The 143,854-nt window shown below is 43.6% G+C and overlaps 1 protein-coding gene across 1 annotated transcript; it reads right to left on the reverse strand.

Moving 5' to 3' along the window:
• Positions 1-7,141: 7,141 nt before the first annotated feature.
• Positions 7,142-119,620, reverse strand: PSD3 (pleckstrin and Sec7 domain containing 3). Its single transcript, XM_030466705.1, has 17 exons — positions 119,342-119,620; positions 107,797-107,905; positions 91,365-92,436; positions 89,619-90,011; positions 76,718-76,924; positions 76,537-76,617; positions 73,229-73,341; positions 70,658-70,716; positions 65,937-66,026; positions 63,011-63,067; positions 46,020-46,063; positions 37,591-37,784; positions 35,116-35,186; positions 26,469-26,626; positions 25,528-25,672; positions 22,081-22,224; positions 7,142-16,714 (listed from the first exon to the last, which is right to left on the reverse strand). Exons 1-17 carry the CDS (start codon positions 119,360-119,362, stop codon positions 16,502-16,504), a joined length of 3,171 nt encoding a protein of 1,056 aa, XP_030322565.1. The 5' UTR covers positions 119,363-119,620; the 3' UTR covers positions 7,142-16,501.
• Positions 119,621-143,854: the final 24,234 nt, after the last annotated feature.

Here is a 143,854-nt window from a genome sequence, read left to right on the forward strand (position 1 = left end):
TACCTACTGAATAAAAATCATGAATACGAATTGTACTTCAGCAGAAGGCACCTGAATACACAAGGATGGGCATGGGTTTTCTCCTCCATTCTTATTTTAATGTCCTTTGGCAAAATCAGGGATCCCAGGAGTGGAATGACAAAACTAAAAATCCCTTGAAATGGGAGTGGATTTGTTTTTCTTCATTTTTAAAAGACAGTTAGATAAGAGATGAATCAAGCAAATTTACAAGAGGTTTTCCAGGTTAGACATTCCAATGAACATACAGTTCACTGACCACAAATCTTATTTTTCAGGTGATGAAAGTCACTAGATGTCCTTTACCAATATCACCTGAGAATCTTTCCTTGACCTTGCCAGAGCTGGGGTCAGTTGCCATCACCACGGTTTCAGCATCCAAAATGTTTGAAGCCAAACTCCTCAATGCTTGAATCAAGTGGATATTCAAGCCCCTCAAATTAAAGAAATCTGCCTTGCTGAGTCAGAGGAAAAAGACTGATCCTTGATCAATCACGTCTGTGACTCAAAGCCAGGTACACATTCAAACAAGTTAAACAATATACCAGGTCTTTAGTACTTGGCAATAAAGTCACACCAGTCTCTGAATTCCAAGTGGTGTGCAAATCTTACGGATTCTTTTATTTATTACTACTGAATGTACAATGCCAAAGCCCCTGCCCTGAAGTGTGTGCAGTTTAGATAGCATAGACAGAACTGGCATACACACACAGCTCTAGCCTTAGTCTGCTCCTGGGGAAGCTGAGGGTGAAACCATCATGGGGTTGTGTCCTGGAGACAGCACCTCAGCCTCCAGGTAGCTCCTACCTGGAGGACCAGACCCTTGTCTTTAGTCATGATGATCTGAGGCCCAGAATACACAGTCAGCACATGCAAGCCCCTGCAGGACTTCTGCTGCTCCTCCTTGGCAAGGAGGCCCTGACAGTCAGACACAAGCACAAGAAGAGCCCACGGGGCTGCAAAATACCTCTAGAGTATTGTTTGTGCCTGATCTCTTAGAAAGTTCAAGAGGAATTAGGTAAAGATGTGAATCAAATTGTGCTGGGTTTTAAAAAAGGGACTAATCTTGCATGTTCAGATTTAAAAGAGATTCAGCTAGCCTTGCTCTGGAAGCTAGGCTGCATGGAGGCCACCCTGCCTCTGTATCAGGATGCCCCACATCTTGGTCTTGAGATCTTTTGCTGGTGTCAGTGTCAGTAGATCATGCCAGTTGTTCATTGCTGTGCAGATCACCCATTTTAAAACAGAGTTACCCCACTTGAGGTGCAGCTATCCAGTGACAGCCCTTTGTGGTGGTATCATCTCCCATGTGGAAATGGAGCAACACTGAGTGAAGCTCAGCCCTAAATGTCCCTAAATTTAAATGTCCCTAAATTTACATTCCCTAAATGTCTTCACCCAATGGATGCTGTGGCTCCAAAAGCTAGTCAACTCATCTTACCTTCCTGGCCTAAGGGAAATTATGAGAGACCAAATGAATAATGAATAAGCAAGTTAATGCAAAATGAAGGTGCCCACCATGATAGGCAGACACAAATCTTGGGAACAATGCTACAGTCCCCAGTCTTCACACACAAAGCAGTGGAACAGCTATGGTTGCATGATTTAAGCAGTGGCTTCATGAGAAGGTTGACGTCTCACACTCTCCTGTTCCAGTGCTTCCTGGGCAGCTGCTTGTGGTGTCAGCTAGAGGGAACTCAGTGCAACTGGCTGGAGGAAGGCAGTGTAGTTCAGTGAAGCATAGTCTGGGTCCTCAGAGGAGCTGTTGCAGATGGAGTTCCCCTGGAGGCTGAAACTGGATGAGAAGCATATCTCTTTGTGGCTGACTGGTCCCTTCACAGAAGAAGGTTACCTATCCACCAGCAAAAATTCCCTTTCTTATTGCTGTAGCCCAACATTTTTGGTCTCTCCAGTACCTTTACTGTTCTGCAATGGTAACCTGCACACCTGCCAGTGAACCAGAAGATAGGGGTTCTGTACCATGGGCAGCTGCCTCAATGACTTCCCAGTTCTTCTCAGCTCCCATATCTGGATGATCAGGCCCCAAATGAGGTGCATCAAGGGATGGTCAGAAAACTAGCCTGCAAGGAGTCTGAAGAGAAAAAGAAAACAGCAGCAAAGGAAAAAAAATACTCTCCAAGGTTTTGAGGTACCTGATGCTCCTTGTCTGCCTACATTTTGCCCACACACAGTTTAATCAGCCTGCCAGGGAGCCTGTCTCTCTGCCAACAGGAATGCAGGTTCTGACAGTTTGTCTAAAGCACAGTCAGAATTGCAGCTAAAGAGAAAGAGCCCATCTTTTCTTTTTTTGTTTTGTTTTGGGATTTTTTTTGTCTGTTGCTTTTTGGGTGCTTTTTTTTGGCATTTGTTTGCTTGTTTGTGTTTGTGCACCTATGAGCTTTTTCCCCCTCCTGAAACAACTACAATTTCTAACTGCGACCCACACCTCAGTTGCCTGAGAAACGTAGCGTGGGTATGGCTGTAATTATGGGGACTCTGGTTTTCCACTGTGCTTGCTACCATTGGCTGGCTGCAAGGCCCCCACAAAACTGTCCCAGCAGGACAGTTAGCCCAGACGTAGAGAGTGTCCCCACTCCATGCACAGCCCACTACAAGTTCCTGCTGTGGTGACTGTATCTTTGGGAGAAGCCAATGGTGCAGTAATTAGCATCTTTATTACTCTGATAGTTAGAGTGGTAATGACCCTGGCTCCATCCACCTATTTCAGCATTTGTGTGTATGGGTGTTCAGCACAGTTCAGCCCCAAATGGGACAGGACTAGGAAGGAAAGTGTGCACTGAGAAATGGGTATCACACACAGTTCTGGCTTGACAGAAGTATTCTCCACACCCACCCTCACAGTAGCATCTCCATCCTTGACTGCTCAAAACCACTTCTCAAATGACAAGGAATGTGTCTGTGATGAAGACTGTACCCACAAGTGTCCAGATATGCACATCTTGGATAACAGGCCCTAGTTGGAACTACCCTGGAAATAGAAAGTGTGCTTTTTTACACTGATCACCTGGGAGAAGGATGCTCAGAATGATTAAAAGTGTTCAGCTTCCCAAAGAGCTGACAGAGCATCTCAGCTGTGCACTTCTGAGGTCAGCATCAAAAGGTGGGGCAGACTGGAAAGACGACTTCTAGCTGGACAACAAACCACATCACTCCCTCCCTGCCTTTTGAAATCTCAGTATAGTGTTCATGGGGAAATAGTCTTCATCTTGGTTTGGGGAATTTTTATTCCACCCTTTCCAGCAAAGCCACTCCCCATCAGCAGACCAATCACAGACTCAGGGTTGCTGCTGTCATACAAGCTACAAAGCACAGGAAGGAATATTTATCTTGGCTAACTGAGCAGTTTTCTCTGAAGGCCAGTGTATGCTCAACTCTGCTGCCCCCATGGTAGTCCTAAGTGTGTTGAAAGTGCCTCTGCACATAGTTGAGGAATGAGAACTTTTCACCAAAAGAGCACTTGGGCAAAGAGAGATGTTAAGCAACCTTCACAGGTGGCTGCTTTGTTCTTACTAATGGATTGCCCTTTAACAGTGATAACCGAATCCGTGTAATGTTCCCAGTTGCTCTACCCTTGGGCAAACCCTCCTTACTGCCTTCTTTCCACAGTTTTCAGTTCCTGGTGCTTTATTCTGCCTTCTTCTGCAGTCTGCTATCCATCAGCACAGAACATTTCACCTACATTTCAAGACTGCAAAGCTGAAGGCTCACCAGCGCCTCTACATGTGCAAACAAGCAGTGCTTGTTCTTCAAGAAAACATAATGCTTGCACACTGTAAAAATCTATCTCTCAAATTTTAGTTCACAGACAATGCTTTTCCAATATGTCCTTTTTGCTGTTATTTTTGCATTCTAAAGAGTAATTCTTTTTAGCCTGTGGCCACACAGTTCCTGCATAATTCAGATATTCCTAAAAATGCCCTTGTAGTCATCTAGGTCATGTGGCTGAAGCAATTTAGGACTAAGTAGGAACTTAGAGCCAAGAGCCTTTCTCCCCATGTAACATTTTGGGAAGCATCTCCCTCCATTTAAATTACAAGATCAAGATGTAACTAGTCAGTCTATTATTATTATTGATTACTTAATATACTGACTATCATACAATCACATCACTATTGCTAATCTGCAATTATACTATTTCCCACCTTATTACACAAAATTATAAAGCTGCTAATCTAACACTCTTAAATATAATGACTCACACATATCTACGATTCATCTACAAATCTATCACCCTTCCCTCCCTACATAACCTATAACCAGGGTGGAAATCTATCCCTCTGCAACACACCTTCGCACACCAAGTTTTTCAGACACAAACCTGATGGAAAGCCCAGTGGGAGTCCCACCAGCTCAGGTTTGCAAGTTATTATTATTGTTGTCTGTCAGCACCTGCACTCTTCCTTTAAGAAGATTCCCCTGTCCTTTGTTCCTCATCTGATTTTTTCATCATGGTTTCTACTTCTGGAACAACCTTTTTGCCATCCTTGTACCTCTCTTCCTTTGCCCAAGCTCCTCCCTAAAACACAATGTGTCCCTCATTACTTTTTCTCTCTGGCCCAATTCAGCAACATCCATACCAAAGACTGGTGTTTCCACAGTTGTTAATAGAGCAATCTCAGACTTATATAGTACCCCTCGTGCATCCTGCCAGCAAACAGGGGCTAAAAACCTCCCCACAGGTTTGCAGTTCATTACAGCAACACCTTACCTTACATGTTCTCCAACACAAAGTAGTCTACTTCACCTTGGTTGCACCACCTCATCCCAGTTAATCTTCTTGTCTTCATGTCTCATTGTCAAGAGCAGACCAGCAACACAAAGACCCACATCATCTTCATACCTGATCTACCCAAAACCAAGCTGTGGAATGGGACCAGAAGTTCCAAAAGATTAATGACAGCTATGTCAATGAATGGTGGCTAGCTCTTATGAAGTAGCTCATATTTTTTAGCATGGAAATTTTTCTGAGAGAAGTAGCTAGTATGGTGGCTAGCAAAATTTTTTTTCAAAATATAAATTCAGTAACAAACATAGAAAGAAACAGCTAGAACATGCAATAGCCTGACATCCCTGGAAGTATTTAAAAACCATGTAGATGATGCACTTCAGGACATGCTTTGGTGGGCTCAGTGACCTAAATATATCTTATTTTAGTAGGGGGAGGGAATGTTGACGGTCAAACCCAGTGATCTTACAGGTCTTTCCCAACCAGGACAATTCTGTAACACACAAAAACCTGGTTCATTCCCATTCAAGCTCCACCTTAAAACCTCCTGGGTATTTTTGCCCTTTCCATGTTGTTTAGGCAACCACTGCAGTACATTAGCACTCAGCTGGATAAGAACTTTTCTCCCATTTCTAATCTAGAGATACCCATGACAATTTCAGACCAAGTTGTGCTTTACTTATGGGCTAAGTTGCTCTCTCATGCTACATTATTTATGAATAGCCAGGGAAGTGAAGGTTCTGTGGACTGTGGAGGATTCACTTGCTAGACCTCTCAAGGCTCACTTAATAATTATATTCTGCACTTGGAAGCTTGAGCAGAAAACAGACAATGAGACAAAATAAATGCATCTATCACTTTGCACCTGTTCTCTCATTTTGTTCTAGTATAATGCATTGTGAGCAAAGTGATGCGACTATTGATTGTAGGCAGAAAGGGATCACCAGAAAAAGCTATGTTAACTTTGTCAGCTGTGAAGACAAAATAGGAGAAGATGTGTTGAGCAGCATGGACATTAACATTCAGGCATGGTTCAAACATTCATTTGGGTTCATAGGAGGCACTGAATACATCTTTGTTAAATACTCCCACCCGTCCTCACCACTACTTTGTTTAGTCTTTTCATAAAATTTCTACTAATCCAGGAGAATGTACTGGAACCAAAATCTTCAAGTGCTTTGTAGTAACCAGGATAGAACAACAATGAAAGGATCTGACATCCCATGACATAACGTGGGGAAAAAAAAAAAAAAGAAAAAAAGCAAGCTCCTATCTTAAGTACTGGAGGTCTTTAATCTAAAGGCAATATGCTGAGTCTCTAGGAGGAAAAATATTAAGAAACAACCATCTCAAGATGGTCAAACATTCACTGAAATCTTGGTAAGAAAAAACCCCTATCTTCCCCACTACTGTCCTCAAATACAAGCTCCCAGGCCTGTTGTAAAGCTTCTTCATACCCCAACTGGTACTGGATATATCCTCTTTATTTGCCCTGTTAATGACTTCTACACAATATCCTATCTTCCCACCTTGAGCTATGTGTAGCCAAGAATGACAAGCACAAGGCTATATGCTTTCTGTGTGTTGTTCAGCCTGCTTCCTCTCACTTGGAATAGCCACCAATTCTTGCCCACTCCCATTTCTGTCTCTCTCCACTCCTTTTTCTTTAGTGTCCAAATTTGCTGCTTCTCATGGCTTTTGCTTTGCATCCACAAAACCAACAGCCATTACCAACCTTGACAATGTCCTCAAGCAAACAATGTCACAAAAACTTTGAGTTCAACTCCCAATTATTTCTGAACAGCTGTTTGATGCAATCTCTTCTTACCCATGTGCTAGCAAACTCATTTTTAATCAATTTATTCTCTTCTTGGCAACTCTTCACAGCTAAGTGGTGGTAAGTCTGCAGACTATACACACTGTTAACAGCCCAGAGAAGAAGCCAGCTCTTGCAGAGGTGCAAAAGGAAGAGAGACATGTCCCAGACCACCTCACACAGGACTTGTGTGCATGCAGTACCACTGTCTCATTTGTTACCTCCATCACATGCCTCTTTGTGCTTCCTTTGGAAAGGAAAATTTTCTTTATATTTGTGTGAGGCAGCACTGGCTCTGCCCTGGCAGAGCTATTCTGGTCCAGACTGCCTCTCCAAGACAGACAGAACAAGCACCCTCCAGCTCAGCAAACCTTGAAACTGCTGACTGCCAGAACTCAGAAGGGTGCTCTGGTGAAAGACTGCACCAGCTAATTGGTCTGTATCTTCCTTGAGCAGGACAGCCAAAGGCTGCTTTATGAACTAGTAAAGCCACCTTCATGTTCTTACCAATAGGAAGGTAATCGTAAAAGCTCCAATAAAAAACATTCAGCTGCAACAGATGAAATACATTTGGTTTATTTCTTTCTAAAGTTTGTACATATACATATATCATTACACATATGTGAGATCCTTCACTAGGGTTGCTTGATTTCAATTACATAAAAATTATTGGGAAGCTTGCAGGCTTTCTGTTGCCTGTAAGCAACATTTATTCCAACTTAGAAAAACACAGAGGAACAGAATTATAGTCAGGAACATTGACACAAGAGAGAAGTCTACTTTATTTCTCACAGTTTCAATACATCAAAGGCAAATTATGTGTCTGTATACCATCAGCTTACTTTATCAGCAATGATAAAATAGAGGAAAATATTTATATACAGTCAGCTCAAGTGAAAAATAAAGCAATGTAAACTTAAATTCCAAAATATTATTTTAAATGATATAACAATATCCCCAAAAGTCCTTCTTCCAAGGGGAAGAGGACTGATTAAGTGCCTTCATTTATCAGGAAATTATCATTCTAGTACCAGTTACATAAAAGAGAATAAGGGAGAACATCCTGTGGTATCTGTAGAAGAGCAACAACTCTGCTTCAGGATGGCATCTCTGTGCAAGCAAATATATGTCCTTATGGACATCAGCAGCATGTAGAAACACCTCCTATGAACCAGGGTGACTTAAGTCTAGACAGCTCTGACTCTGGCCTCTGAGGAGTATGCTTTTCTGGTCATACGTATTCCCAGGGACAAAACATTCCTGATGGCAGGACAGTCTCAAGCCTGAGACAGTGACTGCTCCAAGAGTCAGAGCAGCAAATTTCATGCTGCTGAAAAGATTCAGTGATCATCTCAATGCTGTTTCACAGCAGATCAAGAAATTACAACAAGCCAGCGAGACTGGGACTGAGTCTCTAGTGTGTTGGATGAAAAACACTCTAGCAGTTCAGTGATGAGTAAACTGTGTTGAAGGTTACCAGAAAGAAGGTTCCTGTGCTTAGCAAAAGGGATAGGACGCCACCCAGAGGAAAGGTCGTGCAAGGACTGCTGTCCGGCCCTGTCAGGTCATTTCTGCATGCAAGAGATGCACAGGGCGTTGTGTGTATGCACATGCACAGAGTATTTTTTCTGTACTACAACTGCAGAGAGTTACTCTTCCCATATGGGTACCACACAACAATAACTGATAATTCAGTCCTCTTTCTTGGCCTAAGGGAAAACAGCTCTGCAACAGCTCAGGTAGAGGGAAAATGACACTTCCTAGTTTCAGCTCTAAGATCAACAGCACTATCCCAAGGGAGAAGCTCAGTGCCTTAAAAAGGATTACAGCTTGCCCAGTGGAGGGTAATTGGGATGTCCCTCTTTATCCTGAGTTGCAGTCTGCTCATATACCCCCAGACATGCTCTGGCCATGGTCTAGTTAAGCACAAAGAAGTGGCTTCACAGACCTTACTCAAGGGCTTCAAGGTAGCTGCACGAGAAGAGTTTTATGACTCTAGGTAACAATCCCACCCTCAGGCTTTACAGTCATTTTCCAGGTATAATGCAGATAATGCTAGTATTGTTCTGACAAGAGTGGAACAAGAAAACCTACTGGGTTTCCTTAAGTCTTAGTATACTGATACCAGCCACTTTTTAAAAGATTGTTAATACCTCCCAAGGGAAACCTCTGGGAGGCATACAAGATGCCCACGAGAGATTTTTCAGCCCTGCTGCTCTTGTTCCATGCTGATGAGCCAGATATTCTCCTCTAAATATGTACAGATGCAGAAAGAAACCCTGACTAATGCCAGACAGCTGTATCTGCAGGAGACAACACAGGCACCTGCCCTGCTTGGACAGTTTTGGACATGACGTCCCCTTGCTGAATTTTCACAGAGAAAGGTCAAGATTTTCTGAAGTAAAGCTGTGTAATAGATCCTCAGAGTGTGGTTTTCAGAAGAAGTCACCACAGCTGCTTCCAATGCAGGCACTGGCTGATATCAACAAAGAGAGAGTTAGCCCAGTGTTGAGCTAGCAGAAAATCCCAGTCAGTAACCCTTGCTTGGACTCTTAATGTATCTCTTTGCTTTCCACATGCAGACCAACAGACAGGCCCTGGCAGACAAACACATGGAGATCAAGGCAGCTCAAGGGATACCCTAAGTCTGTGAAAGCCCTGATGACTGTTTAACCTAATTTGAGAAAAACTAGAACAAGCATACTAACAAAGTTTGCAGCTGCTGAAGTGCTTTGACCAAATTAAGCCTTAGGAAAGAACCACAGGCTTTGGAGTGCTGAGTCACAGAAGCCCTAATATACCTATGAAATACATACACACATCTATAGGCATCACTTAAACACATTCATCAAGTAATGTAAACCTTAGATTCACGCAAAGAGTAGTGATTTTAAAGTTTCCAAACTGCCAAAAAGCTGTTTCTTTATCCAACCTCACACAATCCACCCCTGTTCTCATCCTATAGTCTTTCAGAATTTGACAGCACTGAGCATGTTTTCGTAAGTGTGCAAGTGATTTAAGACTTGTATCACCAGTAGTGTTTGCCCTATGCAGTAGTACCAACTGGACATCAATGACTGTCCCCCTCCCAGCAAGAGGCTCAGGGAACTCAGAGGATTTTGCACCAAACATCCCCCCGAGGTGAAGCTGAAACCCAAGGCAAAGCTCAAATCTCCCCGGCTCAAACAAAGAGATGTGCTGGTCTCATGTAGGTGAGTCACATACAGGACCACCACTACAGAGTGGCTACTAATTACAGCGGTTTACATCAGAGAAAAATCTCGCTCTTCTAGGTAGTAGCATTGCAAGGATTGAAAGTGCTAAATGATGAACTTTTTCTTCGTCCAAATAAATCTCTGGCCTGTACCTCAGCTGATTCGTGGCACAGATTTAACAGCAGATACCAGGGGAAGTCCTTCACTGTTTAGACATTTATGTTTTATACGGAGTAGTTCATTGTTCAAAGGGGAAGACAAAGTATGCTTTGGGCTGTCCTAAATTTTTTTCCTTCTGACTACAGGACCAAAGTTAGGTCAGTGGTGGTCTTTTGGGAAAGCCATAGCTTGCATTTGCTAAGAGAAGTGCTCTAACAAATAATTAAAATGCAGCCTCAACACAGCTAACAAAATGGATGAGTGAGGTACTTTCTCTCAGGAAGAGCTGGCCCTGCCTCCTTTCACTGTTCAGCTCAATGTTGCCCACACCCACATAGCATATGGACACATTTCCCCAGGACCTGTCTTCCTTGCTCTTACTTAAAACAATCTCTTAACAATGGGACTGAGGCACCCCGGATGAGGGTGCTGCTGTTGCAAGGGAGAAAAGCAGCAGGTGGTAGGGGCAGCTCCTCCAGCAGCAGAGTGTAGGTGGAAAAAGAAGCCAGCAATTCTAGGTAATCTCTAGGACCTCAAAGATCACCCAGTCCAACCTTTCTTTGTTAAATATAGTTTAAATTAGGTGCCCCAGCACCCTGTCAAGCTGAGTCTTTAAAGTGTCCAATGTAGAGGAGTCCACAGCTTCCCTTGGGAGACTATTCCAGTGTCTAATTGTTCCCATGGTGAAAAACTTTTGCCATGAGTCCAATCACAATCTCCCCAAAAGTAACCCATACCTATAATAATCTTCTTTCTTGGAGACTGACAAAGCCTCTTTTTGCTGGAGCAAATGTTCCAGTCCCATGCAGTGAAGCAGCTCAGTATACTGCACCTGTGGTGCTAGGAGAGCTCTGGGAGACAAAAGAGGAGAGGCCAGGCATGCTGCTTCTATATGTACTAAAAATACCCTCTGAAAAGCACAAGCTGCAGACTAACTCTTTCAAAGAAATTTCTAAGACAGCTTCTTTGGCTTACTGCTCTAGGCAGCCTAGCTATCAGATGCTGGGAGCACAAACTGGGGAGCTCTGGTCATGCTCTGTGGAGAAATGTGGACTTTACAACTCCCCTCTCAGAGCAGATGTGATGTGCCAGAGTCTGGGGAGAGCAATACTCAGGAAGATTTAAACAGGCAGAAAGCTGGAAGACTGCTTGAGATGAGGTGTGTTCTTGGCCTTCGCCTCTGCAGGAGATGGTGTTTCCAACAACTAGTATACCATCTCTCCTTGCCTGCGGGACACTGGTTGAAAACAGCACTAATTTTTTTTTTTATATACAGCTTCCCAGAAGGCTGCAAAATACATGGCTTGATTTGAAAAGTACCCAACTCATAGCAAAACAGTGTTTCAAAGCTTCCCCACAGCATGGGTTGCCTCTGCCTCTGAGACCTCTGGGAAGGGGACTTGGAATGTCAGAAGTGTCTGGTCTGAGTGTTGGAGGGAGGACCTTGCATCCCTGCTGCATAATGCTAGAGGATCATGACAGTCTAAAACTCTGTCTCACACTTCCCAGTTATAACTGTGGCTGGGAAACACAAAATGAAAAAGCTGTTCACAGAGTTATCCACACAATGCAGCAGTGCATCAGAGCAGGTTTTCTCAAGGCAAGATGGGACAGTCACATTGTCTGGATTTCTGCAAGCATGGAAGGAAAGTGACCTGTTACACAGAAGCAGCTGAGGTGCTAAGATGACAGACAGAAGCAGCTTGACAGAGAAGGAGGAGCTGTCAGACTGTGATAAGGCAAAATTGATTTAGGGATGGAGAATGCAGACACAGTAAGTTGTACGCCATCTGCAGAGAAAAGCCTGCCCTGCTTTCAAGAACATTGCCATACAATGCCTCAGAAGCCCAGTGAAACCCCTGCCACTTTTGACTTTCTCCACTGCCCCAACCACCACCTCACTGAAGAGCTACTCTATCAAGCAAGAACCTCACTCCCCTATCAGAGAAAAATATCAGCTATTTCAGGCAGAAGAACAACCAGCCTTGTTACCAAAAGGCACTGGAGCTGTGAAAAGTCAAACAATTCCAGTCTCAAGGTCTGCTAGGCCAAACCCCTGCTCAAAGCAGGGCTGCACTGAGCACCACTCTACAGGGCAGCCTCCAAACTTGGATAGACAACATCTTGGGAGTAGGAAGGATCAGAGGGAAAGCACTTAAGGGATGAACTGTTACAAGCCCTTAGAAAGCTTCGTATAACCATTTACAAGTGGCTGGCTACAGATGAAAAACAGTCTGAGTTGGCGTCACAGCTGAACAGTGCTCCCCCACAGCTCCACTGCATTAATCACTCTGCTGGCCGACTTATCTCTGTTCATCAATTAAAGACAACAAAAATACGGGATTTAAAAGCTGTAGTCATGTTCACTGGTCCATGCGTGATTTATCTGCAAGACACATAAAAACACACAGACAGCCCAGGTAGTCTATTTTGGAGCTGCTACTGAAGAAAAAACAGCTTAACTAGACCCCTGCATCTTGCTGAATCATAGAGAACGAGGTTTTGGCTTTGGGAGAGTATCTCACCTGCCCTGGTGGCTGAGTGGGGAGACATGAAGATAATTTTGTCCTCACTCACCACTCTGGTGTCAGGTGAAGTCCTCCTCTGCCTCTTCCGCTGTGGAGAGGAGATGATCCAGCCCATAAAGGGTGAGCAACCACCAATGCTTCTGTGCAGCATGTGTCCCTTCAGGCCCTCTGTCTGCATCCTAAGAGTGGAGATGCAGGGAGCCATTGGCCCCACCCTTCTTCCTTTGCATCCCCCTGCTCAATATGCAGGCAGAGGTTCTGCCTAAGCGATAGCTGCATGCTGCAGCAGCGAGGATGACAAGGAAGGATGATACCTCCCTGAATCACTGACACAAATGCTGGCTTGCACATATACAAGCTCAGGGTGGTCTGCTGTAACTCCTGCTTGCCCTGAGCAGGTTCAGGAGCATGGTGGGTCCAGGGGGAAGGCTGGAAACCAGCAGAGAATCCTTCATTGCAATAGTAGCTCCTGAGTCGCTGAGCACTGATCTCTGCTAAAGGCAAACATTTCAGCAAAGAAAGGCAAAATTCTTTGGCCAGAATTTCAGTGGTGCCATACAGGAAGATGCACCTCTGAGGCCTCCTGAGAACAACCTCCCCAACTTTACAATAGGATTGGGGTGGGAGGAAGCAAATTGCAGTACTGCTTAGTAATGATCCTATTCCCAGGGAAGTCCAGGAGCCTCAGGCCTTTGCAACAATATTACCTTTTCTGTCAGCCTTCAAGGTGTGCATTTTCGCACATACCCAGGATGCCTAGTATCTGTAAAGGAATGGAGCAAATTGTTACCTGAAACTTGAGCAGAACTTGACAATTTTATAGTAAAGTAATCTGCGTGCCTCAGCATTCTCACCTACAGTGTGTCAAACCCAACCAATGTACAATGACTGAAAAATGCAGTGAAAAATTGCATTTGCTGAACCCAGACAAGGCTTTAAAAAATATGCCCTCCTTTGTTTACAAGTACACATGGAAATAGAGAATAAATAATGACAAAAATATCACTTTCACAGTTCACTTTTTGACTTTTCCTACTGCTTCAAATTATATCCTCTGCAATGGTTATGAAGAGGAATTATCCAGTTTCTGTGTCAAAGCTGGGAAAAGCATTTTACAGCAGTTAATTTATTTTTGAGATCAGCAGTTTACCTGCAGCCTATAGCAACCAGAATATTTTAAAAGCCAGGAATAAAAATGTAAATGTCACCTCTTTGCCTTTAAAGCATTGCACTCCATAATCACAAGAAGTTTCCTTGGCATGATGCAGCTTGCCTTCTAAAAACTTATCCAGATAATCCTGCCCTGACAGCCAAGCAGGGCCCATTTACAAATCTGCACATATTTTTTGTGTATTTGTTTGTTTCTGATGCATGCTGCCTAACACTGTTATCTAAGTCAGGACAAGTTTTCCTCTCAATGTGCATTCAGCATTCCCCAAATTAATTTCTTTTCTCTCTTCTGCTTGTTTATTTTAACAGAGCATGATGAGCAGCTGCAGGGTTCTGCTGGATATGTTTCCCCTCCATGAGCTGCTGGTCTACCACACTTGATTAATTCAAACAACCCCTCCCCATAAGCACTATCGTGCACCTGTCTACACGATGTCTCCTAACATAGCATGCTGCACCACACCACTATGGCTCCAGCAGCAGAAGGCATCTCCCTTCTACAGGAGGAGGACCAAACTTTTGTTCCATAGTAGTAATCAGGCATACCCTCTAAAGACCCAGCACTTCACAAGCACTGATGGCTTCTATTCATGATGCTGCAGTTTTTAGCAATATTGCCAGGGTTAGCAGTTAACCTCCTGACTTCTAGCACAGACTGGCCATTCTCAGTGGCAGACTACATCTATTACTACATCTTTTGAGAACCCTGGGCAGTGTCCTTGCCCATGCAGTGGGTTGAAACTTGAAGATCTTTAAGGTTGCCTTCACCCTATGATTGATTCTTTCCAATGTGGTAGCAGTTCCCATCTGGCTTTGCTGCCAGGCTGCAAGGATTGATTTGCTCCAACACCTCCCAGCATCTAACAATGTCTTTGTAATGTCTTTGTAACAGCCAGCGGTGAGCATTGCACCAGGAAAGCTGTTGCACAGTGGTCCTCAGAGTGGAGGCAAGTCATATGGTGCCTGCTAAGGTCCTTTTCTCTTTGATGACCTCCTGCCCTGCCCACTGAACTGGCAGCTCCATAAACTAGATTGATTGACTTGGACCCCTTGGGAAGTCTGGCAGAGCACAAATCCACTCAGGTGGTAATTTTTCTGATGTGTGGCCCTAAGACTACTTGGGCTTGAAAAAGCAGTGCATTTCTAAACAGGCTTTGCATTATCTTGATGTTTCTTTATGCATTAAGAATTACATCTGTCAGTAAGGCTGCCCTGTGCCAGGCACAACAAAAATAAACAGCAACACACAATTTTCAACTGGCCCTCAAAATTACCTCCCTAGGTGCTCTGCAGCAGGGCTGGTTTGGTTGTACTGCTGCATAAAGGGGAAGGGTGAGTCAGAATGGGAGAGACCTTCCCAAGCTCACCCAGTGGGCCAGAATCCAACTTGAGATTAAAACCGAGAGTGTTCAATAACAGGTGAGTCAGCATTCTCTGCAGATCCACAATACTGCCCTGGCAAGAGCAGCCATGAAGCAGCAAAATAATTTCAACCTCATCTTTCCACTCCCTGTGTCTGATGACCACTTGAAGGGGCTGTGGCACAAACAGGGTGCTTTCAGGTACCCAGCTCTACCCAGGGTGGTCTCTCCCAGTCCTGCATTCCCCTCTGAAAGCCTGGTGTAGGGTACACAGAAGCTGCAAGGTGGGCTGGTACCCTGTGGGTGCAGGGTACGATCTGACAAAGCTGGGACTGCCTTGTGCTGCTGTCCAGGTATGGAGTAGCCAGGACAGCATCAAACCCTGGCCTGCAGCGAGGACTTGTCTGTCCCCTTCTGCAATTTGCACCAGCTTCTTCCACCTATGTGTGAGCTGAAGCAGGAAAATGGAGAGATGAGGAAAATCCCTTTCCGAAGAAAAAAGGCAAAGTACTTTGTCACTAGCAGAGAAATTGCAGACACCTATCTGTGCACACCAACAAGGAAACTGCTGGAAGGGGAAGCATCAGGGTACAACATATCATAAGGCTCTATATAGCAGCAAAGGGAGAGCATATAGTTAAAAACTACACTAAAGCCCTTTGTCTTTAAAATACAATAATATTGGCTGACATCCACAGCAGCCTTCACTGCAAATAAATTTAAAGCCTAGGTAGCCTTCCAACTGGGTAATCCCTAATCTCCTTGCCAGCAGCAATAGCATGAGTTTGGATAGCCCCAGCCTGCTAACTCTGAAGACGACTCTTTGCTTGGAAGGAAGTAAACAAATTATTCCAAAGTTGTCATTCCAGCATTGCCAGAGGTCTCCAGGTTTTATTCCTTTGTGCTTGTGGGTCCAAGGTCAATGCAATAACGTTAAGCAACAGTGACTATTTACAGTAGCACCCGCGCTAAGTACCAGTACCAACATGCATTGCGCTGTCGGGAAATCAGTGATTCCAGCACCCTAGGCTCTAGCCATCCTTCTGCAGCTGCCCATTTGCACAGCTCTTCTCACAACTACAGCTTGCACTCACAGAACTGCAGCATTTGTCCAGTTACTTTTCTCACTCACCACATAAATAAAGTGACAAGTGACTTGAGAGATGAAAGCCACATGCCAACAGGGAAGGGAGAGAATATTCATCACAGAGCTCTACCCCTCCCCCAGCTCCTTTAGAAACAGAACAACACAAAAAAACGTCCCAATGCTTCAACTGCTAAATGATAAATTAACAAAGCAAAGCAAAGCAGGAGCAAAGACATCTCCCACAATCTGCACAGAAACAGCAAAATATACAATAGAAAATGTCACTAACACCCCATTCAGGCAGATGCACTTGTTCTTATGAATGACAGGTTATTAAATGAAAAAAATTTGACCACCGGTACTTTGCTGCATGGCTGTTCCCCTAGTTGTTATTTCCACACTAAGTGACCTTCTGCTTAATGCTGGGTGTTTCTGGCCTGTGGTCCTTCCTCTCCGAGACATTGCGTTTCACCTTGGCACTAACTGGAGACTCCTGATTCAATGAAGGACTTGAGTGGGATTTCTTCAGTCCTGGTGCCTCATTCTCACCTCCGCTGAGAAGCTCCTTTACCCCTTCTTTCAGGAGGCCAATGTAAATCTCATAGCGATTTTTCTGGAAAATGAAAAGAAAGGCCTGAATCAGTCTGGAAGAAATTCTGCAGAAGCATTTGAGAGACCATCTGGGTAACTTAATGGCTTCTGCTGCCCTTAAAAGCCGAGTCCAATATGAATGCAAACATTAGTGCCTGATGAACAGTGGTGGCTAATGTAAATTACATGGTACAAAAAGCATTTTAGGCAGGTTGAACCTAGGGTACTGTGCAACGAGAGGCACTCAGTTCTGCAGCACACAAATCCCAGTGCTCTCCTGAATGGTGGCTTGCAGCTAGTCTGAGCACATGGTGACTCCTAAGTAACAACTGCAAGCAACAGCCTGCTGACCTTAGTCACCCAAACTCATGTTCCATACTCACACAGATTGAGATGTTCTGCGCCTCATGCAGGCATGGAAATAAAAGGCAGGAAACTAGGGGCTAACAAAAATCCTGTTCTTTTTGGCTCCCTGCTTCCCTCCACTCCTGCCAGCAGACCCTGCTGCCCTAGTCCACAGGGGGAGAAGCCAAAGCAGGGTCCTCCTAAGCTCAGACTGGCCATCACCAATCCTGTAAGAGTATGTTCTGCAAGGCCAGACCTACCTCCTGGGATTTATTTAATGAACTGCCCCTGACAAAACCACTGAAAGCTCCCAAAAGAGGAAAAAGTATTTAAGAAGAATTTTTAATAAAATAATAAACGAGAATAATACTTACACAAGGGAAGAAAGTAAAAAAAAAGCTTGGTAGCAGCTTTTAAGTACGGAATATAAAGAAAAAAAAAACAAAACAGGAGAGAACACGGTTGGTTTTCCAAATAGTCCTTTGAATAAACAAAACCTCAGAGTATCATAAAAGAATCCATCTAAAAATGGAATTGAAAAAGCATTCTTATCAATTCCAGATCTGGAGCTCCAGCACCACAATGCAAGAGACAAATACATAAAGCAGGTAAGATGTGTCATTCAATAAAAAAGGAAATGGAGAAACAGCAAGAACCCAGATGATGATGCATCATTCATCCCACAGTGAATGGGACACCTCTGCAAAACAGAAGTCAAGCCAGTAGTCTAATCCTGGGACCACTGTCATGTTAGTCCATGGAGAGAGGGACTTCATTGCCATACTGTTACACCACCAGGATCACAAGACTCAGCAATCAAATGGAAATGCAGGACCAGTTTCTGCCCTGTATGCATACCATCTACAATTTTCCCCTGGCCTTTGTTGGGCCGTGGTTTCTATTGCAATTAAGCAACACATTTAGAAAGTTCTATTTGATTTCAATTGCAACAAACTTGCTCTTTTAGTAACCTGACATTTGAAGCTAGATATTAACACTGGTGAAAAATTTTCCTTAAAAGAAAGCAACATGGAAAATTCTGTCAAGAAACTGAAAATACCAAAGTTAAACCATCCAAATGCTTTTGCAGTATTATCTCTGAAGACTGAATGCACATAATAAAGAGATCAGCTAGCCATCTGTCAAATTTATTTATCTGTCAAATTATGGCTTCAGCTCTCACCTAACAGCACTCAAAATCTCTCTCAAACTACAAATTTACTGCAATGATCAGCCATAATCTGGAGAAGTACTTCCTCAGACAACTAGAGGAAATGTTTCTTCCTTGGTGTCTACAAGCAAAAGCACCAGCAAAAAGAAATGCTTCTGGCTGCCTCCCTGAAAAATGACCATGCATCTCCTGGTTCACCTACTACAAGAAGCAAACAGCATCTCACTTGTCTTTCAACAGGAACAGGAAAGAAGGGAATGCTGGTGGGTGAAGAAAAAGGCACAATGAGAACTACAGAAAAGGAATCTAGCTCCTTCCTTCTTTCTGGAACTCTTGTTGCTTTCTTTGGGACCCAGAGAGACCCTTTTGGTGTGCTTCTGGAGATTTAACAGCATGGCCCTCTGACCTGGTTTCCAGGCTCAGCCTGAAAGAACCAAGTAAAAAATACTGCCGCACCTGCCTTTTGCCCTTTTACTTTGACCTCCTGCAGCAAGGTCCATCACCAGCTTCTGTCTGACCCTGACAGTGCTTGATTTTTATATAGCCCACCTTATTTTTTTTTTAACTACCTATTTGTAGTTCAACATGGCCTGCAAAATCTGTGCCAAGTGTGAAGACAAGAAGGTAACACAGTATTGGACAGCAACTTCAATGACCATCTCTCACACAAAAGTGAAGTGGGTGCTATCACTTGTCTGCCTAGACAAGCATTCTTCCAGTGCTGATCACATATCTGAACTACACCGTTCAACTGCTGTTCACGGCTCTCACTAGGGAATAAGACACTCTTTGTTTCCTGGGCTGTACTGGTTCTGCTTTGTACTGGGGTACTTGAGTAATATTACTCTGATGACTGCCATGATAATATTGACAGAAAACGCAGCGAAACAAAAAACCCACAGTGGTCTATTTCTCCATCAGTCTTTCTAGAATCAATTAAGGCTCCAGCCTACGTTTCATCCTATCTCACCATGCTGCTAGAAGGAACAGAAAATAAACTTTGTGTCACGGATCCAAAGCCAAGAAACTCTTTGCTCTCCAAAGCTGCAGAAGACCCCTACAGAATAAATGTGTGTGGCTTGCTCTGTATATCCTGTGTTCAAAACTGATGTTGTGCCATTGATTGTAACCCTTTGATCTCAATTGTTCAGACATTTTCCAAACCACCTTACCGTCAACTTCCATGTTGTCCACACTTTATTATCTTCTCTGTGAGGATGTTAAAGGAGATAATGACAAAGTCCTTCTAAAAGTCAAGATCAAACAACATCCACTGCTCTCCCCTCATCCATCATACCAGACAATTCATTGTACAGGTTATCATGTTCACAATCATCTTGGTAGTGATTTTCAGCAGAATTTGCTCCATCATCTTCCTTCAGAGAAGCAGTTGACCAGTCTGTAGGCCTGCAGACTTTCTCCTTGTTTTTCCTGGAGACATGCATGACATTTGCTTTCATTCAGTCTTCAGACCCTTGGTCCTCAGCCCTGACTACCACGACCGTTCAAAGGTAATCAAGAGTGGTCTTGCAGTAACATCACCCAGCTTCCTCAGCATTCATGGGTGTATCCCATCATATACCTTGGACTTGCGTATGTCCAGTTTAAATAATCCCCAACTTTATCATCCATTACCCAGGGTAAGTCTTCTTGCTCTAGATTTTCTCACTGGGTTTACGTATTCATGACTGCTAAAGGCTGGGCTTACCAGAAGAGACCTAGACAAAGAAGACACTGATTATCTTGGCCTTTACTTACTCTTTGTGAGCAGATCCCCTATCCCATTATGAGCCCCAACAAGGTCTGCATTTTTGCCAGCTGTCCTGCAGTTAACATACCTGTAGAATACCTTCTTCTTGCCCTTCACATCTTTTGCCAGTCTCAATTCCACATGGTCTTTGACTTTCCTAAACAGAATCCTACATGCCTGGATGGTGTAACCTGCCATGGCTTCCCACACACTTCCTTTTGGTGATGGACTTTTGCCAGAAGCAACTTGTTCAACCACCTTTGCTTGGTTTCTTGCTTGCCAGGTTAACCATTTTTAAGCTTAAGGGAGGTGATCCTTGAAGAGTGACCAACTCTCCCAAAGCCCTCTTCCCCCCAAGGCCATATCTAACAGGATTCTTCCTAGCAGCTCCCCAGAGAGGCTAAAGTCAGCTCTTCTGAAGTACAGTGTTGGTGATCCTCCTCTTCACTTTGACTTCTCCTTTCAGAATCATGAAGCCAAACATCTCATGGTCACTGCTGTGAAGGTTACCCCTGATCATATTCCCAACCAGTTCTTCCTAGTTTATAAACCTCTCCTTATCAGCTCCTCAGTCACACATACTAGAATTTGTCATCAATGCACTCCAGAAACATCCTGGGTTTCCTGTACCTGTTGTGTTGTCTCTCCAGCAGCCATAGGGGTGGCTGATGTCCTCCAGGAGGACCAGGGCATACAAACACAAGGTTTCTTCCAATTTTTTGGAAAATGACTAGCAGATAGCTACCACAACAACACACATCTTGGTGTGCCTGCTAATCCTAACCTACAAAGTCTCAAGCTGTGTCATAATATTTTCTCAGGCAAAGTTACATGTGTGCCTGCTACTCAGTCACGTAAAGGCTGACTCCTCCTTGCCATCTCTGTCTTTCCTTTCTAAAAAGCCTGCACCCATTTATGGTGGCACTTCAGTCATGTGAGCTGTTCCACCACCTTACTTCAGCTGTTTCACTAATTATATAGTCTCTCCTGTTTTGTATACTTTCATTGCCAGCCCTGCTAGCCAGTTCCTCATTTGATTGTTAGTCAGGTCATTTCAGGTATACAGGATGCAGAAGAACAAACTGGCCAACTGTGTTCCCTACAAAAAACAGCAGTAAAACATGTGCAAAGCATCCGAAGGTCACTGTATGCAATGCAGCCCCAGGCTACAGCAAAGTCAAGCTCAAAGCAGTAGTTACAACCTTCTGCAAAAGCAGAAGTCAAATCCAAAAGTAGAAACAGATTCTCCAGAAGAAACTCATGTAACACTTGCTTTATTTCTGGGTGCTTTTGTTGCCTCCAGCATCTCATCTGATTGTCTCTGACTTTTGTATTTCCTGCTTTGTCTCTTTTTCAGGTTATGTATTTTCTTTGCCAGGAAGTGACTTTAGTCGAGAGTAAGATCCTTTCAGACACAAGACTGACTTGCAGTTCTGCACAAAAAAGCTCAAAGGTTCATCCATGAAAAATGCCACATAACTGCTGGGTTGCCAACCTCCTCCCACCTAGATCTACAATGTGGCATACACCATGATGGATAAAAGCTGCTGTCAGGTATTTGTAACAATATCCTAATAGATTAGGAGTATTAATAAATTCCTAGTATTCATAAATTGCTCCCATGCTTTTTAATTCTAGCATTTTTCTGCTCATCCTGACATCCACCTCCCTGTTACACAAATGGCTCTGATGAAGCATGGCTATGATAATAATTTTAAAAGAGCAGTTCCTTTGGAACGTACCAATGGGAAACAATAAGCACAGAATGCAATCACTCTGTAAAGAGTGGTATGCTAACAAACAAGGCAACACATAGTCTTACAACAGGACATAGCTCCTGCCTGAAAGCCTCATCATCTCCTCAAGTAGATACATCTGGCAAGGGTCACATTTTTATCCTCCAAATTTACAGATGAGAATTCATGGCTAAGGTCACAGGTAGTTCTTAGTAAGAGGAGCCACATTCCAGCTTCTGAGATTGCTGTGACATATCTAGCAAGGACATATTCCCTGGTGAAGTAATGTGAAAAATACAGAACTTTTTAGGACTGTACCCCAATTACAAGACCAGCTGTTTCATCAAGTCGCAAAAAGTACATGTCATAATGTTTTCCATACATACCTCAAACTCCAGATAGTGGTCCTTCAATTTGTAATCATCTATTTCCTTGCCTTTGAGCTTCCTGTCAGGAGGATAGGAGCGATGTTCAGCAAGCTCAGTAGAGATCTGCTTCAGCTTAGCTTCGTGGGACTTCAGTTGTTCATCCTTCAGAAACACAACAGGCACTTAAGGGACATAATCTAAAATATCTGATAAGCAAAGGAAAATAAAGAGAGGTCCCTGAACAATAATACCAAGTAGATTTTTTTGTTTCTTTCTTCCCTTTATTTTTAATTAGATTAAATTGATAAGTTCTGTTACGTCAGGGCTCTGTCACTAGTAGTTCTCTCAAAGGCACCCAAGCAAAGAGTCCAGGTTTGTAGAAAAACACAGCAGCTAACAGATGCCACCGGAAAGTACAGCAAACCTGACATCCCTTGCCTTGCTGAGAGGAATGGAAACAGCTTGCTGCAGAGCATTACTGATAATATGACAATTCTGCTCCAATACATTTTTTTTTGCAAATTAATTAAAGCTGTTGTATGCAGTCAGACCAAGGGCAGAATGAGACAGGCAAAGACCCTGCCTCAGGTCTTTGCAATGTAAAAGTAGTTCCTTCGAGGACAGAACAAACATTGGAGTCAGAGTCCTTCCTTCCATTTGTGCACTAGCAAATGCTCTCTGGCCTGCAGTTTCTGCTTTTTTAGAACAATACAATGCATCCAGAAGAGGAAAACCTGTCCAATCTCCCAAACATATCTAATTTTGCAAAGCTGCTACCAGCTTTTATCTCACTGCACAGTTGGAGAGAGTGAGGAGCTGCTATTCTCCCTTTCTAGGCAATTTCTTTTATCATAATCCCAAGCCCACTCACTTCCTCCAGTCCATCTGTTAGCTAACCTTCCCTCAGCTCAAAGGGTTTCCAGATCCTGCAGAATGGCCTTCTGTTTGTTTCAAGTCTTGGATCTGAAATTAGGTTTCAGTTAGGTGAGTCTGAAATTTGGACATGAGCATGCAGATTTCAGTGACTTAGCCAGAATCATAGTATCAGGTAGTACTCAGCTCAGCTCCTACAGATATATCTAGCCTCAAAGGGATAGCTGGCAGCAGTTATCCCCAGGTGCGGTGGCTGTGCAGCTTGCAGATTCAAGACTAGCTCAAACATGCCTGCACTGCACAGAATCACACTAGAGAAGAAGCTTCTCAGCTCATTGAGCTGGAGCTGCAGAAAAGAGCAGAATGGGGGAAATTTTCAGCAGAGGATGATAGCTGAGCCCCAACTGATCTTGTCGTTTTGCAGGCGAACTGAATAAAGAAACATGGGATAATATGCCTCTGCCTATACATTGCAGGGCTCAAACCACATGCTACTGGCTGCTAAAAATTCTTGTTGCTGTTAGTAACTACTTGGATCTTCTTGCTCTACTAGTGCCCAATCACTCTTCATGTTGTGCTGAATCCCTGGTTGTAGTGACATCCTGGTGCATGAGCTCTACGTCCTGGTGACAGGAGGTCTTTGAGCAGCTATTAATTTGGCACTTGTAATTTCCAGGGCAGTAATCCTTTGGAGCTTTTGTGTGTGCATGCACATTATCAGGAAAAGAAAAAAAAAAAAAAAAGAAAAAAAAAAAAAAAAGAAAAAAAAAAAAAAAAAAAAAAGAAAAAAAAAAAGGATAAAAACCCTAGCAGATCTTTTTTAGACCGGTTGTTCCTTTATATATAGCTTTGTCACATCCCTCCTTGGCTGGACTAACCAAGATCAGCCAACAATCTGCTTTTGAAAGCAAATATGATATAACAATCTTGCAAAACTCATCATGTCCAACCCCATGTTATGTTCTCGATGCATCCCAACTTCTGCCTGACCAAGAACAGGCCCTTTGAAGATATACCAACTATCATGATTCAGCCCACAAAATCCTAAACAGCTTCTACAGGGATTTGACAATCTGTATTTTTTTGCCTGCCAAATGAGAGGCAGCCTGCTGGCAGATTTTCCATATTAACAGATAAAAGCGGACATGATTCTGCTTGTCTTTGAACTTATCTCCTTTGAACACTTAACATTCTTCTGCCTTTAGCTAAACCAGTTTATCTTATTCCACTTTTCATGTCTCCTTCTTCTTCAAGACACAAACCACAGGCCTGTGTTCTATGTTTTTCTCCTTTCCAGACTGCACAGAAACAATGAGACTAGGAAACAATGTGCCAGACTGAACAATCACATAGAACAGTGGTGATTAACGATTTTTATGGTGACTAGAGGTAAATTACAGAAGCTACATAAAGTATTTTTAAAAAATGTATGAGCAAAGGATAAAACCACAAGGATGAGATAAGTGGTATTATTCTGTATGAAACATGTTTTAAATTTTAACCCAGAATAGAAGATGGAAAGTTGGCCACCATATTGTAAGAAAAAAGGCTACTAACACAAGCAGGGAAAAAAGCAGGGGTGACATCAAAAAACACACCCTTAGAGAATTGCAGGTGATGAGACAGCGGTTTCTAAGGAGTACTGCTACATTATGAAGATGGTGAAAAAATGCACTAAAGCAATTCAGCGTGGGTAGAAAACTTTAAAGTACTATAAAACTCCTGTAGGTCTATACACCTAGGATTGGGACCTATCACCTCTACTGCTCAAACCAATCAATACAACAAATCTTGTGTTTCTGCAGTGACAAATTGCCGGCATGCGTCACAGCTCCCAAAGTACACCTTCTGCCCATGCAGGGTGAGTGGAACTAGATGATCTTTAAGGTCCCTTCCAATCAAAACCATTCTGCGGTTCTACACAGAGCTATGGGCACACGCATCACACATGTCCAGTTGGAAACAAGCAGAAATAGGTGTTTTTCCATACAAGAAGCAGTAGAGTGGTGAACTTCCCTGCCACAGGATGTTGTGGATGCTAAAGGCTTTTGTGGTCAAAAGGGGAGATCAAAGATATTCAAGTGTGGAGCACTGTTTAAATACACATTGAAGAGGAAATCCCTGAGCTGGAAAGGGTTGGTAGTCTACAAAAGTATTGTAGGAGAAATATAATTGATATTTGCCTGATGCATCAGCTCCCACCTTTTCTAACCTCAATAAGTCAAAGATCAGGCGTGTGTCCATTTCTTCTGAAATGAGCAGCAATAAACACTCAAATTAAAAAAAACCCAGCAGTCAGACAATATGTGAAATGTCCTGGCTCTGCAGAGCCATAACTGCAGGATGAAAATTCTGTATCTGGCACTGGTGATTGCTTTTTTTCTTCAAAAATATAAATTACATTCAAGACTGCTCCTTTTCTCTCCCCACTTTAAATCCTCCACCAGGAAACAGGCAAAGATTTACCATGCAAGCCTCTGTCTCCTAGGAATGCTAGTGGCAACAGCCACAGAACAATGCCAGGGACCACAGACTGGTCTCCAGCCAGCCAGAGAAATTACATCACCTACTCTCTCTATAAAAACATCTCACCTGAGATAGCTTTGTTGTGGTGGCTGGCAGCAGTGGGCGACTGAACTTCTTCTGAGAGCCAATTGCTGCTGGAAATGGTGGTGCAGAGAAGACAGCAGCTACACAGTTAATCTTGTTGATCCAGGTATGCATTTCTTCTTGGCTCCTGGGGAAAAAAACACATATTAAGCAGACGTTGATTCATCCTCCTCTACCTCTTTCCCATCCTTTTAATGACATTTTAAAAGCAAGAATTATCAGAACTGAGCAAGTCTTAGCATCTGCTCACTCTTCTGGTCTATCTTTGCAAGCAGATAGTACATGGTATATCAGTCACAGGCTAGCTTGTGATTAGGTTGATAGCTCACCCTAGCACACACCATTTCCTAATCCAACCCAAATTACAGCTTTCAGCTGTATTGGACCCCAGAGATCTCTAGGACGTTTCACATGGACCTGAGTAGAAAAGGTCTCGTGCAGAAGATTGATGCACAGGTTTTTAATGTCAGCAGCAAAAGGCAGGTCATCTGTTCTGTCAGGATACCACAGTCTGAAAATTTAATCAAATTATTCTTGCATTAAGTACTCGCTTTGTTTCTGACAAAAGTATGCACTGTAGAAAGACATCCAACTAGGATCTGATGACATCAGGAGACTGACAGTCCAAGACTGCTTTTGCTCATTTGTTTCAATGATTAATCACCCTGACCGTTAAAAGTTTGTGCCTTGTTTCCAAATTTAATTTCTTCCAGCTGAAGTTATGCCTTTCCCAGCTAAATTAAAAAGCCTCCGAAAACCTGATGTTTCTTTCTCATGAACTACTACTTAATCCTATTTCTGATCAAATAAACAGACTGAACCTCTTAAGTCATTGCTTTAACCAGTTCAGCCATGAATTTACCCCTCCTTCAGCACTGCTTTCCTTCATCAATGACGGGTACAAAGCAGAAGGAAGAACTTACTGGGCTTGGAAAAGTAGGACTCTCCAATCTGCTGTTTTAAGCTTGAGGACATTGGGTTTCTTCTCATAGTCTGTTGCCTTGGATGCCAGTGCATGATGCACACTAACCGCATTCTTCAGATCTTCCTCTGACAAAGCCTTTTCTGGCTTATATTCATCCTGCAAGAGTTAACAGGGAGAAATGGCATCTTATTTCTCCATGTGCAATTGTTTTCCTTAACCTCAAGAAAAACCTTGTTTCATAGCCATGAATAGTATTAAAATATAAGAACTGAATGCAACCTGATTTGAGCACTTGTAGATTCTACTACCTTTAGCATCTTTTCCTTCCTCTTTCATTCTCTAGCAGTTCCACTATCTGCTTGACAGGAAGAGGGGTACACATGGAGTATTTGACTGTCTAAACAGATGTTGACTACTTTTCTTCACTTCATAGCCAGATCACCACTTCCATTGCTCAGATTCTTGTTCCTGCTTGGGTTCTTAGCCTCCACAGCTCAATTTTCATTTTTCTCAAACAAATACCTCTTCATGTTCTCCCAGGCAGGCTATCACACAGTGCAGAAGCCTCCTTATCAGTCTCCACAAATCAGATATAGCAACCTCTTTTAAGTCTCCCTGGGCAAGGTCTTCAAATGGCAAGCACAGCACCATCCAAGTTTTTGATGTAGCAGTACCATTCCTCACACCAAATGACAAAAGCAGGGAGTCAAACTCCTCTGTATTTCAAGCAGAATCCTGAGAGCTGTCCTTGACCTTCTGAGTGACAGATGCTGGATGGGGGCAGAATCACAGGGTAGCCATAAATTCAGTTTAAAGCCCACCTGACCATCAGTGTCTTGGAAAGCCAAGAGCTTTTTAACAGAAAAGTCACTTGCCAGCAATGCTGCATACCCAGTTTCTGAAGGAGAGGTCAAATCAGTCTACAGTTGACTCCATTTCTCTCCCTTAGTACTTCGCATAGATCAATCTGATCTGAAACAACCACCAAAGGAGGTAGTGTGACGGCTGCAAGACAGGAGTAATTCCACGTAGGTATGACATGTAGGTATGACAACTGTTGATCTCTTCACTTGAAAACAAGAATTAGGAGATGGAGTTTAGCAGGCAACAAGAGGGCAGGCTGCAGAACATGTGAGGGACAGCGCTAGCCAGAGAAGCATCCACCCTGGAGAAGAGGCGATTAATATGTGTGAACTGGTTTACAGGGTTATTTGGCAGCACACAGACCAGGGTTCCAGCCAGAGGCAACTACACCAGTGCTGAAGGTATCTGTGATCTCAGCCAGGCTGGGTTTAGTCAGGGCTCTCCAGGATGATTTTCACTGGATGGGGAATCACCAGCTGTGGTGACCACCTCTCGAAAGGGAGGAGGAAGTGTCCTGTTCCTCTGCCACAACTCATGTTTCTCAAAGAGGTTCAGCTAGTGCAGGCCCAGAGTTGGTGCTGCTCAAGACACTTCACCTGAGGAGACTCAGCTAATCAATACTAATGACCATCTCTTCTTGTGGTCAGACAAGAGCACAACCCACCGCAGATCTGGCAAGCCTAAGTGGAAAGGTTGAGTGTGGCTGCACAGATGACAGAAGGGAAGCCTTCAACCTATAATCTGGGATTTTCAGGATCTTGCAGTGAGCGAAGCCAAATGTCATTCCTCTCTTCTCAAGTACCAGCAATCTTTTGAGGGATCTCAACATCATGATGCGCTTTGCCTGTTCCCAGTCAGAGCACCCTCTAAACATTCTTCAAGGAAGACTTGGGAAAGTCCCTAGCGGAAGGACAAGAACTGGAGGCTGTCCAGTGTCTGCCCCAGCACCATATTGAAAATGGAAGAAGCAAGCCCTCAGGTCAAGGCCCTTCCTTCACATGTTCACAAGTTGATTTATTTGATGGCAGATTTGGGGAAAATTATTGGTGCCACTGTCCAGGGAGACTTGGAAAGCTTCAGGGGGATAAAAGACAGGCCTCAGAAACATGATATGATGGCCTTCCTCAAGTAAGTGCCTAGAGACAGTGCAAGGTATCACCTTGCCTGTCACTTCCCAGCTTCCTCTACAGAGGCATCCAATGTCCACAACCTGCTCTGGTGACTAATCCTGTTCCAGAAGAATTCCACATTTGGTCAGTCCCAGAAACAGTCCTGGCTGTGAACTTCACAATAATCCCTCCTAATCCTACCACAACAGATGGCTGCAATCTATCTTGACAGCTGGGACTCTGCTAGCTTCTCTAAAGGCACTGATCAGCATACCGAAAAGGTCTCCACATAGTTGGCCAGCCTCAGAGAAAGCTGGAAGGAAGTGAATGTACTGTCAAAATTCCTCCTTACAGCCTCCAAGTCTTTTCAACTGGCATGGAATGCTATGGGAGAAGGAACACCTGTAGTTCCTGTGCTATCAAGGACAGCATGTGCCCTGATATGCTTGTGTTAGTATGGAGGCTGAGCTGAAATGGAAGGCAGCTCACTAATGTTAGACAAAGACAGTGGCCAGAAATATATGAGAAGCCAGAAAGGAACTGTGATGTTTCTGCCAACTGAAGGCTGATGGGAGTGCTGCACACAACACAACGATACGCTGAATTCATCTTCTCAGACTCCGAGAGAATGACTTTCCCACGTCCTGTTGACCTGGAGTCAGCATGTTTCTAAATCTGTTTTTGATAGTCCAGAGAATGGCATTTGGCTTTTATTCAGCCAGTGCACTGTGGGTAGATATCTCTTCTCAGCTGCATGTGACTGCTGCAAAATTCTCTTTCAGAAAGTTTTGTTACTGAACACTTTACATCATTCTGTCCTTTAACTCTTTTAAAAAATATATTTTAGTAGAGAAAAGTTACATAAAAATACCGCAAAGTGAGCAAGACTGAAGTGCCTCATCAAAGAGTGAAGATGTCACAAACCTCACAGAAGAGTCTGAACAAAACACCAAGGTCCATGTTCTGCACAGCTTGTCCAGAAGCAACTTCTAGCAAGGAAGTGAGGTCAGCCTACATTCTGTCCTTATAAACCTCTCTTCTGTATGCACATCACATCCCATGTCAGTCCAGTGAACAGACATTCTATCAAGCTCCTACTTTACAATGAACAGAGGGCAGGAAATCCTTGTCCTGATGATGCTGAGAGACAGGGCCAACATCCCCAACATGTCAAACCTCCCATTTTATATAATACAGTGCAGACATGTTTAGTTGGCTAATTGCAAACGCTCATCCAGTGGCCTCTGTGCTCACTAACTCAGCAATGATCTCTCTCTTAAATCACTCATTTAAAAATAAAACAATATGTAGCACAGGAATCAGTGCTGGACCAGTTCCAGCGGAGGAAAATAAATATAAAATGAGTGCACAGAGACAAGAATGTCCAGATAAATTCCCCAGTAAATCTCAAGTGACCACCATTTACAAACCACTTTCATACACGGACTTCGACATCAAAACCGGGAGAACTGGACCAGTATGAAAACCAAATCCCAAAACTGGGATCACACTGCTCACTGGGGGAATCACAGCTGCTACAATCAATTAATATTTATATTAAAATACTGTCTTGAGGGAACATCTGAATTACAGTAAACACAGGAGTGCAAAGGTTGGCATGCGTGTTTACAGCATCTGGAACAGATTTCTCTCTCCACTGCATGGATAGAACTCAGTGTAATGAAACGATCATCACAGATGTCATCTGTCCAATATATATAGATAACCTATAGATAATATATAGATACTAAGAGAAAAAGGGAAAATGTGTGTGTGCAACCCACTCTGCAGCACTCTGTAATCAAGTCAAAAGGCAAATAGATGCAAAGAAATCCTTTGGACATGACTTTTGCCAGAGCTATTCATTTCTACAAAGAAATGTTATAAAACACCACATACAAAATGCTCCTGAAGTTTGTAAACTTAGGATAATTTTAGTCTCCCAGTATACTGTAAAAGGACACAAAAGCTCAGCAACTTTTTTATGACTGCCTGAACTAGCAGTGTATTTTAAAAGCCTGGCACTCACACATTCTGCAATACTACATCCTTAACAGAGCAAAGTTTGTTACAGGGCTGAACTGATGCCCTTCTGGACCTTAGGAGTAATCAGAGGATGTTTCACAGTAGCAGCATGAGGCACTGTGGTTAAGCAGGGCCAGAGGCATGCTGGAGAGGCTCACAGCTGCCCCATTAGGAGGCTGAGAGGAGACCTTATTGCTCTCTACAATTACCTGAAAGAGGTAGCACCCAGCTCCCTGCAGGGAGGTGGATGCTGTCCTTTTTTCTCAAGTGAACAATAGGACTAGAGGAAATGGCCTGAAATTGCACCAGGGGAGATTTAGACTAGATGTGAGGAAGAATTTCTTTACTGAGTAGTCAGGTGCTGGAATGGGCTGCCCAGGGGGGTAGTGAAGTCACCAGCCCTGGAAGTATTTAAAAATTGTGTGGACGAGGTACTTCAGGACATACTCTAGTGAGCATGGTGATGCAGACACAGAATCATAGAATTTTTAGGGTTGGAAGGGACCTTAAAGATCATCTAAGCTCCAACCGTCCTGCCACGGGCAGGAACACCTCCCACTAGATCAGGTTGCTGAGAGCCCCATCCAGCCTGGCCTTAAAAACTTCCACCACCTTTCACCACCAGGGGATGGGGCTTCCACCACCTTTCTGGGCAATGTGTTCCAGTGTCTCACCACCCTCATGGTGAAGAACTTCTTCCTAAATCTAAATCTAAATCTAAATCTAAATCTAAATCTAAATCTAAATCTAATCTAAATCTAATCTAAATCTAAATCATCTACCCTCCTCTAGTTTGAATCCCTAGTTTGAATCTAGTTTGAATTCCCCCTAGTCTTATCACTACCTGACATCCTAAAAAATTCTTCACCAAAGGTCTCCTCGGAGCCTTCTCCCCTCCAGACTGAATAACCCCAACTCTCTCCGTCTCTCTTCACAGGAGAGGTGCTCCAGCCTTCTGATCAGCCTCATGGCCCTTCTCTGGATATGCTCCAGCCTGTCCATGTCCCTCCTGTAAAAGGGGCTCCAGAAGCAGGCACAGTACTCCAGGTGTAGTCTCACAGGAGCAGAGTAGGAGGGGGAGAATCACCTCCTTTGACCTCCTGGCCACATGTCTCTTGATACAGCCAAGGACCTGGTTGGCTTTCTGGGCTGCAAGTGTACACTGACAACTCATGTTGAACTTCTCATCCATCAGCACCCCCAAGTCATTTTCCTCAGGGCTGATCTCAAGCCAGCCACTACACAGCCTGTATTGGTGCTTGGGATTGTCTTGACCCAAATGCTGGACCTTGCAATTGGTCTTGTTGAACTTCATGAAGTTGTCATGGGCCCACTTCTCCAGCCTGTCAAGGTCCATCTAGATGGCATCTCTTCCCTCCAGTGTGCCAGCTGCACCACACAGTTTGGCATCATCAGCAAACTTGCTGTGAGTGCACTCAATGACACCATCAATGTCACTTACAAAGGTGTTTAACAGGACCAGTCTCAATACTAATCCTTGAGGGACTCCACTTGGACATGGACCTGTTGACAGCCACTCTTCGTGGCCATCAAGCCAGTTCTTTATCCACTGAATGGTCCATAAGTCAAACCCATGTTTTACCAGCTTGGAGGCCAGGATGTCATGCAGGACTGTCTCAAAGGCTTTGCTCAGGTCCAGGTAATGATGCCAGTTGCTCTTCCCTTGTCTATTGATGTTGTGACCTTTTCATAGAAGGCCACGAGGTTTGTCAGGGATGATTTGCCCTTGGTGAAGCCATGCTGACTGTCACCTCTTCATTATTCTTCTGCTTCAGCAGTGCCTCCAGGAGGATCTGCTCCATGATCTTACTGGTTATGGAGGTGAGACTGACCAGCCTATAGTTCCCTGGATCTTCCTTATTTCCCTTTTTGAAAATGGAAGTTATGTCTCCCCTTCTCCAGGCAGTGGGGACTGCCATGACTTTTGGAATACAATAGACAGTGGTTTAGGAACCACATCCACCAGCTCCCTCACTACCCGTGGATGTATCCCACCAGATCCCATGGACTTGTACACTTTCAGGTTCTTCAGATGGTCACAGTCCTGATCTTCACTTACAATGCTCAGTTCTTCCTTCCTTCCAGTCCTTGCTATTGTCTTCTGTGACTGCTTGGACAGCTTCCTTGTATGTCGCCCATTCTAGATGTCCTTTCTTCCATTCCTTGTAGTTTCTTCTTGTGTGATAGTGTGTCCAGGAGAATCTTGTTCATCCATACAGGTCTCCTAGCACCTTTCCTAGCATATTTCCCTCTAGCTCTTTGTCCCACGGTACTTTGGCCAGCAGATCCCTGAAGCCATCAAAGTCTGCATGCCTGAAGTCAAGGGTTGTAAGCTTGGAATACATCTTCTTAGATGCCCTGAAGATCTGTAATTCAAGTACTTCATGATCACTGCAGCCAAGGTTGTCCCTGAGCCTCACATTGGTCACCAGCCTTCTCTGTTGGTGAGAACAAGGTCTAGCATAGCATTGTTTCTTGTTGATTCCTCTACCATTTGGAGGAGGAAGTTATCTCTATGCATTCCAGGAACACCCTGAATTGCTGATGCCTTGCTGTGTTGTCCCTCCAGCAGATATCACGGTGGTTGAAATACCCAAAAGAACCAGGGCCTGTGAATGAGAAGCTTCTTCTATCTGCCTGTTGAGGGACTCATCTGCTTGGCTCTGCTGGTCTGGTGTCCAGTAAATATATCTTATTTTATTGGGGGGTGGGGAGGTTGGCGGTTGGACACAGTGATCTTAGAGGTCTTTTCCAACCATGCCAGTTCTGTGATTACTCTGCAAATGAGTCACTTCCCATGAGGACCCTCTGTCAACCTTTTACAGAACCAAAGTAGAAGTCTTGCCTAGAATTCTACTACATTAAGATGGCTTCCATGCAACTGTCTTAAGGACCAAGTGGGAGAGTGCACCTTTGTGAAGTAACCACCCTGCAATCACTGAATTCAAGTGCTGTGACAAGTGCAAGACACATAAATAACAAACAAATAAGAGTAAAAACTCCAGCAATGCACTTCATTTTGCAAAGATGCAGTCGGATGTGAAATTACTCTCTTGCTCCCCAAAGGATTGAGGGTGAGAGCAGGGAGAGAAACATTCTGTAGAAAAGTTGCACGCTACATCAGTATCTCCACATTTTGCCAAACAGAAAGCATTTTAAACTAATATGCCAGTGACAAAGTTAAGACTCTAAAATAGCCAGCATCTCCATTTCTTTCTTTCCAAAGCTTATTAATCCCTCCTCAATAGTCAAATAAGAAATTAATATGCCTTCTTCTTTCTTAGGAAACCCTGCAGTTTTTTCAGGTGAACACTAAAGGTGACTTACTTCAGAAATCAAAGCAGGTGACTTCATTTCACCCGGGAAAAGGCAAATACAAGCCTGCCATAAAGGCCACTTTAGTAAAAGTGAACCTGCTGCTAGCCAAGAGGATCAAAGGGGAGATTCAGTTGTGATTCAGCACCCTTGCTTCTAGTCTCTTGCACTGGCTTGCAGCATGTCACATCAACTTTCAGTCCTAATCTTCCCTCTTGACTGCAGATTGTTTGGTTTGTTTCAGGATTTCAGCCCTCCCAAAAAGGTACTGTAGCTAAAGCATCTACTTTGTAAATGTCATGCTGTAACAATTTGATCCAAACCACCCTTTTTCTTCTCAAATACTATCCAGGCTGGCTCCCGTGAAACCAGGAACTTCAGAAAGCCACAGCAAGGGAGGAGGAAATAGCAACAGGTACTTGAACTTGCACACCCTATGGTTGCAAAACACAGTAGAAATGTAAAAAGCCTTTCAAAGGAGCATATTTCTACAACACAGAGCTGTCTGGAAAAACAACACCCATATCACCAATAGTTCACCTATGTTGGAGGGCAAAAAGCCTTAACAAGTTACATAGCTGCTACATAGATTTGTTTGATTTTCAAAGTTCTCACTCACATGCTGCATTTCCCCTTCCAAGAGAATAGTTAAAACTGCACTATAATGTATTTCAGCTTACGCCAAAAGACTTGAAAGGTTTCAGCTGACTGTTTTTTTAGACTTCCTGCTGTTAGAGCACAAAGTTTATTAGAAAGAAACCAGTGTCTGATCTTGCACTGGGGTAAGAAAGCAATTATCCTTTAATTTTGCTATGGAGCAGAAGCTGAAAATTCCTAGTAAGGCATAGCTGCCATTCAGTTGTTTTGCAGCTGGTTTTGTAGGCATTACAGAAAAGTATACTATGAAAAGATAGGAAATGAGGACAGCCTTACAGGAAGAGAAGTCATATGTATGAAATGCAATATTAAAAGCAGCCTTAAGGAATGTGTGCAATACACAGAGAGATTATACTGTCTTTGCTGGTGAAGCTGGCTATTCCTTTAGCCATGAGTGACAGCGATGGTATAAACTGGAATCGATGGGGTGCACATGTGGATGGGAACAATGAAACTGAACTTTAAAGCGTGAAAAGGGGGAGTGTGTCAGTGAAAGGATTCATGCCTGAATGTGTGTATAAACAGGGTGATGGGCAGAGAGATCAGCTACACTGTGAAGGGAAAGGAGCCTGGAGGCAGGCTGTAAGAGCAGAGGGGATGCCTACTGTTTTATCCCTCTTCAATTAGTTTCCAGAAGACAGTGATTTCCCCTACCTTCTGCAAGTACAAGACTGTTCCCTTCAGCACAGCATAAAAGGTTTTCCAGCCTCGTTTTCCCCGGGGAGCTGCAAAGAAAACAAATGAAAATCCATTTAACTCAGATCCATTTCTACACTTTGTCTAAGCAACAGGAGAGCTACATTAGTTCTGTGTTAAGCCTTCTTTGTACTCTCCTTTGCAAAGGACAACACAACTCAGCACAGTGCCTGCACATACCTGCTGTGTGAATGAGTAACAAAACAACCCTGACGATAGCCCTGGACTTGATCAGAAGGGAACTGCAGCCATATAGGAAATAGGTCAGAGAGACTCTGCCTTTGTGCTCTTGCAGGTAGGTTGACACTGCCCCTACACAGCTGGGAATCAGCTCTGTTACACTGCAGAGTTTTCAGAAGGAAACACCCTTTTTGCATGCCACAGCAGCCTGGCAGGCACTGCTCTGGACCAACGGGATACTGCTAGGAAAGCAGTGCCTCTTGGAAGCATCCCTCCCCATTGCTGGTGCTGCACGTCCAAGGTCACACTGAGCCGTCAGATGGCTTCTTGATCCCTTCCCCTATTCCTGCAGCTGCAGGGGAAGCTGAGGAGGAAAAAGGAGAGAGAGGGGGACCAAACAAAATCATAAAAAATAATGATCTATCAAGAAACAGTTTGAGGTTGAGGAGCATAACAAAGACAACCTATCCAGCCCACAAGTAGTTTGGGGGATACAGGGTGGGAGGAAAGGATAAGAGGGAGACAAATTCTGTTTAAAATTCAACTGCAATAGAGAGAGGGAAGACTGTACAGTCACAGTGCCAGAGTCTAGAAGCCTGTATCAAAGCTCGCTCTCCACCATGCATGCACCACTGACCAGCACTTGACCCTAGACTGAAGTGAATAGCCTGTGCTCAACTAAAGCACCAAACCCAGAAAGGCATCCTATTCTGAAGACATGGAATGGTGAAGAGATTATTAGCCCATTGCTTCAGAAGTTAATCATTCTAATCTCACACAACAGGCCTTATTTCTAATTGGCGTTTGTCCAGTTTAGCTTCCTGCCATTAGCCCATTTTATTATTCTCCTCTAGACTACCTAAGTGCTTTAGAGCTCAGTACTCTCTTTCTGAGAAAATACATACAGCATGTTAGCATATCACTTCATTAGCAATCCTGTACAAGTTGATCTCTGCCCTGCAACAACTCCATTAGGAAATGAAATATGCAAAAGTCTGACTTCTGAAAAAAGAGTTTCACTTTATTTGCAAATGGAAAGTCAGAATGTAACTTTTTCAACAGATGCATGACAATGACAGACAGACTTTTAAGATGTACAGAAACTTCTGAAAACACAATCCTAATCATATTACTTATAAGAGGTTTATCCCCATTCAGTTTGTAATAATGAGCACTACAGATTACTTATAATTAAAGGAATAATTTCATAAAAGCAAGTAGATTTATTAAGGGTAAGTAAACAGAAGTTTAATAAAGAGGAATCTACTGAGAGCATCCAGTCATCACCAAGAATGAAGTCAGTTTGATTTCGACATCTCTGTTTTGATTTAGTTATGGAGCTGTCAGCCTTCCACTTGAAAATACTGACCTCCAACTGTACCGTATAAAATATACTAGCAAAACATGAGAATACCAAAGAGCTTAGCCCAGCAAGGGACACACATCACAACGTCAGACTTTGCCTCCAGGATTTTAACCTCATAGCATGATCATCAGCACTGTGTGGGGAAAATACAGATGCTCTGAGTAGCCTCTGCTATTTTGAGGAACATCAGTAGAAAACAAATGAAGACATCCAAACAGCAAAACACACACAGGCAAATCAGAAGCCTCTGGTAATGACTGTACCACAAACACAAGGAGGACAAGAAGGAAAGGCAACAAGTAAAGTAAGAGACATAGCAGGGTTACGACAAAGAAGGGTCAGGAGGGAACTACATGATATAAAATTGGGCTGTTACCAAAAGCTGCCGAACTTCATTGTGTATGTGACCCAAGGCTGGGAAAACAGATAAGGGAACGGATACAGCATCTTCCAAGTAAAGCTAAAGAACAGCGTTTCTTTACAGACAGACCCAGAGGGAAGTGGAGATACGAAACAACCTGCTCTAACGTAAGGAAAAGGAGAATTACCAAGCTACTATAGAACAGCAATGGTAATTCACTTGAAATAGTATTCTCTTCTGTGAACCATAACATTCATTTTCTTTTAGCACAAACAACTCACATTGCTTTGCTGTACCACATTACTCATTATGCTCAGACATTAGAGTTACTGCAAATGGGACTGAACATTGTAAATCCTACCCTAACAATATAAGTGTGATAATCCAATTGCTGCAGTGTTTGCTATTGCTGCAGTTTCCCCTAACGAAGCAGCACTATTTGCCTTGAGAGGCACATGGGCTCATCATAAGTAGCCTTGTGTGGAGATTAACATGAAAGTGGATGTTAAGAGTGAAACATACTCACTTTTCTTCCCATCCATATCTGCATGGCTTTTCCGAGCCAGAAATCCAGTTTTATACACAGCAGCATTGGGGTCATGTGGGATGTCCACGAATGGGTTATTTGAGTTGCCAATTCTACTGACAGCCTTTGTCTGGTTCCCATTATCCTTTTCATCTGTACCATCTGAGGGAGATTTTTTTTTCTCTTCTTCATCCCTTAAAAATCAGTGAAAACCAAACATGAACAAGGGACCAACCAGCAATGTTTTACTCCAGTAATTCTTTCATGCACCTTGTCTAAATATTCTTCTCCCTCATAGGAGGACCTATTTAGAGAGAAACCTAGATATGGATGAAAACATAGCCATATTATAGAAAAGCATCAGTTCACCAACTTCATCAGCACAGAGACAGATTTTCCAAAAAAACCTAAATTTTCCTTTTACAGTCTTAAATGGCAGTATTTCAAGAGTGTACTATGTCCTCCAGCTTGCCCTATTTTTAATTCCACTTATTTCAGTGCTAAAACGGCAAATATTTGCTGGCTGGGCTCTTATGAAAAATCTTCAGTTTCTTCATGAGTTCACATGTAGATGAGAAGAATTAGACTACTACAGATCACTGTGGCTTACACCTTAGGTTAGGACATGAAACACAGGTTTTTACCTCCTTTACAGGTTTTTTTTAACCTCTTTTTCTTTATTTTCCTCCTCAGACCAGCATACAAGTACTAATTTAAAAATCAAAACTACACTAGGTGAATGACGTTTTCTGTATTTTAGAAGCAATAAGCTGCTCAAAGTGTTACTTGTTAGGGCAATATAATCAACACAGCTCATTTCAGCTGTGTTAGAAGCACTGCCTGACTAATAAATGCCTTTTTTCTTGTCACAGCCAAAGGCTGAGAGCTTGAGGCAATCTCAAAAACAAAGGATGTCTATCACAAGAGTAGGGTGAAAGTTTTCATAGACCAGCAGGCCACTGAATCTGGGTTGATGGTGTATCTGAAGCAAGCATAGACAGTGTTAGATTACACAGCAGCCCTGTGTCTTTTAAAGTCCCCACGCATTCCTCGCCAGCTGACTGGGAAAGGCTGTCAGAGGGGCTGCAGGCTGCCATTCAAAAGTCACGGTAGCAATGTTTCTCCTATACCCAGCGTCTGATTTTCAAAGTATCATTATCATGTAAGTCTAACCAGATAATAAGGGCAGTGGACTTCAAGCTGGTGCATCTCACCAGACCCAGATGACGTGCAGAGAGAGCAAGCTCAGGTGGACATAAAGATGCATACATTCAAGGCGTGTATCAGATAAGGATTAGCAAGGCATATGTCAGTCCAAAAGCTCCTTTTGAGATACACTGCAACCATGTTCCCTTAAGTATTGCTTATGGGAATGACCATCCAAAGAAATGCCCTCCAAGACCTGCAGGCAACCTGTGAATGACAACCTGTGTATCCTGACCTCTGCTGAAATTATCTTCTGGAGAATAACCCAGTCTGAGGATATACAAGGGTAACAGACTGTTTTGACAAGAAGTAAACAAAATCCAGAGATGCAGAGGCTATACTTATGAACTCAGCAGAGCCATGGAACATTGCCAGACATTTGACTGACCACCTCACATTACTCTGTGTTTGGTGTGGCCTCGGCCAAATACACTCACAAACCATTTCCAGATACCATTCAGCAATCAGCACAGTAAAGGACAGGCCCAACAGGCAGTACAGAGGCCAGCATCTTCTTTTCAAAGGCAAGACTTTTCATCAGTATGGATAGGGATGCTATACATCAACATTTGGGTTGAAAGTCACGCAGAGTGGCAGACATTTGATTTAGCTGTAGAGATAGAGCTATAGTGGTGCGTCATGGTGTTGTCTTGCAATGTCTCCCAATTTAGAGGAACAAAACTTTCACCTGAAGACCTGATTCCTACAAGGGAGAGCAGTCCTGGCATCTTTCAGCCTATTGATATACATTTTCCCACTCCAGAACAGAGATAACTGTAAAAAACCTTTTGTTGGTCAAAACAGTAAGGATTTCTTCAAGCATCCTTTGGTTGAAGCCCTCTCCCAACTGCAAAAGTGTAGGAATTTCTGCCGATGCTGACTGTCCCCACCTTTTGTGCATCTACTGCACTAAACTAGCTTCAGGCAAGCCTACCATTGCATTTCTTCAGTACCTATCAATTTCAGATGCATATTCTCATGATACAATTCTGTGGTACACAATCCAGACTAAAATCTCACATAGGCACAAACACTTTGTCTGATTTGTCACAAAGAATTGCCTTGTGAATTCTGGGACCTCAGCCAAGGTGCACTTCTCCTTGTCAGCAGAGACCTACTGCAATAAATGGCTTAGCTTTTTTTTTTTTTTAATAAGTTGTCTCCCTTTAAGTGATGGGAGAGAATTATCATTTTCTGATCAACTGTCCTGCAGGAATGTACCAGTGCCCTTATCAATGGCATCTGCTATCATTACTAGTGGTAGCACTGAACAAACCCTTAATTGGTCCTTTAATCTGTCTTTGAAAACAGGACATCCCTGAGACTCAGAAGCCTCAGGCACTTGTGAGAGCTGAGCACTCTAATGAGATGCATGAGGTCAAGATGCACAAGCCAAGAGAGGCAAGGGGAATTCATTACAGAGAGCAAGAAATGGAAGAACAGCTGAGAAAATGGAACTAAAAGCAGCTTCTGTCTCCCTCTGATCTGGAATACAAAACGCCACTGGAAATAACACTTCTTCAAATACTCCACTTGCTTCAGTGGTCAAGTATAATGCAAGATGACTGGAGGAGTTTAAAAGTAGCAAAACAGCTCAGGTATTAGCCTTTGCTTAAGTAACCTCCAAAGTCAGATAAATGGATAGGTCCTGAACAGGCTTTATCAAGGATATAACAATTTGAGTTTACTTCTCACCAGTCTTTAGGGTGTGGCTGCAGAAAATTCAGCCGGGCTCTGAATATATACACCTAAAAGCTGATCTTGTTTTAAAATCCATTTTTTGGGAGATGCACCATCCTCTGATGGATCTCTCAGATGATTCAAGTCCTGTGAAATCCCCTGAATGAAGGCCTCCAGCAACGCAGAGGTAAGAGTGGTGCGTCTGTGCAGGAATGTTTAGAGCCATGGATCTAGTGTCCCACAGGTGTAGCTCAGGTCTGTGTCAGGGGCAGTCCTGGTGCCTAGGCTTGGCACCAGGCACATTTCAGCATCATGGGAGTCCACCTAGGATTGCATAAGTTTTAAGAGATTTTTCTTTCTTTAATCAGCAGAGGAAGACTATTCCTGGCTCTGGGTATGAAAATTATTCCTCTGGTGATCCCTCTCTGAAAACTGATGGCAGTGAGCCCTCTTGTAAGTCCCATTTTCCACTCAGAAAAAGCATGACCTACTAGAGCCTCTAATCTGCAGGGTGCTGATGACAAGAAAAGTTGTAGAGGTTCTTCAAGACTCTGCTTACAGCATGTCCTATTTGCAAGTCTTCCAAAAACAAGGACCTTCAGTTCCACTCCATTTAGCTTGTCTCATTGGAAAAGGACCTGCAAATGGAGCAGTAACAAGGGCACTGGCTGCCCACAAGTAGCAGCACACCAAAGCCAGAATCTGCTTGCTACATCCGTTGAAGACACAGCATTCATTGAAACAGCAGAGTTTTTCCTTCCAAAATGCATGATCACTGACAACCAGAAAGAGTTTCCCTCTTATTCTTAAACACGCAGATGTGAAACACTTGCAAAAATATAGATGTTGCCTTATTGGTGAAGGAATATATTTTTTCATCTCCCTAAAAAGGAGATGAATTTTTTCATCTCCTTTACAAGAATGCCCCACCTTGACTTCTGGAAGAAAAACACTGTCCTGTCAGTAACAAAATCATTTTGGTGTGCTTCACAGTCTGACTTGAGGCTCTGCCTTGGAAAACTGCTAAATCACTAAGCTAGGAAGAGAGGGTCAAGCCCTTAGTTTTTAGAACTTAGCTTTGTATCTGCATTTGTTCAAACAGAAAACTTGAATGACATGGCAAAAGGATGGTTTTATCCATTTAGAAATTGGCATTTAAAAAAAATTCAGATTCATAGCACATAATTATATGAAACTGGATCTGACAGCATCTGCAGTAAATTGACTTGAGAAACCAGTGGAGAGAATTTTGCCATCTTTACGAAAGGGAGGAGAGAACAAAGGAGAGCCAGGTGATTGCCACCTACCCTCTCTCTGAAACTAGTCATGAATTTTCAAAGAGGAATCATCCTAGAACTTGGGAGATGAAGAGTTAATTATGACACCAAGAGATTTCTGGGTTTGACCTAGAAAAAGGTGAGCTTCTGCACGAATGTCTTTATAACGACTCTGGTCTTAGCATCACAGTCTTCTACAGGAACCACAGTTAGGATTTGGCACCCATTTCCCACCACCCCTGTCTCTAAGACTGACTTTTGGGCTGCAAGGAGAGGATTTTTCTGAGCAGTCCAGAAAAACAACAAAAAAAATACACTTGCTTGTCTAAACTTTACTGGAAAGAACACTCTATCATCAACTAGCTAAAAACCCAACGATCCTCTTGAAAACTACAATGCCCTCTGAGAGAAAGCTTTCAGAATACAGATGGCTCAAATGCAGCCACTTGTCTTTTGCAGTTTTGTAAGCAGCGCTCTGGGATTTCATGTTAATTCTAGATAGCCATTTGACCTGCTTTAAGATAATGATTTTATTATTCCTATCAATTTCAACAGGAAGTACATATAATATTACAAATAAATGGTGAAAAATAACAGTCATCAGTGCATTTCCATGCAGACATCATGCAAAAAAAGTGCATTCAGTGCTGGTGCCTTTGAAATCAAAATAATTTTTTGTCTTCAGCTTGAAGCTGATGGCGATAAATGCAAAAGAAACATGATAAGAAACATCTACAAAAACGGTAAGAGGTGAGCTAATACATCTCTTTACCTATAAGGCTGGATCCACTCTTCCTAACACATTCTGGACAGAACAACCACTTCACAAAAAAACTCTACTGAAGACACTTCCATAGTTTGTCCAGGCAAATCTATGCCCTGGTTTAACAGGTTTATTCCTGGAAAGCTTTCTTAATGTTTCACCCAAACTTCCCTTGCTTTGAATTTTAGCTTGTCCAGAGTGGGCATGAAGAATAACCAACACCATTTTTCCTCCATGAGAGCCTTTAAACACTGAAAAACATAAAAAAATACACCCAGGCTCCTCTTCTCAGTGCTTCCTTTTTCACTTAAACAAATCCAATACATTAGATTCTTCTAATCTCACCAGTCAAGTTCACAGGACCTTAATTTATTCTTACTGGTGGTGTCAGAGTTGTAGAACAGGAGTTTATTATTGAAATATGAAAAAAATCTCATGGAAATATCAAGGCCCTCAGGAAAATTCAGGCAGTGTGAAAAATTACAACAAAATTGCTGGGTCTAGATGCACTCTTGTTTTGTTCCAGTCATCTCAGCACATCAAAACCAGCATGCATTGACTAAGTGGATGAAACAGTAACACAGTTTCACTGCAGTCAGTAGGAGCTTCTACCAGTGACTTCAGTGTGATCCAATCACTACTTGGTGCTTCACTTGCTATTCAAAGAAATGAGCCACAGTCGAACCAACAGGAGATCTAGAACTGTAAGCAGCACTGAGTAAATACGGAATAGGATACAGAGTAAATGTAATAATGGGCCAACAGAATGGGACAGAATAACCATACTTGGCTATTTCTCCCATACTGCTTTTCTCTTTTCTTCCAGGACACTGAACAAGACCAGCAAGAAGAAACAGCGAGCAAAGTAAATGGCACACCAAGTAAGTGGTAGAACGTTTTCTGGAAGTTCTATTGTGACAGTAACAAAAAAACTTGGGGGTGCAATGCAGAGCAGGAGTTTACATTAAGGATCCCATATTCACCAGATCAATGTAAATTCAAAGATATGTTTATCTTTAACATCACAGTATTTGATTCACTTTTAACCTTTTGATGATCTTGCACCCAAAAATACTGCAGTAGAAGCACTGTAATGCATTTCTCTCTGTCAAGGGCTGTACTTGTTCTTCCTGTTCATAAGGGATAAATGAGCCCTCTTACTGAAAGTCTCTGGAGCACATCTGATGATTAGGATGCCTCTTCTCTTGACTACAAAATTGGTATCAATGGTAGGCTTCTCTTTCTGTGGGCTTTGGATTGACTGTAATTCCACCGCAAATGGACAGCAAACCATTTGGAATGATGACACACCAGCTCACAACAAGTAATATAAGGATCACATAGCAGTCTTCCCCATCTCACATATCGCTGTTACCCTCCCCTGCCTGTGGACAGTTTTATTTCAATGACACTATTAACAGTCACTAACCCATCAAAAATGTTCTGCCAGAGAAGCAATTAAACTGTCACTTAAGAGAGAGTCTTAGCTCCTCAAAGGGATTCTGGATGGAGAAAAGACATTGCTTCAATGTGTCAGCATCACAAACACAATTTTTTTCTTGGGTTTGCAGCCCTATTTCCACCATTGCCTTACCTCCCACTTCTTCCCCTCCAACCACATCACAGAAGCAAAGGGATACGATTTGAAAAGGAGAGAGTATCTTTCTCAGTCCTATCACAGCAAAAAAAGCCCATATCCCCTTCCTATCCATCTTTCTCAGCAGATCATGAAAGCAAATCAAGAGACTGATGTGCCTCCTCCCTGTAACTCAGGCGGTCCTCAGTATCCTTGCTGAGGATGAAAGATGAGGAAAAGATGACTTTTCGTCAACCACAGATCTCTGAAAAAGCAAGTAGAGTCATCTTTATGTTCCCTCTTCCAGCCAGCACTCTCAACCCTAAAGGCAAAAGGCACAGCCTCTTTGACTATGTCCAGAATGAGCTTTGTTTCACAGCATGGAAAGTTATTGTCACATTAGTCCCAGTTAACTGTCTGAGTTTCAGACTGGAATTGACAATTGGCTACCTTGAGCATTCTGCTCGAAGAACGATGCTTTATGCCCATATCCCAAAGCCTTATTATTCCCAAAACCTTATCCAGCCTGCTTTCAATTTTTCCCAAGCAATTAATAAGAAAAGGATATGGACTGGACTATACTGTAACTGCCTAAGCTGTTGTTACTTCTTATATATGAGTAAGCTTTCTGGTAAATCACCTTGACTAAGCTCACGGGAGCAGAGCTAAGTGTGAGCCAGTTCCCACCTGGAGGATGCCCAAGTGCATTAGACACTTGTACCATTTCTTGACAAAAACTAGAGAAAAATTCTGACAATGAGAAAATTACATAATGGTTTCTATTGGGTCTGAAGTACCCATGGACGACTGTCTTGCAAGCAGCTCAGGTGTTGTGACATGTAAGATTCACACAGTGTATTCCAGATCCAAGACATGGTGTGGGAGTGTCTTTATTCCACCATGCTGCTTATGAGGTTTACCAGAGATGCCACTTCTTAGTGACTCCCCTTAGCAGCACACCTTCTTCACTACTCTGACACCATCTAACACACTTACAGAGGCTGCCATCCCAGTTGAGGCCAGCAGCCTTTCTAAGGGAGAACTCACACTCTACCAAGACATTAATTCTCAGATGACAAACTTAAAACAAGGAAGGTCAGAGTCCCATGGGCCTGCAAGACCTTCCAGCAAAAAAGCTGAAGGAGCATGCATACATCTTTCTGAAGAAGGTACAGTTTCAGATGTATAAATCCATGAAGCTAAACACCTTGTACAGCCAAAATATATAAGACATGATTCTATTATTTTACACCAAAGTTCACCCTTCTGGAAGCAGCAAAATCTAAACCAGACCCTGATACTCTTCACTGGCACATATAGACTACATAAAACCTAAGCAAAGAGGATTGTCAATTTAACACAATCAGAAACTGGAGCTCTTTCTTGTCTGTAACATTGCCATAGTTAGCAAGTGTTAGCCTGCTGAAATTATCTAAGGGTGGGGGACAGCAGGCTTTGTCCAATTTATCATCTTACATATTAGGTTATTGTCAAGTTATCCATAGTTAATCAGGAGACAAACCAAGACAATAAACCAACAGCAGGAAACCCAATCCAAAATGTGTGTTTCTATTCAGTGGTTCTGACACAATGTACCAAAAGATAAGTGGACATGTCAGCTTCTGGTTTATTTATGAAGTCATAGAACAACAGAGGATTTAATTTCTCTCTTTTCAGGCTGAAGTTTTCTACTAAATGAATTGTCCTCTTTCCATACAAATGCTACTATCATTAACAACTCCATCTGCTGGAGAAACAGATGAGGCTGTATTGTCAGGTCATTCATTAACAGAAAAGCAGACTAATTACATATTCTGTCTATCTTCTGCAGGCTTTGGAGCCCACTGAGATAGTGACACAAGACATATAAACAGATTACTACATAGGTGCTATTTTCAAACTCCTGCTTTCTATGCATTATACTTACACTGCCCATTCCAGCTTCTCATTCTTGATTGAATTGTAGAGGCCCTGTAAAAGGAGAAAAATGAGATGTGATTATTCTTTGATTCCTGATACCTGCTACACATACATTAACATGCTAAGGCAAATTATCTAACACCAGCAAGTGAGCCATCTCTGATCAAGGGCATACCATATCTGCCCATGATAACAAAAAAGTCTGGAGCAGAAATCTCATCTAAAGAAAAAAAAAAACCAGAATGTAGGGTTTGAGATTACAGTCATTTTGCTAAGTAGGTTTTTTGTTCTGTGGTTTGGTTTTTGGTTTTGTGGTTTGGTTTTGTTTTTTTTAAATAGCCCTGTTAGGTCTGCAAAAGCCACAAGAATACAGCCTTGAAATTCAAGGTCCAATACCTGATAGTGAGATTTTTTTTTGTCATCAACTTTAATGGGGTCAAGCAGTAGTCTTACCAGTAAAACTACGTCAGAATGCCTATCCAAAGCCCCTGAGCATCACAGAAAGCTGAATGCTCCCCAAGTCACACACCCAAACATTAACATATTCCTTTTCTAAGCAGAAAACAGAAAACAAATGATATACAGCTTTCATGCTGAAAGGTCAGTATCTTGGACTGATGACTGCTAACATTTTTACACTTTCATTTCATAGAAAAGATGCCAGTAGGTTAGACAGCAAAGGTCACAGTTCTGCTACTGACAGCAGCTGCCAAGACTAGAGCCTGACTTAAGTCTGGGAGGATACCAGGATACCAGATAGTTGGGATGGATTCCTTCAGAGAAGTAGGTACATCACTTGGATATCCAGGTGTGTCTGATTTTAGCCCTACGGTAGCTGATATATACAATGCAAAAATGCCTGCTCTTACTACAAGTTAATGGAGCACTTCAAATAGGCCACTTAAGTGAAGTATTTTGGTATGCAATGTCCTTGTTTCTTGCACATATAATCCACATTTCTAATTTACCTTATATACATAGCTAGATTTACTCTCTCTGGCACATAACTCCTACACAGCCTCAAAATATGTTAATTTGTAGAACTGTTTATGCACATGATTACCAAAAAAGTAGCACATCAAGTATGAACAAGACTGAAAATCACATACTATAATATCTATGACAAGCCCAGCAGAAACATTAGCATTTAAATAGCCTTAACTCTGACCCAAAACAAAAATAATTTGGAAAACTGAGGAGTTGAAACTGGTCTTGTGCATATACCATAGCTGAACTTGCAAGAAGAATCCCATGACCATACTCCACTGCTCATCTTGTGATCTGCTGGCTCCTTTTCAAATCTTACGTGGTTGATTTGAAAATCCTGGTACCACTCGCTTCATGCTGTTGCTAGACAGGCAGCAACTTTTAGTCCATGTGTACCATAAAAGCAGGTTTCTCAGAGCAACTGAACAAATACAGCCACAAGAAGGATTCACTCCATATCTTTCTTACACTGAGTTAGCAGAGAGAGGTCCCTACCACTAGCAAGGTGTTGCTGAGCTACTCAAAAAAATATGATTAACTATTTCCAGCTCTAGAGTTTTCAGGGTTTCCTTCCATTTATTCTATTTTCTCCATACTTGTATAAGAAGCTCTGGTCCAAAGGCAAGCAGCTGAACAAAGGTGAAGAAAAACGCAATGTTGGCAGTTTACAGGCACTTTGCTTCATTTTTAGGTGAGAAATACCATGATATTTTAAGACTACCCTGCATGAAAAAAGCAAAAGAAGGAACTAATGATTCTCCTACCATACAGAAGCAGAATTAGACTCACTTCCATTTTTGAGCACAAGCTGACACTGATTCCCTGGCGTCACACAGTATTTTCTATTAGAAGCCACTATGTTTCTAATGATTTGGCCAAACCCTGCTCTTACACTTTGACTTGTCCTTTTCTTCCTCCTACAATTAAAATATTCTCTTACATATTGCATTAGAAAACTATTTCCACATATAAGGCTATATTTGTTCTGCAGCTGCCTCACCATTTTTTCAGAAGCAGCATTTTCCGCCAGCTATAGTTAGATAAGCTTTTGAAATGTAGTAAAAACCTGGCCTTGGGTATCATGAATGTCCTTTGCTGCTTTCTGTCCCAAATGTCTAAAAGATTGGGTCATAACCCTGGGAAAAACCAAAACAAAACAAAAAAAAATCAACAAAACAAACAAACAAAATAATAATAAAAAAAAGACAGAAAGAAAGAAAGGAAAAAAAAAACCTCCCTGAGCAGCACAGCTTTTTATGGGTTTTTTTGCTGTAAGTAATTCTCTAGGGATCACTGCAGCCAAAGAGGAGGACATACAAAAGCAGAAATCCATATTGGTGGGGGAACAATAAATGCCCCAGGCTTTTTGCCTTGTGTAAAGTGACACGTGTTTGTCTTGATCTTAACTAATGAGCCAGACTCCATCTTACTTCTTTAGAGAATAAGAGATGCCAACTCAGTTATATGGCATACATCTCACAAAGAACAGTGTCTCCCACAGAGCATTAAACCTCTCAGAAGGTCTCTGCTGCTGACAGACATGAAAGAGAAACCCCTAGAAAATACTGACAGCCAGGACATCTGTATACAAGGCAGGTTCCATGTGTTTACTGAGACCTCAGTGAGTAGACCTCTACAGGGACAAATACACTTGAGTTCTCATGCCTGCTCACTTTTGACAGAGATGGCCACCAGGCTGCACACTCACCACTGTACTCACCAGCCTTTTAGCAGTGCTTTACATTCCTTCTCCAAAGCAATTTATATTTTAACATTTTCCTGACATCTACTGGACACTTTCATGATCTGGCAAAGAAAAATTTCCTCCTCCCAAGTTTTGCAGCAGTGGGAGATATATACAGCTCAGCACACGCTCTATCATTTATTTAATGGCTATTTACAAAGGCCCTAATTCAGACAGTACCACTTTTCAGCAGTCATTTCTCCAGAGTATGATTAAATCAAACAAATTTGGAAACAAGCACTTCAATGCACTTCAAGCACTTCAATGCTTCACTAACTTGCAACAAAACTTATCAGAGATTATGGTAGGAACATGTTTTCCACCATACTTAACTGGCTGCAAGGACACATTTTATTAACTCTTGTTTTCTCTCTGGGGAAAAAAAAACCAAAAAGAAAAAGAAAAACAAAACAAAAAACCAACCAAAAACCAAACAAAGAAACCCAGCTCTGCTTTAAAGCACTCTTACAGTTTGACAGCAATCACAGCTTCTTACCTGCTAGCTTGGGAAGCTCCTGGAGAATTTGCTATGTAAGCCAAATACCACTTGGAACAGGGAGAAACTTTCTATCTCTTTCCACACTCAAGTCAGGATCTAGACCCTCAGATACCAACTAAGCATCAGTATCCAGCTTCAAGTCTTCTAATCTTAAGCTCTATGACCCAGACTGCAAAAACCCACTCTTTCCCTTTTCTGAGAACCACATCTGAGGCCCACCACTGCTCTAAGCTCCCTGGAGAAATAAATGTAGTTTTTAAGGAAGAATAAAAGAAATTAACTGCTGCATAAATCAGAATGGCAGGCAATATGCTAGACACCTTCCTTATTTTAACTCCCATGCTGTTTCCTACAACTTCAATTTGACTGTTAACAGTCTGCAATATAAGGGATCTGTTAAGAATTTGTGGGCTTTGAATGTATTCATAAACTGGGCAAGAAACACTTTTTTTTTTTAAGTGAAAGCCTGTAACTAAGAAGCTGCTGAATTCTATACCCATTTTTCCTTTGGCAAACAGGCAAGTCAACTCAAAATCCAGATTTTCACAAGCTCTCAACAGTTGGTACTTTCACTCCAACTGGAAAGAGAACCAAAACTGTGCAGGGAGTGCTTCTGAAAACTGTTTAAAGCGGACAGGAAAAAAAAGGTCACTTGCCACACTCACCTCCCCCAAAACCTTGTCACATTCACATACCATTGGTTCCCTTTAAACACAGTTGCTCTCACCACCTGCTGACTGCCAGCTATGCTGTGACTCAGCCTCTGCATGCAGAAGCAGTGAACAAAACAAAGGCACAATCAGATGTGCAGACAGGGACAAAGATGCAACGAATTACCCAGATACTTACCTCAGCAAATCATCTAGGGAACAAATAGGCATGGATTTCCTAAAGCCTGGCCAGCAGGGTGCAAGGGGTGCTGGCCACTGTGCAAGTCCTTCCCTCATAAGGCAACCTGTGGTGGTGGTGCTTGAAGCAGACTGCTGACTTTCTGTACACACTAGTCCAGCCAGAAAAACCTGCTAAGTGGCAAAGGACTACACCACAAGTATTGCTTATAACCTACTCCATGCGCAAAACTGAATAGATAGAAAAACTTGTTGCGAACAAATAAAAAGGCAAAACCAAAGCTGAGTTTAGGAACCCAGCAGGGATGATCCAGACTGCCTTGTCCAGTTTTTGTTCCCTAGGCTCTCTGCTGACACCCAGTTCTACCCACCTCTAGAGCTGCTGTTGGGGGAATGACTATCTGACTATTACAGGAGCCTCCACATGCGTTTTGCAGCCCCCAAGGTGCACTTGTGTTCTCTGCTCCCCTGCTACCACTGTGAGAAGCAGCCCTGCCTAGGGACATTTTTTCTTCACTTCCTGCTGACAGTGTCACAGTTGATTCCAAGCAGCTAAGGAAGCCTCAGTCATGCCTTGGAGCACTGAAGTGGTCAGTCTGCAGTCAGAAATGCTCAGTCAGGAACTGAGCATCTCTCCCAGTCATTCAGGACCAATGCACCAGCTCCACCCCTGGGACCCGAGCAGTCAGCCACAAACCAGCCTCAGCTCCCACCCTAGGTGTTTTATTGGAGGGAAGAAAAACAGAAAGTGTAGCAGAATCCTACATAAAAATAAAGCAGGTGACAGAGGCAACAGATACCAGACACTGCAGGTGTCTGTATACAGTCCTGTTAGGTGTTAGTATGCCTGTCATTTGGACCTGGATGTGCCTCTAATTTACTGCCTTCTGCTAGGTCTGGATGAGGTGTGAAACATTGCTATACAGCACTCTTGGTTTGCTGCCTAGGTGAACTTGAAGGTTAACCCTCCCTCAGAACTGTTGCTGGCATACAGACCTATACTACTTCACCGTCCCATATTAGCCACCCTCTCCCAAAATCCAGATCTTCAAATTTTCTCCTCTTCTCATGCATTGATCTGTAACACCTGCTGAGGTGAGGACAAGGGCTCTGATCACCCAGTGCCCACAGCTCCTTGCCAGTCCCACATACCCTCATTGTCTCACACATTTCCCTGATTCTGATGAGGGTGAAGCAAGGATGCTGGAGTGCTACCCCAAAGAAGACCATGGGTTAGTGCACAGCATGGCTTGTCTGCTGATATCATTCTCAATTTCAAATTCCACTGGTTTGTACAACAAACATTCTTCTAACAAGTCAGCATACATTATTCATAAAACAGCAACGAGCTGTTCAGCAGCATATGGAACTGATGAATGCTGTTTCAGTGTGGGTGGAGATAGGGTTGATAGGAATGTTTTAGGGGGAAGGAAAGAAGATCACTTCACCCAGGGAATTTCAAGTGCGTCACCAACTGGAGGAGAACATTTCTAAGAGAAACTCCTGTCAAAAATCTGGTTTGTGTGAAGAAGGGGTGGAGGTAGAAAGAAAAAAGAAAGAAGAGATTGTGCCAGATATATCATCATAAAAGAGAAAAGGATGGTTAGATGGGGCTCCCAAGACTCAGTAAATTAATGTCACACTAGAAATCCAACGTCTGTAAAACTGATAAACGGAAGTTGCTAGAAAAGATTTGTTCTCTTCTTGCTGGAGCGCTTAATCAGCATTACTGGTAAAGGCAGCGTACTAAATTATTATGGGTGAACAGAAAAAAGGCTGGGGAAGTGTTTCTCAATAGTGGAGTACCTACACAGCCTATTTCAGAAATTGTTTCATTGACACTGTGCATTTGCAAGAAGGACTGGCACAGGCACTCATCAACTCACTCTATGGCTGTAGGAAAATGGATCCTGTGGGATGCAGAGCCTGCTGAACATGCTGGGTCACACAGATGATCCTAAGGTCCTCTGACTCGCCTTGCACACAGCCTGGATTTGAGCCTACTCTCATTAGAATAAGACTATGGCAGTTCACAGTATACTTTCCACAGGTTCTCCTGCTGGCCTGAGATATGTGCCTATAATAGACACCTGGAATGCATGAGCTAGTGGAGCCTGTACCCATACAGATGCATGTCTGTATATCCTGTGTATACATGTTTTTCAGGAAGATGATGGGTTCTTGGGCTACCCAGCTTCTTTGATGCTGGCAGCAGGCATACCCCAGAGGTAGGCACCATGCTGGTGCCTTTTTCTTACTGGTTAGAGCATATGCATATACAATACTGCCTAACTCAGCAGAACAGGCTGAGTCACGTTAAGTGCAAAGTATCAGTGGAACATGTTTGAGGCAGAAATGGGTTAAATCTGTCTCCTTCTCTAAGTCATCTAAAGTGGTCACAGAAATAGATCCTTAGCATTGTAATTACTTTGCATGGGGACCAGATAAAACACAAGACAGTCTAGACATTAACTCAAGATGAATATGGCAGACAAGTCTACATACCAAGCCTGGCTTGATAGCAAGACAATCTACACAGCATTGCTATCCAGAAAGCCCAGTCTAGAACTAAACAAATTTTGTGAGAGGCGATGTACAGGCATATATACAGAGATTTACACTGATAAAAAGACCATCTCTGCAACACTGTACATTGGCAACAACTCTCAGGTCTCTTCCACCAACACAACAGAAGAGCTAACACTCAAATACAAATCAGTTCTCTAAATCCGTGACATCTTGGCAAAATAGATGGGGAAACAAAGAACAGAAAGGGGAACAGACAAATGGAAAGAGCAGGGCTGTCCAAAAATCACAAGACAAATCAGTAGCAGGATTGCTAGTCAGCTTGTCAGCTGAGCAGGCATCACTGACAGGCACAAAGGGATCTTCTCAGCCCTTCATAACACAGCTTTTACAGGTCTTAGATGCTCCATAGATACAAATACCTTTGTATGAAATAAGGAAACAGCCCTACAACACAAAACAAAGCTGCATTATGCTTCCCAACTTCCTAAGCAGGAGGAGAAGTGGGTATTTCTCACACAACAACCTACAGCACTAAGGAAGCACAAATGTGAATCCCACAGAGAAACGAACAAAGTGTTCATTACTGCACTAGCTATCAGTGTCAGATGCCATCCATAGGAGAAAGTCACTGCCCTGAAGACATTACACTATGCATAAAAAGCATACACAAAGCCTGGAAGAAGGTATAGAGATTTAAGTGATTCATCCAATATCAAAAGATCCAGGTTGCTGTTATATACAGAGAATTTCCATATGTAAAATGGAAATGCATACCTTCCACTGCATACCATGCAATTATTCCCATGCCTGGACTGAAAGTGATCACAAAAGCAAAGTCCCAGAGCACCTGCAAGATGCAGCCTTTACCTTGGCATTTGCTGGAGCAGCAGATACTGCATGAAGAATGATGGCCATGCTATTTCTCTGTACAACCTTACCGGTATACTATTTCTTAGTTATGCTACGACCCTCAAAATAGAGGTTCCTGAAACTGGAATGAATAAGATACCTCATTTATTTTGATTTGCATTATTCTGTGATAAAAGCTCTGCAGCTGAAGCTCCCAAATACCATGCAACCTGTCAGCTGGCATAGAGTGATCTGCTAGGAACTACTGTCCAGCATTTGGACCTTTTCATCATAGCAGAAGAGGTTTCTCTTGGGACAGATAAAAGACTTAGGGAAGGGACAGTACAGCAAGATGCATGCATGTGACTGCTTGTTTGCATGCACACAAACACAAGACATGGTCAAATGCCTTTGGGTGATGCTCTGAAATATTTCAACCTCATTCAACACACCTTTGCAAATGGTTATATCTTCTATTCACAAGGCAGAATCCATTTGCAGCAGGAATGAAATTAGAGGCGTATTCAGTCGCTACATAAAGCTCATCCAACCCTTGAAGACACAGAGCACCTTTGGCAGGAAGGTGGCTATTAAGGCACCTTCCTAGGTGCCCATCAGTTACCGAGCATGAGTGAGGAGTAAGTTAAAAAACAATACTGCATGCAGGGAGGCAGGTTGTTTGCCTAGGGACAGAACAACTGGGCTGGGTAAGAAGATGCTGCATACAGTCTCTGTAGCAGATAGACATAGCCTATGCTACTGACCGCTACAATACACTAACATATTCCTATAAAAGCACAAGTGATGCCTTCCTAATAAATTGTGGATGACAATATTTAATCACGCATGCAAGTGAGATGATATTTTTACCTAGCACACACACCTAATAAGCCACAGATCCATAGAGAAGGTGCAAAATACTATTTTTTAATGGAAAATCAGATAATCACATGCACATCACTTGCCAACTCCAGCACCTTTCCAGAGAAGAGAGCTTTGATGAGCATTCTCACTAGCAAGTTTTCACTGTTTACTATTGCACCAAGCTCAGTGACAGAGCATTCCTCTATCACACACCTTTTTTCACATTCATGTCTCTCCTCAAGCTTACAGGTTTTTTTTCTGACCTTGCAGCAATTCTGTTACCACTGCAGATTTTCCAGAGCCCTTAATTTCTGCAGAACATAATCTTTTAATCACCTCCACTATTAGAAAAGAGAAACACTATCAATAGTTAGTTATTTACCTTGCTTTCTTTAGTAGAAAACTCAGAGGAGTTCGAGATTTTCATAGATTTTGACCGATGGGACTGTCGCCAAAGAGATTCTTCTCGGGAGTATTTCACCGAACCTGTGGCTCTCACCCGGACTTTGCTGGTACTCTGAACACTGTTAACTCCAATCATTTCCAAAAGTGAGCGTATGGGATGAGGGAAAAGAAAGCTAATGGCACTTCCCAATCCTTTGCAGGACTGGAAAAGGTTATGTCTGGAGAGCCTAGGCTTAAGCAATCAGTGTTTGCTTAAAGCTCACTAGGCTGCTTCCTCCAGCATCTTCAGGCACACTGTATGGAGCCAGCCTGATTGTTCCAGGCATTGCTCACGTCACTGGACAGGGAGGAAAAAAAAAAAAAAATTAAAAGAAGAGGCTGACAGAAACTCCTCCCCTGCTCCACTCCCCTCTCCAGCATCTACTCCCCCTCCATACACACACCAACAGCGAGGGAGAGAGGTGGAGAGAAAGATGCTGGAACAAATGCCAGCAGATCAAAAAAGAGATTAATTTTTCATTCACATGGTCATTCCCTGGGTGCAACAGCCTACTGTGCTCATTACTGCCTGCAATAACAAAAGACATGGTAAAAAGAAGACTCACCTGCCAGCTCCATGCTTCTGGATGCAAGTTATACCAATGGATTCCCAAAGCACTGGAAGAATGAATGAAAACCCACAGCACCATAAGGAAGTTTTGGCAAGCCCCAGAGAGGAGCTGCAGCACATTTCCACAACTCTCAGTATTTGTACTTGTTAGCCAGAGTACCTGGAGTGCCTTTCCAGAGGGCAAAGGAGAGCAGGACCACTTTCATGCTCCAAGAGGGGCCTAAATGGAAAGAGGTGACTTTCCCAAGCTGACCAGTGCAAACCAGTGGTAAACCAGTGAGTGAGCAGCTGGGGACCCATCTTCCCCCTCGGTACCCAGAGAGCTGTAGCTGTACAACCCTGTGAGCAAACCGCATGCTCAGGTGGCTGACCTGCAGGCGATGAAGTGCCTGAGCTGTACCCTGTCCGTCCCCAGCAGGAATCCCATGCCACCCAGGTACAAGAGGGAGGTAGGGACACTGCCATGGCCCATGGGTGCCCTAAGCACTGCTCCAACCCACTGGAGCCCGGCTGGGTGGGCTGAGCATGCTCCCAGTGCCTGGAGCTGTTCTCCCACGCGCAGGGTGTGAGGGGAGAATGGCTCCAATGGCAGCTGCTCCTACTGGAGTGGATGTGCTATGTAAGGGAAAAGAGAGATGTTTACATTGATGTTGCAAAAGCACCATCATTTCTGGCTCCAGGAGACCCAGAGCGCAGCAGACTGCACATTGCCATGGCAACCTGCTCCAATGAGAGAGAGAGAGAGAAAGAGAGAAAGCGAGAAAGAAAGAGAGATATATCTGCTCTGCTCAGCATGGGGTGGGAGTCGCTGGCACATGCCAAGGCAGGTGGAGCAGATCTTTCAAATGCCAAGGCAGAAGTGGACAACGAGCTCAGAAGAGGCAAGCAGGGTGTGCAGAGGGAGCATGAGCATCTGACAGACTGTGGGGCATGGGACCTCACCACAGCATACCACAAGGTTAAGGCACCCGCCCTGTACCACCAGCCCACCAGGCAAGGCAAGGCCAACAGCAGTGGTGTCAAAGTCTGGGAGGTCACTTAGAGCCTCTTGTCCAACTTCCACCACAATACACAAGGACCCGAAAGTCTGCATATGCAGCCAGGGACACAGACTTGCTGCCCCGGCACACTGACTCAAACATCCCACTGAAATACATTAGACAGCCAAAGGCTGGGTGAAGGGGATCCAGCCAGCTCCCATTTGTGCCTGAGCTCCGTTCAGTGTCAGTTGAGCCATGTTAAGGCCAAATGAGAGTTTGCCCTCCCTATACCACATGCATGCCAGCACCCAGGAGTAGGTTAGTAGGAGATTAAATGAGTGGGCTCTTCCTCTGGTTACACTTTCCCAGCCTCTTGAGTCCAGGGATTTAGTTCCATTGTGGGCAAATGGCTAGACAGCCATATTACCATCCTAGGTACCTTTCTGCAAATAAAGGACATTTCTGCCTCCTCAGCATGCAGCAGCCCTCTGGTCAGCAGCCACCCTTTGATTACATTTTCTCCAAAGAGCCTGCAGATGCATATCCTGCCCACAGATTGTGATCAGTGTAGACCATGCTGAAGACCAACAATCAGTAGAAGAGAGAACATGGGATCTATATATTGGCATAAGAACTGTTTCTGGGTTGACAAACTTTGGATTCCCCACACATTCTGCCTTTGTCATATTTTAAGTAGACTTCTTCCCACCTGACAAACAAATTCCTCAATTTCTCCAACAAACAATTTCTCATTTCCACCACCATCAGGTCCAGAAAGCCCACCCCAAGATCAAATCCCAGATGTGGTCCAGCCTTTTTACACAAACCTGTCATTGCTGGGGGTACTTGAAGGAACAGAGAACCCTTTTTCCCTGGCAACAAGCAATTCCATGTTCTAAGTTACTTGTGCTTCCTCTCAGAAAAGGTTTTATGATACTTAACCTGACTGAAATTATCCACTGCTAGCGGAAAAGCTCTTCCAAGAAAAATCTGTTCTTAGAGGAAATTTTAAGTTCAATCAAACAGCTACAGATGAGCTAAGCAGTAGGTCCCAACAGGTGCTACGTAAATGGCCAAAAATCACTCCCTATCCCAGCAGCCCCCTGCCTAGCAGATTATTCTTGCTCTTGGACTTGTAAGACCACCTCCCCAAGCACTCTCAACACACCTGAAATAATTATAGCCCTTAAATATCCCATGCAGACCTAGGCCAATGTGAATTATACAGAGCAATTTCATTATTAAATACCAGTTCAACTTAATCATAGCAAGATTTTAAAATTTTTTTTATCCTTTTAACATCTTTCTTTTGTTACGCACAGCTCAGCACTATTGCCTAAGTGCAGCAGTTCCCCACCTCACATCCTCTGAGCCAAGCAGGACAGGAACTTCAATTCATGAGGGAAAAGGTCTGGTTTGTCTATAACTAAGCAGCAGTCCAAAATGCGAAGGGTGACAGTTTGCAACTTGTTAAATTTTTTTTTTTTAACACAGTGAAATATGGAAAACGCTCATCTCTTAGCTCACACTCTGAAAAACAGAGCCTTCTGACATTCTACTTTTGAAACATTAAAGATCTTCAGCTTAGTGACTCTGATTTTCATCTGCAAGTGATAATACAATCTTGTACTCTTGACTGAACGAGTAGCCCTCTCTTTTTCTAGGAAAAGATAACTTTTTCAACATGAGAGAAGTCCTACCATTTTAGAAATTAGCATGCAAACAGGAATGATTTCTGTCTGTAACTGAGCAACAGGGATTTCTGCAGGAGAATAGGGTTGTTAACATAAATAGAGGGATAGAAGGGATTTTTTTCAAAGAGGGGCTGACATGGCTGTACATGATCAGAAAAAACAAAGCTGTCTACACCCAGGGCACCCTCCAGGTGTGCTGAGAAGCCACCATCTTTCCCTCAATCAGATGCCAGCCAAGGAGTAGTGGGAAAAAGTCAGAGGGCAGATTGTCAGTATTCAGTCTGAACAGCCCAGTGACACCACTGTGAGTGACAGAAAGGATGGTGACTTTATGGACCTTCCCTAGTAGAACATCTTAAGAAGCAAACCATAAACCATAAAAGAGAATTTGAAACTTTGGGCCAAACAGATGCAGGAGAGGAAAAACAGAGCCTCTACTATTCCTTCCACTTCACCCTTTTCAAGCAACCTAAAAGCTTTTCACATGTCACAGGCGTTAAGGCAGACTACATCACCCACAGACAAAACAAGCAGCTGTTCCAACTTACTGTGCAATAAGCTCTGTCCCATCTCTTCCTCCCACCAGTCAAATTTTCCTAAGAGGCCAAATGTACTCAGTCCTTGCTTGGTCCTCCTAAAGTCACTCAGCAAATTAACACAAGAAGAGCTGTAGAATCAAGATGAAATCAATACTGGCTTTTAAGGACCAAACACAAGGACTACATTATTTTGTATGAAGAATTCCAGCAATCTCAAAGCCATGAAAATCCACTAGCAACACTTAAGCTTGATCCCAATGACAAAAATAACAACAAAACCCAATAAAACACATGAACACACTAACCAATTACTTGAAATATATTCTCAAGAGTCAGTAACATATTTGTGTAGCACAGGAAAACAACAATATTTAATGATGCTATTAAATACTGTTTAGTAAATAAGCAACATTAAATGTTACATCAGATTGCCTTTTTTCTTCCTTGTTTTTCTCCTTCTCCCCAAAACTGATGGGGAGGGGAAAAGCTAACTCTACCAGATAAGCTACTTGTACACAATGGCTACAGAACTATTGCTCAACAATTGATCAACAGTAACATTACTGAATCTATGTTCCTGTGATATTAAGATAATGATTTCTGAGCCTGGTGACCAGGGAAAGCTGAAAATCATGATTGAATATAAAGGCCTCCAACTGCCATCCCTGTAAACAGCAGAAATAGAAGCACTAGAAGTGCTTCTAGAAGAAGCACTTCATTTCTACATGCATAAGCAACAAGACCAATTGGAATACTAACACAGTAACAGAATGTATGGTGGCAAAATGACAACAATTGACTGAAAATTTCAAAATTAACAACCAAAATTATAAACCTTGCCTATCACCACGGGATATCATTATTCTCCACCAAGCACAGTACTTAGTTAGCAGAAATTTATGGAGATGCTGTGTTTTATCCTGATCTGAATTTACCAGCAAAAAATTATCTGTTGATGCCTTCAAGAAAGAATCTTTCATTTTCTTACTGCTTATAGTGTTGTACATACACCTGTGCTACAGGCTCTGCAGGAATCCTTGAGTATAGACTTTGATTTCTCTTACAATACAGAAAACAATACTTAACAATGGAAAGCTGTCAAATTACTACAGCCCAGAAAGCTGGGCTAATGCCAATCAGACTATTGTAGCTGCATAAGTTTAGGCATGAACCTCAACAATGAAGCAAAGCACACCAACTCACAGCACAACAAAACCAAAAGCATTGCTCCTATGACCCCATGAGGGCAACTTCAATCTGTATGTTTCTCTTTACATGAGAAGCAGGCTGCTGATTTGTGGTCACAGACCCAAGTCTTTAAATCAGTAAGCCCCTAAAAGTGAGCAGAGTAACAAAACCATATTGGCTGGTGGAAGATAAGTCAGTCCTGGTATCATTGTATCTCACTGCGATCCATGCTGCTTCTCAACTTAAAAGAAACCACTCCTAAGATAAGTGCCCTGCTGAGAATGGTGGAAGACCACAGGTTTAAGGGAATGAGCTCCTTGATAATAATGAGTATGCCCCCTTTTTGCTGGTTAGCATTGCAAGAAGAAGAAATGCCATTATTCATCCTCATTTTCCTTACCGTGTATCTGCAAACAGCTCTCTGTCACAGACCAGCTGTTGTGCTTCCTGGAAAAGCACTTAGTCTCCAGGGGAAGAAGCCTCTCCTCTTGCATTGCCTCCTTTTAGGAACTATTGTCTTTTGCCAACAGAAATTAAGTGAGCCACACAGTAGGAACAGCCTAACACATACCCTCAAGTTAGTTAAGAAAGCTGCCAAATGTAGATACAGAAAAGAGCAGAACCTTATCATAGAATCATAGAATCATAGAATCATAGAATTAGCCGGGTTGGAAGGGACCTCAGAGATCATCTAGTCCAACCCTTGACCCACCGGAGCAGTTGCTAGACCATGGCACTGAGTGCCACATCCAGTCTTTTTTTAAATGTCTCCAGGGACGGAGAATCTACCACCTCACCGGGCAGTCCATTCCATAGCCTAATCACCCTCTCCGTGAAGAAATTCTTTCTAATATCTAACCTAAACCTCCCCTGGCACAACTTAAGACTGTGTCCTCTTGTCTTGTTGAAGGTCGTCTGTGAAAAGAGTCCAGTCCCCACCTCGCTACAGCCTCCTTTCAGGTAGTTGTAGACAGCAATGAGGTCTCCCCTGAGCCTCCTCTTCTTCAGGCTGAACAGCCCCAGCTCTCTCAGCCTCTCCTCATAGGGCCTGTGCTCGAGTCCCTTCACCAGCCTGGTTGCCCTCCTTTGGACCTGTTCCAGGACCTCTACATCCTTCTTAAACTGAGGGGCCCAGAACTGGACACAGTACTCGAGGTGTGGCCTAACCAGCGCTGAGTACAGGGGAAGAATCACCTCCCTGGACCTGCTGGTGACGCTGTTTTTGATACAGGCCAGGATGCCATTGGCCTTCTTGGCCACCTGGGCACACTGCTGGCTCATGTTCAGTTTCTTGTCGATGCAGACTCCCAGGTCCCTTTCTGCCTGGCTGCTCTCCAGCCACTCTGTGCCCAGCCTGTAGCGCTGCATGGGGTTGTTGTGGCCAAAGTGCAGGACCCGGCACTTGGCTTTGTTGAACCTCATCCGGTTGGAATCGGGATGATTGAACAAACTTGTAAGAGAACCAGAAAACTAAAATTCTGAACTGCTGTGACAAAAACCCACAGGGACATGAACCAAACACTGGTGCAAAGCATACCAACTCCCTCAGATCAGCTGCTTACAACCCCTGCCTCTGTCCTTCCAGTGAGCATGCTTAGAGTCAACAACACCAAAATAAACCACTCAGCACTCCCCCAGAGATATGCATGAAGAAAGAAAAACAACCACCCTTCAGTGCTTCCCTCTGATTCAAACAGCAAACACATCAACAGCAAAATGGAAAAAAAAAAAAAAAAAAAGAAAAAAAAGAATCGGGGCCTCCCTGAGAACCACAAAAGTTTCACCTGGGTGTCACCAGCACTTGAAAGCATTGCACCACAGAAGGAACAGCTCCATGTGGAAACAGGCATAGCTTTTGACACCCTTTCCTCCACAAAAACATGAACCCATGGAGTAGTGGCTAGCTGTCTTGCTCCAAAAGCAGGAGAAATCTTTCCTAACCCTAACTTCTGCCAGAACCCATTTGTCAGCAAGACAGAAATAAGTGGCTTGGATTTGCCCAATGCTTGTCCCAGGATCTTGCAAATACTTGATCACCGAGAGAAACATGACCTAAGAAGGAAATTAAATATTCCATGTAACATCACAGGGCAGGAAAAAAAAAAAAATTAAGGAGCAACCTAGCTCTCTTGCTTGAAAGGAAACAGTGGAACTGGTCAGAGGGAGAATAGTCCAATGTCATTTGAAATGTGTGGTGGCAAACAGAAGCGATGAAAACCAAAGATTTATAGAGCAATAATTCTAAAACTGGTGGATGGGTATAATGGTTTCTCCTCTTTTTTGCTTTTTTTTTTTCCCCCTTTTTCTTTTTTTCTTTTTTTTTCTTTTTTTTCCCCTTTTTTCTTTTTTTTTTTTTTTTTTCTTTTTTTTAAACATGGTATAAATTATTTTCCTACTCCTCCTTCCCCTTGAGTTGCAGCATAGAACTTAAATTTCAAGCAGATCAGTGGGTGGAAGATCAAAGAAATGTTTTTCAATTTGTTTTCTACCTACATGGAAGTGGGAGTAATATGTCATAGGGACCAAAATGTATGTGTGACATTGTATCAGAGATTTCCCAGCTCAAAAAGAGCCCAAAATTCCTCTTTTAAAGTGGCAGATCATATAATTCCTAGAGACTACTAGTCTGTATCCTCCACACTGACAGCAGATGAAGTGGGAAGCTCTGAATAGTGACATTCATCCTCGTAAGCTCCTAAGCCTTTCAGTAAAACAGTACTGACAGCCTGGGCTATCTAACAGGCTGAAGAAGGTAAGTATCAAATTATTCTCTTGCCTGCTCAACCTGGACAAGATGCTACAGAGACCTTGCCTCCATAGATGAAAATTTAACCCCCAAACCATTCATTAAGAGCCTGGTATTGAGACACATAATTGTAGCTAGCAGTAATGGAAATTCTTAGCTGACTCTGCTTGGGTTTCACTCCTTGCTGACACAAAAACCTGGTGAGCTAGGTGAGATCTTTCGAATAACAATTGTAAAGCAAAGAAATGAAAGGTTAGAGGAGTAAGAACAACTCCGAGCAATGCAGATCATGAGAGCAGAAACAGGCCTGTCCTGTAATGGCTGGTTCCTTGAAAGATAAACAATCCCAAATATGACTCCTAGACCAGGAAAGGAATTCTTATTCCTGCATCACAATTAAAGAATGTTGTTCTATAAGCCTTTCCTGAAGTTCTGCTTTCTCTCTTCAGGGATGTAGAGTTAGTGGGGGTCATTAGGCTTTTGCTACAATCTTATGCTACTTTCCTCAACAATTACCTGGGCTTGAGATAAGTGCACAGATTTCAGATTTCTCCTTTTATATGAAGCAAGTTTCTGGAACAGAAAAAGAAAATAAATTTCCATTTCAATGAGGTAGGGGGGGGGGTCAGGATCCCTTTCCTCATGGGGCCCAAAGCAAAGCATGCAAGTTCATACCCTAGTTTATTTCATTTATTTCATCGTTCTGCCCAGGTGTGCTTTATCTGGTTATTACTCAGGACAAATAACAACACCCAAAAAATTGTAAGCCAAAGGAAATTGAGGTTATTGAAGCAGTAGGTCCTTGCCGAGGATGGAGGAGAACAAAGACATCGGGTGTTCCCTTCAGTCACTACAGCTCTGTGGTTCTTCAGCGAGTTAAAGTATGCTTTTGCAAACAACTGTTTAAGACATGGATTAATGGTTTTATCTTGTATTCCCTGATTTTCATACTGCCAGATTAGATTGTTGTCTCCTGGCAGCTGAAAGGGGCTGAAAGTAACAGATTCTTCAAACAGATAAGAAATGGCTGCCCCAGAAACAGAACAACAGAAATATTTTAAACAGGAAAAACTTTATTTTGGGGGGAGAAAAAAGGAAGCAAGCTCTGTTCCAGCAGAGTAGAGCACCAGCTTCTTTAATGGAAGAGAGACTTGGTCCCCTCTGCCCCCCTCCTCTGCCTGAATTCACAGGGGAGCCAGCAGCTAATACTGTCCTCCTGGCATGCTATTGGCTGCTACTGTCCCCCCAGATTCATCAGGCCCCCATCTCCATCCAGAAGCATCAGGATGGTGGCAATCCCTTGCCAAAAAGCCTCAGACGTGAAATGAACCAAGTATGGAGACTACAGATGAGAGAAAGTGGAGAAGAAAGCCTGAGAAGGTAGAGCTAGCCACCTGATTCTTACTTCCTTCTCTCTGCTAAATACCAGAAATGACTGGGATAGATGAAGCAAGACGTCAGCAATTCTCTAAATTGAGTATTTGCTCTGGAGAGCTTTAAAAGGGGATAAAAAAGACAAAGAAAAAAAATGAGAAGCAGAAAAGCTCACTCGCATCCCTGTGGGAGTGCAGTGCTCGCCAGTGCGGGCCAGGACTACCCTCCCACAGGGGCACACTGCCACCCTGTGGTCCTTCCTCTCCCAAGCTGCTGGGGAAGGACGGGGAAGATGAGATGGCTGGCAGCGTCACCGATGCTTATTAGTTACGTTGCTAATGCTCTGGCAGACTGTATGCATTTTGGCACCGTGCTGTAGGGGGGCTCTGTGAATTCAATTTATTGAGACTAATGCAAGTTTAATTTGTGCTAAGTCTTTGTAATCACATACATAGTGGCAGGGTGGCTGTAGCTGACAGGGTGATGTAGCTACTGAAATGAGCAGTTGCTGTTACTCCATTCCCCTCCTCTATAAAACTGAAACATGGAGCAAGCAGATCACCAGCAGATCTTCAGGGAAGCCAGATGAGAGACTAAGACTGAGTGTCACCCCTGTACCTGATACATCAGGACAGCATGCAAAAAAGGGCAGAAGGCCTCAAACAAGGCAGGATACCAAGTCCAGGTTTCTTCCATACAGCCATATCCAAAAAATTCCAAGCATCAGTCGGTGCTTTGTGTGTGCTGGCAAAGAGCCAGGCAGTCTTAGCATTAGCAGGTCAGCACTAAACAGCAAGATACAGCCCCAATTGTGTAGTTCTGTCAGCATAAAAATAAACAGCAGGTGAACACCAGTGGAAGTCTCTCATCAGTATACTCAGAAGGTTATATAAACACAGCCTAAAGACCTGTACATTCAGTAAGGGCTATAATTATCCTGGAAATTAATATCAACACAGGTCTCTATGGTAGAGACAGATTAAATTCCTTGGGGGAGGGGGTCAGGGGGGTGGAAATTAAGTATTGCTGCTGACATATTAATACGATGTATCCAGATTTGAAAAATAAAGATATTAAATCTAAAAACAAGGGGGATGAGTTTATATTCCTAGCTCGTTAGAAAGAACTGAGACAGAAGCACCCAACAAAAAGCTTCCAAAAGAGGCTGGAGAAACTGAACAAACTACCAATATTCAAAAAAACAAAGCAGTTGTAACTATGCAGGTACTTGTAAATATGCAGGTATGTCACAATGGGTCTGAGACAAAACCAGCAGAAGAGAGCAATTCTTATGGTTTAGTTCAGTAGGCTTTAGGTCAGCTCTGAGATGCAGCAACCTCTCATTTCTATTTCCATTACAAAACAAAAACAAAACAAGAAAAACCCACAAGCAAAACCAAAACCACCAAAACCCAAAAACTACAGTGTATGCACTCTTCATTCAAACAGGCAGGCTCCTGTCTCATGCCAGCAATCATACATGAGAGTTGAAAAATTCTTATTATTACTGACAATAAAACAAGATTCATCCTGCTCAGCCTCTGTGTTGTTCAGATTTAACTCCTGGCACAAACTTTATGAACAAAACCTGAAGCCAGACAACACATTCTAATCTGAAATTACATCTCCTGCTCTGATGTGAAAATGCCAAAGCATCTTTGATAGAAAAACACACTCATCTTCCAGATACAGAGAGCTCAGGATTAACCCTTATGTACTCAATAAGTCAAAAGCAACTGGCTATTTCTTTACTTTAATCAGGAGACAGTACTTTAAGATGGCATAACGGCATGAGCTCACAAGACACACAGCTCTGGATCTGCCACCACTGGAATTCTGTCTCTCATCTCCATGCTGCAGAATATCAATCACAATCAAGAGAAGGCAAAAGGGGAAAACAACAAAATAAACACTGCAAACGTATATAACATATATAATGTGTTCTGGAAGGAGAAACACGTCCATTGCTTGTCCTGTTTGATAAGATTCAGAAAATGCAAGCAGACTGTTTGGTTTTGAATCATCTTTCATTAAAAACAAAACCTATGTTCTGCCATTCATTCCTTACCTTCAAAAGCCCTTTTGGGAAGTCTTTGCCATCATTCATCCCCTGGAGATTAGCTACAAACTCTTGGCAGGTCATCTTTTTCCCAATGTTCTGGAAGGGACAGCAGAGAATTGCAGTATTATATACATGCGACTTTCCAAAAGGACAGAAATAAGCAACATCAAATGAACCACATCTCCCGACTCTCATTTAAGATCAAGACAGGCAGTGCTAAGAAAGCATTCCCAAGATTACTCAGAGACAAGCATCCCTGTGTGAATATAGTTAAAAGAGGGAAGGTGCATTTGGACCCCAAGCCCCACACACACATCCAAAAAGAAAACCAGATAGAGACTGGAGGGTAATGAAGAGAGGGATGAGAAAGCATGCTGGCATCTGTACGATGACTTACACCCCTGTACGTCCCTCAGGAGGCTCTACTATTCTCTGAAGGAAAAGCACTTCTTAAGCCTGCTGTAGGGCCAAAGGAAACTTCATAGACACGCTTCATAGAAACTTCATAGGGGGAGCAACCTTTCTCCTACCATTTCCAATGCTCCCTTCCAGTAGAAACTGCCCTGAGTTGGAGTAAGATACCCAGGAGCAGCTATTACCTTTTCTGATTCACAGGCTCAGGCTGCTGTGATATGTCCATAGGACTGCCCTTCACAGGCTGACAGTTGCTCAACGGAGCCACAAACTCAGTAATATTCCTCAAGGGTTGGACCAGTGCTGTTTAACATTTTTGTCAGCAACATGGAGGGTAGAATCGAACGCACCCTCAGCAAGTCTGTTGACAACACCAAACTGTGTGGTGAAGTCAACACAATGGAGGGAAGGGATGGCATCCAGAGGGACTCTGGCAGGCTTGAGAAGAGGACTCATGCAAACCGCATGAAGTTCAACAAGGCCAAGTGCAAGGTTCAGCACCTGGGATGAGGCAATCCCATGCACAAATATAGGCTGGGAAGAGAAGGGATTGTGGACAGCCCTGAAGAGAAGGACTTGGGGATGGTGGTGGACCAGAAGATCAACATGAGCTGTCAATGTGTACCTGCAGCCCAGAAAGTCAACCGTGTCCTGGGCTATATCAAAAGAAGCATAGACATAAAAAAGAAGGTGATTCTCCCCCTTTACTCTGCTCTTGCATGACCCCACCTGGAGTACTGTGTGCTGTTCTGGAGTCCCCAGCATAACCAGGACATAATGCTCCTGGAATGTGTCCAGCGGAGAGCCACTAAAATGATCGGAGGGTTGGAGCACCTCCCTTATGAAGGCAGGCTGAAGAAGTCTAGGCTTGTTCAACCTGGAGGAAACGAGGATCCAAAGTTACCTTATAGCAGCCTTCCAAGATCTGAAGGGCCCTACAAGAAAGCTGCGGTAGGGCTTTTTACACGGGTGTGTAGTAACAGAAAAGGGGGCAATTGTTTCAAACTTGAAGAAGGGAGATTTAGGTTAGACATTAGGAAGAAATTCTTTAACTTGAAGGTGGTGAGACACTGTTCCAGGGAAGTTGTGGCTGCCCCCTGCCTGGAAATATTCAAGGCCAGTTTGGGTGGGGCTTTGAGCAACTTGGTCTAGTGGGACGTGTCCCTGCCCATGCAGGGGCATAGAACTGGGTTATCTTCAAGATCCTTTCCAAGGGTAGCCATTCTGTGAAAAAGGGAAGGAATGGCTATGCTCATGTAGGATATAAACTGCTCACTTTGGAGGCTTGAGGCTGCCATAAGTTGCTCTTTGATTCCAGTCTTCATTAGCCCTTGGAGAAGGTGTTTGCACTCAGTACCCTACATGCTAGAACTCCCACAGCTGGCACACAGGGAGAGCTGTGAGCTTTGAGCTGGCAGTGGTGACAAAAGAAGTTGAAGAAAAGAATCCCAGACATTTCTGAGAAACAGGAAGCAATCTGGGATGTGAGGCACAGTAAAAGCAGAGCACAAACAGGCCCCTGTGATCACCATGGTACCTTTGGGTATACTACTGCTTCTAGTCAGAAGGGACTGGAAATTACTTTTCCAGTCAGAGTATGCCATAGCTGCAGAAATACAGTGGAACAGCTTTGTGTGTAAACAGTGACTTGGGTTAGGAGCAAGAGGAAAAATTAAATCAGGAGCAGAGTCTGAAGAAGGGCACCAGTTGGTAACACAGGTCATTCAGTGTTGCAGTTGTAACACTGAACAGCACTGCACATCCTGTGCTTCCCTTTCATTATGCATGATCATGGAGAGATGGAAAAATCAGCAAACCTTGACCATCAGCCTCATTTAGCCATACACAAAAATCCCATAGCCTGCTGCCAGCAGAAAGAAGGCAGATGACTGCCTTCCACAAGAGAGGAGATACTTCGGGAGGGGCATACCATACATTACTTCCCACATCAGGAACACTATTGACAACACAGATCTGCTGTAACCCTGGCTCCCTGGTTGCTAGGCTTCCAAAATGCTGCTCATAATTGCTGGGTATGGGTGCAAGCTGGAGCTATTATACTAGACTTGCAAATGCTTTCCTTCTTCCCTGTGACAGACTCCAGCCTGATTCTGTTTGTTTCCTCCACACAGCACCTTCCCCATGCTAAGCAAACCCAACAGCAGTGTGGCTCATTTCACCCACTGAGACAACTGACATTGCAGAGGAATGGTTGTTTCGCTCCAGAACTAAAGCTAGCATCTCCATACAGCACAATACATGTTGCAGAAGATGTGCCTACCCATCTGGAGATATCTTAAAGTCTCTAATATCACAGCCCAGTTGATAAGTTCCCTACAGAGAAGCAAGCATACATCTCCAAGACACAGCTAGCAAAAATTATTTGGTTACAAAGAGAATGAAATGTGGCAAGATAAGGACAAAGATAGAAATAAGAGTTTGTCTATAACAGAGTTGAGGGAAAGTGTGAAGTGAAGTCAGAGCAGCTGCACTATAGCCCTAAAAAAGCACCTCAGCTTATTGTGAAATAAGAGTCCCCACTTATGGTCAGTATGTCAGCAACTAACGGAGCTCAGTGTGGACAAGCTCTGTGATTCATTTGCTTCCTGCTTTAGCAAAATCATGCTAAGGATGGGTCAGAACATTATCTTTGTTAGGAAACTAGAGTGTATCCTAACTAGAGTTAAGAAATTAGAGTGTATCTGCAGGGGGCTGCATTCTAATTAAAAAATGCCCAACTTGCCACGTATGTGAATAAATACAAAAAAGTAAGAAGACCAAAATTACAGGAAAGCACAAAGAGATAGAGAGAGATATGAAGGAGTCTGGCAAATGTAACTATGTACAACACAGCAATAACAGTCATTAGAATAAACCTCCAAAGGGACACACCGCAACAGCCAGAGTCATTGTAGCTTCAGCTACAAATCATCCACAGCAATGGTGTGTACTTCAGTACCTAATGAGAGTAGTAGGGCCCATTAAAGCATTGCAGGGAGCAACAGGAAATGTTGTCAGGCTGATGTACAATGATTTAGTCTCTCTCCAGGTAGGATGGAAAGCAGATGCCCTAGCCTGTTCATTGCTCTTGGGAGCAGGATACCTGCAAGGGCAGTCTCAGGTGTGTTGAAGAGAAGCAATGTAAGCTCAGAGGCACAGTAGGACATGTTCTTGTACCTCTTCTCAACCCCCTGTGCAACTGCTGCACTCCTCAGTCAGGAAAGGTTCAGCCATCAGAGTAAAAAATTCTTCATAACTCCTCTCTCCCACACACTTTTACAGGTTTTGAGCAAAGTCATTCAAATAACTAGAGGTGGGCATCAAACCCCCTGGGGAAGCACACACAAGCCTTGGCTTCATTACCTGCACCCACAGCAGAGCTGCATCCACAGGGGACAAGCAGCCCTTGGAGTCAGACACCAGGTGTCTCCATCCCCTTCTGATGACCCACCACCCTTGCTGTACAAGAGCTGCCAACTGAGGTCCTCCTAGAAGAGCTCATGGCAGTGCAGTGGAGGGTCTCAGCCACAAAGCTGCCCCAAAGCCACCTAGCAGAAGCCACTGCTCCTGCATGCTATCATACCCTGCTCTCCAGGACAGAGGAAGCCTCCCATCAACATGGGATTACCATGCATAGCAGACGTATTGCACCAAGGGTACTGAAATACATGTCCTAGGGCTGCTGGAACCCTGTACCAGTGTGTCTAAGATGACAAACTACAGCACAATTTCCCCCAGGCAGGCAGTGGATACCTGTGTGGAGTGCCGATCACAGTGCTCCCACTCAGGATCTTCATGAACACCCTCTGCTGTTTTTGGCTGTGGATACACCCATCATTACCCTGTCTGAGCAGAATTCTGGTTTCACCAGATCTCCCCCTTGCAACTGCATGGCTGCAAACATCTCCTTCTCATTGTGACCTTCTCAGAACCCCTTCACCTTCCTTCTTTCCCAAATGATTTTCCATACTGAAAAGAGTAAGCCAATCACAGCTTCAGCTTCCAAGCCACGGCCAGTTGCTGTAACCAGTAAAGGATGGGAAGTACACCAGAAAGACAGAGATCCAAGGGCAAGGAGCATTCTCACACAGTGTGGTAAATAAGGCACAGTGCCAGGCTTATACGTCTGAACTGGGCATCCTGGAAAGCTCTGCCCACGACAACAGCTTGGGAGTGCAGCCTTGTCACTGACTGCTGCCTGAAGGGGTGTTTTAGAAGGAGGTGACCATCCAGGTCACTCTGCTGCCATAAGAACACCCCCCCCCAAGGACAGTGTCAGTGAGAGCAGTCTACACAAAGCTGTGCATACTCACGTGGCCATGCAGGTCTGTGTTCAGCAGCATCATGGCACATGTGAGACAGTGAACTCCATCTGCAGGAAGAGATATAAGAAGAATCACATGCAAATCCACAACTGGACCTTCAAGAACAGCTGAAACTAAGTCTCATAACCAAATTGAGTCTCCTCCCTTAATGAGAATCTGTTTTATCAAGAAATACACATAATTAAATCAAAGAACAGTGAGGTCATCCTGCAGCTGCCAAGCCAGAACAGCTTTTCTTTCATCTTTTAATGACTGTCAAAACTATCTCACAGTACCCATGGATGAGGCAAACTAGACAGCAAACTAAACTGTCATGCTGCGCTGGCTAATGCCAATTATACAGCTTGAATCAGATCCCTCTTCCTTATTTATTACAGGGCAGAAAGGAAAGAGTAAAATGCACTAGTTCTTGTGAAAAGAGTGGATACAGATCAATACTTTGCCTTACTCCCCCTCTGGCCCCCTCCTTATTCAAGGTTCAATTAAACTGATTTTTTTGAGAACTTCGGTCAGGTATTTACACTGCCTCAGCTCCATATTTGGCATAGAGTGCTCTAGAAATTTCTAAGGTCGTCCTGTAGCAAAGGCCCTCAACAATGAGCCAGAAGAGATAGACTGTATCCCTAGCTCTACACCTGGAGTCCCTGTGACAGACTTGGGAAGCCACAGTCATTTGCAAAAGTAACACCTATTTCACACTCCTCATTTCCAGACCCTCCTTTCCAAATGCAAAACGTATTATTAGCTGTTCACAAATCCAGAGAAAGTGACAGTGCTCATGGTACCATTTATCACCTCTGAAAATCCGAATGCTTCTTGCCTGTTTCTAATTGATAAAATACATCAGGAAAAATATTTTCTCCTTTCCTTTGTTCATGAACACATGGTGTCACCTGCCCTTCTCTCACAGGGGTATCAAAGACACAGAGTCGCTTATGGGATGTGCACCCACTGCAGAGGATACAAAAACCTTTGTAGCCAAGCACAGATAATGACTATGCAGAGGTCGCTCTGTGATATAAAGGAAGAGAACTGGGGGATAAGGATAGATACTTTTCATGCTTTAATGATAAGACTATCACAGTTTGAAATCAGTGCAAGATGAAGCCAGTACAAAAAGATGTTCTGGTAATAAGGTTTTAGCACCCAAGCAATGTCCTGGAACTGCAGCAGAACATGAAACAAAAGAACTATTATCACTAACAGCAGTAGGTTCAGCTTGAACCCTGGCCCATGGTGCTCCAGTTCAGTTTTGTGCATATCTCTGGTTTGCCCTCTCATTTCCAAACTGTGAATGCATCCAGAAGATGCAAAAGGGAAACAGGAAAAGAGCAAGGATTTGCAATCCTGGATTTCCACTGAAAGGAACAACCAGTATACTTCTGCAGTGTAGAACTTGACTACTGACAGTAGAAATACAGCACCAAATTTATGTATAATCCTGGACAAAGTCTGCAGGACTCATTTTAATCTAAATATTTACTCAGGCTTAGAAGTGAAAACATCCCTCCTTCAACCTGGACTAGAGTAAGTCTGCCACATCAACACAAAAGCCATTATTTCAGGCTGAATATTACACATCTACCTGACTGCCCATGGTGTCTTGAAATAAGAAAGGCATTAGGAAGAGGACAGAGAGAGCACAGGAGCAGAACCTGTCTTATTGCTACCTATTCCCCTCTCAGGCATGCCATCTTGTAAAGCTGAAATGGACAAACACCCTCTCACTGCAATGGGAGTGGGTCACAAAGCAACAGCCAAAGAAGTGTGCCAGTACCTCCAACTGTAGCATGGCTTCTCACTTAGACCTGAGACCAAAAGCACAGTTTATCCCAGGTCTCTCTTCTTTCTCAGCCTCTTCCCTTTCTCAGTATGTGATCAGGCCAAACTGCAGTGACAGGGCCATATGCCTCGGCCAGCACAGCTCCCTGAACACAGCAGCTGTGCCAGCGGACAGTGTGTTCTCTGCTTCAGTGCCAACTTTTTCTGGTTTGATCTGTGTGCTTGTTTGTTTCCCCAGCCATTTCCAAAATGACTGAGAACATTGGCAAGGAGCAGCACTTTGACTGCTGTTAGCTACCTGAGATGAACCCATGCCAGGGTCAATACAGCATCCAAAATTCACTCCCACAGCTAGCAAGAACTGGCACACCTGCTGCCAGTGCAGGCAGAGAAACAAGCACTGATTGGAGCACAGAAGGTAAACAGATTCTCTTCTACCTGAGATAGGACCTATTTTCACCCACATGCATGTAGCTAGAGTACAAGTACACACACACACTGAGGAAATTTAAATCTGGAGATGCTGCAACTGAGGTTTACAGTGAGGAGGCTTAAACACCTTTCCTGACTGGGGATGAAGATGGGTTTTTCACTGTCCTACCTCAACTGCATGAGGAGAACACTGAGGGTTTCTATGCTGACCACAGGCACCCTCTTGAGTGTGGCACAATTACACACCTTCAAGTCCCAGGAGTGCACCATACATGCATACCATTGAAGGCAAGACTGAAAGAAGAGGGGGTCAACCAAAGCCCTGGGTATCAGAAACAAAGTTACCTTGAGAAGAAATGGCGTTTGGATTACACTGGAAGTATCTGCGGGAGAAGTGAACTAAAACTCTCTCTCGTTCCTGAGTCTCTCCAATAAGTGAGAAGGCTTTAAAGAAACTCCTGAAAGAGTTAAAAAAAGGTGAAATTAAATTCACAGAATTCTTTTTGCCTGACACAGCCCACAGAGCAAAGCACACTTCGCAACAACAGATACATAAGCGCATAAAAGACATTGGGTCCCAAGAAGACTTTCTAGGGCAACGGGCTATTATCCATTGATCCCAACACAACAGTAAATGAAGCACAGTTAAACTACCACTGGTCTCAGCCAAGAAACATACTAATTAATAAGCAATTACACCACTTGAAAGTACTGTTCTTATTTTTATAATTTTACTTTGGAGAAGGAACTGAAGCACCTTTTCATTTCATGCTCATTAGTATTCCCATCCAAAGCAGAGGAGCTACCCTAGACAGAGAAGTCAAGCAGGTGCATTGCAGACTCAGAACTCACAACAAATGTGCTGTCCTCCTTCTGAATGGTGGACCAGCCAGGACCACACCAGTTGCCTTGTAGAGGGCAGTGTGACTACCTGACTTGCAGAAAATATCTGGGGAAGAGGGCGGAAGAGTTGCAACACTTCCCACTGAGCTTCCACAGCGAGCGGAGCAACCTGGTCCCCGTGGTTCCCAGGTGATGACAGTCCAGGGCTGGTGCACATACAGGCATGCTTGTTACATAGCCAGTCAGTGAGTGCAAAAAAGTGGGACAGACATGCATTTGTTACGTATGTCTTCATCCAACACTTAAGCACTCCACCTCTTAACTATGCCGCTATTCTTCCTGCTAAAAAAAAAACACCCCTTGCAGCCAAAGAAGAACTGCACTTCACAAAATCCCCACATCCTGGAGCCAAGAGATGGCCTCAGTTGTATCAGCTTATGCTTGTTTGTCAGGATGTTTCTAAGAAAAGTCTGAAAACACAAATTCGGGTCCAAATCAAGACAGAACACAAAATGAGTGCCTCACAAACAATTTTTAAGTACCCCACAAGACTGAAACTACCACCAGAGCAGAGAAACATGGAATATATTGCTGGAACATTCACATCTATCTAGCCTGGACAAATAAAAACTAAACTTTTCCCTTTGGTGTAAGGTCGGAGTTGGGCTGTGTGTGAAATGATCTTGCACCCATACAGAGTATGATATCCCTGGAAATAACTTAATTTCACATGTAACGCATTGCAAGTAACCCAATTCACAAGTAGGTACAACTGAGTCCTCGCAGGGTTTGTCTTCTCCTCTTCTCTTCTCTTCTCTTCTCTCTTCTCTTCTCTTCTCTTCTCTTCTCTCTTCTCTTCTCTTCTCTTCTCTTCTCTTCTCTTCTCTTCTCTTCTCTTCTCTTCTCTTCTCTTCTCTTCTCTTCCTCTTCTCTTCCTCTTCTCTTCCTCTTCTCTTTCCTCTTCTCTTCTCTTCTCTTCTCTTCTCTTCTCTTCTCTTCTCTTCTCTTCTCTTCTCTTCTCTTCTCTTCTCTTCTCTTCTCTTCTCTTCTCTTCTCTTCTCTTCTCTTCTCTTCTCTTCTCTTCTCTTTCTACCTTATACTCCCATGGGACATTTTGACAGCTAGCCATATTTCCTCCTCAAGCTGGGCCTCTTTCCAACTGCAACCCCTGCCCACAGCAGACACCACCAGTCTACATCCTCTTCTCTTCTTTTCAGCACCTCTACACCCCCATAAGCTGCTTTGGAGAGGTAACAGATGAAATACTTGCTAAATAAGCAAGGCAGGTTTCTCACTCTTGGAGCATGACATTGCAGCTGAGGGCTACTGGGGAGAGTTTCTGCCCACCAGGAGGACCAGGGTGGACTCTGGGAGGGGCTGCAGCAGCAGTCCTACCTCCTCCTCTCCTGTGGTCCTGTAGAGGATGCAAGAGATGCACTGGGGAGATGCATGGCAGATGTGGGTCTAGGATGTGGAAGCAGAACAGGATAAGGAATAAACAACCCTTCCCATGTCATAGGCTTGCTACCAATGGTGATATGAAGCATGAAGCAGCACGCCTCGCTCTGTCCCCACCTCTGCTCCTTGCTCAGGGTGTGCAGCCAGCAGTCACTGCAGCTACTCCTGAAATCTCAGCAAACCCCTGGCATGTCCAACTTCCGCAGGAGCCAGGGCATATTTTAGAAAAGGTCAGGACTATTAATATTAACAGGAGATGTACCAGGAGCAAAGACCTCCTAAATATGTGTCACAAAGCAATTAGGTGTTGGATTTCACAATTTAAAAGACTGGTATATTTAGCATCATGATTCAGGGCTGCTAAAACCTGGAATGAGCAGCAGACCTCCCACCACCTGCCTGGCTTCTCCTGCCTTTAGTCCTGAGGGGGTGCTCCAGATTGGCTTTGTTCCTTTCTGCTGCCTTCAGCAGGGAGGATTCTGGGGCTTTCCTTGGGGTATGCCACAGGCTCCTGGTGCCAACCCCCAGGAAATGAATTTCCAAAGGGACTGAGAAGTGCCTGCAGACTTCCTGGTTTTGTATCATTAGGAAAAAAGCCCAAACAATAACCCACTTGAGTAACTCAGCCTAATGATTTAAATTCACTCTAAATCACTTTAAATGCCATAACACCAGCAATAGTGCTAACAGGCCATTGCTATACAAATACAGTGTTCTGCCTCCTGAAAAAAAAAAAAATGACTAAAACAAACATTGGTTAAGTCTAATTCCATTGTGAAAATGAAGGGTTGGGTTTTCAAACACCCATGATGGCTACCAAACTCTCACTAGCATTTTCCATGTGGAAGCTTTTGCTGTTCTGCACATTTTTAAGTACCTCAGAGGGATTCAGCAATGGAGGCTGCCAAGGCAGAACAAACCCTGTCCCTGGCTCTGTGCACTGCAGCCAGGCAAAGCCAGCTACAAAAGGCATGAGCCAAAAGGTCTGTGCAGCTCAGCTGTGAGCAACACCTCATCCCCCAGCAGTACGTGGCAGAATATAAGTGCCCTGTTTACAAAGTAAATGGCAACTACATAAAACCATAAAATGGTTTCTACATATCCTCTGCATCAAGGACCATCTATAAGCAAGTTCACCCAAAGATTTCCCTCTCCAGGAAATGCCACCACTCCAATAGCATTCTGGAGTATGGCAGCATGTCTAGCCAAACAGAAGAGAAAAGCTATGTCCCAAGAATGCATCACATCTCTCTCTTCACCTCTTAAGCTCACACAGCCAACCAATTAAACTCGGACAAATCAGCAAACAACAGTTACTGAGACATGAACATAAGGTCTGCAACCAGGCATACCTGAGTGAGTAGTCCAGTGTCATGCCTGTGAAGTCAAAAAACTTAAGGTATTCTTCGGCCACAAGCTTGCTGAATTCATTGCTTTAAACAAACAAATAAGCAAAGGTTAGCATTCAAGAGTAAACCCCTTAAGAACCAGCAACAACTACTATGTGGTCAAAGGTCTCCTGTCAGCACATACTTTTTACCCAAATGCTTTGCCACATCGGAGCGTTTAAATCTGTCCAGGTGGTAGAGGCGCTTTGCCAGGCGCCTGGCTGCTTCCAAATTACTGCTGCTGCCATTGCTGAGATTATGGCCAAGGGCTTTAGTAGCATCTTTCTCCTGAAGTTCATTACTCCCCATGGCAGCACTGGAGTCTAACACCATATTCTGCTTTTCCGCATTGCTATGACATGGAAAGAATGCAAAAAGAAAAGAAATACAATAAGATTACAGATTCAAGAGTGATTTAATTCCTCTTAGAATACAGGGTAATTAATGTTACAGAGGCAAGACTTCACAATCTAACAAATTCTACTTAACCGAAGAAGCTGTGTAGAATAGGGACATTTATTTCAGATATCACAGGTTAACAGATGTGGAGACCCAAATATGTGTCATACAGCCCACAAACACATTCTGCTCTGTACTCACCTTCTGAGTGTCCAAAACTTGTGCTCACTTCACAGAGAACTGTTTGCTGTCATCAACCTAAAACTGCACCTGACAATATTTGCTCCTCATTTACTTGCACTAATATTTTTAAACAAAATTACTTGTTTGGGTTGAAAAGGGTCCCCATAAAAGTAGGCCATTAGTCATTTTCCAGAGCAAAATGAAGTGAATAAGCCAGGGTGTTCAGTAGCTCCAAGCTGACTCAGCAAAAGTCCCTTCCTAGTTCTCCCTCAATTGTACTTGGAAACAATACAACTCCCCAAAACTAAAATAACATCCACAGTAGTCTCACCAGCTTCCATGCCATGCATCATCAGCAGGTAACCCTTGGGGAGGCACAGCTAGAAAAAGTAGGACTCAGAGCAAGGAAGCCTGTCTAGGGAATGGAAGAGAGACAAAAGCCTATCTTGGGGAACTCCTTGCTTTCCTCCCTCTTCCTCATGGTGGCCATAATTTTCCTCACCTGTTGCTTGAAGTCAGGATGTTCAGTATGGCCATCCCAGGGCAATGTACATAAATCATGCATTTACACATTCTTCCCACCTCCTACTACACTAGAAAAGTTCTGGGCTGTGTGTCTACATTGCTCCCCTCAAAGAGGCAAGAACCCTCCAAACCAGAAAACCCCCATATACACACCCTTACACACGAGCAGGCTTTCAACTCTAGAACAGCTTTTCTCTGACACTGGCACGAAAATTCTTGCAAAATCTCAGGTGTGCGTTTCTATTAAAAAATTACTGTACAGAAATTCTTTCATTAAATCCTCACTTACACAGGGCTAATGAATGACCAACAGGGGTCATGAGCAGAAGAGATAGGAGAGGAATGAGTTTAAGATGATTTTAAACATGACACTTAAAACATACCATGGTTTCCTACCCTACTGTAATCTTAAGGCTTGAGACACCATGGTTAGAATAACAGATTGCTGTGCTCCAGTAACAATTATTTAGCCATTTACTGAAATATATGTCAGCCACTTACTAAGCCACTAAAAATGAGATTTTCTTATAATGTGAGACTAAAATAAAAATCTTTCATATTTTGCATGCCTCCTTCCACACTAATCATCACCTATGCCTTACTTCTCTTCCCATGCATGGTTTTAAGAGAAGGTGGTGTGCAGTGCTCCATTAGGAATGAGATCTGCCTCTTTCACCTCTGTTTTCATCCTTCTAGTACTGTTAGAGCATTGGCATTGTGGGTACGACTTTTTTATCAAGTGTCTGTGAGGAACAGACTTCTAACATATTCCTACAAGTACTCGGGATTTGATTTTGCATTTATTTAAAGGTAAAATGAACAAAAGAGACTCAACTTCCATCCCTGTAGTAGGAAATTAATACTGCAAATACAGTTCCAACAGCATTAACATCACTGACCATCAGCTATCCTAGGAAAAAAAAGAAGCTCCTACAGTTATTGTAGGAAATGACTCTTCAGCTCTTTACAAAAGCACTGGGCAATGCCTAAAATTTTCCAAATTTGGTCTACTCCAAACTTATGAAAAAAAGAAGTTCCAGAGTCCTCTGGCACACACCCCACACAAAGCCATGTCCATTCAAATCAGGCCCAACAGGTTCCAAACTCCCAGCTCTAACAATTGACAAGAGCAAAGGATAACCAGGTGAGTTTACACATCTATGGAGCTTTCCATGTACAAATAGTGCTTCCAAAGCCATGCCAACTTGTAGAGCCTCTCCATAAATCACATCCCTGTTTCACCACTGCTCTTTATTAAAGGCAATATTTATAGCCCTGAAAGTTTGCCAAAGCTGACAAGAATCTTCTGCACCCTGCTAGGAACCAGTGCACCATGAGAGCCAATGTTACCACAAACCACCATAAGTTTATTAAGAAAGGAAGTGCCAGCATCTGCCACTTAGTGAAATAAACAGTACAGCAGCTCCCTGCTTCTGTTCTGTCTCTCAGAGCAGCAGCTAGAATGTGAAGGAAGAACACTCTGCATGAAGGAGAGTGCACTCTTTACCTCTGATTGTCAAAACTAGCCGATGGGGCTGCCTAAGAAACCTTGTCACCTTACCTTCTAATCTCCCTGATTCAAAACTTCATCTTGAGGAGGAGGGGGAGAGGGAAGGCATGCAAGTATCAGGTCAAAGAATAAGGGATTTTGCCTTCAGCTAGTGAACACATTACTTAACAAATACAAGAAGAAAATAAAATCATCAATATAGTCTGCCTGTAATACAGAAGCCTCTTGTTCAGGGAAAATGCCAGGTTGTCAGCAATAAAGTGAGACTTTGGTTCCCAACTTTTCAGGTGGCAATAAGAGTCAGTGCCGTGTCATTGAATGCTGAGGAAATACATGTCCTGTGCATGCCTGCTGCAAGCTGCCTTCCAGACAGGTCACTTCATCAGGGGCCGGGGGAGTGTTACTCAGGGGAAAGGCTGACATCTCTCCAAGTCTCTCCAAGTTCACCATTTTCCCTACATGCCTCAGTCTCCCCAGCTGCTGAACACAGATAAAAATACTTACTTCCCTCTGTAAAGAGCTTATAATGGACTCCAGTCAAGACTTAAGAGTGACTTAAGAGGCTGCTAATAGGCCTGTCTTCTGTAGACTACAGCTTCTATGAGTGAAGAGCCCACAGCTTCTATGAGTTAAGAGCCCACAGCAGCATTACCAGATAAAGAGAGCCAAGAAAGGCTTTGTGATGCAGAGCAAGCATGGAGGCAGCTTTACTCTTTATCACAATAAAATGAGAAACCTCCATTAACAAAAGTAGGCTGAAACCTTAATAGATTATATTGCCTCCAATCCTGGATTCAAGACCAAAAGGGACTGTTATGATACCTCTGGTAATCTGTAATGCCAATACAGCAACAGCTGCTACAGACACTTTTACATTAATATCTGCTATCAGAAAACAGAAGCTAAAAAAAAACCAAACACCCCCCACCAAAAAAAAAAACCCCAACCAAACAAAAAACCCAAAAAAAGCCAAAAAACACAAGCCAACAAACAAAAAAGAAACAAAAAGAAACAAATAATTTAAAAAAAAACAAACAAAAAAACAAACAAACAAAAAAAAATCCACCATGCATAAGCCAGTCAGCAAAACCCAGATCCCTTACAGTGCACGAGCTGTGGACAGAAGCCACGTCTTATTTCTGTTGCCAGCAATGCACTCCTTACACACCCTCCTCCTTCTGCCAAAGCATCCCCAGTTTCAAAGTGAACACACAGAGGCTGTGACCAATGTTTGTCAGCAGAAATTACAACAATCCCATAAACAGCTTCTATGGTAAATTCAATACATTCAAAAAGCAGCAGCTGCCCCACCACACACACAGATGAAACACAGGCAGGCTGTAACATCTGTAAAGCTGGTTTCCCATATCACACCACAACAGCTAGACAGAGTCTAAAACATTTTATACTGTTTCTTCACCTACTCTATCTAATAAACAAGGTCTACAGGATTTTAGCCTTCAACACCAAGGTATCTTCACTGTGTTGAGCTCACCACTTAGCATATTTGACCTGTTTAAGAATATTCTTGATTTGCTTACTCCTTCCACCCCCACATCCAAAGTTTCAACAAAACAGAAATCCTCCATAAGATGTGGTTGGTGAGTGGCTGTAACCTCCAGACAAAAGTAGGGCAAGGCCACTAACACAATGATAAGCATACAGGCACCTCATATCTTACTGGTCCGCTCTTCCAGTCTACTAGACTGCAATTAGAATCCTCAGCATTAGTACCCACAGTTTCAGATGCCTTAAACTTTCATTTTTTAGCAAATCTATGGAGAAAAAACTCTTGGGTTTAAAGAAAAGCATTAGAGAAAAGTTCATATCCAGCTGGAGGAGGAACTGCCCCAGACACTAACAAGGAGTTGTTCAGAACTGACATTAAGCAACAGCATACAACAACTGAGCCTAAGCACTGCTCCCAGCCCACCCTCATCAGCAATCCCAGCTCGCTACTGCTTGCAGCTCTCTTCAGACTGAAACACAGCATACACTGTGCAGCACATGGTCTCTCCTGGATGCACATGGGGCCTTTGCCCTGGGAATGCTAATCCATCCAGTGTGCGTGTCCAGAGAGAGTACACTGAATGCAGATTTCAGGGATAGCTAGAATGTAACAGGAGTGGGATCTTCCCAGGTCTCTTTGGAGAGAGAAGGAAACAAGAGGGAGAACAACATTTTCTCTCAAATAGATCTGCATGTCCTTAGCATCAGGTTTAACTTCAAGGCATTTGCCAGCAAAGTCTATCAGAGCAAAATGTAGCAATGATCAAAAATAAGGAAGGGTGGAGATGCATTCTGGCATGCTGAAGCTAGAGCCAGAACAAATATTATTTTCAGAGGGAGTAAAGCATCCACCAGAGAGTCATGCTGGGACTAATATAATCACCCTCTGTAGCATTGTGCTGCCCCTGTTGTTTTAAATGCCTTTACTCTGAGCGTTAGTTGCCTCCTGGTTGCAAAATGGAGGCAATTTGCAAAATGGATTGCAAACACCATCCCCTCAACTATAACCATCAACTCAGGATGTGAAATCATGCTCAGTTTCTAATTCAACAGCCTCTCAGAGCAGCTCTCACCTAAATGTGTGCAAGGACATCAGAAAGGTAGAAGTACTTGGAAAGCCCAGACACTAGCCTGGACTGTGGGGGAAGGTGACTTCCCCCTGTGAAAGGCCCTGCCTTGAGGGAAGGAATTCCTACCTTACAACCCTCAGAGAGACAAAATAATACCCTTCACATTTCAGAGCAGATCAGAAATCACCAGTGACACAAAATTAATGCTGTTTCATGGGAGCTGCAAAGCCGTGAGTAAACATCCAGGTACTAAAAGTTGTGTAGACCCACCAGAGAAAGCCAAGAAATCCCAGCAGCAGTGGGGATTGACCAACCACACAGAGGCTGGGAATGGCTCGGCTGCAGCTTTGCTGCTACAGCTTTGAACCAGCTTCCCTGGGACCAGGAGAGAGCAAGCACAAAATCACATTAAGCAATGATTTACCTTGCCAGTTACATCCAGCTCCAGGGCTCTTCCAAGATAAAACTGTAGGAAGGGGAGAAAAATAATAAAAAATAATGCCCTCTTGTGCAGATGACTCACTGTGCTATTTTACTCCCAATGGTTTAATCGGCTTTCAAGTCCTACATATGGATTCTCTTCAAAGACATGCTTTGGAATGGATCCCCCTTTAAGGACTGATACAGCTGCACTTTGCTGAAGCTTGATTCACTGGGTGTCTCATGAGCAAAGGATCAGCCAGGACACACAAAATGAGGACGAAACACACGAAATCTCTGTTTCTACAACAGAGAGTACTCACTGAGAATCCATTAAAAAGCTTCACACTCTCATCACCTCACACAGAGAGAAGCTAAGTAAAAAATAAACAAAGATGCCCTGTAATCTCCTACTGATTATTAACAAAAGGCATATGGAAAGCCAAATTCAGGGGCTGAAATGCATGCCACTGCTTAAAAATATCTTCCTGATCCCTGTAATCACCTGCCTTTTTCTTTCATTAAAAGAATGCCTGCCAATCATAAGTAGAGAGCTAACAGCTTAATCATTCAGAAAAACGCCCTTTCTGGTGGACTTGCATGACAGCAAACACAAACACCATCACTGCAGGATCACAGCATTAGGACAAGTTCCACCACATGCAGGGACAGGATTACAGTCTTTCTAAGAGGCAGCGTGCCCTTTATTACACAGACGTGCTGGCCCATTGCCACCTGAAGTAAAAATGTTTTGCTAAAAATACTTCAGGTTTGTTTCCCTTTCAACTTCAGGCTCTTCACATCTCTGTGGCAGGTGTCAGCAATTGCAGATTCTCTCCACATTAATGCCTCTGTGCCTATAAAACTAAAATGTGCCTTTGCCACAGAGGATGTCCAAAAGCTTTCCCCATAGTCGATGTTTCTGACAGGTGCATCAATAGGTAGATCTCCCCCTGCACACATCAGAACAGTCCCACACTCTGAATCCAGCCCACTTGCCTCCAGACATAAGGAAAAAAACAGACCTCAGATCCACTGCATGGTGGTTGCTCAGAAAACAGCCCGAGTGTTTTGGGAGCCCTTGGGCACTCTCCCCTGAGCCTGCCCACCCACCCCCAGCATGCTGTGGTTGCCAAGAGCTATCGCCATGCTTAAAACCAGACTGACATCTCTCAAAACGGCTCCTGCAGGGTCCTCCAGGACAGAAGCAAAACTGGGAAGCCATCAGAGTACCTCACCAATAGCTAGGGCTGATTTTAACAGGAGACTGGCCCAGGAAGTGCATGTTAAAGGGCAGTTGGTTGAGTTGGTCTTCCCTGGCAGGGAGCAAATAGATAAATACAGGTGTTTACACCTTTTGGTTAAGGCTCCCCTGCGGACATGTGAATGAAGCATTTCTGGCTCTGGTATTGCATAGAAGCTTTTTGTTGCAACCACACAGCAAAAAGAACCACCTATCCTCAAAAGAATAATTCATAACAATAAAAGGCAGAATTCTGCAATAAAGAAAAAGCAACCACCAACCCACCCACAGCTCAGCCAGCTGTGTTAGTGAGGAGTCTACATAATACATGTCCTCTTCTTCACTGGTGCTCCCACAATCACATCCAAAGCTATAAATGCCTCTATGCCACCTTGTCAGCCGCCAGGCTCTGCCTCTCTGTCTATCCTGACAGACAGAGGAAGAAGAGTGCTAACCAGCAATAATGTAGAAGGTTCTTGACATGGATGAGATGGCAGGCTGCACATCCTGACCAACCACAGTTGCCAAAGACATCTCTGTTTCAGTGAATGAAAGTTCTCTGACCTAAATAGCTTTGACTTTAATGGAGATACGCCAACAGATGCCAGCTTAGAGGCTGAGCTGCTGCCCGCTTTATACTGAGGCGCTTTGTGCAGCAAACTGATCAGCTGCTCTATTTTTCTTGTTTTCTTTGCTGTCTCTGTCCGATCCTGAATTTTTGTTTTGTTTTATTTTCAGAGTAGGCTGGGAACTGAAGAGGCAAAAAGTCAGCAGACCTTTTTTCCCCTAAAACAACAGTTTATTTAGTAACTACAAGCAGTTTTACAAACTCAGTAAACTGGTGTTGAAAGCATCTCACTAGCCAGAGCAAAGGCAAACTCACATGGTGTATTTCAAGAGCCTTGATTCCAGCAGGGAATACCAAGGTGAAGTTGAAGTTACTAAGCTGTGTGACAAAGGAGCAAATATGATGCTGCCAAAATGCCACCAGTTTCAGAAACCGGTGCCACTTCATCTTTGCCTGATTTTACCAATATACTGTGCTTACTAACAGCTCAAAAACTGACAGATGCAGTAGCCCAAGTGCAGGCAAGTAGGTCTCAGTGCATGGTTGCTTGCTCACCAACTGCAAGTACAGCTGACACATTTGCTTTTCTAGGACAGCAACAAGTGGTATCCCTCTTAATAACTTTCCTTATCCTGGTCACATGGATGGCAGCAAATGCAATATACAACCTTCTGACAGCCCTAGCTCTCCTAGGTCACAGTCTGTCATGAGCTGAAGAACACATGAAGGACAGAAAGCATCCTCTTAGGAACACAGTGATCTTGGCAGATTTTACACTAAATGAAAAATTCAACCAGGTCACAGGGTGAGTTTTTAACAGGGAAAAAAAATTCCACCAGACTGCTGTTGGATAGACTAACAAAATTAATTTATAAAGGTTATATGTTAGGTATGTAAGTACTAAGACTGATTTAATTGAAAATCAAACACAAACTACTTTGGAACTACTTTGTCAGAGTGAACTGAAAACCCGAAATTTAACTGGCACGCAAGATGCTGATAAACTGGAAGGAGATGTAGAGAATCTACCTGAAGTCAGGGATCAAAACTGAGTTTATCTGTCAAAGTTTTTTGTCTCAAAGAAGGAATAAGCAGAGTGCTAACTATGAAACTTCTGGAAATAATCTGTTTACAGAAGAAAAAACACAACTATGGAAACTGCTATGAGAAGCTCAACTGCAATCTACTTTCTAGTGCATTTATTCTGAGAATGACCAGATTGCTTAGGGAGTTTGTTTTCTTCCCTCTCCCCCCTTGAACTGCAACAGAGTATGTATATGACTAAATTTGTGTTTGCATACCCTGGAGGAAAAAAAATTAAAATATCAGGACTTGTAGAATTTGCTGAGCACTAGCAAGTTCTTGAAGGTGATGGCAGGTGACAAATATTTATCGTTAGTAAGATTAGGAACTGCAATATCAAATTTTTTTCTTTTCGCTTTGGGTTTAGAAAAATCTTGGATGATGTCCTACTGAGAGACCATGATTTGCAAGACAAATCAGGAACAGAAATTACAGGGTTTTTTGGTTTTAGATTTCTTATTCTGACTGTAGCATACACGGAAAGATAGAATAGCAACTCTGCTATAAACAGTGCATAAAAAATGAAAAAGCTTTTTTAAAGTAACAAAGAAGTAACAAAGAAAGATGGAGATTGACACCAAGACAGCACCATACTTATAGACACCCCAGTGCTACATCACTCACTGCATCCATTGCAAAGATTTCACTTTCACAAAGATAGCACTTTTTCCTCATGTATATCTTGCTGCTTTAGAAATACGCACCCTTCCTCTCACTCTGATTTGGCATAACTTATTACAACTTGTTCGGGCAATGCAAACTCTGGCTTGATATCTAGGGCAGCACCTCGCAAATAGTTTTCCTTACTGTCTCTGCGAGCAGTACTGAACTACCACACCACGGCTAAGCCTTGCTCCCTCTCAACATGACCCACAGGCAGAAAATTGGAGGAGTGCAGTACCTGGGGTGCAGGTGTGACAGTGCAGATGATAAATCTCTGCAGGGATAAGGCAAAGGCTAGGGGACCGAACGTAGCCCAAATACAGTATCTTTACATACTACACTGTGTGGCTGTCCTTCAGCTTTGAAACTCCACAAGCTCTCCCACTCTTCCAGTCCTCCCTGCAGAAACTTCAGCCTACTTCAGCTGCAGAAATTTTTTTTTCCCCTCGAGGGATGATCATTACACATCTAAGAAAGAGATTAAACCCCACAAAAGACACCAAAATCTGGAACTGCTCCCAAAGGAGGAAAGCTGCACACCCTTCTTTCCAGGCATCCCCTCCTCCACTTGCCTGACATAAAGAGCACCTAAACTGTGCTAGGAAAGTACTGCTCACAAAAGCAAGCCCACCTATCCTGAAGGAAAAGCCAGGGGCCAGCTGACGTCCCCCTGTCTCAGGTGTGGCTCTCAGAGCAGGGAGCCCTCGCCAGGATTTACTGTGTTTAACCATGGCCAGCAGCTGGTGGGGAGGAGAGCAGGGATGAAATATCCAGAAAACCAGGAGCCCATAGGAACTTGCAGCCTGCAAGCCTCTATTTTCCTCCCCGCCCCCCCCCCCCCTTTTTTTTTTCCGACTCAGAAAGCATATGACTGGCTTTCACATACCAGAGCTGACCCCTCCCAGAGCCTGCGATTTCCTAAGAGTGATGCTACCCTCCCGCTTATTCACTACAGGATTATGTTTCCTTGCCCTGACTCAATAAAACCTTACACCATCTAGGGTCCGTCCACATGTCAGCTACGCTCAGGATCCCTCCGGAGGGATGGAAAAGCTGCTCAGATATCTGCTATCAGGAGGGCATGTCCACGGGGAGCACCTGCTCCTCCCTTCCTAGTAGGTGCACAGCTTTCAATTTCCAGGTGTAAACCATTAAATCTTTGCTTCTGCACCTGCCCTTCCCTTCCCTACTGGACTGTAAAGAATGCTAGTATTTCACACTCTGCTCCCCCATAAATTAGCACTAGTACTGGGACATGTGTTCTCTCCACATGCTATTTCCCACACAATTTTTGTCACTGAAATACCATGGCACAGTGAGCTGCTGAGGTCTTTGGTTTCAGTTTTTCTTTCCCAGCACTAGTAGTGCAGTTTCTTGAAAAGGGGGGCTATGCTTCTTGCACTGCACAGCAATGTTGCTGCCTCAGCTCCCAAGCCCCTTGCATCCTGAATGCCCCAACTTGGATTTGCACTTGCCACCACTTACATGCTAAGACCCCACACCTGCCTCCATCTCTGCAGAACAGGATCCTTCAGCTGTGCTCCTACTTGCACGGACCTCCCTCTGGCCTCACATCACTGGGTGACAGGGGGAACAGGGGGAGCCCCTGGCTTCAGGAGGAGACAGCAGATTTGTAGAGGTCATGGAGACCTCTGGTGGCTCCATGATATGTTGGTGGCAAGCTGCTGCCTGCAAGATCCTGCTGGTGGCTGCAGGATACAGGGCCAGGGCATGCCTCACTCTCTAGTAAAGCTGGACCACTTCAGTGAGTGCCCCTTTATGCTCTGCAGGGCCAAGCAGGTGCTGTGCATGGGAAACCCCAGCTCCTACACAACCACAGGCTCACAGCACCATAGGAAACACTGACATACAGCAGAAGGCACAAAGGTGCTACAGTGGCTGCCTGACATGTTACCACACATGTGGGCTGTTAGTCAAAACAACAAGTCTGGGATTGCTTCAGGAAACACAATCATGCATACAAACTCTCATAAATAGTACTCACAGCACAGACATCTATTTTGGGTTCACCTGAGCATCGCAGTGACACATGGTCTTGACCTCTCTATGAAAAAAATCCCCTGCAGCCCACAAGCACCCACACAGTGCTCCTCACCCCGACTCTGCACCACAGTTCACCACTGGATCCAGAATTGCAGCACACGATAATGCAGTGACCTATACCCTGGCACAATATAATACTAGAAAATCATGGGATGGTTAAGTAAAGTTATAGTCCAGAGGATCATCCTACCAGGCACATCTGTGACTTGCTGTACTGCTGCAGCTGTTCTCTTTATCAGCACCTTTGTTAACAGGAAGCCCTGGGTACTTGTCTCTAACAGTCCTGCAGATGACTACAGCAGAGCTTCCAAACAAAGTCTGCTGTTGGGGACACTTATTCTGTCTTTTTTAATAAGGGGGGAAAAGGATTTAAAAATCCTATGTTGAACTAAATTAACTTAATTCTGAATGAAATCCACACTAGGCAAGCAGCTAATATTGTTTCTCGAAGCATCATCTAAATACACCTTGTCTTCACTTCTATCTTGATGAGCCGATGCGGGCCTTACTAGATGCTGCAGCTAAGGGGTAATAGAATCAGGGTCTGCATGTGCTTCTCATCCTTCACTGCTCAGTCTCACAGCCCTCTGGTTTCTGTACAAGTAACGAGCTACAAGTGTCATGACTGGCCTCAGTTTCTGGCTCTGTACTGGCTGTAGCAGACTAGCAGTCACTTATTACCTATTGTCACCAAGGAGCTCAGGGTCACAGAAGATTTGAGCATCCTTTTTCCAGCAGGCATGATGGAAACTGCTGAATTATTCTGCCTGGTCTTCTAAGGGCATAAAGTTAGCAAAACCGACTCTGCACAAGGGACTTCTTTCACACTAGCACAACAGGAATAAACAGACAAAAGACCTCCTGCCACTGGACTCCCAAGAAAGCTCAGATTGGATAGTCTAAGGACTCTTAGATGATGTCCCCTCCCTAGAGGATGGAGACCCAAGCTATTGTTGTCACTTACAAGGTCTCTTGCCCCTCTACAGATTACTACTTTTGCCTCAACCCCCCATCTTCCCTCTCCCTGCCCGTCACTCTCCCATGTCTATGACAATACACAGTAAGGAAAGTTTGCTCATAGAGTGACTTTCAACAATTACAGTATTTTCTGACTGCTTAGCCTAATTTTTCCTTATCACATGACAATTAAGAGGTCACCTTAGCAGAAATTATTAAATTTTTTGCAATGTTTCTTCCTCTCTCAATCAGTAACTACTGCACAAAAAAAAGAAGCAGCTAACAATCTCTCATCCCATCAATGTGCTGGGTGCAAAAACCCTTTCCCAGCCAAAATAAATGGCAAAACTACCCCTGGACTCAGTAGAAGAAAAATGCAAGAATGCAAGAAACTAATGCACTAGTTTCTTGCACTAATGCAAGAAACACACTGCTAACATCCAAATCTCAAACTGCATTTAGACAACTCATCCATGTGCACAGAGTCTTAATGTTCCTAAAATTGCTGCTAGCAAGTCCAGGTATAACTGGAGCTGAACAACATTAATCTGTACTTGGTAACTAACTCCTCCAGGGACAGGTCCCAGAGATGCAACAGTGCCATCCAGCCTTTTATTGCCACAAGTATCACCCACAAGACCTTCATAAAGTAAATTTGCACTTTTCTAATGATCAGGAGCTTTGGATCACTCACTAATACCCTGCAGCTCACTCTATTGCAGTAAAAATTATTCTGCAGAAAAAGTGTAGTGCTGAAGGAGGCAAAACTATACTCTGCAACAGTGCACTGAAGTGAACAGACACTGGGGAAAAATTAGCTCTCTCCACAGAGGGCTCACCCATCACTTGTACCTTTCCAAATGAGGGACTTCTGTGACATCTCCTCTGAAGAGTGTTTCGCTTACATCCTTTAAGCCATTGGCAATGCCTTCACCACAGCTCTTCACTCCCCCACCAGGGGGAACCTGCAGGACATCTGGCTGCCCTGAGGCTGATGTCCGATCCAAAAACTGGCCACCCTCCTTCATACGCTGCTGGATCATGGGAGTAAGTGGCATTTCAAAGCTGAAGTAACTATCAGGTTCTGAGTACAATGTCTCCAGCGACTCCACACTGTAGTATAAAGATGCATTGTCTAGGATGTTTTCAAACTGTGAGCTGTACATATCAGTGGAGACATCGGAGTGCCTCTGCACAAGGACATCTTCATATCCTCCTGTGGCTGCTCCTTCCTCCTCCATCATCCTGGAAATTAATCAGAAACAGCTTATTTCAGCTCACGGGCAAGGTTTAGATGTCTAGGTGAACCTCCCTGCCTTCCACCTTTTAGAGCAGAAAGGTCAATGTGGTTCCCTGCAGAAAATGACACTTCAGTGTTTATGCACAATGCTAGTGTTTCCTTGCACCACTTCTGTTCATGACTGGCATCATCCTCTCTGGGGACTTAACAATCTTCTGAGTAAAGGAGGGGAGCATGGGGAAAGCCTCATATTACCTAACAGATAATATCAGCTGCTTATGTGCAAAGGAGAGAACTCACAAATGTGTAAGTTCTCTGCTAGCACCACTGACATGCCGGAGGCTGCACTGGCCAGAGACATGCACCCACATGGGGTCTTAGCTTCCAGAAGAAAGCTTGCTGGCTCTGCAGTTTGCAGGGCTGGAGTCTTCAGCAAAAGGTTAGAGGAAATCCCTCCAAAATGCAAAGGGAATTAAATGCAGTTAAAAACCTGAAGCTGGGAGAACCAGATTTGAAGGGGGAAGACCTGACCTGCTTACAGATGCATAGGGAGGTGCAGCATCTCCCTGTGGAGAGTTTTATTTGCTGCACCAACTACTGTGGGGGGCTTCTCACAGCACGTGCCAGCCATCACAGCTGCCTGCCTGAGCAATCCTACACGCTAGCCAAAGCAAAACTCAGTGAATCCCAAGGTGCAGAGGCAGGAGTGCCCCCCTTGCCAAGATCCTGTTGTTTAATCAGCAAAGACCCCACCGTGTCAGAGTGAGCACGGTTTTGCTTAGCTCAGTGGTTGGACACTTTGCTTCATTTCAGATGTGCATCAGGAAAGAAAAGTGAGCAAATCAGGATGCTCTTGTAAAAGGCAGCACAATTTTTCAAATAGATGCAGCTAAAATTATAAAAATACAGAGAGATACTTAACACAGGAAGCACATGACAGCATTTCCCCTCTTGTAATGTAGCCCTGGGTACATCTTCATTATCCAGCTTCTCAGTGGTGAAGTGGCCTGCATTCTGCCTATAGTTAGTGATATGCCGTGTCCAGATCCAAACTAATCCTGCTACAGATGTTGGATCACACAGACATTACTCTGCAAACAGCAGAGTCTACATCTTTAAGTTTCTAATTCTGAGACAAATCTCAAACTTAAGCAAGGTGGTGCGGATGGAGCTCAGTGCCAGCTTCATTGACTAGCAACCACCATTCATGAAAGCTACCATTGCCCCCAGGGAGCAGGCAACAGACAAACCACTCATTTTTTATCATTATCTCCTAAAGGGGCAGGTAGAAGACACATGCTTGGGACAAGAAAAACCCAACCTGTCCTGCTGCACACCCCCCCCAAGCACCATCTTACCTGCCCTGCCCTTCTGCTAGCATATCCATCTCTTCCTTGCTGTGGTTGTTCTTGTCCTTCACAAAAACTTCATCTTCCTCACTTTCATCATGCAGTGCCAGAGGAGTGACTCCAGAGGCAATGGATCCTGGCCTAGGGTCCTCACAGACCTCACTCCAACCACTGTCCGGTGAGGAGATTAAGCCAGGAGAGACCACCGGTGGCACAGGGTGGCTGGATATTTTGGGGAACATCTTCCTTTCCACAGACACAGTCTCCAGCAGAGAGTGCTTCCTTCTTCTCTGCTCCTCAGCTTTTTGCAGCCATAAAATCTCAACCCCTTGAAATTCTACATGTTTGCTCACAGCTGCCTCTTTAGAGAGCCTCTTCTCAGAACCCATTTGCATTTTGCCTTGACTGTTGGCTGAAAACTCTTCACAGCTCTCCCTACCCTCCACTTCACTGTTTGCTTCCAGCTTTGTCACAGATGGTCTATGACAGCTTGCATTCTTCACTGCATGGACCTCTTCAGTTTCATTACTGATGGCTTGCAAGGACTCGGACTGCTTTTCTCCAGTCCATGTTGCAGGCAGATCTTTTTCTACAATCAATTGCATTTTTTCCTCAGCTGTTCGCTCAGATGGAAGAAATACGTCTGAGGGCTTTTCTTTGCTTGTTGGAACTGGTTCTCTGGATGCCTGCACATTTTGGCTGCCAGTAATATTTTTTTCCATTTGTGTCTCCGGATCAAAAGAAGTATTTGCATTCTCTTGCACCTTTGTTGCTTCCAGACATGGAGAGATTTTCATAATCTCTAGCAGGTTATCAACTGCTTGCAAGCCTTCTTCTGTGGTGTGCAGCTGTGCTGCCTCAGTGTCAGGTCTTGAATTGTCTGCAGGAGCTGTGTGCTGAGGAAGGGGCCAGCCAGGTACCTGGTGGTGATGGTCCCGCCTTTCTGGACTGCATGTCACCGGCTCTGCCTGGTGCAGCAATACAGCCTGCAGTGCCTCACCACTGGGCTCTACAGTGCCATACTCTGGAAATTCATTGATGATGGTATGAGGGACCAAAGTGCTGCTTCCATGGCCACTACCTGCAAAGAAAAAAAAGGCAGCATGGGTTTATCTACAGCCTGTGTAAGCAAAAAGCCTGGCTTCCCTCCCCAGCCCTCTCCTGAACAGGATATCTATGTTCTCCCCTACAGGAGTTTAACTCACTTTTGCACATTCTCATACTGTAGTTATCCTGAGCTGGTCCTTTTACACGGGAGTTTTTGGGCAGCTGTACTTTATGAGTGTGTACTGCTAAGGAATGCCAGAAATGTCTGCTGCACTTCTGAAAGGGTGCATGAACAGTCTGAGGCCACAGGCCAGGCACAAAGGCTGAAGAAAGCAGATACTGAGAGGTCTCACACCCATCTGCAGCACACACCATACACATTAGTTTTATTTTAAAACATGTTTTCCGGTCATTTTCACTTCTAAAGATGGAACACTGGGAAGACAATCAGCCACACCCTGTATAATCCACAGCCCTGACAAAACCAATTAGTTACATTACAAAACAATGAATAATACAATTTTCTTCCAGCAATACTCTTTTCCTTTAACAACTCAGGTAACTGAAAGTCTTTGTTGCAGTGACGTACACCTACCAAACAGTTCACATTTTCTGCTGCAGTAAATTTACCACTCCACAAAAAGCTTCCTAACCTTCCCTGCCTAATGCTTCTTTCCAGCTGATGTAAACAAAGCAGAAGTGAAAACAAATGGTCCCATTTTCCAAGTGCTGAGTATCCAGTGGCTCCCATTGTTGTGAGGTAACAGAGAACCAGCTGAACTCAGAGGAACCTCACAGATGACATAATGACAGATACTTGGCTATCTTATATTACAGTCCAAGAAGGAACTGAACTTTTGAAATAAGAAAACCAGCAACAGCTGTATTCGCTGCACCCTTCTAGAAAAAAACAGACAAGAATATAAAAGTGCTTTAAAACAAACAACAGATGGCCAGATGCAAACACATACTCTGAAAAATGTCAGGGGTGACAGCTCTGAAACCAGAAACCAACTTGCATTTCGATACTTTGCCCCACTCAAGCTGCATCTCTAGGTGCTGTGCTGCAAACAGAACCCCACCTTCACTTTGAGCAGGCTGGCCCCGAGCCATTTCTAGGGAGAAATCCATGTAGCTGTGGTTAATGACAGGCTGAGATCAAGGTGAAAGGGAGAATAGTTTAACATGACCCCAGCACCACAATAAGGTGTCTATATGTCTGCCAGTGGTTTGTAAAGATGTGCAGCAGCACACACCTGCCAGCTCACCACCCAGTATTTCTATCCACAAGATAAACAGCTCACATTCTGTGTGGTGCAGGATCAAAGCAACAGACTTGGACCATTCCAAGCCACAGTCTCTTCCACCAGGTTCTCCAGATCTGTCCATGCTGTTTGTTTAATCACTCCATAAAAAAACTTCAGTGGGTCAGGTTTCATACAAATGACTTGGTTGCTCTTGAGGACAGCAAATGGATAAAACAAACACCTGTTCTCTGCTGCAAAGTCCTAGGGAGCTGTGAGGAGCATGAATGCCCTGCCCACTTCTTCATCACCAACCTGCCTTCATGGCAGGGTTTCCAAATAATAGATATGGGTGCACCAGGAGAATCTGAAGAAGTGGGAGAGGACCTCTCCTCACATGCCCACTTGAAGGCACAGTCCTTTTTCTAAGTGCCTGAAGTTGCAGCCAAACAACCCTGTTTGCACACAATTTAAAAATGCAGTGGTTGGGTGAAACCCAAGGCCACTCATTTCATGGTGTAGTTGCCATTGGGACATATTTCCAACAGAACAGACTCAGGGATGAAAATGATACTGCACCTGCACAGGTACCAGCCCAAGCCAGCAACAGGTCCCAGCTTCCTAGCCCACACCCCTGTTCTTCTCTTGTAAGAGAGAACTGTATGCAGGGATCATGTTAGATGCTAATTATGGACACAGCTCCACATACAGTACCTCTTAGCCTATACACCTGCAACAGGGAGGCACCCCAGCTGGGATTGCCTCGTGCCCCTAGCAACATAGAGTACAGTACCACAGAATTATAAAGTGGTTTGGGTTGGAAGGGACATTAATGATCACCTAGTTCCAACCCTCCACTAGACCAGTTGCTCAAAGCTCCATCCAACCTGGCCTTGAACACTTCCAAGGATGAAGTATATACAGCTTCCTTGAGCAACTCATGCCAGTGTCTCACAACCCTTAATGTGAGGAATTTCTTCCTAATGTCTAGCCTAACCTCTTTCAGTTTAAAGCCATTACCCCTTGTCCTGTTACAACATGCCCTTTTAAAAAGTCCTTCTCCAGCTTTCCTGTAGGCCCCTTCAGGTACTGGAAAATTCTTATAAGATCTCCCTGGAGCCTTTCAGGTTGAACAACTCTCTCAGCCTGTCTTCATAGGAGAGGTGCTCCAGTCCTCTGATGATCTCCATGACCCTCCTCGGGACTCACTCCAACAGCTCCATGTCCTGGTGCTGGGGGCTTCGGAACTGGACATGGTACTAGTGGTGGGGGTCTCACGAGAGTAGAGTAGAGGGAGAGAATCACCTTCCTTGACCTGCTGGCCTCACCTTGTTTGATGCAGCCCAGGATGTAAGCAATCCCAAGCACGTTTCTTTTTCTACTCCTGAACTTCATCCCAAGCAAACTTTATCCTCTGGCAAGTCCAGCAGACTCCAGAGGTACATGTGCAGAGCACATACATGCATATACAGACACAGGGAGATGTGCAGGGGAGGGAACATGGACACAGGTACTACACTTTGCCATGCCTGCAAGCGACGTTTCACCTGGGCAAGACAGGAGCACTTTCACAGTTGAAATTTAAGGCTTTTCCTAAAGCGAAGCACCAGCAGCCCTGCTCTGGAAGGACTGCTGCTGCTTTACAAAAGCAAAAGTCAGCAGGATTCTTGCCCTCCCAGCACCGTGCAGGAACACTGCCCAATTCACTGCCTGATATGGCACCAAAGCAGTAGTCTTTGCCCACTACACAGAATAATAGAATCATAAAAAGTTAAGGGCTGGAAGGGACCTCAAAAGATCATCTAATCCAACCCATCCCCTGCCAGAGCAGGGTCACCTACAGCAGGTCACACAGGAACACATCAAGGTGGGCTTTGAATGTCTTCAGGGAAGGAGACTCCACAACCACCCTGGGCGGCCTGCTCCAGTGCTCTGCCATCCTCACAGTGAAAAAAATTCTTCCTACCATTTATATGGAACTGCCTATGCTCCAGTTTATAACCATTGTCCCTTGTCCTATTGTTAGTCACCCCTGAGAAAAGCTTTACTCTGTCCTCCTGGCACTTGCCCCTTACATATTTATAAACATTGATGAGGTCACTCCTCATTCTCCTCTTCTCCAAGCTGAAGAGACCCGTATCCCTCAGCCTTTTCTCATGAGGAAGATGTTTCAATCCCTTTAATCATCTTGGTCACTCTGTGCTGGACTCTTGCAAGCAGTTCTTGGTCCTTCTGGAACTGAGGGGCACAGAACTGGACACAATATTCCAGATGTGGCCTCATCAGGGCAGAGTAGAGGGGGAGGAGAACCTCTCTTGACCTACCAGCCATACCCCTTCTAGTGCACCCCAGGATGCCATTAGTCTACTTGGCCACAAGAACACATTGCTGGCTCATGGTCATCCTTCCATCCGCCAGCACCCTTAGGTCCCTTTCACCAATGCTGCTCTCCAACAGCTCAGTCCCAATCTATATTGGTATCTAGAGCTGTTCTTCCCCAGATGCAAGACTCTACACTTACCCTTGTAATTCATTAAATTTCTCCCTACCCAGCTCTCCAGCCTGTCTAGGTCCCTCTAAATGACAGCACAGTCTTCTGGGGTGTCAGCCACTCCACCCAGTTTTTTGTCATCAGCAAACTTGCTGATAGTACACCCTATTCCCTCATCCAGGTCATCAATAAATATATTGAATAGTACTGGTCCCAGTACTGACCCTTGAGGGACTCCATTAGAAACAGACTTCCAACTAGACTCCATCCCATTGATTGCAACTCTCTGGCTTCTGTCTTCATCCTTTTCTCCCTACATGAGGTACCACCATGCACAGGACTGTTGAGGTCTCTGCTCCCTGAGGTAAAACACCACCAGTAGCCCCTGGCTCCTAAGAGGTGCAAATCTTTTCCCTTTGCTCAGAGAGCTATTTCAGGTCCTAGAGTTCAGAGGAGCTTGAGCTCTTTAAGGGAAACTCCTCCCTTATTCCCATCTACCACCACAGCATCATGTCTTGCATATCCTGTCCAACCCCACCCCCCAATATGACTGCATCACAAACAAGGCTAGAAAAGCAACAACAAATTTAAGGACCACACTGAAGATGAGCAGGGAAAAAAAATACCCATCATCAAAAAAACAAAGAAAGGACACACACTCTCAGGTAACACCAATTTCTACCTTGCATTGAAGGTGGCTTCTTTCAACAAAGAAATAAAAGAAAATAAAAAGAGAAAAGAATTAAATGCAAAGAGAAGAAGCTAAAATAGAAAGGGCATCAGAGGCTAGAAAACTGAGACTGGGCAAATATAACCTAACAGCAATTGACTGCCCTTCTGATGACTAAACGCTGAAATAATTCATTACTTAAATCAGGCATACTTATTTCATAGGTAAATAACAATTCCATGTCAAGCAAGCCTGTCTACAGCGTAATAAAAGGAAATCCTAAGAAGCAAAACACAAGTTACAAGCATAGATAGACATTTTGTTTAAAGGTACATTTTACAAAAGAATTGGTGTGAGTGTCTAAATACAGTATATATATATTAGCTAGCTCGAGAAATTAGATATATTTGCTTGAACAGTCTCCTTACTCACAGAGGTTACTGTAGCTCCAGCAGTTACCCATTGGTCAAAGACATAAAATGCACAGATCATCAGTTTATCTATAGCGATACCAGCTAATTCAATTGCTGCTGTTCTACTCAACTGGAATCAAAATAGTTTCAAATTTCCTGGCAGCTGCTGTCCTGCACTGCACACAATGATGTAAATGGATGCTTTCTGAGTATTATGAAACTGATGGGGGAACTGCAGTCTCATTCAGTCTTTCGCAGGAGCTAAGGAGTCCACCTTGGCAGCTTGCAGGGAGGAAAAAATTTCCTCCAGCAAGGCAGCCTGACGGTATGTCAGGGAGATATCTGTGCTTAGCTGCTGCTTATTATAACCACGTCCATAAGGGAAGAAATGGGCAGAACGGTGATGCTGACAGCCGTGTGCTGGTTTCAGAGCATGGGGCGCCTTACAGCGTTTCAGCATTACTGAGCTGGAAGGCTTCACAAAGCAGCTCAGTCATCTTGTGTTTTGTTCCTCCGCAGCTTCTTGCACTAATCTCAAGCAGCACACCAGTGAGACTGCATGCAGCAGCATACCAGTTATGCTTTTTTAAAACTGGCATTTCTTGTTATGATTTGTAAAAGGGAAATTAGGGCAAGTAAAACCAATGCATGCGTTAAGAGGAAACCAATCTCTAGGCGACAGATCATAACAAACAAATCACAGGTTTTATGGCATTGTATTAATATTGCAGCCTGCCAGAGGGGGAGCTCATACGGGTCCCCTCCTCCTTCTTTCCTTTCAGTTACAACTTCTGCAGTAACTAAAACTATTGCAATTCTCTCCTTTGAGTTACAACTTCTGCAGCAACTAGAACTATTCCAACTGATAAAGGAGTGCATGTGCATGCCAAGACATACTGGCCTCCCCCTTTGAGAGGGAGGGCTGCTGCACAATCACTGTCAGCCTTGTGCAGCAGCCCTTTTTCCAAAATATGTCATTTGTCATGCTGTCATAGGTCTGGCCTGACTGGCAAGGTCCTTCATTAGTCAGAGGTGGGGGATTAGCATAATGTGCTTTTGTAACTGGACTGCAAACCTCTAGCCCCTGCTGGACTAGGTGCAGAGTCTTTGGCAGCTTGCAGCCCCTCCTGCCCTTTGGGCAGTTTCCTTGCCAAGGGAAGCAAAGCCTTCGACCCTGTGAAGCTAGACTGGCATGATCTCCAGAAGTTGGTGGAAATAGGGAAGCTGAGTGAAGAGAGGGGCAGGGAACAGAGAGGAGAGGCAGGAGATAGCTGACTAGAAAATAAGCTTTGGTTTAATAAATGCTGCCTTACCAAGCACACAGGAAAGGCAGAGGGGACCAGATGTATGGCAGAGCCTATGAAGATCCCCCATCTCCAAAAGAGACGACCAGAGGGGGACCCTTCTGCTGCTAGCAGGAGGTTTGACACAGACCCAGTGGCATGCACAGGCATTGTGCACTTTGCACCCACCATGCTCCAACAGCCAGGCAGCAGGGTGATAGCCCATGGATCAGAGAAACCCAAAAATTAAACTGACCAGGTCACAGAGGAAAATAATGCCCCTGCAAGCACCCCCAGGCAGTGTGTCACTCAGGAAATCCCGTATAACAGCTTGCCACATGCTGGAAGAGGTTATCAAAGAAGTACTGCTTGCCACTGCTCTTGCATGGTTCCTTGAATTCTGGGAATCTAACTGTGTTAGATGAACCTTCAGTTTGTCATGGGACAGTCATGCTCACACTAAGTAAATTTGTCGTGAATCTCCCTGCTATCCAAGTCCCCGCCACTGAACTTGCATGATGATGTGGTGCCTACCTTGTTACAGCATAAAAAAAAAAGAGTGAGAAAAGCTGCTAGGTTAAGAATGTAAATCCTGTTCATTAAGAAAGCAGTGATGAGAACAGCATGTAAAATACCCAGGTCACTGTGTGTCTGAGTTTGTATATGGATTTTTAACAATTGCAAATCTTCTAACCCTGTTCCTGATGGAAAGCCCTAGGCAAACAATGCTGTAACTTGATTGTGTATTTTTTTCCCAACAGATTTTAATCATTTCCCAGCAGTAAAGAGGGTTTGGAGCCACGTGTGTAACCCAAGCTGCACTGAACTAAAAGTCCTCTGGGGAGCCCTGTACCTTTCTGCCCAGCTGCAGGAGGGACAGCACCTCACAGTAGCACCTCACAGGGCTACAGTGACCTCAGAACTGGACTAAAGTCCAAAACTAACATGCAGCACGTGCTAGAGGGGGTTACTGTGAGGGGTTATTCACTACAAATTGCTGTATGGGCTACAGATGGGCTGTAAGATATCTCAGTTCCAAGAGTCATTACCCTGGAAAGCAAAAGGGTAGAGCAAAGCAGATGCTACCATGAGCAGGAAGGAATACAAAGGGAATATCTGGCCACCTTATCCTGACATAAAAGTGGGGGTTAGTCTGACAATATTTAATGCACTTCTTTTCTTTAAAGTCTCCTAGAGTGATTTGGCTAAAAGAGTCTCAAGTTTTGGTTTAAGAGCTATATTTGGGAAAGTCTTAAAACCAAAATTTAAGACAGATCCAAAAAGAATCCAACTTTTTCTATTTTTTCACTGCTGTGATTTAGAAAGGAAGCAGCTAACAGGTGATTTTCGAGTGTCAATACATACAGTGATAGTATTACTTCAAAAGTTCTCTATGAGCCCTCAGCTGAAAGCAAACTTCTGGACCACTGGGAGCCCACAGCCTCTCTGACACTTGCAGAGTCTACAAAGACTTTACAGCCCCTCTATGAATGTAATGTTATAGATATTATGTTTTTAGAGAATCTTTTTAAAACCATCACAAAAACAGAAAGATCTATTCAGTTAAAAATATATTGCCAGTCTTTGAGAAAGTAACAATGACTTAAAAATCACCACATGATTACCCACGCACCTTAGGAACTGTGGACCTTTACAGGAGCTCCTGAAGAAACTACACACATTCAGAGAAAAGGATGTCCTTTTTGCATTTCAGGGTTTGGGACCAACCAGCTAGTCTAAGCAAAAGCTCATTGAGCAGTCCTCAAAGCACCCCGGGATTTGGATATCAAATTATGCACACTGCTAAAACAGAAATAGGGCACCGAGGGACATGTGTCTCCAGGGCTCCATGCAATCTCCAAGCTGGAGACTGCATGGAAATTTCTCAGTAAGCTCACACAGTGAATGAGATTCCCTTCCTCAGGAAGCCAGACAAAGTTAAATAAACAATGTGGGGATCTAAAGCAGAAAGTACTTGTTAAAGCACTTAACTGCAAACAGGAAAAATACTTGCTGTACCCTGTGTTACACTTTTCCAGGGCAATACCAGGCCAGAACTGCATCTACCCACATAATTTTACACACCTTCTTTGTGTTTATTATTAAGTCCACTCATGCAGTAGGGTAACATGCACCTTTTTCCTTTAGAAAACTTCAGAAATTAATTGATGCTTCAGCATGATGAAGGGCTTCTGTTGGTGCGCTGCCTTCTCACCAGGTGATGGAGCTGAAGCTAAGGCAAGAAACCCATCGTGACAAACAAAAATGCCACTGTGCCCCACCATACTGGCCTATAGCAAAGCAAAGGTATTTAATGCATTCTTTGCCTCTGTCTTCAAGATGATGCATCAAGACAGCAACAGCGCCCAGACCTGGACAACCATGACTGCAATGAGGATCAACCCTTAGCTCACCCTGAACTTGTCTGTGATCTGCTGCTAGTTAGATTCCTACAAGTTCATGGGACCTGATGGGATTCATCCCAGAGTCCTCAAAGAGATGGCTGATGTCATCACTAGGCCCCTCTCAATTACTTTTGGAAGGTCCTGGCAATCTGGAGGGATCTGGCAAACTACAGGCAAATTAGCCTAACTTCAGTGCCTGGTAAAATTATGGAAAAAGATTATTCTGAGGGGTATTGAAAAACACCTGGATGACAACACAGCCATTGGTCACAGCCAGCACAGGTTCATGAAGGGAAAGGCCTGCTTGTTAAACCTGATTTCCTTTTTGACAAGGCAACTGACCCAGCTGATAAAAGGAAGCCAGTGGATGTAATATTTCTGGACTTCAGAAAGGCTTATGATACTGTCTTTCACAGTATCCTCCTGGACAACTGTGCTGTACGATGGGTGAGCAACTGGCTCACATGTTAAGCACAAAGTGTGACAGCAAATGGGGTAACCTCTTCAACATCTTCATCAATGATTGGACTCAGGACTGGAAGGAATTCTAAGCAACTTTGAAGATGACACAAAACTGGGAGGTGCGGTCGATCCCCTTAGGGGCAGGCAGGCCCTGCAGAGAGACCTCAATAGATTGGAGAGATGTGCAATCACCAACAACATGAAGTTTAACAAGGCCAAGTGCTGGGTTTTGAACCTAGGACAGGGCAACACTGGTGGCAAGTACAGACTGGGGAGTGAACGTCTGGAGAGCAGCAGCGCGAAGGGACCTTGAGGCCCTGGTTGATGGCAAACTGAACGTGAGCCAGCAGTGTGTCCTGGCAGCCAGGAGGGACAACTGTGTCCTGGGGTGCATCAAGCATAGCATTGCCAGCTGATCAAGGGAGGTGACTGTCCCACACTACTCTGTACTGGTACCACCTCACCTTAGCTACTGTGTGCAGTTCTTGGCATTGAAGTATAGAAAAGATATCAAGCTGTTAGAGAGAGTTCAAAGGAGAGACACAAGAATGGTGAAGGGTCTGGAGGGGACAGCTAAAGTCACTTGGATTGTTCAGTCTGGAGAAAAGGAGGCTGAGCAGTGATGTCTCTGCAGCATATGGCTTCCTCATGAGTGGGTAAAATGGGACTGATACCGATTTCTTCACTCCTGTGACCAAAGACAGGACTCAGGGAAATGGAAGGAAGATGAACCAGGGGAGGTTTAGGTTAGGTATCAGGAAAGTATTCTTCACCCAGAGGGCAGTGGAGCAGTGGAACAAGCTCCCCAGGGAAATGGTCACAGCACCAAGCTTGCCTGAGTTCAAGAAGTGTTTGGATGATGCTCGTGTGATTCTGAGGATGCCCTAAAAAAGGGACAGGAGTTGGACTTGATCCTGATGGGTCTCTTCAGTATATTCTCTGATTCTGTGACTGATGACTGAGCCTCTCCTGTTGTGCCCACTGACCTGGATGCACCATTTTCTGTCTGCCAGAAAGAAGAGAGGGGACCTTTCTGTCTCCAGAAAAGTGTTTCTGAGTCCAGCCAGCTTCATCCCATCTCAGCCTGCAGCACACGTGTTCAGAGCATCTGAGGCAGCCAGACACCACCAAAGGGCTGACAGCATCACCAGGCACCAGGCTCCCAAATATCTGTGAACTCACATCAGCATGGCTTTTGGCATCAGCCGACAGCCCACAGATGGGGAGGTACAGCATTAACTCTCGCATTTCCTAAGTTCTGAGTTTTTAATTCTGCACCTTTAAAAACAACAAACAAATAGCCCATGTTGTAACCATTATTTGTACTAAAACTTTAGCCTTCAAACGTATCTGTTTTTTACCAAGTCGAGGATGTGGTTATCCCCTCCCTGCAGCCGTAGGTTATAACTTGATCTATCCCACTATCAACTGCAGCTCACAAGACATCCAGTTTCCTCCTGCAGAGCGAGGAACTCAGCATAATGCCTCACACCCTTTTAATTTTACTTTCCCTGGGACCTGAAACACAGACATCCATCATACCACACCTGATGGCTCTGGAGCATGCCCCAGCTTCACCCAGTGGGACTGAAATTCAAAGGGAGAGACAGCATGACAGCTCTACCTCAAGCAGCCAAGATGCACAATATGTCTTCTTTCACCAGCATTAATTTTGCCATATGCACAGTCAGATATGCTCTTCTGACAGCCCTGTAAGAGCTTGCAGCTTCTCAGAACATCAAAACAGTAGTTCAAAATCACCTGCTTTACTGTGCATTGGAATGCAAGACGCACACTCAGCACGGAAGGTCAACATGCTGGAGAGGTAATATCTTCTTAAGAGCATACAAACACAAAACAAAAAGTACCTTTTAATAAAGTACCTTTGGAGTTGTAAATTTAGAAAACTTAACCTTCTCTTTGCATCACTGCCAACCAGCAACAACAAACATCAGGGATATCTATGAGAAAACATACTGATTTACACACTACTATATAAAAGCTCCTGCAAGTCTTCAGTCTGTCAGAACATGCAGCAAGACACTAAAAACAAGCAAACAAAAAAGCACTGAGAGTGTCAAGTGGATTAAATTTCATCATCCTATTGTGTTTAAGTGTGTGGGGCCACCTCAGGTCTGAGCTTTCTGGATTCCAGCCAGAAAGATACCAGATCAGGGAGCCCAGACTTTCAGGATTGCCTGGAGATGGAAAAAGCAAGTGGTAAAAACATGATAAAGTGTGGTACATTGAAATGAAAAGAAATGCAGACGAAGCACCGGGCAAGGCTACAATCAGCAGTCTAGGCTAGTGTGGGAACAATGCAACATGGGAGTGACTGTTGTCTAAGGGCAGTTTTTTAAAGGATCAGGAAGATGCCACATTCATGCAATCCAAGGAGGATGTAGCAGAGCTGGACACGCATGATTTGAAGTGACACAGAGGAAGCTAGTGAGGAAGAAGAGCAAAGGACAACCTCATTAGTTAGTGACACTCACTTTACAGAAAGCTATTTAAGGCCATTTAAATCAGCAGATATGACCATGAAAAGGCTTTGCTTGTACAAAAAAAGGGGCCATTGTGTGCCTCCTTCTCCACTGAAACAAGTTAAGGAAAGTCTACAGCATAAGCCATCATTTTCATCATTCAGGTTCAGGAATGGGGAGGTTGCATGGGATAAATTATGCATTTCATTTTCTTTTCTGTGCAAAGCTGTTAGACCCCTCCTGCAAAGGTGATACAGCACACATTACAAGAAAAAAGTCTTCTAGTCTTAAAAAGTCTTTTTTAGTGATTCTGCCCCTGTACTCAGCACTGGTGAGGCCACACCTCGAGTACTGTGTCCAGTTCTGGGCCCCCCAGTTCAGGAAGGATATCACGGTCCTGGAACAGGTCCAAAGGAGGGCAACCAGGCTGGTGAAGGGACTCGAGCCCAGACCCTATGAGGAGAGGCTGAGGGAGCTGGGGCTGTTCAGCCTGGTGAAGAGGAGGCTCAGGGGAGACCTCATCGCTCTCTACAACTACCTGAAAGGAGGGTGTAACCGGGTGGACGTTGGTCTCTTTTGCCAGACGACTTTCAACAAGACAAGAGGGCACGGTCTTAAGTTGTGCCAGGGGAAATTTAGGTTAGATATTAGAAAGAATTTCTTTAGGGAGAGAGTGATCAGGCGTTGGAATGGGCTGCCCAGGGAAGTAGTGGATTCTCCGTCCCTGGAGCTATTTAAAAAGAGACTGGATGTGGCACTCAGTGCCATAGTCTAGCAACCGCAACGGTGGTTCAAGGGTTGGACTCGATGATCTCTGAGGTCCCTTCCGACCCAGCCAATTCTATGATTCTATGATTCTTTTATTTTGAATTGGGGTTTTTTTGTGATATTTTGGGATTTCTTGTTACTCAGGTTTTGCTGGCTTGAGCTTGCTATGAAAACAGAGACAAGAACTAGTGTGAGACAATCAGTGGCAGCATGCAGCTGGGACCTTCTCTTTTGGCACATGCAAGCAGCCAAATGAGCTCACTTGCCTCATGATACTTCATTGTACACAAAACAGCAAGTGACAGGCTTTCCAAAAAGCTATTTGTTTCACCAGGAATTAAAAAACAAGCTTCTTCCAGCAGCTGTTGGGGAAAACCAGATTTGCATGGGAACCCAGGGACTATTGTACAGGACTTTTTTGTGAACAATGAGATTAAAGCCTCTCTTACACAGAAGGGGTGAAAGTATCAGACAAAAGACTGCTTATGCTTATTCTTAAGAGGTATTTTCTTCCTTCTTGGATTTATTTTCTCATATAACAGGAATGCTTTCTAGGACTAATAGGACTAAGTTGTCTTTTCTTTTTTCTTTTTTCTTTTTTTTTTTTTTCTTTTTTTTGTATTTAAATGTATGAGCTGCAAAGTCATAAAAATGAGTCCTCTAGAGTACCCAAAGATAAGGCTGCTCAAAAGAGATCATCGTTTCCATGGCTGGCTCCAGAAGAGCGTATGTTTTCAAATACAGCAAGCACCCTTTCTGTCAAGAAGGCCATGAAGACATCTTGTCCAACCCAGCCAAGTTAGCTTTTATAAAACATTTTCCTTTTCTGGAAATCAGAAGGCTGGGAATTCACCAAGGAAGGCAGAGAGGTGACTCAGGGATGCATGACCACACATGGTGCATCCTCCCTGCTCCCATAGTGGCAAGAATCAGGCCCACAAGCAGGGCTCTGAAGGGAGACATGTGGCCCTTAGCTTTCCCATGATGCAATGAGGCTCCTGGACCTTCTGCCCCCAGTGATATATCCAAGACAGGAGGATGGGCAACAGGTGAGCAGCTGGACAAGAGGCATTACACAGTAAAGATACGAGCACGTGACTACATCAAGGGTCACAAATACTGCAGATAAAACCAGACTGACGGCAAAAAAGGAGAGAATTGTTTTCAATGTGGCAGCTTTATTATCATTGAAACACATCAATCATCACTGAAACACCCCTTCTATAGGCAACAGATTCTTTTCTATAGGCATAGGCAGACTGCTTAGAGTTAAATAAATTAAAGTTCAGTTTTACTCCCATGGTAAGTTGTTCTCTTCATCAAGCTTAAACACCAGAACTTCTCCTGGCCCTGCCCTGTCACTCCTTTCCTTGAAATCCTTCATACTTGGGCCCACAAAAAGTATGTCTTCTTTTTTTTAAAGGCAACTTTAGAGAAGCAGCAGGTCTGTTTGGACTTTCAGTGGTGTTTTTTCCCTCCCCATCTACCACAGACAGGACAGAGAGCCTTTCAGGCATAGATGCTACTCCCAAAAACATATGTCACAGCATATCCAACATATGTCAAATCAAAGGAAGATTTGGTGCACAGAGCCTTGGGTTCATTCTACTGTCTCAGTCACCTCATCTTCATTCATCTACAGTTACTAAGCATTTAAAACCTGCTCACTTGCAGAAAAAAAAAAGTAGTAGGGGTAGCACCACATTCATTTATCCATTACAGGCAAACACCTTCCTGGAGGGGGAGAGTGCATTTGTCTTTGACAGCATGAAGCCAGTCTCAGTAAGCACAATGTTACCGAGGTTTTGGGTACAATTCATAAATCCAATATCTCAACCACCCTTAAAGAGATGGAAAATCTTCCTTGAAGTCACTCCCATTTCACTTATTGTTAGCCCCTACTGGTAGTTTCTGATTAATAAAGGAACAGAATGAAATTCAGAAACAAGGCAAGAAGCAGCAGAGGAAAAATACAGAAAAGTACATACAAAAGCCAATATATCTGGATTGTTCTTTGCTAGCCTTTATTTTAGGGCTCAGTATTTAGCAGCCCAGAACACTCATCACATTTGAGAAATGTTTTGGTTAGTAATGACAATAGATTCACTAGGATTTATTAGACACAGCATGCTTTATTTAATGCCAATCTCTGGAAATTTACTAATGCCTGCTGACAGTGATCTCACTCTGTGTCTCTTCAAACAAGAAATGAGGTCATCATGATTCACGTAATAATCCAATACACATTTTGAAGCAATTTGTAGAAGTTTCAAAATTCCTAAATGAGGACATTCTGGTTGTTTTGGGTTTTTTCCCCTCCACTCTTCAATTAGGATTTCCCAAGTGAAAGACCAAACTTCCGAAAATCCAGAGAAAAACTGTTTATGCACATCCCAGCCGTGAAGTCCTGCCCTTCTCTGGCAGGAAGTAAGTCTTCTTTAATTAAAAGTGCCATTCCAGAAAGTTTGCAATTAGAAAGGATCAAGGTGCGAAGAAAACAGCCTGAAGAAATATTTTTGCAAAGAGGTCAGGGATTATTGATAATTGTGAGGGAAAAAAATAGGTCTAATAATTACATTTCTTTTCTTCTAGGCTTAGGATGAGAAAAGGTAGAAAATGCCCTGTATTTACAAGAGAAGAACAGAAACAAAATTGATCCTTAGGCGTAACACTGCACTTGGATTTGTTGAATTCCTAACTACAGAGCAGTTCAGGTGACACTTCAAGTATCTAAATTAAAATCTTTCATACCTCTAGTTGTACGAAAAGCAGCATGCAGACCACAAAGGGCATTCCTGAAAGGACCAGAAGGCACAGATGGCCATTGTTTTGGCACATGCGAAGAGCACATGGCTGAAAAAACTTGCTGCAGAGAAGTGCTGAGACTCCCCTTGGCAACATGGCTCCAGCACAGGAGTACCCATTGTCACATCAAGGTGGCCCAGACGAGCCAAGGAGAGAAGATGAGGCACAAGACAGGGAACTGCTGTTGTTCTCTGGGGCTAAACCAGCAGGCTCCTTTGCTCTGGTACTTGCACAGTGGTCTGGCAAAGGACAGCATAGCACAGTGAGTAAGCCCTCATGGGGTGACTATGGAACAGCTTCTGCAAAACTTTCCTGAGAGGTTTAAGAGATTTTCTTTTCCCCCTACACAAGAGTAATAAATAGCACTTACCCACTTCTGATGGCTTCTCTTCTTCCAAGCCAAATAAAAATTCATATTTGGCCTTGGCAACAATCTGGGCGTGCGCTGATACATCATTATCCCACACAAGTGCTTCTGCCTGCAGAGTCAAAATAAACAAAGCTTATCTACCTTTTAGTGAAAATACAGCAGCAGGAACATAAAATCCCTTCAGGTGGGCCATCAGGTAGGATTTTCAAAGTGTTCAATCACCTCTATCATCACCAAGATCAACCAGAGAAGACATGGACCAACTCAGTGTGCTCTGGATGAGCTCACTTCTTTTCTCTTTGAACCCAAGAATTTCAGTATTAAAGTCATGTCAGAACTCCCAACTCATCACATCTTTAGCCAGCTTACCAGCTGCAAGGCTGGCAGCACTGTGCAGCCACCTCAGTAACACCAGTTAGGGTTAAAAATGCCTAGGGAATAGTATCAAAACAGAAAATTTGAGTATGGATGTTGCAAAACTAGAACACATGGGAAAATCATAAATGGAGCAGGCTGTTTCTTTGGGATGAGACAGAGGAAGAGAAAGAGAGGAGCAAGGGCTACAACAATGATGATCAAAACTGTGGAAAACAATAATACGGTATGCAAGTATGTGCTTAAGTCTGAGGGTCCCTGTTGGGTAGGCCACACCTGACCAACGCCATCTAGATCAGGACAATAGTCCAACCTGGCTTTTTGACCATTCCACACAAATCAAACCTGCTTCTGTGGCCAGGAGGCAGGGAAGGGGTATAGGGTGGTCCTCCAGGGTAGCAAGGGAGCACCTGGCAAGGACAGATCAAGCATCCCAGTGTCACTGGCACATCCCCATTGTTTTCTACTCATAAGAAGCAGTTTGACACAGCAAAGGTCCAGCTTTCAGAGGAGGGAAGGGCAGCAGGACTAAGACAAAATTAGTTTTCTGAACAGGTGGGTACAAATCAAATCTCCAAGATAAAGCACACACCAGCAATAAACTGTAGTGCAAAAACTATCTGCAATTGGAATTAGTTTTCTTCCCAGCTGGGCAAGACAGAGCCCGTAATTCTTCCATCTAAAGTGACAGGTAAAATAAATCATTAACTCTTAAATTCTTCAGTGACCTTTGTATTCATACCCTATGTCTGAAGCAGCCAACTGTTACAGCATAGCAAGTTATTGCTTGGTTCACATTGGCAAAGGCCTTAGATTACAAAAACAGTCTCAAAAAAAAAGAAGCCAGATGGAGCATTCTGCCCCCCAGGACAATAATTACATTTATGCCCTTCCACCAAATACCTTAGGGTAAGCATAAGCTATAAATGGAAATCTCAAGTACAGGAAACACATAATTCATGGAAACACACAGTCAAGGCTTTTTAATCAGAGATGGATAGAATCACAAATCCCTACGTACCTCTAAGGCCAGCTCTCCAAAAATTACATTTTCTTTCAAGAATATACTGGCAAATAACTATCTTCCCTTGCCCTAGGACTGTTTTCCCCCAGGTTTTTCTGGCCTTTTACCCCCCTTTTTTCTCCCACCTTTCCACTTTTCAGTAGTTCTGTAGGCTGGTGCCAAATCCCACTGGATGGAGCAGTCCGTTTCCTGAGCAGTCAGGACTTCTTGACCTACAGACCTCTGGGACACAGTGTATCCACCCCTCAGCCCTGCTTCACAGTAGTCTGCTCCAATGAGTTTTTCTCATTTTCCAAGGGTCTGTATTTGCCTGTACTTTACTGTGAAACAATGAAGAAAAGTCCAGTTCACAAGACCCTCAACATCATCCAATAACAGGCAGGAATTAATGGTTAAATTAATGTTTATTCAGTGCATAGAGCAGCATTTATCAGTTAGATGCCAAAGCAGAGACTGAAAGACCTTTGTCTCAGCATCTGAAAGAGATAGCTTGATTTTAAGAAGTGCTCAGCACTGCTGATGAGAATTACCGATACTGTCCTGTGCATGGAAACAGCTGAACCTGACATCTACTTAGCTTGTTAAAGCACTGTAAGGATGTCTAAAAGTAGAGCATTTCAGAGCCTCCAGATTCCAGCTTAAATACAAATTTATGACATTTCATCCAAATAAGAGATATTAAAGAGAGAGCAATAAGGGGAGAGAATGAGGTCAGGACTGGCTTTTAAGACAAATGCTTTGCTGTTGTCCTTTCTTACAGACTGAAAAAGAAAAAGAAAACAAACTTGCTGAAGTCATCATGCCCCAAAACCAGGAGCCCAGAGAATCGGGCTGGACAAATGTTCACAGTGCTTTCCAAGCTGCATTAGCAACAATTAAATACAAGCAAGATTGAAAGGAATATAAAACTCCTGCTTAAGCCTACTCTCTCAGCTCAAGGGCAAAATAATCTGCATCCAGGTCAGCTCATTTCATAATCACTTCCCTCAGAGGACTTTAACCACCACTTTGATGCATCTGCTGTTTGTCACTGCTGGAGAGGGTGACGCTCACTTGAGGCATCAATCCTCTTATATCTGCCCAGCTGTACATATATTTCTCATGAGCTTCATACATGGCAGTGAGTTCCTACCCATTGGTTCACCACTCTTGAAGCACTTTCTGCCTGTTCAGACACGTTCAATCCAGCCCAGTCCAGCCCACTTCTCTGCATCACAGTTCTTGGTCAGAAGCTGAGGAGGCTGCATGTGCCTCTCAGGTAAATTTTGTGTAACATTCATGCTCTATTAAGCAGTCTTCACCCCTCAGACTTCCTGCCAACATACTGGACCAATTTCTGTGGGCTTTTGTCCCTTGCAAAGGCAGCAGAGATTATTTAGAACATGCTTGTGGCACTTGTGGTGGTTTCAAGCTAGTGTGGGAAGCTAAGCTGCTGAATCTGTGTCTCAGCACGGAACTGGACAGCAGTACATCCTGCTCAGTACAGTGCTGAGTAGACCTCAGAGACCCTGCTCCTCCAGTGGGAGCTGCCAAGGACCAGTAAGTAAGCCCAACACGAAGCACACACGTTGCCTAAGCTCCATTCTACTGTCTGAAAGCACAAACTGAAGAAGAGTCAGTAGCTGCAAGGACAAACACTTGACACTGCTCACCTGACATGTGACATTAGGCAGGATCCTGATCAGACTTTGCCGCTACCCCACTTGAGGCACAGTGTCTCTCTTTGGATGAATTTGATTTTGACTCCAGTTGTGAACTGCCTTCAAACTACCCCCCCAAATTCCCAGTGTTTTTTAGACAGGCATGGAAAGTCACACAAGCCTGCAGAAAATGCTTCTCTCTTCTCTGTGGAAAGAAAGCATCAAAGCATGCTCTTCTGAATGTGAATGAAGTTCAGGCGTGGGTTTTTTCTGGGACATGCTATTCTCTTCAAGGGTTTTTTGGTTTGGTTTGGTTTGGTTTGGTTTGGTTTGGTTTTTTTAATACCTACAAACCAGTAAGTATGAATTGAGGAATACCAAAGTCTTGTTTTCTCACCACCACTTGCAGCTGAGCCAACTCCACCTTTGTGGCTTTCAGTGGAAGGAGAGGAAATTGCCCATGGCTTCTGGGACAAGAAATGGGTCAGTCCGAGCACAAAGAGACATCATGAACCCAAAACTCCTGAAGCATTCACTCTTAAGGTCATGTGTTTTCTTTGAAAGTGTCTAATAAGGAGGAAATGTTCAAAGCAGTAGATAATTATCTGGTAAATGTTAGTCTGAGTTTCTCGGACTCTGAGAGGACAGATGCTAATACACAGACTGACTCCCTGTAGGAGACCAGGGAAATGGTGTTTGGGAAAAAAAGCAAAATGGGATGGGTGCCCAAGTTTGGGCCTTCAGGGAGCACGAGTCAGCCGAAACATTGGACAGCAGGAGACTAGTCATGCTAAAGAAAAACATCAGCAGAAAGGAGTCTAAGGACCTTTCACAAAGGGCTGTGAGCCAGGACAGAGAAATCAAGGCATCTTCAGGGGGACCTGCAAGCTTTCTTCGTAAAACCCAGCCACTCAACCCCCAGTATGAAATGTTACCCCTATTCTTCTAGGCTTACTGGAGAACCTGGCGAAAACTGGGTAGATGGGGTGGAGGCCTCCACAGCTAAAGCATACTAGGAGGCAGTCTTATGGGAGCCCCTGTTTTGCACACTTCTTTTCCCACAGCTGACCTCCATTCCCTCGGCCATGCAGCTAATGGGTGCCAGCAAGCAACAAAGCACATAACTTTCTGGGGGTGCAATTGTGGCCACACGTGCACCATTTTTAATCCCAAGCTGTGCTTGTTCCATTTTCATTTCTTCACCATTCTTCACCCAAATGCCTCTCGGCAACTTATCATATACCCTGATAAAGGGAGTTGACATTGTCGGGATGAGTTTGATCATCTACCTTCATCTTGCATTCTGTGCTCCAGGAGTGTCCACAGAGACTAAATTAAATACAGTTAATTGGTAGTGGAGCTACCAAAAAGAAATAAATACGTAAATGGTAGGAATGATGAACAGAAGGTCTCTACAGGTTTACAGCCTTCTCCATTAAGTTCCTAGCAGAGCAAAAGACCATGTGAGTCAAGCTGCAACATCACGGTCACACTACAGAGCCACACATAGAGACCTCTGTCTCTGCTGTCATAGACAGACAAGCCCCCAGTAGCCCAGCATAACTAGTGGCTAGCCTTTTTTTTAGGCACTGTTATCATTTCTGGGTGGACATGAGCTTAGCTAGCCCTACAGCTTCTGACATGTCATCCTGAAAAAACTATTCCTGTTAGGTTTTTTTCATTTTCCAAAGTAGCAGGATGAAACACAGAAAGCTGGAGTTAAACTTGCTGGCTGGTGAAAACCAGTGCACCAACAGCACAGAGAAAGCAGAGTGTTGGTGCTCACAGAAAGACCACCAGCGAGGCTTGTAGGTTTCACTTCCACGTGACCTCAAACAGCATGTTTTCCTCACAAAGGTGCAGCCCCACATGCCAATACATGTTTGTAATACTTGAATTAAAACATTAAACAGATTAAGATTCAGAACAAATTTGGTAAGGCTAAATCTCAGCTGGAGCTCCCAAAAGTTAATGCTAGCAGAGGTTTTGAAGTACAAGAAAACTCTGCACAGGTCTTAATCTAACTCCTGTCAGGTTGCAGGGAGACGCGTGCGGACCCAAAAGGTTCAGAAGAAAGGAACAAGGTTGTGAAAGGGTACTGCTGATAGCCATTGACCAGCAAACAAGTTTAGGTTAGAGAAAGAGAGATCTAAGTCAGCTAGAACTTTTCAGGTGAAGAAAGAGGCAGCTGAGATGCATGCAGTCACAAGGGCTTTGAAAAAGGCAAAGTGCAATTGGTGGTAAGCCAACTCTTTAATACAACAGCCAGACAACATTAAAAAAAGGTATTAGGAGTAAACACCAAGCAGGAGGTAGTTTCTTACACAGTTTGTAGTCAAAACCGCAGACCTCCCTGCAAAGCAATGTCATGGTAACCAAAATTCTATGGGAGCTAAAACCAAACGTGAACAACCTCCACAGATACAAATCCACAGCTTATCTAGGAATGTTCTCATCCTTCTCATGAAGTTTCATGCTGAACTCTTCCCAGGAAATCTGATGACAACCACAACCATGTACATGCTTCTGGACTAAACCAGCCCTGGGTCCAAATCAGTGCAGCCAGCCATTCTTTCCTGCTACCTGGGCTTTGGCATGGCACTGGAACAGGCAGACCTCTGCTCAGTACCAGCCAGACAGCCCTTGACAGCAATGCTCCCCACACCTTCACCCAAGAGATTCATCAAAAGATGCCAGGGTACCTACCACAGACTCACTGTGCTGTTCCCATCACTGCAGGATGTGTTTACCAGGAGCAGCCTCCCAGGAAGCAGTAAGACTGGAAAAAGCAAAACTGAAAGGGCAGAGACACCATCAGAGCTGTTCTCCTTGCTCAAAGGCAGACTTCCCAAAAGTTCAGTGTCTGATGAGAGCCTCAGTTCAGATATGAAGCAAAAGAGTTGCTGCTTAAAAAAAGGCATGGGAACAGTGACAAAAAAATGATACCTTAGCAGCAGTATCAAGCAGTTGCAGGTAAATTTTGCTTTCAGTCTGTTTTTTCAGCTGCAGTTGAAATTTTCTACCCTTAAAGATATGTTTGTGTTGTTGTTCAGTTGAAGTTGCTAGGAAGCAGTCAGCTGCTAACACTGAATTAGATGCTTTTTATTATGCAACGGCTGATGCTGTGTGAGCTGTAACTGCATGAATGTAAACAGCATATTAATTCAAAGTCTGTATGATTACACTTTACCATTAAACATCACTCAGAATTTTCTGTTTGCCAAGTCAGTGATCTTGATGCATGCTGTATGGACCTCTGGATGTCTAGGCATTATTTCCAATGCAAGAATGAAAGCAAACCCATTGAGAGGTAGGCTTCAGCTCACTGCATAAACCATCATGTTCTTAGATGAAAAACACAGAGATAGAAAAAGAGATCCAAATTATTTAATAAAGCCATGGTGTGAGTACTTTTCCTGATCTATGTCAAACAGCATTGGGATGGGGCATTCATTTAAGAAAAATTCCACAAAGACAGTATCTTTTCTTCAGATAATTCAGTGGCACATGTACTAGACATTTTGCATTTACTTTTTTTGTTCAGTATGTTCTAAGTATATTTAATAAACTGACAGACTGCTTCTTTTCATCAGGTACTGTGCTTCCATCATCTTTAGGTATCTCAGATGGAAGAACAATCTTTAGACAGGCTACAGGTATGCCCCACATGGATTTCCACTGCATGGAAGTTAAAATTCGGATATTCCTAAGTGCCTCACAAGCCTACCAGAAGTTAACTTCTATATCTTTAAGCTACTACTTTTTTTCCAAAGCCCAAGCCAACATCTGTTGAGACATGAGAACTTGCAGGGCACATCCTTTCCCATGTGTATAGTACATTCTCCGTGTCTAGCTAAGTAATCATTGTTTTCACGGATGCAAGTAAAGGATGGGATATCAGGAGAACTCATCTTCCTTTTTAAAATCAGTATTGCAAATATGGTTTAAATGGTTTATGATTAAACCAGTCTTTACAGCTTAGTTTCACTGCAAAGTACAAAAATAAAAAACCCAAACTCCACACCCAAAACTCTTTACACATAAGCAACTGGAAGAATTTAGATTTGAAAAGCTGTAAAAACCTGTACTTCCTGTGTGGCAGGGGCAAACTGAAGAGCTTCAACACAACAACACAGCATGACAAAATAATTTAGATGTAGCTTACTGAACCTTCATGATTACTTCATATCACAAATTTAAATTATTATTTTTTTAGCTTTTAGTTAAATTTTCTTTCTGATCTTTACCAGGCTTAACAGAAGTTTTCTTGGATCAGAAATATGATTGGTTTGATCTGAGCTGTCCTCTCCCTGGTATAGTTGAGGGAGAAACTGTAAATCACAGCAACAGATTTCAAATAAGCTTCATGCTGTCCACGTGCTGGGGGACTGAAAAGATGTTGCACAAGTAGATTGCTTCCTTGCTGAGTAAGAACAAGTTAAGGAGTGCCAGCATCAGCACCTTCTGGCAACTGTGGCCCTGCAAATGGCCAGAAGCCACCAGGTAGTTTCAGCTGTGATAGGAAGGCAGAAGATACCAAAGTTAGTATATCCCCTACAAGCAGCACAAATTAAGCCAGCCGGCACTCTTGTCCCACCGGTGAAGAAGGTGGTACTTCTTTTTGTCCCATTAAGCCACAGAGAGTCCACACTCTCAGAGGAAAGCTGAAGAAAACCAGAACTTGATGGTGCTAGAACTTGTTTTCTTTTGAGAAAAGGGCTTTCCTGGTAAGGCTTCTTCTGTTAGTGCTGAAATGCAAACATATCCCAGCCTAAGTGCATCTTGCCATCACACTTGGCATTTGTCAAGCCTGGAAGACATAGCTATTGCCCCAGTGACAGTTCCTGTTTAAAAACTGTTGTAAAAAATAATGAGGACACTTCAGAGATAAGCCATCTCTCCTGCTATGCCATTTCATGACAACAAGAGAAAGCAAATCCCATTTATTGCTTCTGGAAAAAGGGATTCTTACACTGTGTGGTCTGTGTCCATTGGTTTGTTTCCTTATTGCTCCCAAACTACTGTATCATAGACTCACAAGACGATGAGCTCTTGTTCAGCCTTTTCACCAGGAGAAAAAAAATTGCCCTGGCTACGACCTGAAGCTCTCTGCAAGTGTGCAGAGACCAGTGTGCTTCTTGGCACCCAAGTGTGTGTCTTGGCAGCCCATCCTCAAAAGCCAGATCCAGCCCAGGGTCCTTAGGCCTGGACCAGGAATCACAACTCTAAAAATCTTATTGTATAGTTAGCTAAGCAAGCCCCAGCAAAATACCACACACTTCCTGAAGCCAGAGCTTGTGGCTGAAGTGATTAGTGGAAGTGAAAATGCAAAACTTCTGCTCTGGTGGTCAGTCTGATCCCTGCTGGACAGCCTGATCAAGTGCCCTGGCAGGTTTGTTTGCTGACAGCATCCAGCAATTCAAGCTTCAAGCACTACATAACACCTGAGCTCCTCTGGCTTCTGTTTCAACCCTGTAGCAACCTAGCCCACACCCAGAGGGCTAGCGCTCACCCCACCCTGTTTTTAATCCCCATCCACAACCTGCCATGCTCATCTCTGTGGTGCAGAGAATAAGTGCATTTGAACCCCAGGAGCCAGCAGTCTCCAACAGGACAGGAAGCAAGGCACAAACAAGCATCTCAGAGCAAGGAGGGGATACACTCAGAAAAAGCACCTGTAAATATACTGCAGAAGCATTTACTTCAAACAGAGCCATTCCTGAGAGGAGGAAGATGCTTAGAATCAGACTGAAAATGTTGGGCAGGCACTGGTCTCTAACAGCTTTTTCATACCACAGGAGCTTTGCTCCCACCCCTCACCTCAGTGCAAACAGGAAAAAAAGGACTGGAAACTGCCTCTCCTATCATGGGTGCCTGAGGACAGGAATACCTTCAAAACAAGATCCAGATATTTATGCTTAAGACACAAATTGCTCAAGGCCTAAGTTTGCCCATCTGGTGCTGCTTCTCTAAGGGAGCTGTCAATCACACATCCTCGCCTCTCAGCCATACTTCCAAACGGGAGGACCTAACCACCAAGATACAACAAAACATCAAGGCCATGGAGTGATCCTCGGTGGGATCCCTGTGAAATCCCTGCTTCACCACAACCCAGATACTACTTTCCATCAGAGACCAACTGCAAGGATATATCCCTTCATGGAGAACAGGAGGCATGTGTCACTAAGCCCAGGGACACTGCTCCCACCTCTTCTGGCTGAGCCTACAAACCTCACACTGATCAACTCGACCAGTGGCTGCACCCTAAGGATCCCAGGCACCCACATCACACAGCTGACATGGAGTGGAATACTCTGGCTGGTGGCTGACTGCCCTAACCTTTGAGTTTTGGCAACAGCTCACTGGCTTGCCCAACCTGAGCTGAGGCACAGCAGCCTGGCAGATGGCTCTCCAGTACCCTGGGGACTTGCCTAGTGTTACTCTCCAGACCTCATTCCTTTCCTCCCTCCCTCCTTCTCTTCCTTGTGCTTCCTCCCTTCCCAAAGCTACTACCTTGTGCTATCTCTAAATTACCTTTAAACCAGCACTCAGCAGTGCTGGGATTAGACTCTTGCTCTCTTTCAGGACCCTTTCAATGTAAGAGAAGAACTCCAAAAAGAGATGCATGCACCACCTCAGAAAAAAAATCACCCAGGTCTGCCAGGTTGTCCCTCCATGCAGTAGGGACTGTTCTGAGCAAGGACAGTTCATCAGGCATGGCCAAAGCATCCTTGCTGTGTGCCAACAGCTGTGTACAGGGCGAGACTTGTGCAGCCTCAACTACCAACCCTAACACTGAAGCTCCAAGCACCTGGCTCAGAGCACGCCCATGGAAACAAACACTTGTCCACAGAGATGCTCCATGGAATCAAACCCCAAACCTCTCTTGAATCAAAGATACAAAACCAAAGGCCAAACTATCCTGCTGAGATGTGTTAAAATAAAATAGGAAGGATGATTTTGGGAAAGAAGCTGGACAAAGGAAACATGCTGAATGTTATTCAGGTCTTTCAGCTACACAACTTGACAAAAGAAAATTAATTCTTGCTGAAACCCAAAAAACAATAGAGCATTCATTAGGATCCTCACCAACAGAGGACCCCTTTCACACATGTAAGTTGTATAATAATTTGTCTATCAAGAAATCATCTTTTCTTTGTTGTTGCACTGAGTTTAGAAGAGAGCTTTGCTTAAGTTTCTTGGAATTGTCTTAAATATCGCCACTACTGCAAAGAATTTTCTTGTACTCTCCTGAATGATTCAAGGCTGTAATTGAAGGGGAGCATTTGACAGGGACTTCTAAATGGTTTAACTTCATCTTCTCTCCCACCAAAGGCGTACTCCAAAACCATCATCTTTCGCCTTTACAGTCTGTGTAAATCAACAGACGAGTCAGATAAAGGGGTAGAATTAAAGCTGGTAACATCTGCTGAAACACACCAACTGACTGATGAAACAGCATTTGAAGTAGGAGGTATCTTTCTGCAAGCTTAATCAGAAAGGCTTGGATAGTTCTCAGCAGCCTATTACAATTGCTTCAAAAACTGGGTGTGCAACCACCAGTTTCATTAGAAACAGTGCATTTGACATTGTTTTAATGGCCTATACAAAGAGAGAATTAAAGTATGACTGAAGCTGCAAAAGCAGTAGTAATTTCACTTGCCTATTACACATCCACCCAAATCACTTCAATGCACAGATGTCCTCTGCCTGAGAAAGTACTAACTGGAACCCTGTGGGAGCCTGGTAATTGCTTATGGCACAGAAACACTGCACCTACACGGGAAGTTAACATGTTTGGTGAGTTTGTGTGACGCTGAAGCTCAATACAACTATGTGTTTATGTTCCTATTCAGAGCCAAAGCTCCAGTCCCTGGTAGCAAAGATGAAGGTAATACTGCAATTCCACAGGAGCGTTCCTGCGTATGTTTCATGTTCTAAAGCTTCACACCTTTGGTGAATTCATATTGAACCCACTCCTACCGGGAAAGCTACTACTCAGCCAAAGATGCTCTTTTTTTAACACCTCATTTAATTAGAGAATTTGGTATGATTAAGGAGCCCTTTCAGTGCAGCAACACTGCTGATTTGTTATACAGCCAAGTTACACAGAGACAGAAGCAAAAACAACCGTGCGAGATGCAGGTCGCAGCCCTAGGGTGGGAGTCCGGGTGCAGCCTCCCGGGTTCCCTTAAGGAAGTGTGGGAAAAAGGGAAAAAAAATTGAAGGAGTTAAAAGAAAAGGAAAAGCGGAAAGGGGAGAAATAAAAAGGGAAAAGGGAGAAATACGAGACGAAAAGTGAAAGAAAGACTGGAAAATAAAACAAAAGGGAAAAGACAAGTGAGAGGGACAAGAAAAAGGAACAAAAAATGGAAACAAGGAAAAAGAGAAAGAAAAATAAAGGGGGAAAATAAAAGAGGCAAGGAAAAAGAGAGGCAGAAGTAAATTAAAGGAAGAAGTACCCGCGGCTGAGCGCACCCCCGCACGGGCACACGCCTCCCCTTACCGCACCGCCGGCTCTTTCCATCTCCCATCGCCGGCCGCGGAGGACCGCAGCCACCCTCTCGCGAGGCCGTGCCGACACGGCCCGTTCCGTACCACGCCGCGCCGCGTCGTGCCGAGCTGAGCTGTACCGCACCGTACGGCGCCGGACCGGGCCGGGCCGTGGCGCCCTGCCGGCCCGCAGGGCCGGCGTCAGAGCCAGGCAACGCGGCGTCGGGCGGCCCCCAGCACGGTACGCGCGGCACGAGCAACCGCGGGAGCAGCTCCGCGGCGTGCCAGGCGCAGGGGGCTGGGCGGCGGGGCCGGGCGGCGGGGCCGGGCCCGGCGGGGAGGGACTGGGAGAGGTGGGGGCTGCCCAGGAGGGGAGGGAAGCTGAGACTGGGGCGGGGGATAGAACTCAAGGGAACGGGAAAGGAGGACAGCATGTGCTCCACAAAAATAAAAAAAAAAAAATTTAAAAAAAAAATTAAAAAAAAAAAAAAAAAATCAGGATTAGCGAAAGCAGCAGAGTGAAAAACACAACCCAGACTGTGTCCACAGCAACGGTTCTGGGAGGTACACATCCAAAGCCCACAGGGGCCAGAGCATGCTGTACTCGATTCTGCTCCTAAATCCTTCAGTGCAGCTCGCAGTTGTTAAATAAATAAATAAATAAATAAATAAACGAATAAACAACCAAAACCATAGCAAAAGTCCGTTCATGCCGCGGGGCTTTCCTTCCAAGCCCAGCTTCAAGTAACAAAAGAACACAGATGTCTTCCGAGTAGCCTCATCTGAACGTTCAAAACAGATTTTTCTTTTTTTTCTTTTTTTCTTTTTTTTTTTTTTTATTTTCACTGTTCACTGGATATCCTCTTGCATTGCAGTGTTTCTAAGCATGCAGTTACATTAGCAACACACGTCTCCGGCTCTGGAGAAAGAAGGATGTTCATTTCTCTACTTTCAGGTTATTCGTGTTTGTTCACTAGCAGTTGAAAAGTTTGGACGTTTTTTTCCTAACCTACCAAAACTGAGTGGTTGCTTGGAGGGTTTCCTGGAGCAACCTGGAACAAGGACCAGGATTCACTAAACACGTTATGTTTGTTTCTTCCCCTGCACTGGATAACACCACTTTGTGTGAGGTGAAAGGCAAGGTTATTCCAGCTGCTTTCCTGTTACGAAAGGCTTTGGACAGCCTTGGTGGTCAAGTGCATCACTATGAAGTCACTGGCAGAAGTGTACCACACTCGGGCAAAACAGCATCTCTGTGTCAGAGGAGAAAAGTGTTGCCCTGCCTTGTTCCCTATCTGCCTTGTTCCCTATCTGCCTGCTGGCTCACGGTTTGAGCCACACTGCACTATGGGTCAACCTCAGCCTTTCAGTTCTCCATTACCACAAGAAAAAAACAAAAAAACCCAAGCAAAACAACAACAACAAAATAAACCCAATAAACATTCCTGGCAGGGTAAAGGTAAACGGTAAGTGAAGTCATAGAGCATAATGCACGCTGCCCTGGAGCTTTCTCTGTTTGGCAGTAAGACAGATCTGGTGGCAGCACCATCCCTCTGCTCTTCCATCTCCTCTAAAGGCTCCATCCAGCAGCATCTCCCTGTGCTCTTCCCAAGAGGGCTGCAGCAAGCATAGCTCGCCCTGTTCCACCTAACCTAAACCTTTCATTCTTACCAACTCCCGCTCCATACTTAACAAGCAGTCGTGCTACTGCTTTCTGCCCATGCCACTCTGAAGGAGACCACACTGCCTCCATTACATGGGTGCCTCAGGCTTGGTGTACCCTGTATCTCAGAAGGCATCCCACTCTTCCCCTACCACTTCCCCTCTCCCTGTCTCAAGCCTCCCACCTTCTCCCCAGCACCACAAGCCATGCTCACCCAAGCATCCCAGGAGCCTCTAGTCATTTCTGTCCTCTGGGATGGAAACCTGGCTTTCCAGACCCCCAAATGGCTGACACTGGTCCCCAAGAGCCCATGTATCCATGGCAAATGGGTGCCATGGTCTGCAGTGCCTCAGCAGGGCAGGGTGCTGGAAGTCTTCACCCCTCTCCTCCAGCCAGGGCTGCCATGTCATGCATGTTTTCAGCCTCAGCACGAATTTGTTTCAGGCTCTTCTGAGGCCCCAAGAGTCAGTGCAGGCTCACAGGCTGCAGATTCCCCATCTGTGCCACATGTGAGCTGGCTAATGCAGTGGAAAAAGAAACCAGCCACTGCCTGGGTCTCTGAGGAAGTGATGTGTGCTCTGCCTCCCTCCACCCCAGCACATCTGAGGTAACACTGCTGTGGGCTAGGAGGCAGCTGGGAGCAAAAGCTGGAGTTTGAGATGAGGGAAGGAGCTGACCCTTGCAAGGCAGCTGCCCATTGCCCAGCTCTGGGCACCTATGTGGCTGCTGCAGCTACTGCACTCTAATTTGGTGCATTTTTGCTTCCTATTTTTGTTCAGTTGATAAGAATTTGACCTTTTCTTTCTGATCCAGGCATCTGGCCTGAGTCATCCAAAAACTTCTGGGCTTCAGGGAATATGCTGTGCCATAGGACTGGAAAAGGAGAGCATTTGCTAGCCTCAGGAAGGATGATCCTGTGAGCCTCTGCCAGGCTGGCATCCAGCTGTTGGTTTGCTTTACTGCAAAAGGCGGTGATGGGCAGGCTGAGATTTGTACAAGAGAAGGCAGTATTTCTTACACCATCAGTCATTGCTTTCTGCACAGTACCATGAACAGACAATCAGAAAAGAAATGAGGTGGCTTTGCTGCATTTATGAAGGAAATTTGCAGGTTTTGTCCAAAGGCTTGATTTAGTTATATCAAAAAAACAATTGCAGCAAAAACTGACACGAAAACTAGTGTGAGCCCTAGTTATGAGGGCTTGTCACACGAATACTCTTTGTTGGGTTAGCAGCTGATTACGTGGCAGGGTGCAGCACACTGTAGTCAACAGAGGTAAATCCAGTTGGTGACTGATCACCAGTCATGTTCCCCAGGGCTCAATTTTGGGGCCAGTCCTGTTCAATATCTTCATTAATGAGCTAGAGGAGAGGACTGAGGGCTTCCTGAGAAGGTTTGCAGATGACACCAAGTTGGGTGGGAGTGTTGATCTGCTTGAGAGTAGGAACACTCTGCAAAGGGACCTGAACAGGATGGACCACAAGGTCAGTAATATTAGGTTTAACAAGGCCAAGAGCTGGGCCCTGCTCTTCAGTCACAACAACCCCACGCAATGTTACACACTAGGGGAGGAATGGCTGGAAAGCTCCCCAGCAGAAAAGGACCTGGTTGATACTGGGCTGAATATGAGCCAACAAGGCAGACATCCTGGCTTGTATCAGGATTAGTCTGGCCATCAGAAGAAGGGAAGCATTCATGTCCCTGCACTGGGCATTGGTGAGGCTGCACCTCAAATACTGCGCTCAGTTCTGGGCCCCTCACTATATGACAAACATTGAGCTGCTGGAGTGAGAGTGGCAACCAAGGCGGCAAAGGGTCTGGAAAACAAGTCCTTTGGGGAGAGGCTGTGGGAACTGTGAATGTTTAGTTTGGAGAAGAATGGCAACATTGCTCTCTACAACTACCCAAAAGGAGGCTGTAGGGAGGTGGATGCTGGCCTCTTTTCTCAAGTGAGCAATGATAGGACTAGAGGAAATGGCCCTAGATTTCCTCCCTAGAGGAAAGGGAGGTTTAGACTAGATGTGAGGAAGAATTTCTTTACTGACAGTAGTCAGGAATTGGAATGGGCTGCCCAGGGAGGTGGTGCAGTCATCATCCCTGGCAGTTTTTAAAGAGCATGTAGATGATATGCTCAGGACGTGCTCTAATGGGTGATACAGATATTGATACATATATTTTATTCGGGGGGGGATGTTGACAATTGGATGCAGTGATCTAAGACATCTTTTCCCACTGTGGCAATTTTGTGATTCTGTGATTTACAGAGTGCTCTGAATTGCAGGTAGTAATGTCAGGACATGGAGGACAGCTGGATCTCACAGTTTGGTTAAGCGGGCGTTGTGTGAGAAGTGGCCAAGGCAGTTGCTGTGATATTTTGGGGAGCAGAGTCTTTCAAAGCCAGTGGTGCTCTGGTAATCCTAACAGCTGAGATTGCTTTGATACTAATATTGAAAATACAAGTCTGGCTATGTTGTGTAGCAAAATTGGGTCCCAAGGCAATAAAATAATTATGATGGATTACTTGTTTGCAAGGAGTATTGGGTGGAATACAGAGGTCAGGAAACAGGAAAATGGTAAGTTACACAGCACCAAGGGGCTGCCAAGGTATGCCCATCAAGAAGCCCCACACTTGATCACCAGAGAGCAGGGCAGCAAACAAAACTCCTTTTTCTGACCATACCACATGGTTAAGATGGGGGATTATAGGTTGCCTTCCCTCGCCAGTAGGACAGCAGCTGGGTCCAAGCATAGATTGTCAGAGCAGTAGCTGTTCCAGGCAGCTGGATGCTTCCCACCACTTCCTAAGACAAATATTAATGAACTGAGAAAAAATCATGGTTGAAAATACTTTCTTTCACCACCCCACCCCCTCAGGAAAAGAAAAAAAAAGCCATGTGCTGTAAAGAATAACAAATACATAAACTCTGTGGTCTGTTGCCTATAAAGGTGCTCTCTTGCTTATTATTCTCCTCTCACAGCAAGATCAGATGAGCACAGGAAATTCACTTTATTTATTCCTCCTCATTCAAAAGGCAAAAAACCACATGTAAGCCATCATCCAGGTACTCACCAGAAAAAGCCTCAGGACATTGCATTTCAAATCACATAGAGATTCTCTCCTTCCATAAACGAGAAGGCAGCTAGCAATAAAATAAAGTAAAATAAAAATTATTAAAAACCACAAACAGAAATACCATTATCCCCAGATGGAAAGACTGAGTTTATAATTTATTGGATTTTTTCCTATGTGTCTGCATTTTTTTTAGATGCATCCAGTAAAACATTTTTCTCCTTGTTTTACTCAGTAAAGCAGAGCCACCATCAAACCCCTTTCTTTCTAAACTAATATGTAACAACACAATACGCAACAGCAGATTTGGATGTCAGGTGCAGACTAGGAAACAAGTGGCCATGTGCAAGGAGTGTAACCTTTCAATTATTTCTTAAGAAGAGTCAGGTAGCACTAATAAATGGCCAGGTTGACAGCCATGGTAGGGAATGGGTTAAAGCAAACACAGGCTAGTTGGCTGTCATTGCTGTGAGGAGGGGGTATGCTGCAAGCTGTGCCAGCACCATTGTTCTTCACTTGGCTCTTTTCTTGCAGTTTGTCAGACTCCCACCTAGAGTTCCTGTAAACCTCCCTTTTAGGGATTAATAGTACTGTGTCTTGCTTCTCCTGTTGAGAGTCTTGACCTGCCTATGACTAGTAATATAATACAGAAATTTAATATGTCCATATTTTCCATATGTTGTCTCCAGAGATTTCCCTTCCCTCCCTCCTCCATCTGACATGTTCCTTGGGAGTAAAAGAAGTTAGTGACACTGCCTGCCTGGGGACCCCTGTAACTGGCCAAAATTAGAGCATTTGATGAGAAATCTTAGAGACTTGTTATTCTACCTATCAGACTTTGGGTATCTCTACTTTGATTTCTATCTCCAAACAACAGGGAGAGCACAGGTACCTCCCCTGCTGGCCAAGTCTTTAGACATCTTCATATTAGCCCAAGACAAATTGAAGGACACAGACAAACTTGCTGAAATGTCCTTGTTTTGGAAGGTTCATGGTTACATCCCAGGTCTCTGCTGTCACCTCTTCTTTTAATCTTAACCTTTTCCGTTCCCCATCTCTTCAGCAAAGGGATGCAGGGTCCTCAAATCAGCTCATCTGCAGTGGGTGTACACCTTCTAAGCAGGCCATGAGTGAAACCCATGAATACCATCCCCTATCCAGCAAACAGACACAACTCCTGGGAGTTTGTAGATTGATGAGCCCACAGCAGGGACAGGTCATTAAATCTTTTCCTTGATGATTCCTTCTGAAAGTGTCAGCCCTGTGCATCATGTGTCAGCTAGTGGCCCCGCTGAGTGAAGAAGCCAAGGAAGGATTCCAGCCAGCTGAGGCTGGCCATGCACCTCCAAAAGTGATGGAGAAATAGTCAGTTACCCTGGGCTGCAAGTCCTACTGAGTGCTGCTTTTGGTTTTCGCCAACACTAAGGGTACAAGCCAGCCATCCCTCTGGATGGAGGAAAACCCTCCATCCTGCTCCTGACAGTGAAGCAAAAGGTCAGGTCTAGGAGATCAGGATGCACCAGCAATGGGAACATCAACAATGGAGGCAGTGAAAGAAAATTTCAGACAGTTTCCAGGAACTGAGAGTTGCTTCTGTAGCTGTATCTGTGATAGGGATCAAATCACCAAGACTCCTTTCTTTTCCACAGCTTGCCACATAAAGGGTAAAGGAGAGAATCACAGGTTGGTTTATTTGCATAGATATTTAAATATTTATTTGTACTTGCATCTTCCCGTAAAGTTCCTCTCTAGAGTTTTCCCCTTTTCTTGTGTGTCTTCTTTCTCCTGATGAAGATGGTTCAGACTTGTCTGAGACTGCACACCGGATACAAAACCAGTTAGAGGTGAGGGGAAGGGAATACTTATTCAATAGACTTTTTGTTTTTTCGTAGGCTAAACAGCAGCTTTTAACAGCACTATCAGTGTCTGGAAAAACAGAGCCAGAGAAGGACTTCTGCAAGCTATAACTATGTCTACACTGACATGCAACAAGCATCCTTCAGAGTAATGAATACACAAGGAACATGACTCCTCTGTTCATCACTCCTCCGGCCTCCTCAAAATGAGATCAGTATGGCTTGCAACTCTGTGATATTCATACAACAGCCACTGCCTGAAATGATGCAGCCAAAGAAGGAACTGAGAAGAAACACACTAACGAGACCAGCATCCTCTGCTCAAACAGAGCTGCAATGGATGTGAACAACAAAAACCTGGAAACGGCCAGATGCATCCACTTTGCTCCCCAGTCTCTGAGCAAGCATTAGCCAAAAACGAGGGGTGGAAGGTTAAGTGGTGACCATTAAGCACATTTCACTGTGTCGCTGAATCAGAAAACTGGAGCCAAAGCTAAAAAGGATCTCAACCCATAAGTATCATGTGTCCAGTCAGAGCATGACACCGGAGACAGCCACTCTCATGGGGCTGCACTCATGGTAACAGCTGCCTTTCCATTGTGGGGGGCTCTATAACCAGGTACAGGGGGGCAGTGTGTGTCTGTGTGGTACAGTGTTTCCTCCTTCTGTAGCTGGTTTTCTGGGGCAGCCTGTCACACAAGCTGCACAGCCTCCTGGGCTACCATGAGCCTTCAACAGTCATCTGAAGAGATGGAAAGCCCTACGAGGGCAAGCACACCAATGAGGACAGAGCAAGAAGAGAGGCATAGTTTTGCATCAGGGAGTGTATGTCTGCCATTACCCACTGATTCTGTAGGTAGAAAAGAGGCTACCAAGGGAAGAATCCTGTCCTCTTTTCTTATAAATCTACTTCAGCTTCCGGACCCCAGACTTCATTTTCAACTGGTTTTCTGTCTTGCATGCCCACACATCAACCTCAGCATGCATCGTCTAAATTTCCAACCTCCTATGTACCACCCCACTTCCTCACAGCCAGCCCCATACTTGGCTCTTACAGTACTGGCCTCCTACAGCACCCCAAAACAGGGACTGTCAACCTTGCTGCTCTGCTGCTGTATACCACTGCTGTATACTACTTGGAAAGGGTCCCAGCATCACAGCCCTATGTCCCTAGTCTCATGCAGTCTACCTCCCCAGCAATCATTTCTCGTCTTCTGATTATTCTTTCCCCAATTAATTAATTCCTCCCTCTCCCTGTCCCTGTTCCTGTCCAGAAACCAACCCTCCATCAGTGAAATGGGCACACAGACTTAAACATTCAACATTACTTGAAGCATCAAGAAAGCTGCAGGAAGTTCCCATGCATCCCACTCTTGTTTGCGTCCACCATCTGGAAGTTTTGTGAAATGCCACATCTAATCAGGGCCACCCTGTGCAGACAGAATGGTGTAGACAGGATAAATAATTTTCCAGTTGAGCTTTTTTCCTACATTTTTCCCCCCAGACAAACTGCTGCTATCACCTTTGCTCTCCCCCACCTTTTATCTCAGCCATACTGTTCCATCAAAAACTGGATAAAACAGCTTGTGTCTGCTCTTGTGCTATAGACCTAAGCACTTTTTTTTCACCATTTCCATACAACTCCCTATACACCCCCAGGCAGATATACTAAGAGCCAGACTAGCACGCTGTGCAGCATCTCCTTTCTTCTCCCTAGTTCCTCTCCCAGATGCAGAAGGCATGAAATTTACAAAACAATAACATAGCACAGAGATACAATATCCTCCAAAGAGAGTTTTTTCTGAACAACTGAAGATGTTGATAGGTATTTCCCATAATTTCTCAGTCACTATCTTTCACCATCTCCATGTGGATCCAGTGTCTACAGGTGAAACAGATATGGTGCTCCTGACTCTCTCAAGTTACAAAATCCTTCTTTATTCTATTTCTGAAATCCTCATTTTTTTTCCTTCAGCATCATACTTTTTATAACTCCATAAAACCAGCTTTACAGGTCCACAGCTATCTCAAGATGAAATCCAGGTCCATGGTCAACCCAAGGGAAAAAGTCACCTACTCCAAACAATATGTATTCCAACCCCTCACCGTTCTTTTCCATTTATATTTTTTAATTAGGATGCTGTATTTTTTAGAGTTGGTACAGAAGCAACATGTTATTTTCTTCCCTTCCCTTGATGTCAGAAAGACTCATCTTGTGGCTTGAAGAGCTACCTAGATTCTTGTTTTCTGAGAGAGGCCAAGGATGTATGGTGAGGAAGTGATACCTGTGGGAGACAGAAGCTTGGTTCAAAGCCTTCTGGAACCAGTGGAAGAATATCCCTAACTGCTTTGGCTTTGGAGTCTCCCCTGCTTCTAAAAGCTTTAGGTTCTTCCTAAACTTTTATTTCCATTGGCAGTCTCAAAGGAAATATTTGGTCCAATTCTGAGCTTGCTGAGCACATTCAACCCTTACTGCTTTGAGCAGGTGGCAAATAGCTGTGCTCAGTATAAGGCTGCTGTGCAAGTGTTTTCAAATGCACGACAAACAATTCATAATTACAGTTTTTTATACTGACAGACTTCTCTGAAGTCCAGAGAGCACACATTAATTTATCCTCCTATATCACCTGTCAAAAAGGCAAACCCTAGCAATCTTACTTCTCAAATGAAACAACTGAAGTAGAGAAGTTAAATTACATGATCAAACCACAGATGCACATGAGTATTAAAGTTAATATGAGAAGCTGTTCTTTGCATGGTAATAAACCAGATGTCTTTCAGCTTCATGCCTCGGTCCCTACTAAACATATGGTTCAGTCCCACTGGACATAGCCACATACATAAAATTAGGCAGGCACACAACTGCTGATCTCAAGAATCACATTTTTAGATGCTGGTCAAGCATGGTGCTGAAGCATGAACTCTAGTGCAATTACCATATTTAAGTCACTACTAAATAGCCAGAGAGCCTAGCTGCCTCAGTAGTGATCTCTACTGAACTGAGCCCTCAGGGAGGGCCTGGATTTCCCTGGGTTGACTGAGTTTGAGCTGTTTGCACTGGGTTAAAGAGAATTATATGATGAATCACTCAGGTGTATCCCTCCATCCTCCTTGAATGAAGAACACCTTTCAAGCAGTGACATCTTGGATTTGAGTCTGAGGGTATTATTTGGGCTGGATGGGTCATTTTTACCTATTTTTGCAAGTCAGTATTTGTCAGTGTTAGCAGCTCCCTTGATACCAACAAAAGATCACTGTTCTTTGTAGGTAAAATACAAAGGTCCAGCTTTTCCAAAGAACTCATGCAGCACATCTTTAGACACACCTAAAGGAGTCAGATATATTTGTACTGGAGCTGAGCAACAGCCAAGACGACAAAGGAAAACCTTTCTACTTCCCATAATAGGAATGTGGTTATAGCTAAAACAATTTGTTTAAATAATGGACTTGTTTAAATAATGGTTTTGATCACCAAGGAAAATAAATACTGAAGGCTTATGATGACACAAACCCATGAATGGAATCCTTTTCACATTTCCTGCAGGGAATGCATTTTTGGAATGAAATGTGAATATTGAAAAGGTAATCTGTGTATTGAGGCTACGGACCTCAAACCATACAGCTTGATGCAGACTGAGGGTTTGCAGGTACCTTACCAAGGGTTTCTTCTGGATATAAAAGATTCAAGCAGAAGAAAAGAAGCATTGTCCTGTGTGCACTGGGATAATCTGGCAAAAAGTGATTGCCAAGATTCTTTTTCTTTTCTCTTTAGAAAGCTACCAGAAATGGCACCACATCAACACAGAACATATGGGAATTTAATAAAGTTAAATCTTGGGATACTTGGGATAAGATCAAGGGATAATTTACAAGAATCAGCAGGGTTGGGCATAGACTCCAGCAATTTACTTTGGCCAGTATGTGTGGCTGTAGATCTGGTAGAGGAAGGTAGTGGAAGTTAACAGATTGACATGATCTGTCTTAACAGCCACCACAAGCATGGGTTTTCTTATAGATCAGAGCCCACAGAAGACCTGAGAAATGGTAGTATGCACAACACACAACCTGTTGAATACAACTAATGGATCTCAAGTCACCAAGATCTTCTCTAAAGATAACAAGTCACCAGTTGAAAACTCACTGGATGGATTGGAATCATCCTGGGGGGACGACACTATGCAGTTCAAATGATAGTGCTGCAACAGACTAGACGGCTTTGGGGAAAAATCATATCCTTGGAGTGGAACGGAGACTGAAAGCCATCCTGAAGATGAATGCAATTAAATGCTTTCAAAGACAAGAGCATATTGCAGTAAATACAGTACAGTATAGACTATCAAAACTACTAACATAACTACTATTTACCATGTGGAAGACAAAAATGTGCAGAATGCTTTATGAAACAAATGTTCAGAATGATCCTTATCCAAAAAGTTGCCAGTTAAATCTCAGTGATGTTTTTTAAAAGCTGATATTTTGCTGTGAATCACATGACAAGGAGGCTAATAAAGGTGTCCTGGAAGGTAATACTTTGTTCTGAGACCCTATGGTTCCTCCTTTGCCATATTCTTCCACCTGTCACCTTATCTTCTCCCTCCCAAAGACTCCATCATGGATGGGGGCCAACCTCAGACCTTTTGAATTCAGTCCTGTCCTTCAGCAACAAAGGTGTCTTAATTTCCCGTGCCCACAGGCTTCTGAAGCAGTACTGAGAACAGTGCTGAACACTGGAACAACAAGGGTTCAATCAGACAGGCCCAGGCAGAGATTTTATAACCTGCGCGTGTCCCCAGGAAGTCTGCCGGTTTTGGCTCCTTGTTTTCTGAGGCAACAGCTGAGTGCCTGATGTGACCAATTCAGTGGGGACAATTATTTCATTAAACAGTGCTCAGTTTAGCCTGGTTTTCTATGAAAACAAGAGTTTACTTGGCTATGCTACTTACTATCTGTTTGTTCATCTTTCTTCTTCCCATAATATCTTTTAAAACGGTTAGCTAATTTCTAACCTAAGTAGGACAGAATACACATAAAATACACATAAAATGAGGTTACTGGAAAATAGCAATTTGTTAATGCTTGTTCTGGGTAAAAGACAGGGAGAAGCACATTCCTTTGGACAGCATACAGTATACGCAAGTGTTCCACTCATCAAGGCATTTTTTTTTGTCTGCCAGAGGTATCCACCAGGGCAAAAATGGCAGATGGAAAATATTAATAGAAGTGTTTTGAGGCAGGGCCAAAAGAGTGAATCTGTAGGAGTAGAAACTTAAGAAAACATTATACTTTTTGTTACCATTATTAGAAATTCTTTGTGATTCATGGCTACTGCTAGCAGGCAAACAAAGCCATAGTTTTCTTGGTGATTCAACAACAACAACACAGTTGGTACCTTTGAAATTCTGACAGCTCTAACTAGACGACTGCTTCACTTTCTTTGCTGGCAGAGGAAAGAGTTTCTGCTTATCAAAGGGCAACTTTCTAGTGAAAACCCAGGTTGCTGCCTCAACAGGCAGAGAAGGAATTTTGAAGAAAACGTCTGAACCAAGTTATGGCATGGCATTCACTGCTGTCCACCCTTTCCTGAATCTGTGTCAATCCCAGCAAGAAATTCTTCATGGCATACAGGGGGAAGAGCTGCATTGCAGTGCTTAATCCTGAGGCATGCCTGGTTGTTTCAGTAGTCACTCAAAAAGCTAAAGGCAGTTTTGGGCTTTATGTGACAAAAAACTGGTTCTTGGAAGTTGCTGCTTGTTATTAACATGCTACAAAAATCTCCAGGTATAAACATGAGTTACTTTCTCTCAGAAACTGCCATTATCTTAGACAAGATGTCTGGGGGGAACCCAGAAGGTCAAGTAGTCAGAAATATCTCAGCCTTCTTTAATCAGAAAAAAAAAAAAAGCTACATCCATATAGCATTTTAGAACTTGATGGCCATTAGGAAGGACGGTGATGCATGAGTACAATATTCAGCATTTGGTCAAAGTATTACAAGAGGAAGCTGAGGAGAGACAATATCACACTCCACTACTACCTGAAAGGAAGTTGTAGTGAGGTGGAGGTCAATTTATTCTCCCAAGTAACTGGTGATAGGATGAGGGGATAGGGCCTGAAGTTGTGCTGAGGGGGAGGATCAGAATGGATATTAAAAAATATTTCCTTAATTAAAGGAAAACCTTGCATGTCTCATGGACTATTACTCTGTGGTCCATATTCCATAGGTTAAAAATGCTAAGCTAGCCCATACCAGCAGTGTGAATGCATGAACACCATTTTATTAATGCCTATTATTTCCGTGCTTGGATATCCTACTTTCTCCCAGGTGATCTTTTCAAATGTTTCACTATCTTAACAAGCTACATTGAAAACATCTCATATAAATTTCCCTTCCTGTAATTTCAGCCCACTGCTTTTATTTTATCCACTTTATCTCCTGAAGCACTCTTGTAATTGCACAAAAAAGGATCATACGACCCCAGTCAACTCTTCTCCAAATTAAAATGACCCTGGCTTTTGTTCAGCCCTTCTTCTAGGCCCTGCTGCCTGCTTAATTTGTTCAGGCCTACCTGCCTTATAAAGCAGATATGGCAACAGCCTATCTTCTCATTAGAAATGAGAAGTGATAGCTGCAGCTACCTGTCACCAAACATGAACACAATGTTCTGGGCTTAAAGACAACAAATTTTTGTGACAGGAGCTAAAAACACCTAGATTCAAACCCAAGTTCTGCTGCTGCCAGTCAGTCTGGTCCTATACAAAAGGTATCTCAGTTCATAGCTCCTTCACTTGACAGACAGGTCTAGAAATAATAATTTGATTAACTTACCAAAGCATGACCAAGGGATTATAAAGTTGGAGATTGTGCAGATGTTGCAAAGTCTGTTGGAAGAGCTCACTGTTATGACAGACCTCCATGTAGGTATGTGTTCTCACTTATAAGTTATTTCTAAAAATTTGTCCTGAAATACTGCAAGTGTCTTTAAGAACTCAAGTTCTTCAGGAGTGACTATATCAAACTTCTGGGTCATCATGAGCTTCAAAGTAAATGTAGGAAGTTCAGAACTTCAGAATACCAGGAATCCCATGTGGGTAAGCATTGATATTGGATGCCCTCCAAGTGAATGATTAAAAAAATTTGCTTAACATTGCTGTGACTCACAGGTTTTCTAGTACCAAGCCATCTCAGCCTGCTGGGAGGATTCTACACTAGAAGATGATTAAAAGAATCAGAATTTTTTGTCATTCAGGCTGGTGTTTTTATTTTTGTACCACTGCAGGAGAGATCCACATGGAATCACCCAAATGCTTACTTGAAAAGACTTTCCCTCCATACTGGAACTCTCTACACAGTCACATTCCCTAAGTTATGCTGGCCAAGAGCTGTATCAAAGCATCACATGGAGTTTTATAGGCTCCCTAACTTAAAAAGAGAAGGACTCCGTTTGTTCTGGTTTTAATACATCAAATTATGAGAGATCGCTCTGCAGTAGCAATCCCAGAGTACCACTTCAGAGCGTTTTCTGAAATAGTATGGGCATATTAAAAGAAAGCAGCATTGCTTGTTTTTATTCTTTGTTGAAATAATGGATCCCACATGCTTTTAAGCAAGCAAAAAGAAGCCTGTAATTTTGTGTGAAAAAGGAATGGGCACTGACTTAAGTTACAATCTCCAAGCCAAGCCCACTTGAAAACATTCTTCATGTTTCACCTCCAGTCAGTTCACATCTTTCTACTTGCAGTTTATTCAGACATTAAACTTGCTTCTGTGTGGTAACAAGGGTGCTGAGGTGTATCTCACAGCTCTTGGCTGCATAGTATCACTCTAAGGACTGCTTTGAGGAGCATGGGGGCAGAACCTGTCTGTTCTGCTTCCAGTCTCCATCTTCTTCTTAGGTCGTCAAAATATTTAACTGAGCTATACCCTGCCCAGCACACTCGACCTGTATTAACCCTATCTTATTCACAGGAAGATGAAATACTCCAGCCTTCAGCTGTGCTCATGGTACCAGGACTCAGACTGGAAGAACAGAGATGGCGAGAACACCATGCCAGACAGATGCAGAGGTAGTTGACAAAGCATTACTGCAATTTTCCCTTGCGTGATTAGCACAGGCCAACAGCTTATTACCCTGAAGAGGAGCAGTGCTTCCTGAATTTGGCAAGAGAGGTTGTGTTAACAGGGTAACTTCTCATCTTGCAGTACCAAGAAAAGCAAGTTTTCTAGGGCTCGAGGGAAGAGCAACCAAGGCAGAAACAGAGGACTATTATCAGCACTCATTTCTATGCAGCTCCAGGCAAAGGAAGCTGTGAAAGAGGTTATTTCCAGACTGGAGGAGGGAACAGCTTTTCCAGGCAAGTGGGACAAGGCTGTTTTTCTGCAGGAAAGAGATGTTATCTAAGCGATCCATCAATAATTAGGAGACATGGGCTACTGAAGCTTGTAACTTAGCCTTGCTTAGAAATCTCACTCATTTTTTGATAAAAAATCCTTCAGTACTTAAATCTCAGATGCGGGAGTTGAGCTAGGGCAGAGGAGCTTGCTCTCAACAGAAGAACAACAAGACTTTGTGCCTCTAGCCCTAAGGAGAATAAGGAGAATAACCATCATGAGTTCCTTTAATTAACACAGACACTGTGATTTTCACTGCAGGCTGTGTGGGTCATTGTGATAAGCAGTATTGCTGGTATTACAGTGGGTCACAGATAAACAGATAAGGAACAAAATACCTAGAAATTACATGCTTACATCAGTGTGCCAGCACTGATGGTCCTCCACCCACAATAACCAGGCCCGCATAAATCAGCAACACTTTCCTTCCACATAGGGCTTTGTGGACACTTGCCTGAGACTGGTCTGCTTGAATTCATCCATATACAAGGTGGAGAGGGTGAAGAGAATCACGCAAGAAAGAAGCATGGTCCCTAATAGCCTACACCCTCTCTTATGCCTACCCAGGCATTATTTCTCCATCTCTGGGCTTGGCCTGGCATGGGACTGGAAGGTAAGAAGGTGCTTTCCTCAGTTCAGTGCTGGGTGCAGGACTCCATCCCCCTTCCTACAAATCTGATGCAATGAGTACTTTTGCTTGTCTTTTCTATCACATAATGCCTCAGACAGGTTCAGAGGTTAGGAAGCACAACCTTTCATCCTCATCTGAAATAATCCTGGATTTCTCCAAGCATGTCCAGGTCTGTGTGAAGAAGACCAAGAAGACCAAGAAGAACACCCAGAAAATGCCTGCAGAAAGAATGTTGGGGTGGCCCTGAAAGATTCATCTCTGCAACCTGGATCTACCTGCTCCATAACAGAGAAGTCAGTGCCTGCCTTAAAGCAATACTTAGCTCCCATCTTATACTCACTTTGTACCTGAGTTCAAAACACAAGTGCAGCCATGGTTACATCCTAGAAAGAATCTCACTCTGCACTTCCAGGAGACAGTTTATTTTATATATCTATATTTTATATATCTATATTTTATATAGAAAAGAGAAGGCTCTAGAAAATTTTAACTTAGGAAAGAGGATCTGGGTATTTTATCAACATCAGGTCTTCCTTCTATTGGAGAAAATAGTGACTACCTATGAAGTGAAAAGTAAACCCAGCTAACTCTTCCTCATGCAAACCTTCATCTGCATACTCATCTTGTCTCCTTTCTATGCTTCCTTTGTAGCACACACTTCCCAGTTCTGCATTGTGCCTGAAATACCCACAGTGGCAGAAGCTACCTTATGTCACCCCATCTGTGAAAACATGCAAGCAGAGCATTAATTGTTTGCTTAATTAACTAAGGAGGGATTAAATAAAAGGAAAGTTTCCCTCTCAAATTTTAAAAATATCATTCACAAAGCCATGTAGACATTCCAACAACTGCAATTACAGTGGCCAACTAATAAGCAGAAGTAATTAATATACTCTTCAAATACTTTAAATATATTTTGCTGATATAATTCTTTTTTTAATTCAAAGGCTTGGAATAAATTGATTTAACTACACAAAAATTACTGGAGGACTTCAGTCTCTGTGTTATCTTTAACATATCTTGTCTTCTGGAATCATTAAACCATGGCAGATTTCCAAGGGAAAAAAATTTAAAAATTTAAAAATCCATTCCCCAAGCACCTAAAAACTCACATCTTCTAAAAGAGAACAGAGAATACATCTGGATGTTTTCTTTGGAACTTTTAAACATTTGACATAAACATTTAAGCACAAAACTCTGGAACATTTAAACACGGGTAGTGGTATCTTACCCAGTTTGTACTACAGTTACTTGCAAGATGAGAGGAAAATAGTTTATCACTGATGAGCGAAAATTTACCTCCTCCTAATACTGATGTAAGCAATGACACAAGGCATCATGACATAAAACTCCAGGCCCAAATGTTTGTAAAAAACAAGCAGTCTGAAGTAGCTCTCTATTCTCCATCCAGATAGTTGTGTCTGCTTTGACCCTTATCATCTCAGTGTGCAGCTCTGAAGAGCTGCACATGTCCAGGTCCATGTCCCTCCTGTAAAAAGGGCTCCAGAACTGGATGCAATACTCCGGGTGGGATCTCATGAGAGCAGAGTACAGGGGGAGAATCACCTCAAACTGCTGTCCATGCTTCTTTTGATGCAGTCAACGATAGGGTCAGCTTTCTGGGCTGCAAGCATACACTGATGGCTCATGTTGAACTTCTCATCCACAAGCAACCCAAAGTCCTTTTCCTCAGGGCTGCTCTCAAGCCAGCCACTGCACAGCCTTTAATGGTGCTTGGGATTGTCTTGACCCAGATGCAGGACCTTGCATTTGGTCTTGTTCTTCTTGCATTTGGTCTTCATGAGGTTGGCATGGGCCCACCTCTCCAGCCTGTCAAGGTCCACCTAGATGGCATCCCTTCCCTCCAGTGTGTCAGCTGCACCACAAAACTTCGTATCATCAGCAAACTTGCTGAGGGTGCACTCCATGCCACTGTCCACGTCACTGACAAAGATGTTACAGAGTCACAATACTGATCCTTGAGGGACTCCACTTGTCATGGGCCTCCACTTGGACATGGACCCGTTGACAGCCACTCTTTGGGTGCACCCATCAAGCCAATTCTTAAACCACTGAGTGGTCCATCCATCAAACCCATTTTACCAGCTTGGAGACCAGGACATCATGCAGGATAGTGTTGAAGACTTTGATCAGGTCCAGGTAGATGATGTCGGTTGCTCTTCCCTTGTCTATTGATGTTGTTACCTTTTCATAGAAGGCCACAAGATTTGTCAGGGATGATTTGCCCTTGGTGAAGCCGTGTTGACAGTCACCTCTTCCTTATTCTTCTGCTTCAGCAGTGCTTCCAGGGGAATCTGCTCCATGATCTTACTGGGCATAGAGGTGAGACTGAGCAGCCTACAGTTCCCTGGATCTTCCTTCTTCCCTTTTTGTAAAAGTGGGTAACCTCTTCCCTTTTCCAGTCAGTGGGGACTTCACCGCACTGCCATGACTTCTGGAATACAATAGACAGTGGTTTAGGACCCACATCCACCAGCTCCCTCAGTAGATGTGGGTGTATCCCATTGGGTCCCATGGACTTGTACAGTTCATGTTCTTCAGAAAGTCATGAACCTGATCTTCACTTACAATGGGCACTTCCTTCCAGTCCTTGCTATTGTCTTTTGTGACCGCAAGAGTGTGACTGAAGCCTTTGCCAGTGAAGACTGAGGTAAAGACGTTGTTGAGAACCTCAGCCTTCTCCACACCACTTTATATATATATATATATATATATGTATGTATTTGTTTATATATATATTTGTATTTATACATATATTATATGTATATATATATATATACACACACAATGCAGATTGTTTTCATGGTGGGGGAATGCAAACTGGCTAAGAAAAACAGGGAAGAAAATGCCAGGTTTGGTAAGTTGGTACTCAGATTTTCATATGGAACAGCTGAAAGAATGGAAATCAGGATATTTACATGTTTTGTCCCACTGGAAACATAATGAGAGGCTGCATTACATTAAGGAATGTTGTCTTGTGTGCAAACCAGAGAACCACTTGTTGCTTGCTCACTCAGCTGCAGAACTAGAGAGAGGAAAGGCAGCACTCAGTATTAGAGATCTGCGAAAACACACCAGTGGAAAAACCATGTATTAGGTTTATGCTGGGCAAGCTTGTTGCGTGCCCTTCTCTAACCTACCAATGGCACTGTGCTAAGTAATGGAAACCCAACTGCCACAGAACAGGAGTGGTGGGTTACACCCTCCTGTGCTTTTGAAAACTGCTTTTCTGTGGAAGGACTTAAAGCAGAAAGATTTAAGGAGAAACAGAAGGAAATTTCCTTGTTTTATCCTTCATGCATAAGGAAACCGAAAGCTGTGATTCACAAAGGTCAACACTCCCCGTAGCAGAGGAGTAGCTACTGTGCTTTCTCATTTTCCAAAACTCTGAATCACTTCCTCTGTGTTTACATTTAAGCTGCTTTTGAACTCATTAAGTCTTTTGGTATAGATGGTTACCTTTCACTCATTATCACCATCTCCATTTAGAGTACAAAGGAAATTAAAAAATCTTTTCCATTGCTTGTCCACATTGCCAAGACACACAGAGATCATATTAAAAGTGGTTTTTGTTCCATGGGAAAATGAAAATGGATTAAAATGTTGCATTAGAGTACAACATTAGATTACAACACATAAATGTACTAACACACACAAATCATCTTCTTGCAATTTGCCTCCCTGAAGCTTTGCCTTTCATCATTAACAACAGTTTTTAATAAACCGTTTCAACTTGAGCAGCTCTGGCAGTCACAGCTACATAAGCTGAAAATTTAATTTGATTAATCAGTTCAGTATCAAATTGTAAAATTTCCATCAAAAAAGCATTTTATACTATCCACTAATATTTCTTCTACAAGACTAACACTGTCATTCCCAGCTGTCCAATACCATCTGTGTACTGTGAAATTTATGTCTGTGAAGCACTGACTGTTAACCACTATATATGGGTAGACAGACTTGTGAGTGGCAGACAAGAGTTGCAGGTACCATCCTCTCTCTTCATCATGTGCTCTGCCATGTCCACATGGAAAGAATATGTCCCTTTGTCAGGAGGTATGAAGCATGAAATCTGCTTAGGCTTAATCAAAATACTTCGTTGTGCAGAATTCCAGTTAAAACAAGACTAAGGGAGACTAAGCCTGGAGAGAGTAAGCCAGAGACTAAGCCCTGTATCATGAGTTTGCTACACATTTACAGACACCCGATACTACTTCTGAGTAATTTATAGACTTGTTTGTTACATACCCAAAAATACCTTTGTTCTAACACAATAATCTTAACTGAACTGTTCCCATAGTTTGCACCTCGCACAAGATCATAACATTCTTGAGAAGCCAGACTCCTCCAACAATTCCCATGCTGTGTATTGCTTGCACCACTTTGTGCCTTGCACCTTTATCTCACGTAGCTCCATTTGTTCTCCCACAATTCTACACTTTTAAATTCGAAAGAAACAAACAAACCATCTTTTCCTCTATTCTCCTAGTGCTCAATATCATCCTAGCAATCAACCCAATGATTATCAAAATCATTATTCCTGCCAGAATCATTAGACCTTCCAGTACCCAGATCCTCAAATTCAATCCTGTACACCATTGTTTAGGATTCAACCAACTCAGATCACTATCCCACGACTGCCACATCTTTTCTAAATGTATATCCTGGAACCGTAGCTCTTGTTGTTCCAACTGACGTTTTAGGGTCTGTATATGTTGACTGACCCACCAAAAGCTCCTTGCAGATGAGCTTTTACAACATCCCACTTGTAATGAGCTGTTCCATTTTAAGGATGTGACATACAGATCCCGCTTATGATACGCCCTATCACATTGTAAATTTACATATGTCTGTAATGCAGCTTGTTGTTCACCCAGCCAAATCACACTTGCCTCTAGGGCATCCAGCCTTAGCAGAATCTCCTCATGTACTGCTGTTTGCATTTGCATATCCTTGGTCACATGCACCAGTACATGTTTAACTTCCTGCACTGATCTATCCATCTTCCTGGATAGATGTCATTTGTCCTGTGACCAAGGCAGCTATGGAACAGATAATAACAATTGTTGATATGATAGCAAGTATTAGCTATCCTATAAATCACCTGATCATTCTCTTGGCCTCTCTTCCAATACTGTGCCACACTCATATGATATGATCTAATCCATTTTCTCTTTTCCGTTTCCTAATCAAATTCACAGGAAACCACAGTTCAGACCATCTTCGGAACAGCATTACTAAAAAATTATTTTTTGTATCTTCAGGCTGAATACATGTCTTAAAAGTGATATTCTTAAGAACTAATTAAAAATAACTACTTTTCTGACTAATATTAGAATTGTCTACATTAGTAATTCCAAATACATAAGTATGAATGGTGCAGATAGTAGCCATAGAATAATCCCAGCCACAAAAAAACGCAGGATGATAACTTCTGCATCAAGTAACCCAAGCCTTAGTTCTGTTTACAAAAGACAATGCTAGTCAACATAAATTAGTTTGGACCGAATGGTTTTGATACATTTGCAATATAGGTCCAGAATATCCATCGTTGTTCCACTCGTGGAATTGACCCTCATGAATGTTCCATAGGTCCCCAATCTATAATTTCTGTGTTATGCACTGTATAATTCTGGTTTACTCACTTAGGAAATAATCCTGTGCATAATTCCGAAGTAATATGGGTGATAACATTCATTTGCTTAAAAATTAGTAGACTTACTAGTTATGTGTACAGCAAATATATGCCATTGAGGAATCAATGTGATACAGAATGTGTGATTATTAGTATTAGTAACACAGACAAGCCAATTATCTACTGTATATGAGACATTAAACAAAGTGACATTTTCTCTCACTTGACTCTCCATCAGCTGCATCCAATACCACTCACCCATGTGGTATCATAGTTGGTGACTGGAAGAGACGCATCCCACCATGTCAGTGGTCAAAATAGTGGTGGATTCAGCAGATGAGCCCAGTACACTGTTCTGCCTTTTTCATCTGCTTTGATTGTTATCAGTAGTAGAGATGTTATCCGCACTGACCAAATGATCCATGGATTCATCCCTGCTAATTATTAGATGGTAACAACTGCTATTGAGAGTGAATTGGCTTTGCTGGAAGCCAATATGGTCCTGTAGAGAGAGAAACACAGCCATAACCACAGCACCATGTCAACAATGGCACCAGACCTATACTTTCATCTGAATGAATGTCCTTAAACCACACTTGAGGATGCACTTCTGTTTTAATAATCTGCCTTTTTTCACTCGGTGTTTAATTGTCATCACCCCTGTTTAAGAAATCGAGTACAAATGTTGCCTTTGCTAATTTTTCATGGGGTGTAGCATTTGATCCAAATGTGCTTTTAAATTTATTTACCGCACACTTCAATGTAAGATGGGACCTTTCTGCTATACTTTTCCCAGTTGGTGAATGAGGTATGCCAGTATGATGTGTAATTCCCCATTCTTTAAAAAATTACAACAGAACTGCATAGATATATGCAGGCCCATTATCAGTTTACAACAGATAGCAGACCAGTAGTAGCAATTGCTTTCAAAAAATGTAGGCATGCATCCTTCACCTTCTCATCTGCATAAGCAGTAGCGACCATGAAATGAGAATATGTATCTATTGATACATACACATACTTAAGATGATTGAATTCAGGAATGTGTGTAACATCTGATTTCCACACCTCACAGATGTAGATTCATGCCATACTACCATTGCCTTCTGCAAGCCTGAAGATGCATCCAGGAACAGGGTAGGAGCTTCTCTTGCTGGTACTGTTGTTAAAATAGTAGAATGTTGTATGGTTAATTCATGCAGTGACTGCAACAATTTGTGACTCGGCAAATTGAAGTGTTATCTCCTCAAGGTAATGTGCTGAGGCCATTTGAAAAGACAGTGACATTTGAATAATTTTGCAATCACCTCAGATAACATTTCAAATCTGGACCATACTGTTTTAGCAGAATGATGTGATAAAAGTTGCCATCCCATTGTCCTACTATGCCAAATGACTGAAAAATGGTTTTTATTACAAAATCTCTGAGAACTGATTTTGGATTGTAATGCTGTGCAAAGACTGCTTATATTTAGGCATCACAAATTGTAATGCTTGAGATGCCTCAGGATTCAGTTGTCGCAAATGCAAAATGTTTACAGCCATCATTTAAATAAATCGTAAAGAAACCATCTTTGAGATCAATAATATAACATAGCCAATTCTGAGAAAAAAACAAAAACGGGTGACTCGAACCCACAACCGTGGGATGAAGTGACTCACGCTCCATCGACTGACCTAGCCTAATAGCAAAAGCAACGTTCCGAACAACATAGTGAAAACAAAATGGGAGGAGTGGGGGGTGAAGAGGACGAGTGGAGATAAATGAAGGATCTCACACACAATAACACTCTCTCCCTGGCTCGCCGGGCCCTGTCGGGGCTGGGGGAGGTGGCGGGCGAGAGCGGGAGAGAGGTAGCTGATCACGCCGCTGAGCGCCCCACCTTCTACTCCCAGAGGCGCCGGGAGCCCGCGGCGGCTCCGGCGCGGGGGGAGGGGGGACTGCGAAAGAAGCAGCAGTCGCCCAACTCGGGCTCCCGCCGCCCCGCCGTGGGCGAAGCGGCCGCGGCCCCTGTATTACCCATTTGTCATCATTCTGTCCCCCTTCCCGATACTGCACAGGGAAAGCTAGGGCATTCATACCGTGCGGCAAATCAGTTCTAATTTTTCCTTGTTCGTCTCTGTCAGTAATTAAATCAGTTATTGTAAATTTCAATCGAGAAGTCACAGGCACCCCTAAATCACGTGAAACGTTTACTGTTTACTTCAGGGATGAAAACGCAGAACCGTTTTCAGAGCCCCCCCCCTCCCTCCACAGCTTTTCTCCCCACGCTCTTCCTGCGTGCTGCTGATGGTCTTTTGCAGTACTTAAAGGGGCTGCGGCAAATTTTACAGTGAAGATAGGCGGAAACAAGTCCGGCTCTTTTTCAGGATCAAAACGAGCCTCAAGAGAGCCCTCCGCTGCAAAGTTTTGATACAAAGTTTTAGAGTCAGTTAGCAATGCATGGCTAGCAGCCGGTATATGAGCAACAGTAGTCTGTACAGCTGCATTATGAAAAAGAGATTTAGCCATGGTTGCCACGTCCTCTGCAGCAAATTACATGAGATCTTTCTCCGTTTTTCTCCGTCTTTTCTTCATCGCCAGCAGTCTGAGTTTGTGCTGCCTCGTGGGCCGCGGGACACGAATCAGATAACATTGGCGAGCGAGTATAGTAAGTGCAGAGCTGTAATTAGTAATTAAGTCAGTTTCTGAGGCTTATTTTGAACCCCTGTTCTCTGGCTACATGCAGCAAAACTTCATAAGAAAGATGATGGGCACTCATTTTATATCTTCCTTGGCCGCTGTCCTTGTTACCTTTTTGACGAGGATGGAACGTGCCTGTATTTCCACCTTCACTGGAGGTGAAGCTTTATCTTCTCCCGGCAGTGGGTACCCGTTTTCCTTGCGCATCAATGGTTCTTCTGTCTGGCTCACTTGGGCTACCCCCAAGTACGTTGCATTTTCCCACTCCTCAGATGAGGATCCATTTGTCCGGGACTGCGAAGCACAAAATCTGCTTAGGCTTAATCAAAATACTTCATTGTGCAGAATTCCAATTAAAACAAACTAAGGGAGACTAAGCCTGGAGAGAGTAAGCCAGAGACTAAACCCTGTTAGCTACACATTTACAGACACCCGAGACTACTTCTGAGTGATTTATGGACTTGTTTGTTACATACCCAAAAATACCTTTGTTCTAACACAATAATCTTAACTGAACTGTTCCCATAGTTTGCACCTCACACAAGATCATAACATTCTTGAGAAGCCAGACTTCTCCA

The sequence above is a fragment of the Calypte anna genome, chromosome Z, assembly GCF_003957555.1.
Source record: "Calypte anna isolate BGI_N300 chromosome Z, bCalAnn1_v1.p, whole genome shotgun sequence".
Lineage (NCBI taxonomy): Eukaryota > Metazoa > Chordata > Aves > Apodiformes > Trochilidae > Calypte > Calypte anna.

Bases quoted from the DNA above. Each gene is read 5' to 3' on its own strand.
- PSD3 (XM_030466705.1), bottom strand. From the start codon at position 119,362: ATGGAAAGAGCCGGCGGTGCG. The intron at 76,925-89,618 runs GTACAAGTGATG...TCCATGTCATAG, and splicing joins GAAGTCCCTCATTTGGAAAG to CAATGCGGAAAAGCAGAATA. The intron at 37,785-46,019 runs GTAAGTATAATG...CTGATTTTTAAG, and splicing joins GAGAAGCTGGAATGGGCAGT to GGATGAAGAAGAGAAAAAAA.